Source organism: Ovis canadensis, chromosome 15, assembly GCF_042477335.2.
Source record: "Ovis canadensis isolate MfBH-ARS-UI-01 breed Bighorn chromosome 15, ARS-UI_OviCan_v2, whole genome shotgun sequence".
Taxonomy (NCBI): domain Eukaryota; kingdom Metazoa; phylum Chordata; class Mammalia; order Artiodactyla; family Bovidae; genus Ovis; species Ovis canadensis.
In genome coordinates, this window is record NC_091259.1 from 51,458,360 (window position 1) to 51,566,863 (window position 108,504).

The 108,504-nt window shown below is 42.8% G+C and overlaps 5 protein-coding genes and 1 pseudogene across 22 annotated transcripts; 5 read left to right on the forward strand and 1 right to left on the reverse strand.

Annotated features, from left to right (window-relative positions):
* Window positions 1-356: 356 nt before the first annotated feature.
* On the forward strand, window positions 357-30,408 carry NRIP3 (nuclear receptor interacting protein 3). 2 transcript variants are annotated; one of them, XM_069554438.1, is made up of 8 exons: window positions 357-583; window positions 1,040-1,200; window positions 22,191-22,352; window positions 22,858-22,940; window positions 24,931-25,070; window positions 26,864-26,916; window positions 27,021-27,115; window positions 27,412-30,408. In XM_069554438.1, the coding sequence occupies exons 1-8, from the start codon at window positions 538-540 to the stop codon at window positions 27,425-27,427; spliced, it is 756 nt and encodes a 251-aa protein (XP_069410539.1). In that variant the 5' UTR covers window positions 357-537; the 3' UTR covers window positions 27,428-30,408. The 2 variants fall into 2 exon arrangements, with proteins under 2 accessions (XP_069410539.1, XP_069410541.1); XM_069554440.1 differs by lacking the exon at window positions 357-583 and having other exon boundaries at window positions 711-1,200.
* On the forward strand, window positions 26,179-26,409 carry LOC138421401 (small nucleolar RNA U3; annotated as a pseudogene).
* Window positions 30,409-43,215: 12,807 nt separating the features above from the next.
* Window positions 43,216-62,073, forward strand: TMEM9B (TMEM9 domain family member B). 17 transcript variants are annotated; one of them, XM_069554453.1, is made up of 7 exons: window positions 43,289-43,373; window positions 43,865-44,094; window positions 46,422-46,557; window positions 48,092-48,183; window positions 54,018-54,126; window positions 56,236-56,370; window positions 60,788-62,073. In XM_069554453.1, the coding sequence occupies exons 5-7, from the start codon at window positions 54,043-54,045 to the stop codon at window positions 60,941-60,943; spliced, it is 375 nt and encodes a 124-aa protein (XP_069410554.1). In that variant the 5' UTR covers window positions 43,289-43,373; window positions 43,865-44,094; window positions 46,422-46,557; window positions 48,092-48,183; window positions 54,018-54,042; the 3' UTR covers window positions 60,944-62,073. The 17 variants fall into 17 exon arrangements, with proteins under 17 accessions (XP_069410548.1, XP_069410542.1, XP_069410558.1 ...); XM_069554456.1 differs by lacking the exon at window positions 43,289-43,373 and adding an exon at window positions 44,605-44,672 and having other exon boundaries at window positions 43,867-44,094; window positions 45,987-46,557; XM_069554449.1 differs by lacking the exon at window positions 43,289-43,373 and adding an exon at window positions 51,579-51,663 and having other exon boundaries at window positions 43,890-44,094; window positions 46,425-46,557.
* An 8,983-nt stretch (window positions 62,074-71,056) lies between these two features.
* Window positions 71,057-71,602, forward strand: ASCL3 (achaete-scute family bHLH transcription factor 3). Its single transcript, XM_069554619.1, has one exon. The coding sequence runs from the start codon at window positions 71,057-71,059 to the stop codon at window positions 71,600-71,602; it is 546 nt and encodes a 181-aa protein (XP_069410720.1).
* A 2,848-nt stretch (window positions 71,603-74,450) lies between these two features.
* C15H11orf16 (chromosome 15 C11orf16 homolog) lies at window positions 74,451-83,990 on the forward strand. The gene is made up of 8 exons (XM_069554459.1): window positions 74,451-74,564; window positions 74,940-75,088; window positions 75,230-75,414; window positions 76,717-76,873; window positions 78,725-78,959; window positions 79,590-80,249; window positions 82,939-83,153; window positions 83,649-83,990. The coding sequence occupies exons 3-8, from the start codon at window positions 75,248-75,250 to the stop codon at window positions 83,661-83,663; spliced, it is 1,449 nt and encodes a 482-aa protein (XP_069410560.1). The 5' UTR covers window positions 74,451-74,564; window positions 74,940-75,088; window positions 75,230-75,247; the 3' UTR covers window positions 83,664-83,990.
* On the reverse strand, window positions 83,974-92,031 carry AKIP1 (A-kinase interacting protein 1). The gene is made up of 6 exons (XM_069554460.1): window positions 91,845-92,031; window positions 91,404-91,631; window positions 90,464-90,544; window positions 88,052-88,156; window positions 86,122-86,193; window positions 83,974-84,411 (listed from the first exon to the last, which is right to left on the reverse strand). Exons 2-6 carry the CDS (start codon window positions 91,623-91,625, stop codon window positions 84,268-84,270), a joined length of 624 nt encoding a protein of 207 aa, XP_069410561.1. The 5' UTR covers window positions 91,626-91,631; window positions 91,845-92,031; the 3' UTR covers window positions 83,974-84,267.
* Between the last annotated feature and the right edge of the window lie 16,473 nt (window positions 92,032-108,504).

The window sequence follows — 108,504 nt, forward strand, 5'->3', positions numbered from 1 at the left end:
CCAGGGCCCAGGACGCCTGAAGGCTCGATTAGAACGCTTGAAAAGATGAAAGATTCACAAAGAAAGCGGGTTCCAGTTGCTCCCCGGCATGCTGGAGAGACCGGTTAACGACCCTCTGGACCGTAAGCCCGAATGTTGCCTGAGAAAAACGTGCTTTTCTGCCGGGTTTTCCGAAGAGCGAGTGCAGGACTCGTACTCTTGTGCAGTCGCGCGAGGACCCTCGCCACTCCTCAGCCCCAGGCTGACTGGCTGGCATCCACCAGGCCCTGCTTCCCCGGCTCGGATGCGCTGAGGGAGGAGGAGGGTCCCCAGAAGGCTGACTCTGGCCGGCCCGCAGGGGCTGCCCCCTCCCCGGTCACGTGGCTTGGTGGGTGGGGACCGATCTGAAGTTGGAGAAATCCAGGGCTATCCCAACTTCAGAGTGCGCCGCCTGTTCCTCCGGATCCCGGGCTCAATTTGAGCGCTGGGGCTCCAGGAGGAGCGCGAAGGTGGGAATTGGTGAAGCCGAGCAGCGGCGCAGACGGCGGGACTCCGGGCATGGCCCAGCTATCGGTGATCCCAGGATCGGCCACTGCGTGGACAGGTGAGCTGTAACCAGGTGGTGGCGGCGGCCGGCGTGGGCGAGGCCGCTCGGAAACTGCCCGCCCCCGCGCCCCCCACACACCTCCTCTGGGTCCAGGGGATACTGGGCACCTACAACGGGAAGGACCGGTTGGGTAAAGTGGCCCCAGTAGACTCTTGGCTCTCCGAGTCAGTCCCGCTAGCGCCACTCCTCCTCGCCCCCACTGTCCCCGCAGCCCGGCTGACGCGGTGGTGGGCAGCTGCGGGGAACGCCGGGGAGCCGCGCGCAGGCCGGGGGAGCTGTGCCGGCCCCGCCCCCCGCGCGTACACAGACTGCTCCGCGTGACGTCACGCTCGGCTATAAAAGCTGAGGCGCGCGGCTCTCGCTGCGCTGGAGGAGCTCGAGGCTGAGGGCTGCTGTGGAGCGGGGAGCGACGGGGCCGCTGGGCCGCGGGCGCCTCAGCGATGTTTTACTCAGGGCTCCTCACCGAGGGCGGCCGCAAGGATTCAGACATGCGGGAGGCGGCGTCGCTGAGGCAGCAGCGCCGAATGAAGCAGGCCGTACAGTTCATCCACAAGGACTCGGCCGACCTGCTGCCCTTGGACGGCCTCAAGAAGCTGGGTTCGTCCAAGGACACGGTGAGCCCCCGCGGCCGCACCCGCCTCGGGGACCCCGCGTGCGGCGGTCTGTCACCTTTGCGCTGTAAGGTCTCCTAGGGCCCGCCCTTCGCCGCTTTCACTGAGTCACCGGCCCGGCCCCCTCGGTCTCCAGCCGCTGTCCGCTGTCTCTGGTGCTCTGTTGGGGATTGCGCTCCATCCAGCATCCCCCTGCTTCAGTTTCTCTCGGGATTCCAGAGTAGCTCTTCCAGCTCGCCCTCGCTTCAGCGCACCCTCCTCCCTTCTTTCTCCTCTGGAGTAGAAGAAACCCTGCCTTCTTGCCCTCAGCTCCCCTTTCCTTTATTTGTAGTGCGGAGTTTGATTGCCGGGGCCTTGAGCCTCTCGGCCAGGGTAGCTCCCGCTGCCTCCTAGGCTGCTTGGCCCGTCTTGTGACTCCTAGTGGGTGTGAGGAGGAGAGAACGAAGTGGGAAGGGGGCTTTCTGGGCAGTCCCCATATCCAGATCGCTTTTGTTGAATCCATTTACCCTCTGTGCAAAATTTACTTTTCCGTTTGATTTTGGTCTCATCTACCCTTGACCTTCCAACGGGAGGGGGCGGGGAGAGAAAAAGGGTGACCGTGAAGGTTTCCTGAGCCCTAGACCTCTCTTCATCATTTTCCTCTCCTGCTGCTCCATCCCCAAAGAGTGGATAGAGGGAGAAAGCCAGGCTGCTCCCTCTCATCAATGGCTAATGTGTGGAGCTGGGTCTGTACTGGGGCTCCCGCAGTTCGTTCTTTCTTTTACTAGCAAGGTTGTTCTTGGCATTAAGAAGGAGAAACTCCAGAACTGGAGGTCTGAGTTCAAAGACCATACTGTCCTCTATCTATAGGGGGGATCCTATAGGGAGATAAAGGTTACTAGTTTAAAGAACTGTATCTAACTCCCCTCCTTAATTCACTGTAGTGGTGCTGCACCAAATTGACGTTGTTTTGTGCTTTCATCTGGAATTTTCTTGTAGTTTAACTTGTTTTCTTGAAGTTCATAATCACTTTATTCATTTAGGCAATAATTTATAAAGCATTACTTAAATGTCTTTTAAATAAAGTGGATGCTTTCTATAATTTTGCCAGTATTTTTGAGGTTTTGGAATGTTTAATTTGTCAGGGAAGAGAGTATCAGCCTGGACCACTGAAATTGCCATTTCCAGCACATGTTGGGTATGGAGGGCAGAGCTGCGGAATCCACTTTTCTTTTTTTAAAATTTATCAACTCTAATGAGACATAGATATCAAGATCAGATTTGCCTTCCCCTATTGTGATAGAGAGTTATTTTTAGCTATTTATGTGCAGGAGATGTCTACTCAGTTATCCTGCTATGTTTTTTAAAGGATGTTTTACTTGAACAAGCCGCAGGATAGGTAATCTGATTCATGCTAACTTAGAGTGGTGGATAAGTGAAATGTATTCCTAGAAAAGAGATCACTGTCTTTCTTCCTTCCATTTTACAGCAGTCAAAATTCATGTAGCAAATCTGGTACAAATCTTCTTACTTTCAGGCCAAAATAATCCTAGTTCTTGGAAGCCTCAGGAGCCAATAAACAGTAATAGGAAAATAAGTCAAGTGTGGAATTTCCCCCCCTTTATGCTGAATTTAAGATGTTTCACATTTGGTTGTCCTTGGGATGTCGAGGAGTTTCCTAGCCCTGAGGAACTGCCTCTCCATTCTCCTGCCAAGCATTCTTTATACTGCTTCATCCTGTGTAGGAAGAATTCCATCTGCTTTTCTGACTCCAATCTGTCTCAGTTGAGCCACATAGGAGCTGCTAATATGGAACGGGCAGTAGGCCAGAAGGAAGAAACATCCTCAAAGCAGGTTATTGCCATGGATGTGACACACTGCAATTTACTGTGAGACCCTAACCCATGGTTCACAATTTCTCTCCCCACTGCCCTCCACTGCCAGGGAGCTGATACTCTCTTACTGTTCGCACACCTGGAGTATGCAAGTGATTGCACAGAAGAGTTAGAACCAGTCACAGATGCTAAGGCAGACTGAGATAGGGCTAGGAGAGCTCTGGGTACTGGGGTGAAGTGGCAAGCTTAAGCTTTCTTGGACCTTCTGCTGCTGCCTTTGAATAATCTTAGAAATAACCTTAGAAGTACTGTGTCACTTGTCTTTATGGATATAGCTGGTAGTATAGACCAGTGTTGACTCAATGTTCTGTCACCGAAGTGAAATTTGGAGGATACCAAAATTGATTAGACAAGTCTATAGTACAAAATAGGCAGATTCTTTACCACCTGAGCCACTACTGAAGCCCAAAATTGATTATATAAGTCTGTAGTACAAACTCAATAGAAGTGGGACAAGAAAAGGAAGGGGTGGCACCAGAGGAAGATAGGAGGGAAAGGATGAATTAGTTCTCATTGACTTTGGGGTTTGTGCTAGTGAGAAGACTGTATGTTGTTTTCTTCATACTGGTGACCTATATTAGAATTATATTGTTGAGTATTCTGAATTATCTACCTTTTACCATGCTGTTTCTATAATATTCACTATTTGAATCCAGCCTGCCAACTTTTTTTTTCTATTGGCAAAGAGCATCCATAGACAGTCAAATGTGATCTTGTTCTCTTGGCCCCAGGGAACTGCCCTTGCCCTATTCCTGTTTGTGTGTAGTTGGCTGCTACAAAGTCAACTGTGGAAATTAATCTTATTTCTTATGTCTGGCTCTCTTATTTTGTTTGTCCTTTCATCTTGTGCAGTTTGTGTGTGTGTGTATTAGATTAAGAACTAAAATCAGAGATATAAGTGAGTAATATTTAATTTCACTTATCATTATTATTATTCAAGTTGATGAAGCTAGAAAAAATCACTCTTGGAACTTTGTGTATTCTAATTTCTTTTTTTTTAGCTACCAGATTAATAAATATTCTTCTCATTGAGGTGAAGACTTTTCAACTTTTAAAAATAGTCATATCATGGTATAATATGCTGTCTTTCCGTTATGATAATAGTACTGACCATCAGGGTATATCCTTATTCAGGAATAAAAAGAGGGTTTTGCTTTTCTCCCTATGATTGCTTCTGCTTATAGCCAAATGCTTTAAGAAAACTCACTAAAATTAAAAGGCTGGGAAAGGAAATAAAGCAAAGCCAACCAACCGTGAAATGACCAGCCCTGTACTCTTGAGTATGGGTTTACCTGATGGCTCAGTGGTGAAAAACCTGTCTGCTAATGCAGGAGATACAGGTTTGATCCTTGGTTGGGAAGATCCCCTGGAAAAGGAAATTGCAGCCCAATCCAGTATTCTTGCCTGGGAAATCACATGGACAGAGGAGCCTGGTGGGGTGCAGTCCATGGGGTCAAAAAAGAGTCAGACACAACAGCCGCAAGGAATACTCTGAGTATCTGATCTTCCTGGTCAGAATCTCTATCAATGAGGGCAGCCTTGGGTGTTACTCTATAGATTAATTTTTCATAATGCCACAAGACATCCAGAATGCTGTAGATTTTGATCCAGAGGACTTTGGCGTTTTAGAAGAGGAGCATGAAATAGCAGTATAAATCAGTATCTGGTGCAAACTGAAGATTTCCAGAGCCATGATCAAATCCTAGTTATAGTAAACATTATTTGAACACAAGCTGTGTTCAGGACAGAGTGCTAGGAACACAAAGAAGAAAACAGCAAAGTTTACCTATACAAGGAATTTATAGATTGGGGGAAGGATAGGACCAATTGATTTATTTATTCCCCAAATACTTATTGAACACTTTTTACATGTCAGGCATAATCTAGGTATTGAAGATATGATAGTGAACCAAAACGGGTTTCCTGCCCTCACAGAACTTGCATTCTTGTGGGCGAGAAGGTAGAAAATAAATCAAGTAAATATATACTATATCAGGTTGTAATCAGTGCTATGGAGAAAATAAACTAGGATTAGGGAATAGAGAGTGTAATGGCCAGGTAGGATGAAGTAGAGCCTTGCTCTTTTATCTAGGGTGATCGAGGAAGGCATCTCTGGTAAGATGACACTATAGGAGATATTGAAGGGAATGAGAGAGCAAAATATCTTGGGGAAAAATGTTATAGGCAGAAGGAACAGCCAGTGCAAAGGCTCGAACATCATTGTGCTCGATGTGATTGAAGAATTATAAGAAGGCCATTGTGGCCAGAGCAAAATGGGCAAGAGGAAGTGATAGGAGACAGCATCAGAGAGATAGTGGGAGTCCAAAGTACTTAGAGCCTTATAGATCACTGTACAGATATTTAATCTGATAAGGGAAACTGGTGGAAAACTTTTTGCAAAAGGATGAGATGATGTGACATTTCACAAAGCAGACTATTGTGTGGATTATGCTGTAGGGGGCAAGCGTGTAAGCAGGCAGACTGGTTAGGAAGTTGGTTAGTTAGCGTTTAGATAGTAATCTAGGGAAAGATGATGGTGCCTCAGAGCAGTGTGCTAGCAATGAAGAGGACAAGAAAAGACCAGATTCTGGGTTCTTTTGAAGACAGAGCTGACAAGTTTAGTTGAGAGTTGGATTTAAGATCTGAAAGAAGGAGTCGTCAAGAATGACACTTATGTTTTTGATCTAGTCATTGGAAGAATAAAGTTTGTCATACACTGAAATGGCTAAGAGATGCAGGTTAAGGATAGGAAATAAGAATTAGGAATTTGATTCTTGAACAAGTTAAGTTTGGGATGTCTATTAGTTATTCAAGTGTAGATGTTGAATAGATAGTTCCATGAGAAGATGAATAATACCACCAGGAAGCTTATGCCATGTCTAGAGATTACAGTCAATCAGCACTAGAGAAGTTCAGTGGAAGCAGTGACTGCTCTGGCCTGGTGTGACAATCATGATGGAGAACAACATCTGATTAGAGTTTTATCATCCCCTGGAGAGTCAACTGACTGTGATATTATATAGAGAGGAGGCTGCTTCCAGAGCATGCCCTATAGAACCTCAGAATAAGAACTTTATAGGTTATCTGGTTTAACTCCCTGCCCCTGTATAAATCCTTTCCTACAATAATGCAGCCCACCAGGGGTGACTGAGAAACCACCATCTCAGGAATAAGACTGTTCTCTTGAAAAAGCATGACTATTGGGTCATAAGGCAAAAGTAAAGAGACAGAACACGGAAGGCCTGGGGCAGTGTGACAGACTGCCTTAGGTAGAGTCCCATGTGATTTTGAGCAGCTGTAATACCAAGGATAATCTGTGTTTCTATGGTGTAGAAAGGGTCACGTGTTGTATATTCAGCTTATAAATAAAGAGAAAGCACAGAAATTAGTGCCCCTTTAGATTTCCAAGACAAGATAGAGACACGTATATTGGGCTTGAAGTGAGATTCAGTCAGGAGTCCGTGTCTGTCTACAAACTATACATGAGGATGAAAACGGAGTAAGCTGTTTCATACCCTTTTAATAATAATAAAAAAAGTGATCAGCTTCAATTTTAAGTTGAACATGAGGGTTTAAAATACATATATACACATACATATAATTTGCGTGCTTACTCTATACCTGACACAACGTTAAATGCTTCATATGGACCATCTCATTTCATCCTCACAAAAGCTCTTCAGGGTACTTACTAACTTGAACCCAGCTTTGCCTGACTCCAAAGCATATATATTTTAAACAATACTCTAAGTCAAGAGTTGGCAAACTTTTCTGTAAAGGACCAGATGTAATTGTTTTTGGCTTTGCAGGCCAGTCTCTGTCTCAGCTACTCAACTGTGCTGTTATAATGCAGAAGCAGCCATAGACAGTAAACAAATGGGGTTGTTTGTGTTCTAATAAAACTTTATTTACAAAAGTGCACAACAGGCTGATTTGACTTGTGGGCCATATTTGCTGACCTCCTGGTAGGCTGCAGTCCATGGGATCGCTAAGAGTCAGACACGACTGAGCAACTTCACTTTCACTTTTCACTTTCATGCATTGGAGAAGAAAATGGCAACCCATTCCAGTGTTCTTGCCTGGAGAATCCCAGGGACGGGGGAGCCTGGTGGGCTGCCGTCTAAGGGGTTGCACAGAGTCGAACACGACTTAAGCAACTTAGCAGCAGCAGCAGCATTTCTAAGTGTTCTATTGCTAAGCTAGAAATCTTGGGTTTCTCCTTTGAGAGTAAATACTACAAAAAAGGCAGATTCTGTAATTTCTTCTATTTTCCAGTCTGGTCCATCCTATAAAGTGAAGTCACTCAGTCGTGTCTGACTCTTTGCGACCCCATGGACTGTAGCCTACCAGGCTCATCCGTCCATGGAATTTTCCAGGGAAGAGTATTAGAGTGGGTTGCCATTTCCTTCTCCAGGGGATCTTCCCGACCCAGGGATCGAACCCAGGTCTCCCGCATTGCAGGCAGACACTCTACCTTCTGAGCCACCAGGGAAGCCCCATCCTATGGACCACAGAAATCTATTAGACTGATTCTGTGTGGATTCAGTGCAGCATAGGTAAGTGATTGAGAAGGTGACCTTAGAAGTTCTTGTTTAAATCATGATCCCATGGCATCCTGCAGTAGAGCCTGCTTCCTCTCACCTCACTTTTCTTCCCACTCTACAGGCTGGTTAGAAGAAGTATTTAATATTTAACCTCAGCTGTGCTACCTAGAATACAACACTGCCCACAAGGCTTATTTCCTTCAGAAGCTCCTGGTGGTGATAAAGACCTCACATTTGAGCTTGCCTGCTTAGGATTTAGATGCCTAAATGCTGGTTAAGGTTTAGCAGCCACATTAGTGGGAACAGTAGAGAACCTGGGACTACTTGGGTTAGTAGTTGCCTTGTTGAACTAAAACATAAAGCAGGATCCACATCAGGAAGGTGACTTGAGCTATGCCCAAAAGGCCACCATAGTATCTGCAGCATCTATCTGACTAGTGCTGTACGTCTTGAAGGATATCTGGAAAGTAGAAGATAGCCCTTGGAAAGCCAATATTTCAATAAACATAAAATAAACCACTTAAGCAAATTTGCAAAGCAGCAAGTAGTACAAAGTATGTAATGTATGAGTATTGAAGGGATTCTGAAAGAAAGAACTAGATGATGTTGATCAAGAAAGCTTTCTGAAAAAGTGAAGTGTAGAGATTTGTTCATTCAGTATGAATTCTGAAAGTAAGAACTAGATGATGTTGATCAATAAAAGTTTTTTGAAAAAGTGAAGTATAGAGATTTGTTCATCCAGTATTATATCAAGACCTGGAGATATAGCTGTGATCAACACAATGAAGGCCCTTGCCCTTGTGAAATTAATACTCTAGTTGGGGGAGTGAAATAAGAAACAACTAAATAAGCAAAATAATTCTGAACTTACAATTACTATAAAAGAAATAGTGGGATATGTTAGTAAGAGGTGGAGTATCTCCTTTAAATAGTGTGGTCATGGAAGATGTTTTTGAGAAAGTAATGTTTGAGCTGAGACTTGAATGATGAGAGCAAGCTAACTATTTGAAGTATTAGGGGGAGGACATTTCAAACAGAGGGAATGGCAGGTACAAAGGCATTAGAAGGGTAAAGAGTTTTTGAGTGTGTATATAGAATGTATGAAAAGTTGGCAAGACTACAGAAAAGAACTGTACAAAAAAGCTCCTAATTACCCAGATAACCACAATGGTGTGGTCACTCACCTGGAACCAGACATCCTGGAGTGTGAAGTCAAGTGTGCCTTACGAAGCAGTACTATGAACAAAGCTAGTGGAGGTGATGGAATTCCAGCTGAGTTATTTCAAATCCTAAAAGATAATGCTGTTGAAGTGCTGCACTCATTATGCCAGCAAATTTGAAAAACTCAACAGTGCCCACAGAACTGGAAAAGGTCAGTTTTCATTCCAATCCCAAAGAAAGGCAATGCCAAAGAATGTTCAAATTACCACACAATTGCACTCATTTCACATGCTAGCAAGATTATGCTCAAAATTCTTCAAGATAGGCTTCAGCAGTATGTGAATTGAGGATGTCCAGAAGTACAAGCTGGATTTAGAAAAGGCAGAGGAACCAGAGATCAAATTGCCAACATATACTGGATCATAGAAAAAGCAAGAGAATTTTAAAAAATCTACTTCTGCTTCATCGACTATGTTAAAGCCTTTGACTGTGTGGATCACAACAAACTGTGGAATATTTTTAATGAAATGGGAATACCAGACCACCTTACCTGTCTTTTGAGAAACCTGTATGCAGAACAAGAAACAACAGTTAGAACTGGACATGGAACTACAACCTGGTTCCAAATTGGGAAAGGAGTAAATCAAGGCTGTATATTGTCACCCTGCTTGTTTAATTTATATGCAGAGTACATCATGCGAAATGCCCAGCTAGATGAATCACAAGCTGAAATCAAGATTGCCAGGAGAAGTATCAGCAACCTCAGATATGCAGATGATACCACTCTAATGGCAGAAAGTTAAGAGGAACTAAAGAGCCTCTTGATAAAGGGGAAAGAAGAGTGTGAAGAAGTTGGCTTAAAACTCAGCATTCAGGAAACGAAGATCATGGCATCCGGTCCTGTCACTTCATGGAAAATAGATGGGGGAAGTGTGGAAACTGCCAGATTTCAGGGAAAATATAGAAACTGTCAGATTTCATTTTTGTGGGCTCCAAAATCAATGCTGATGGTGACTGCAGCCGTGAAATTAAAAGTCGCTTGCTCCTTGGAAGAATAGCTATGACAAACCTAGACAGTGTATTAAAAAGCAGAGACATCACTTTGCCAACAAAGGTCTGTCCAGTCAAGCTATGGTTTTTCCAGTAGTCGTGTATGGATATGAAAGTTGGACCATAAGAAGGCTGAGCACCGAAGAATTGATGATTTTGAACTGTAGTAATGGAGAAGACTTTTGAGAGTCCCATGGACAGCCAGGAAATCAAGCCAGTCAATCCTAAAGGAAATCAGTCCTGCATATTCACTGGAAGGACTGATGCTGAAGCTGAAGTGTCAATACTTTGGCCACCTGATGTGAAGAGCCGACTCATTGGAAAAGACCCTGATGCTGGGAAAGATTGAGGGCAAGAGGAGAAGGGAGCAACAGAGGACGAGATGTTGGATGGCATCACTGACTCAGTGGACATGAGTTTGAGCAAACTATGGGAGACAGTGAAGGACAGGGAAGCCTGGCATGCTGCAGTTCATGGGGTTGCAAAGAGTTGGACACGACTTAGTGACTGAACAACAATAATGGTATGTATGTGGAGGTTGGAGAGATAGACAAGGGCCAGATGGTGCTGAGCCCTATAGACTATGGTAAGAAGTTTGAATTTTGTCTGAAGAACAATGGAAAGTCATTGAAGGGCTTTAAGTAAGGGAATGTATTATCTCACATATTTTTAAAAGCTTGCTCTGGTTGCTGTGTAGAGAATGATTTGCAAAAGAGTGAGGGAAGAGGTGGAAGACAAGCCAGGGGGCTGTTGTAGCACAGATAAGAGATGACAGTGGCTTGGATTAGACTGGAGGTAGTAAAGATGGGGAGAAGTAGATTGATACCAAATAAATTTCAGAGGAAGCAGCAACAGTACAGATCATCCTCAACCTACAGTGAGGTTACATCCTTATAAACACATCGTAAGATGAAAATATTGTTAAGTCAAAAATTCATCTAATATACCCAGCCTATCGGACATCATATTTTAGCCTAGCCTACCTTAAACGTGCTCAGAACACATTACCCTGCAGTTGGGCAAAATCATCTAACACAAAGCCTGTTTTATAATAAAGTGTCAGATATCTCATGTAATTTATTGACTATCACAGAAAGTGAAAACAGAGAATGGTTGTATGGGTCCAAAAGAGTTTTAAGTGTATCAGTTGTTTGCCCTTATGATCATGAGGCTAACTGGGAACTTCAGCTTGCTGCCTCTGTCCAGTGTCATGAGAGAGTGTTGTGCTGTGTAGCACTAGCCCAGGAAAAGATCAGGATTCAAAGTATGGTTTTTACTGAAAGTGTATTACTTTGGCACCATCACAAAGTTGAAAAATAAGAAGTTGAACCATTGTAAGTTGGGGAACTCGGGATATACTTGGGATGGAAAGTTAGGAAGTTTGATTCTCTTCTGAGAATCAAAAGAATCAAAATGGGTGGGTGGGTAATGGTGTCATTTTACCAGTTTAGTGGAAAGAAAGTAATCCAGAAGATTAAGATGGAACAGGACTTTGAGGCTCACGCCTCTTTTATTACTGATGAAGAATGTGAGACTGATAAAAAATAAGTAATACTTAGATTAGTGATTTACTCAAGGTTGTGTGTGACAAGTGGTCATTTTGCTGAAATAGAAAGCCTTCATGGAGGAAATAAAGGTAAGATTGGGAAGCAGGATGAGTTAGTGGAAGGTCTTAAATGCTAAATTGTATATTTTGTGTTTAATACAGCTGGTAAAAGAACCACTGCAGGAGAAGGAGACCATGATATAATGTTTTAGGAGATTATTTGAACTTAGCTATAACAGCAGAAATGGGGAGGAATCTGTGAGGTGTTAAAACAGCAGAATTTCACTCACCAAGATGAAGATGATGGGAGAAAGCATTAGTTTTGTGGGAAAGATTAGTGTGACAAGTTAAGTTTGAAAGTGCCTGTGAGGTGTCTAAGTGGAGAAGTTCAAAGAGACAGTTGGTTCTATGGATCTGAAACTCAGAAGCGAGGGCTGGGCATGAGACAGAGTCATCATCATAAAGGCAGTTATTTACACAATGAAAGTAGGTAAGATTGCCCTTAAAGGTTTTGTCAAGTGAGAAGGGGACCCAGGAGAGCAATGAGGAACACTAACATTTAGGAAATGAGCAGAGGCAAAGGAACCAATAAATGATATAGATGTAGAATAGACAGAAAAGTGGTTTTAGAAGCCAGTGGAGGAGAGTTTCAAGAAAAACAGAATGTTCTTTATTAAAGCATTGTTTCTAATGGCAAATATATAGAAACAATCTACATGTCCATTAGTAGTTATGTAAATTGAGGTGTGTTTGTACCACAGACTCATATGTTTACAGATGATGTCCTGTTTTAAAATGCAGAGGGTAGGGCATATGTGAAAAAAAAAATAGGTGCTAAGGTTTTTGGATAATCTGACATTACATCTGCATTGGACTGCAAGGAGATCAAACCAGTCGATCCTAAAGGAAATCAGTCCTGAATGTTCATTGGAAGGAGTGATGCTGAAGCTAAAGCTCCAATACTTTGGCCACCTGATGTGAAGAACTGACTCATTAGAGAAAACCCTGATGCTGTGAAAGATTGAAGGCAGGAGGAGAAGGGGACGACAGAAGATAAGATGGTTGGATGGTGTCACCGACTCGATGGACATGAGTGTGAATAAGCTCTGGGAGTTGGTGATGGACAGGGAAGTCTGGCATGCTGCAGCCCATGGGGTCGCAAAGAGTTGCACACGACTGAGCAACTGCACTGAACTGAACGGAACTGAAGTTACATTATTGGGGTGTGTGTAGAGGGGTATCAGCATGCGTACCTGTGTGTGCATATGCACACATGTACATGCACTTTAGTTTTTGCACAGTTTGGTAGACAGAGTTAGTTGGCTAAATTATCACCCATTTTCAGCCCTTTTCTATCTATCTGATTCCTCTATGGAGAAGCTAAATTCATCTACATTCCATTGCCATTAGAAGTGGCCATGTGAATTCTGACCAAGAACATATAGGTAGAAAACTGCTGAGGGAACTTTTGGGAAAGCTTTTGCTTTCCTGATAAAAAGGATAGTTGACAGAGAGTCCTCTCTTCTTTCCTCATTCCTTGGACGTGGTTGTAATGCCTGGAGCTGGGGCACCCATCATAAGACCATGAGGGAATATCCATGAAAATTATAGAAACAATAGCCCTGAAATTGTTAATCAGCTGAATTAATGCCAGCAGCTACCTACCTCCATCTTCTTGTTATATGAGAAAAAATATATACCTCCATTCAAGCCCCACAAAGTTGGTTTTTCTTGTGGCTGTATGCTTTCTTAATGTATAGGGTATATTTTTTAAATTTACATTTATCAAAAAAACATGTATATAATTTAAAACTTAAAAAAATTGTTTTGAACTGTTCCTTAATTCTCTTATTTCTCTCCATCATGTCCCCTCTCCTACTATGCTAATATTGTAATATGTTCAGTTCAGTTCAAGTCAGTTCCTCAGTTGTGTCCGACTCTTTGCGACTGCATGCACCGCAGCACGCCAGGCCTCCCTGTCCATCACCAACTCCCAGAGTTCACCCAAACTCATGTCCATTGAGTCGGTGATGCCATCCAACCATCTCATCCTCTGTCGTCTCCTTCTCCTCCTGCGTTCAATCTTTCCCAACATCAGGGTCTTTTCAAATGAGTCAGCTCTTCTCATCAGGTGGCCAGAATATTGGAGTTTCAGCTTCAACATCAGTCCTTCCAATGAATACCCAGGATTGATCTCCTTTAGGATGGACTAGTTGGATCTCCTTGCAGTCCAAGGGACTCTCAAGAGTCTTTTCTAACACCACCGTTTCAAAGAATCAATTCTTCAGCATTCAGCTTTCTTTATAGTCCAACTCTCACATCCATACATGACTACTGGAAAAACCATAGCCTTGATTACCGGCCTTTGTTGACAAAGTAATGTCTCTGCTTTTTAATATGCTGTCTAGGTCGGTCATACCTTTCCTTCCAAGAAATAAGCATCTTTTAATTTCATGGCTACAATCATCATCTGCAGTGATTTTAGAGCCCCAAAAAACAAAGTCTGTCACTGTTTCCACTGTTTCCCCATCTATTTGCCATGAAGTGATGGGACTAGATGCCATGATCTTCGTTTTCTGAATGTTGATCTTTAAGCCAACTTTTTCACTCTCTTCTTTCACTTTCATCAAGAGGCTTTTTAATTCTTCTTCACTTTCTGCCATAAAGGTGGTGTCGTCTGCATATATGAGGTTATTGGTATTTCTCCTGGCAGTCTTGTTTCCAGCTTGTGCTTCATCCAGCCCAGCGTTTCTCATGATGTACTCTGCATAGAAGTTAAATAAGCAGGGTGACAATATACAGCCTCAGCGTAATCCTTTTCCTATTTGGAACCAGTCTGTTGTTCCATGTCCAGTTCTCACTGTTGCTTCCTGACCTGCATACAGGTTTCTCAAGAGGCAGGTCAGGTGGTCTGGTATTCCCATCTCCTTCAGAATTTTCCACAGTTTATTGTGATCCACACTGTCAAAGGCTTTGGCATAGTCAATAAAGCAGAAGTAGATGTTTTTCTGGAGCTCTCTTGCTTTTTTGATGATCCAACAGATGTTGGCAATTTGATCTCTGGTTCCTCTGCCTTTTCTAAAACCAGCTTGAACATCTGGAAGTTCACAGTTCACGTATTGCTGAAGCCTGGCTTGGAGAATTTTGAGCATTACTTTACTGGTGTGTGAGATGAATGCAATTGTGTGGTAGTTTGAGCATTCTTTGGCATCTCCTTTGTTAGGGATTGGAATGAAAACTGACCTTTTCCAGTCCTGTGGCCACTGCTGAGTTTTCCAAATTTGCTGGCATATTGAGTGCAGCACTTTCACAGTATCATCTTTCAGGATTTGAAATAGCTCCACTGGAATTCCATCACCTCCACTAGCTTTATTCGTACTGATGCTTTCTAAGGCCCACTTGACTTCACATTCCAGGATGTCTGGTTCTAGGTGAGTGATCACACCATCGTGATTATCTGGGTCATGCAGATCTTTTTTGTATAGTTTTTCTGTGTATTCTTGCCACCTCTTCTTAATATCTTCTGCTTCTATTAGGTCCATACCATTTCTGTCCTTTATTGAGCCCATCTTTGCATGAAATGTTCCGTTGGTATCTCTAATTTTCTTGACGAGATCTCTAATCTTTCCCATTCTATTGTTTTCTTCTATTTCTTTGCACTCACTGATTGTTGAGGAAAGCTTTTTATCTCTCCTTGCTATTCTTTGGACCTCTGCATTCAAATGGGTGTATCTTTCCTTTTCTCCTTTGCTTTTTGCTTCTCTTCTTTTCACAGCTATTTGTAAGACCTCCTCAGACAGCCATTTTGCTTTTTTGCATTTCTTTTTCTTGGGGATGGTCTTGATCCCTGTCTCCTGTACAATGTCACGAACCTCCGTCCATAGTTCATCAGGCACTCTGTCTATCAGATCTAGTCCCTTAAATCTATTTCTCACCTCCACTGTATAGTTGTTAGGAATTTGATTTAGGTCATACCCAAATGGCCTAGTGGTTTTCCCTACTTTCTTAAATTTAAGTCTGAATTTGGCAATCAGGAGTTCATGATCTGAGCCCCAGTCAGCTCACGGTCTTGTTTTTGCTGACTGTATAGAGCTTCTCCACCTTTGGCTGCAAAGAATATAATCAGTCTGATTTTGGTGTTGACCATCTGGTGATGTCCGTGTGTAGAGTCTTCTCTTGTGTTGTTGGAAGAGGGTGTTTGCTATGACCAGTGCTTTCTGTTGGCAGAACTCTATTAGCCTTTGCCCTGCTTCATTCTGTACTCCAAGGCCAAATTTGCCTGTTACTCCAGGTGTTTCTTGACTTCCTACTTTTGCATTCCAGTCCCCTATAATGAAAAGGACATCTTTTTGGGGTATCAATTCTAGAAGGTCTTGTAGGTCTTCATAGAACTGTTCAACTTCAGCTTCTTCAGCAGTACTGGTTGGGGCATAGACTTGGATTACCGAGATATTGAATGGTTTGCTTTGGAAACGAAGAGAGATCATTCTGTCGTTTTTGAGACTGCATCCAAGTACTGCATTTTAGACTCTTTTGTTGACTATGATGGCTACTCCATTTCTTCTAAGGGATTCTTGCCCACAGTAGTAGATATAATGATCATCTGAGTTAAATTCACCCATTCCAGTCCATTTTAGTTCACTGATTCCTAAAATGTCAACGTTCACTCTTGATCACTTCCAATTTGCCTTGATTCATGGACCTAACATTCCAGGTTCCTATGCAATATTTCTCTTTACAGCAGTAGACCTTGCTTCCATCACTGTCTTTAAGCTTCCATTATTACCATTGAGTAATTCTGATTCCTAATCCTTTGTATTTGAATCCTTTGTATTTGAATCTTCTTTTTCTCTCTAAAACTTTTGGAATCTTTGTCATCCATGATATTCCAGAAATTCTTAATTGTGTGAAATCTTGGTGTGGATCTTTTATCTTTCATTATGCAAGGCTCCATGTGAACCCTTTCAATCTGTAAGGTCATATCCTTCAGTTCTGGTGTAGTAGGGTGCTCCACCCTCGTCCTCAGCTGTTGTAGGAAGCTGTTCTAAGCCTAGCCAAACTATCAACCAACCAAAATCTTTTGATTTACTCTTACAAAAAAGAATAAAGTATTGGCATTCTTCCCAGCTGTCTGGGTCAAGTAAGAGTCCCATGCAGGCTTTATATTAATCTCTTTCCAGCTCTAATTGTACCCTCCAACTGTAGTTTCTAATACCTCTATTCATCAGCTTTCCCAGGGTTTTTAAGTAGGAAAACTGCTTTTACAGCTAGACCCCCAAGTATCAGTTCAGTTCAGTCGCTCAGTCATATCTGACTCTTTGCGACCCCATGGACTACAGCATGCCAGGCTTCCCTACCCATCACCAACTCCTGGAGCTTACTCAAACTCATGTCCGTCGAGTCAGTGATGCCATCCAATCATCTTATTCTCTGTCATCCCATTCTCCCGCTGCCTTCAATCTTTCCCAGCATCAGGGTCTTTTCCAATGAGTCAGTTCTTCGCAGGTGGCCAAAGTATTGGAATTTCAGCTTCAGCATTAGTCCTTCCAATGAATATTCAGGACTGATTTCCTTTAGGATTTACTGATTTGATCTCCTTGCAGTCCAAGGGACTCTCAAGAGTCTTCTCCAACACCACAGTTAGAAAGCATCAATTCTTAGGTTCTTGGCTTTCTTTATAGTCCAACTCTCATATTCATACATGACTACTGGAAAAATCCAGCTTTGACTAGGCAGACCTTTGTTGACAAAGTAATGTCTCTGCTTTTTAATATGCATATATATGCTTTATACCCCCAAGTATAAAATAGTCCAAATGTAATAATTTATTGTTTTAAAATTAACAGTTCTACTGGAAAGGTCAACAAGATAGCCCTCTTCCATGTAGTCATTTGGGGACTCAGGCTAATGGTGGCTTTTTATCTTAAACATGTTACCTCCAGGAAGGTTACCCTAGGGGTCATCTCCATTTCAGCCAGTCAGAATAGGAGAAGAGTATGGAGGAGTGTGCACAGGAGAGTTTTATGAGCCAAGCCTAGAAGAGGTGTGTGTCACTTTCCCTCACATTCTGCTTGCCAAACTCAGTCATATGGCCTTATCTAACAACAGGAAAGACTTATCTGTCCAGAAAGAAGAGGAAATCATGGATTTTAGTTAGCGGCTGGCGACCTCTGCTACTCTAGTGTTCCATGAAGTAGAATGGTATGAAGAATATAGCTTTCTCTAGGTGATGGCACCCCACTCCAGTACTCTTGCCTGGGAAATTCCATGGACCGAGGAGGCTGGTAGGCTGCAGTCCATGGGGTTGCTAAGAGTCAGACACGACTGAGTGACTTCACTTTCACTTTTCACTTTCATGCATTGGAGGAGGAAATGGCAACCCACTCTAGTGTTCTTGCCTGGAGAATCCCAGGGGCAGGGGAGCCTGGTGGGCTGCTGTCTATGGGGTCGCACAGAGTCGGACATGACTGAAGTGACTTAGCAGCAGCAGCAGTCTAGGTCATTTACCAGTTTTTGGTCTGTTTTTTAGATTCCAAGATTTTGTCACTATCTCTTTTGTTGTTGTTGTTGTTGTTGTTTACTCTTCACTTTGTGAAAGGATTAGGCCTTTCTAACTCCAAGATTTGGAGAAGGCAATGGCACCCCACTCCAGTACTCTTGCCTGGAGAGTCCCATGGACGGAGAAGCCTGGTAGGCTGCAGTCCATGGGGTTGCTAAGAGTCAACACAACTGAGCGACTTCACTTTCACTTTTCACTTTCATGCATTGGAGAAGGAAATGGCAACCCACTCCAGTGTTCTTGCCTGGAGAATCCCAGGGATGGGGGATCCTGGTGGGCTACCGTCTCTGGGGTCGCACAGAGTCGGACCTGACTGAAGCGACTTAGCAGCAGCAGCAACTCCAAGATTGCCAGGAGAAATATCAATAACCTCAGATATGCAGATGACACCACCCTTATGGCAGAAAGTGAAGAGGAACTAAAAAGCCTCTTGATGAAAGTGAAAGAGGAGAGTGAAAAAGTTGGCTTAAAGTTCAACATTCAGAAAACGAAGATCATGGCATCCGGTCCCATCACTTCATGGGAAATAGATGGGGAAACAGTGGAAACAATGTCAGACTTTATTTTTTGGGGCTCCAAAATCTTTGCAGATGGTGATTGCAGCCATGAAATTAAAAGACGCTTACTCCTTGGAAGAAAAGTTATGACCAACCTAGATAGCATATTGAAAAGCAGAGACACTACTTTGCCGACTAAGGTCCATCTAGTCAAGGCTATGGTTTTTCCTGTGGTCATGTATGGATGTGAGAGTTGGACTGTGAAGAAGGCTGAGCGCCGAAGAATTGATGCTTTTGACTGTGGTGTTGGAGAAGACTCTTGAGAGTCCCTTGGTCTGCAAGGAGATCCAACCAGTCCATCCTAAAGGAGATCAGCCCTGGGATTTCTTTGGAAGGAATGATGCTGAAGCTGAAACTCCAGTACTTTGGCCACCTCATGCGAAGAGTTGACTCATTGGAAAAGACTCTGATGCTGGGAGGGATTGGGGGCAGGAGGAGAAGGGGTCGACCGAGGATGAGATGGCTGAATGGCATCACTGACTCGATGGACGTGAGTCTGAGTGAACTCCGGGAGTTGGTGATGGACAGGGAGGCCTGGCGTGCTGCGATTCATGGGGTCGCAGAGTCGGACACAACTGAGCGACTGAACTGAACTGAACTGAACTCCTTCACCATCATTTTAGTGAAATTTTGGTTGGGAGCAGAGGTAAATGTGCAGTTCCATTGTCATTTAAAACATGAGGGCATAATTAAATGACTACAGAAAAGCATCTCTGAGATTCATATGAGTTTATTGGCTGTGAATTTTCAGCTCCTGAACTATACTGTGAGTACTTTTAGTTATAAAAATAAATGAAAATAATTATATTACTGACATGGAAAAATGTCTTTCATATATTAAACAAAATTTTTAAAATTTAGAAGAGTATTATGATGTGATCCTATTTTTATTTATGTTTGTAAATGCATTAAAATTTAGGGAGGACTCCCTGGTGGTGGTTGAAATTGTGCATTCTCAATTCAAGGGGCACAGGTTCAATCTCTGGTTTGGGAACTAAGATCTCACATGGATCTAAGACAGGAAAAAAAAGGAAGGATATTCTTCTAAATTTGATGGTTGTCATTTGTAGGGAGTGGAACTAAGAAGGGTGAGGTGCTGAGGAAGCTTTCCCTTTTAATTGTATATGCTTTAGTGATATTTGAATATTTTACATTGAACATGTGTTATGTTTAAACCTTTTTTGGTTACTAAACAAAGGAATAGTCCCCAGGGCCAAATACCCTAGAGAATGAAGGCTGAAAAATGTTTATCAGATTTGGAAATTAGGAGATCATTATTGGTATTGTGGGATCAGAAGTGATTTCAGTGAAAAAATATAGAATGTCAGGAAATAGAATAGTGATTTCAACCTTTATTAAAGGCCAATTAAGACAAGGGTGTGATTAGATTGGGCTTCCCAGGTAGTAATAGTGGTAAAAACCTGTTTGCCAATGCAGGTTCAATCCCTGGGTTGGGAAGACCCCTGGAGAAGGGCATGACAGCTCACTCCAGTATTCTTGACTAGAGAATCCCATGGACAGAGGAGACTGGCAGGATACAGTCTATAGGGTCACAAAGAGTTGGACAGGACTGAATCACTTAGCACATGATTAGGTTAGGATGTGGCATTGAAGAGACAGGATCTGGAGTTCTGTGGAGGAGTTTTCTCCCCAGTATATGAGAACTTGGAGTGTATATTAATATATAGGCTATGGAGAAGGGGTCTAGGAGGAAAATTCAGAAGAGAGATGACTCAAGGGAAATGATTTCAGAACCTTCCTCATTTGCCTCATATGTCCAATGATTAGACTCCTCTCAAGATTTAGAGTATCCAGGTAAAGTGGTATTCAGCAGGACCACTGTAGAAGGAAAGCCACAAACTTTAGGTTGGGAGGGCCTAGGTTAGACAGCCTTTGAAGTCCCTTCCAGTCTTCAGTTCTACAAATCCAACTTATCTGAGTTGGTTCTGCTAAGCATGGATCTGACAGAAACAAACACCTGCTTTCATATAAATCTAGGCTTATTAGTGAAAGAGATAAGAATGAAGAATTTCTGTTTCTTTTGCAGAGCAAAGCATTCTCCCAGGGTCAAATCGGGAAATCTGACAAAGTTAGCACTTCCTGTAGCTCCTTATCAAGTTAAGAATCTCTCATTTTCATTTAAATGCCCCCCCCCCCCTTTATCCCAAGGATGTTAATTTAGAATCTGCCTTGCCAAGAATCAGTGTATTTTGGGAATCTATTTCTTCGCCTCACCAGGGTTACAGTGAGTCATGGCTCTGATTCCTTTCTTCCTCAGAAATCTGTGAGATAGTGGATAATGAAAACTCCAGTTCTACTCCTTGCTGGGGAAGGTTCTAGGAGTGACTATCTTCCCTTTAGAATTGAAATGACGTCTAGAATGCGTCACGAAGATACTTGGGATAAGGCTCTATCCTCTGAGGGATTTTAAGTATTATTGTAAACTGGGAATAATGTGCTCCTGTAGAGATTTCTTAGGTCAAATGACTTCAAGAAGTGGCTTACACTTTCTGGAGGCCACTTGGAGTAGAAAGAGTAACTCTCCTGCTGCTACTGCTACTGCTGCTAAGTCGCTTCAGTCGTGTCTGACTCTGTGCGACCCCATAGACAGCAGCCCACCAGGCTCCCCCGTCCCTGGGATTCTCCAGGCAAGAACACTGGAGTGGGTTGCCATTTCCTTCTCCAGTGCATGAAAGTGAAAAGTGAAAGTCAAGTTACCAAGTCGTGTCCAACTCTTCATGACCCCATGGACTGTAGCCTACCAGGCTCCTCTGCCCATGGGATTTTCCAGGCAAGAGTACTGGAGTGGGGTGCCATTGCCTTCTCTTAGTAACTCTCCTAAGCACTATCAAAGAGCACACTTGAATTCACATTCCTTATTCTGCATCCTAACATTATGTATCCTGGCATGGATATAAGGTCTAATTAAGCCCCCTGCTTCTTGGTCAGTTTCTGCCCCCTTTATACTCCACTTTTGGCCCATTAAGAGAGAGAATGGATATCAAGCATATGGCAGGAGGAGCCTTATGCTTCTTGAAGTCCAGAGGATAATGGTAAGGATGATTCTCACGGGTTCTGTCAGGTTCTAAAGTGTATCTCCTAAGAGTGTTATTCAGCAGGTATGACCTGTCTTCCCACCTCATCCACCCCATGGATGACTCAGCCCATAGGAGAGAGCCAGGTCACCAAGGCATATGCATTTGAGTCCAAAAGATAAGACTGTGAGTAAGTGAGACTTGAAATAGAAGTACACAGAACTCCTGAAAACCAGTGCTAAGAAGGTTTCTTTGGCCTGTGAGAATTAGCTGCCCTTACTTAAGTCGTCTGGAAAGATATATTTATTCCACATAGAGTAAAGCCACTTTTCTCCAGAAATGCCCTTGTAAGGGAAGGGAAGGCAGGAAGCCCAGGTAGTACAAATCACAAGAGTCCCTTACTTTTCTTTAGCCATGGAATACTGGCCCTGTTCACATTTCCCAGAGTCCCATATTGCTTTTTCATTCACTGAGGTTGGTCTACTGTTCTGATAGTTCCTGCTCTGATAATACTCATGAAATCTGTACTTGAGGGAAGAATAAATAAGAGGCAAAGGTGGAGCTCAGTTATGTGAGGCTCCTTCATTATTTCCATGGCACCTGGGAGACAATGGGGGAAGGGGAACATGGCCTGTCACTAAGAAGCCTCTGCTTTCTGTTCCCCAAGCAACCTCATAACATTCTGCAGAGGCGCCTCATGGAAACCAACCTATCTAAGCTCCGAAGCAGTCGTGTCCCTTGGGCTTCTAAGACCAACAAATTCAATCAGGCCAAGTCTGAGGGGCTGAAGAAGTCTGAGGATGATGACATGATTTTGGTTTCTTGCCAGGTAAAGTTCTGATAATAACTTTTCCAGGTTTTCTGCAGAGTAGGATTCAGGTCTAACATGATCCCATTAATGGGGCCCTTTCCTCCAAATTGTATAGAATGTGGATGTTATCACGGAATTCATAAATGAGTTTTAAGGGCGCACTCTGTGCATCACTGGAAGTGTATGCAGTCTTTTGTATGCATGTGCATCCTTTATGGGGAAAAGGACTAAATGTTACATCAGATTTGCAAAGGGATATGTGATACACACACACAAAGGCCACTTTGTGTATAAAAGGAAACATCCCAAAGGCCTTTGGGATCCTCTGTCAGCTCTACAATCAGCAGGAAAAAGAACCCCTCAAAGGAGACACCACAATGGATACAGATGGGACACTATCCTCCATAAATGTGAGGATGCTCTCCAACCCTGCCTTTCATGTGACATCTGCTGCTTGCTCTTTGGATTTCTCTTCCCTTTTGTGTCTCTGGCTTCTGTTGAACAGTATATTTTTTCTCCACAGTGTGCTGGAAAGGATGTGAAAGCCTTGGTTGACACAGGCTGTCAATATAATCTCATCTCTTCAGCCTGTGTGGACAGACTGGGGTAAGTAGCCACTTGTACTAAAAGTCAGATGCTATATGCTCTTTGCTTGAATTTATTTTGAAGTTCAGGCTTTCCATTGAAACTGAAACTGTTAGTCACTCAGTCATGTCTGACTCTTAGCAAACCCATGAACTAGCCAACCAGGCTTCTCTGTCCATGGGATTCTCCAGGCAAGAATACTGGAGTGGTTTGCCATGCACCCCTCCAGGGGGCCTTCCCTACCCAGGGATCGAACCCGGGTCTTCCACATTGCAGGCAGATTCTTTACCGTCTGAGCCACCAGGGAAGCATTATCTCCCATCAGTTAAGTTTTGAACAAAGACCTTTGGGCTCTGGAATGAGAGAGTATGAGATCCTTGACTCATTGCATGCCATGCCCTGATTCTGATTTGTGCCCCTCCCAGACAGCAAATTAAAAAGAGCTGCCCTGCAGGTATAGCCCAGAGAAGTAAAATCAGGGATGTGGTTGACCTTGGCTTACTTGGAGTTCTGGAGGTCGCCCTGCCTGTCCCAAGAAGCATCAGTCAGACTGTGGAATAGAGCTGTTGGGCCTGAACCATCACAGGGGTGGTTAGTCTCTTTCCTTTCTGCAAATAACATGTAAAATCAGATCTTACTGCTGCCCCTGCTGGGAACTGGATGTGAGGCAGACACCTTATATATTGAATATATTAAGTTCTCTAAAAGCTGGAATTGGGTTCTCCCTCTTTTTTAGTCAGGGAAAGACACTTTGTATCTTTCCTCCTTTTCACTCAATCCATCCTTTTATTCTCTTTCTTCTTCCTTTTCTTTTCTCCAAAGTACCAGGTAGGCCCTGAGGTCTAGCCCAGAATTGGGAGGATCAATCCAATATCTTTTTCCACTTCTCTAGCCCTAAGTACAACAAAGCATCCCCCAGCCCAGATCTCTGTATTGAAACAATGACTAGAGTAGAGGTAATGGCCCATTTTGAGCCACTTTAAAAAATATTCTTGTTCTTAGGCAGGACTTACACAAATCTTGATTTGTGTATCAGTGACTTCTGCCCATAGGACCTTTTCCTTCTTGTTTCTACCTTCTCACCCGTCACCGCTGACTCTTTGCAGCTGGCTCTGTGGGTTTTGTGCATTGCTATTTAGGGTGGTGGGGGAGCCCAAAGACAGTGCTCCTGTGGGAAGAATCCTGAGCCTTTTTATGTAGTGAAGAGATGAGCTATAGTGCAACATGATGTTTCCAGAAAGACTAATAATGTCCTAGTGCATAATTAGGCAGTAGACTGCCATGATTCCAGAGGAGTTAATAACCATCTATAAAACTGCAATTATTTTCCTTTTGCATGGGCTGTAACACCATAAGAGAGAAAATGGAGTAAAGCAGAAGTATCACCACAGAGTGTCCATAATTAAGTATTTATCCACCAACTCATAATAGCTCGGATGCTGGCTGTTCCAACCAGCTTACACAACTGTGAAACCTTGGTGCTGTTCTTTCCTTTCTCTTCTAGACAGACACGTTAAATTAACTAGGAATTAACCAATATCAATGCACTCAGCAAGTAAGTACCTACCTCTACCAACCTTATAGCATAAGACTAAGTGAAGAAGAGAGACTAAAACAAAGAGAAAATTAGACATTGAACAAAGCATCTTCTAAAATTAGGATTAATTTGCCCACTCTGAGATCTTTACTTACAGATGTATAAAAGGCTATGTTAACTAAACTGCCTTGCACATAAGTGGGGATGTTGGAGTGCAGAAAAGGATTCTCTGAGTGTGTCCCACGAGTGCAGATAGTGACATAGCCTTCTAGAACAGGAGCTATATATTTTTATATACCCCCTGGCATGTTTAGGATAAAGTGCTCAAACAAGAAATGTAGGCTAACATTTTCTTTTGGTAAATTAACCCAGGAAATCCCTGGAATATTCCAGCTGTGAGTCAGAAGGTAGGCATTGCCAGATTCCATCAGAAATCTCTGCCAAGGGGATTCTGGTATTTGCTCTCTGGTGCAGACTCAAGGAGCATGTCAGATCTCACAAGCATGAAGGAGAGAGGCTTTCCCTACCCCGGCATCTGAAAGTTGTGGGCCAGATTGAACACCTGGTGATCACACTGGGCTCCCTCCGCCTGGACTGCCCAGCAGCTGTGGTTGGTGAGTTGAATTGCGGACAGGACCTGTGGACCCTAAGGTAAACCCTCTCCCTCCTTCCACCAAATCCTCATGGGATCTCAGGCCTGTAAGTACTGACTTCTTCAAAACCCCAGGTTTCCACTTTTTTGTACTATAAACCTTGTCCCAGTTTTTGCCTTCCAAAGTACCAGATGGGAGTTGAGCTACATTCAAGACATGTTGAAAATCACTCAGAGAATAAAAAATTTCAAGGGGGTAAGAAAACAAAAATTTCTGTGTGCCAGTAAAAGTGGCTACTGAGAACTTTCCATGGGCTAGTTAGAGGTGGAGGGCAAGATCCTCTTACTCCTTTGCCATAAATCCCATCATAACTTCCCACCAACTGCTGTACTCTATTCCCCACAACTCTTAAGTTCTTGGTTTTTGTCCAAAGGGCTTTCTTTGTCCTTTAAAGTTAAAAAGACCTGGGTTTGAATCTTGACTCTACCACCTTTTGTCATTCAGTCGTGTCCGACTCTTTGAGACCCTATGGACTGTAGCCCACCAGGCTCTTCTGTGGGATTTTCCAGGCAAGAATACTGGAGTAGGTTGACATTTCCTTCTCCAGGGTATCTTCTCAGCCCAAGGATTGAACCTGGGTCTGCTGCATTGCAGGTGGATTCTTTAGCACCTGAGCCACCAGGGAAGCTCAAACTATAATGATCTGGGGGAAATTACTTAGTATAAGAAACTCAAGTTTGTGGGCTTCTCCAGCAGGCAAGAAGCAGTCCACGCGGACCCGTGGCAGGAAGCAGGTTGCTTGGCCTGCAGAGGGGCACTGCGACGGTACTTGGACCCTGGTAGCTCCAGGTGCAGTGGGCGGGGTAATAGCAGCTTCTCATAGGATTCAGAAGCAAGCCATGTATGGTTGGCTGCCAGGGAACCGTATTTTGATGTGGCTTGTTGCTGCTTTGAAGTGTTTCTGAACAATTTATGAGCAAAAATGGTGTTTTAAAGTTTGCCATTTTACTGAATTATGGGATGTAAGATGGAAATACTTGTGAGGAGGCAAGGGAAGTGACAAGAATGTGGCCGTCAGTAGAAAGTGAGCAGCTTTCACGGATGCAGCAGCGGCCTATGGCAGGAGATTAAGACTGTGCTTTCAGGAATCATCTGTACAGTTCATTGCTAGAGAATTTTTCTTGAGTGGGTATTGTACTCTTATTGTACCCATAAGCCATGAGGGAGAGGTACAGTGTTCCTTACTGAGTGTGAAGCTGATTCTTGGCAGTGTGTTTTTACTTTGTACCTGCCATTGGTTGTTGAGGATCTATTTTCTAATTATCTGGGAGAGTGAAAAAGAAAAGGTTATGTGAGTGGCTTTGTATGAAAATAAAAAAGAGAGAAATGCTTGCTGCTGCTGCTGCTGCTGCTAAGTCGCTTCAGTCGTGTCCAACTCTGTACGACCCCATAGACGGCAGCCCACCAGGCTCCCCCGTCCCTGGGATTCTCCAAGCAAGAACACTGGAGTGGGTTGCCATTTCCTTCTCCAGTGCATGAAAGTGAAAGGTAAAAGTGAAGTTGCTCAGTCGTGTCCGATTCTTAGCGACCCCATGGACTGCAGCCTACCTGGCTCCTCTGTCCATGGGATTTTCCAGGCAAGAGTACTGGAGTGGGGTGCGATTGCCTTCTCCTGAGAAATGCTTGGTAGATGTTTATTAGATGGATGGGAGAGGGGGAAGTTGTATAGAACCTGAAGGTGATAAGGCTGATTTCTAAACAACATGGGAATGGTTAAATCCTAGGTGTTTTTTGTTTTTTTGTTTTCTTATTAGAGGATAATGAGAAGAACTTGTCTCTTGGTCTGCAGACTCTCCGATCCTTGAAGGTACGATTGGTTCTACTAACCCACTGGTACCTTTTGCCTGAGGTAAGGGTTCTCTTACACAGTGAAATCATTGACAGTAACCAGTGATCCTGTTTTGTTTTCAGTGCATCATAAACTTGGATAAGCACCGGCTGATCATGGGAAAGACAGACAAGGAAGAAATCCCTTTTGTGGAGACAATTTCCTTGAATGAAGATAAGTGAGTGCCAGAATGGGTCAGGTCAAGTCAAATCGATTTGTCATTAACTGGAGGGGTTCTCATACAGGGTATTGGATTGTATCCTGCTTTTGACTTTCAATCACATAACAGTGACACCCCTCCTCACCCACCGAGTTCACAGTCCCACACAATTCTGTAGCCCGTGTTTCAGAATGAGTACTGATTGATACTGCATAGTGTGGTGGAGGGAGTAGCTTTGAAACTAGTATTGTACGTGCCTTCAGCCGAATTTCTTTGAATGTGGTGTCATTTCTTCCATTTCTTTCTCATTTCAGCACTTCAGAAGCCTAACTGCAGCCTACAGCATGTCTGCATGTGTGCACACACACCAGGTTGACAGATTGAAAAGACTGGGTTTGAACCAAATGCAGCAGCAACTTGCTGTGGACCAAGTCCTACCCTCTAGTAGAAGCTCCAGGGGCTCAATCCCTCCCAGACCTCTCTCGACTTTAGTCTGTGCTTAGAGATCTTGTCTGGTTATAGCCATTGTTTTTTACTCCTTTGACCACTTAATTTATAGATCTTTTTGACACTGCCAGGTCTCACTTATGGCCTATTTCTCTGCTTCTTCAAGGAATTTGCTTTTATTAGTCAAATATAGGGGCTGCCAGGTTCTATTTCTCCATAGATAACTTGCTTCTTCTCTTAAAACTAACATATGTAATAAACAGGAACCTGACCTTTACTTCTTATGCAGAATACCTATGGCTCTGAATTAGAATCTCTTCTAATTCATTTGTTGATTTCTCAAGTATGAATTGAACTGAAAGAACTCAGAGAGATGGGCTAGTCCAGCCCTTTCATTTAAAGGACCAGAGAGGCAAGTGAATTGTCTAAGCTCATATACTGTCAGTGGCAGAGGGCACCTAGAACTCAGACCAGACAAGCCAAAGCCAAGGCCATGTTCATTTTCATTTGTGGCTTCAAGCCTTGAGAGGAGGATGAAGAGGTAAGGGTTTGTAAACAGGCAGGGTAGGGGAAGAATATGCTTTGGGGATGGATGCCAGAGGACCTGGGTAGCCCTCCCTCCTGTGTGCCACGCCCACTAAAAGTTCCCTGACCCAAGCTGTCACATTTAGGTGCTTATCTTTGTGCCTGAAAGCAGCAGGTATAAAGATGAATGAGGTGGCTTCTCACCTTGAACTTCTTGGAGGGGAGGAGGAAGGAATCACAGACAGAAGCACATTAACCACTCTCTGAGATGGAATCGAAGGCTTCAGTAAATAACCTGGGCATTGTTGTCGGATGATGATACCCCCAAGATCCAGTCAGTATTTCTGTCTAGCCTGTTATTTGTCTGCCTTGGACTCAAGTAGCTGGGAGTAGGAGAAGATGAGAAGACCTAGAGCAGGTCCAGAAGAGAAGGATGGAGTCAGTTGGTGGGAATGCCTACCTACCTAAGGAAGCGTTTCTGGGATGGAGGTCTGGGAATGAAACCTGCTGGTAGGGAACTGAGGGTTGGGGAGTTCTTCACTTCTGTCCTGGTGTAAGGAAAGAGGCATGGTAGGAGCTGGTAGTGTCAAGGACAACTTTTTCTGACTCAGTACTTCCTGACCCCTCTCAAAGGGGTCACAGGGTTTCTTGAAGCCTTCCGTTGGTGTGTCAGTTGGAGGTATAGATACCTGTAATGGAATCTCCCGTTTCAGTTTGGTCAAAGATGTGCTCAGAGAAGTCAGAAAAATAGCCAGCTGTGGGTGTCCCTATAGGAGATTCCCAAGTCTACCCTTGGTTCATAGCAGTAGTTCCTCAAGTATTCACTGATCCTACTTCAGACTTTGCCACATCCCCACCAACTATTTTGTCCATGTTCAGCTACTGTTTCTACCAGACAGCTCTTTGGAACTCGGAATGTTGTTAGCTTTTCAGAAGCTCCCTAAAGACTGTGAGCTTGGTGACATGACCCCCATTTGAACAGCTAGGCAGCCATACTGTAGCCAGTTGTCACTGGGTCACCCCCGGCCCCATTCTTATCAGCCTCTACAGAGAAAGCAAGATGGAAAACTAAGCACAGCCACAGCAGGGGAGGCCACATCTGATGCTCCGCAGGGGTGACCCCATATTACCAGTCTTCAGTGCCCGCTCAAGTTACCCTTGTTTTCTTAACACAGGGAGCATCTGTACTTTTCCACTGAGGCCTCTCCACTCTCCTCCCTCACCTTTCATGGTACCACTTTGACCTACTTCTTACCCTAGGACTGAGTTGAAATACTTCACCTCTTCCTTCCCTAGTTGGAAGTCCCAGTCTGAGCCTCGACTCTTGGCCACAAGAGAGGCATATTAGAAGTTCCTTGGCCTGGTTTATCCTGAATTCCCTGTGGACCAAGTAAGGCCAGGAATTCTCAGATACTAGAAAGATGCCGCTGAATCTAACCCTTTGAGTTCAGGATTATATGGCATCAGGGGGATAGGGGGATGATCAAATGGCCCTTAGTGATCTTTCTGGCCTCTGAGAATCGGTCTGTGATTTTCCAATTTTGGAATTGAAACAGTTGGGGTGATCTGAGCTTAGGGTATCATAATCCCATTCCATGTAGTCAGATCATTTGAATTCACTAACCAAGTAATTGTGCTTTAAACCTTAGGCTTGATAGTGGTACCTAAAGATGTCTAAAGATAACTGTAGAAAGTCTTGAGCTTCATTAATCTTCTTTAAATGCTGCCAGGTTGATTACTCTGATAGTGCCTGTCTTACCTTGATTTTCCTGAGGAAACATTGAATCCACATTTCTTGGGCTGGCTAGGTAAGCAGGTAAGGTCGGTTCTTCCCAGAATTCTAGAAAATTCTCACTGGTACCTCTGATAGAAGGTATGGGAAGAGTGACTACCTAGGTCACAGCTCAGAAGACAGGCAGTACAAGAAGAAACCATGTACAACTGTAACCCTCTCATTCCTTATTAGATGTCCAAATAAAATACAGGGAGTTTGAAAACAATATTGTTTTTGTCATTTGGTATTTCTATGCATGGCTTATTTGAGGAACAAATGTTTTCTGACTTTTCTATTTTCTTGCCCTGCACAGACCCCACCTGGTAAGAGTTTCTGTTCCTTAGCTCTAAGTGTCTATTGATGGATTGCTTAGTATGTCAGCTTCCCTTACTCTCGTATAGTAGAAATATCTTTCCAGGCTGGGCATGTGGAGGAGATGAACTGGATTCCTCCCTCCTCCTGTTGGCAGGCCTCTCTGCATTGGCATTTTATCTGCTCAGTGTTTCTGGCTGTGTTGGGTTTATTTGTGAGATTAATGTAACAATAAAGTGAAATCTTCCCCTCAGTGTGTTTGTCTGACAAAGTCTCTTGTGTCAGGGCCCCTGGAAGGTGGGGAAGTGTAGGTAAAGCCCAGTTGCATCAGTGTTTCACTTATAGGATCCTCTGAACACAAGGCTTTGTGTCCTCATTTCCTCCATTGCTACTAGTCCTTCAGTTTTCTCTTATCAGCTGTATGTTCTTGGGCAAATTAGTAAACCTCTGTGAGCTTGGTTTTGTAATCTATAAAACAGAAGTGATAATAGTACTTACTTCACAGTACCAAATGAGATAATCTGTGTAAAGTAGTTGACATGAGTCCGTCAAAGATTTCACTGTATGTAAGAACAGTCTTTCATGGTGGATCCTCAGTGTGTGAGAGAACATTTACTTCTAGAAATCTTATTTAGAAATTTACTTTTTATAAATTATTTATTTAGAAAGGAAATATTTATTTAGTTCAAGCAAATAAGAGGTTTGCGAAGGGGAAGTGTTGAATGAACCTTAATATATAGTAAAATGTCTAAGTGATATTTCAAATAACTGCATTTTACAGATGATAGATACTTACCTTGTGTTAATATTTTAGTACTTAAACAGTGTAGTTATGCAGAGAAGGCAATGGCAACCCACTCCAGTACTCTTGCCTGGAAAATCCCATGGACGGAAAAGCCTGGTAGGCTGCAGTCCACGGGGTCGCAAAGAGTCAGACACGACTGAGCGACTTCACTTTCACTTTTCACCTTCATGCACTGGCGAAGGAAATGGCAACCCACTCCAGTGTTCTTGCTTGGAGAATCCCAGGGACAAGGGAGCCTGGTGGGCTGCCGTCTATGGGGTCGCACAGAGTCAGACACGACTGAAGTGACTTAGCAGCAGCAGAAGCAGCAATGTAGTTATGAAATAGTCAACAAGAAACATTCTATACCTATGACAGTGGTTATCACAATCTAGAATTATGTTTCTACCACTCCTCAGAAAATACTACCATTCCATCTCAAAAGGTTTTCTGCTTTACTTTTGTCCATTTATTCTAAATATAAATGAAAAAGACTTACCCAATCTGACTCTTAAACAATGAGCCACAGAATCAAGATTCATAATCACCTTAATAGAATGAAACCAACAAAATTAAGTACAGAGTTTAAAAAATACATCCTGACTTTCACTTTTTAAAAAATCTTATTGCATTTACACAGTGGGGGGAGAACTTTGATAACAGAAATTCATGTGAAGATGATGTTATTTAGTTGACTGCAGATTCTATACATAGAAGGATCAAGGACTCGGTGTGTAGGAGATGTCACGTGTATTAATAAAACAGGGATGTATATATAATTTGTGGAACATTTAGAAAAGGGCATGGGTGCACAAGCTAGAATCAAGACTGCCGGGAGAAATATCAATCACCTCAGATATGCAGATGACACCACCCTTATGGCAGAAAGTGAAGAGGAACTAAAAAGCCTCTTGATGAAAGTGAAAGTGGAGAGTGAAAAAGTTGGCTTAAAGCTCAACATTCAGAAAACGAAGATCATGTCATCAGGTCCCATCACTTCATGGGAAATAGAGGGGGAAACAGTGGAAACAGTGTCAGACTTTATTTTTTGGGGCTCCAAAATCACTGCAGATGGTGATTGCAGCCATGAAATTAAAAGACGCTTACTCCTTGGAAGGAAAGTTATGACCAATCTAGATAGCAATATTCAAAAGCAGAGACATTACTTTGCCAACAAAGGTCCATCCAGTCAAGGATATGATTTTTCCAGTGGTCATGTATGGACGTGAGAATTGGACTATAAAGAAAGCTGAGCACCAAAGAATTGATGCTTTTGAACTGTGGTGTTGGAGAAGACTCTTGAGAGTCCCTTTGACTGCAAAGGAATCCAACAAGTCCATCCTAAAGGAAATCAGTCTTGAATATTTATTGGAAGGACTAATGCTGAAGCTGAAACTCCCAATACTTTGGCCACCTCATGCCAAGAGTTGACTCATTGGAAAAGACTCTGATGCTGGGAGGGATTGGGGGCAAGAGAAGGGGATGACAGAGGATGAGATGGCTGGATGGCATCACCAACTTGATGGACGTGAGTTTGAGTAAACTCCGGGAGTTGGTGATGGACAGGGAAGCCTGGCTTGCTGAGATTCATGCGGTCGCAGAGTCGGACATGACTGAGCGACTGAACTGAACTGAACCTTCAGAGCTGTCATGTGGAAAGTGTTCTTCCTGGCGCCAGAGGACAAACATTTCCAGTAGGTGGAGGCTGTAGAGAGGCATTTCCTGATTCAGTTGGAGGGAAGCAACTACTTTAAACCAGAGACTACCAACTCCTGCAAAGAAACTAGTATTGTTCACAGTTTTGCAGAAGGAAAAGCTTAGTTGCACAGAGACATAACTCTTTAGCACAATTAAATAGACTGCCTGTAAATTCTTTTTCACTGGAAGTGAAAGGTGGGGTGATCATTTCCTAGCAATATTAGAGACTTATGTTAAATTAGGAGACTTCCAAAGTAATTTCTAATGACTAATGGCAGAATTTTCTTTGATTCTAGGACATCTTTGTTAAATGGCATTGTGAATTAAATGTAGCTTCTTTTTGACTCATTGCCATCACTACAAACAGACTCATTAATTTGGACTGAAATTATGAGCTTTTTATCCACTTTTGAAGAGTTGCAGGCTACTACTGTTCTCAAGAAATCAGAAAAGAGAAACATATTACTCTGTGTATTATACTGGTCTATGTGCTATTAGCTTGGACTCCTCTGTTAGCTTCTACTTCTTTCCATTATCACTGTATCCTGAGCTAAGCTACTGTCTTATTTTATCCTTACTTGTCTGGTCAGTGACCTACTGGCAGCTATTTTTCAAATGCTGTCAAGCACGTGGGCATTGTGACAAATGTTTTCTTAGAGACCTTTTTACTCAAGTGTTGTGGTATGTTTCAGAAGACTGGGGCTTCCAGATGCCTGACCAGAATGGAGAAAAATCTGGGTCTTTACCTGCTTTTAGGTAGACTTGTCTAAAAGTTCTAGTAGCCTGATAACTGTTCTTTCCAGCAAATACTAGCCACCAAAATCAGAGAGGGGAATTCAATTCTAGCATTGTTTTTGCTAGAGGCAAAGTAGCCTCCCAATTTGTGGTTAATATGAAAACATAACTTTTTGGGAAACCCACATACTCCAGTGCTGATATACTCAACCCCTCCAGTTGCTCTGAACAGGAGAAATAGGATGGGAAGAGGGAGTATGGCTGATATAGTTGATCTGTTTTCTGGAGGAGAGACTTTGAGGACAAAGGGAATGGAGATGCAAAATCTTCTGCACTGTGAGCCTGGATAACAGGAATTTAACTTTGCTTTCATCATTTGGCAAACTAATATGGGATATCTTGGGATTCTGTTATGAAATGCTGAACTCCTTGGATACATTGGGTGACCTTGTACTTGGTGGGAGGGGATGCTACAGTGGTTTTTGTCTTATTTTGAAAATGGGTAGACATGAGAATGTCATGGTTTCTGGGGCTGACTATATGAGGAATCAATTATTCTGTTATGAAAGTTCTACAGAAACTATCCTGCATGTGTCTGAGTTCATAATAGTTTCTCTGTAATATACAGAAACCAGTTGGGGAATAGAAAGTACAGTAAAGTGAACAGGTTTCACAAAGATCAATTCAGTCACAGGGGTGTATGAAGAGGGCCTGTTCTGAGGAAGGGCAGCCAGGAGGAAGATCCAGCTTGGTATGTCCCACAGAGGGTAGAATTTCATACAGGCTCAGTATCAGCAGGTAAGGCCTAAGAGGAAGGCCAGGAATTGAAAAGAGTAATAATTAAAGGAAAGGGAAAATGGGTGGGAATCCCAGCATCAGTCAATACGGGACACCAATACTGAAGTATACCTATATACACCATATACCTAAATTAACAAGGCATACTATATAATTAATATCTGATGTATACATCTCATAAAATTTTTAATTTGCTCTGTTTTATAGTGGTAAAATATCTATCACCAAAGACTGCATGAGCCACTAAAAACAAGATGATTACTTAAAAGACTATAAAGTTAGACCTGAGATCCTTACCCCTTAGTCATTCATTTGTTTATTCTCTGGAGAAACTGAACTAGTTGGAGCCACCAAGAACTGGTATTCTACACCAAAAAAGAAAAAAGAACAACTGGTAGCCTAGAGGAGAGGCATCCTACTGAAAATGGAGGTTTAAGGTTCAGCGTTGTGGAGCATCAGATTCCCCTTTCCCTTACTTGGGTTCCTAAACCCCAAAATGTGGTTGTTCTCTTAGGCCAGTGCTTTTGCTGCAGCCCTCTCAAGGTAGTTTTTTCTCCCACAATTCTATTCGTGGTCATAGAGATGGGGTAGATGGTCTACCTGTATCCTATTCTTGCAGACACTTCTTCCTATGCTTTCCCTTAAAACTCCCCAGCTTTGAGTCTCATGCCATCAAATTATTTCACTTAGGTCCCTTCATTGTTGTTAATCATCCACAAAGTCTACAAGCCCCTGGGTTATTGCCCCTCCTTTTTCAGTAAGTTTAGCTCTTGGCTCATTTCACTCCCCCCAACACTACTACAGATTTAATTATTGTGATTTAATTACATACATGGATGATTTTTTCAACACTCTGATATACTGGTTCCTTGAATAAACAGTCTTCCACTGATTTTATCCTTCACCATTCCTTGCCATTCATTTTCATGGTCATACCTTCAGTTCAGTTCAGTTGCTCTGTCATGTCCGACTCATTGCGACCCCACGAATCACAGCACGCCAGGCCTCCCTGCCCATCACCAACTCCCGGAGTTCACTCAGACTCAACGTCCATCGAGTCAGTGATACCATCCAGCCATCTCATTCTCTGTCGTCCCCTTCTCCACCTGCCTTCAATCCCTACCAGTATCAGAGTCTTTTCCAATGACTCAATTCTTCGCATGAGGTGGCCAAAGTACTGGAATTTCAGCTTCAGCATCATTCCTTCCAATGAACACCCAGGACTGATCTCCTCCAGAATGGACTGGTTGGATCTCCTTGCAGACCAAGGGACTCTCAAGAGTCTTCTCCAACACCACAGTTCAAAAGCATCAATTCTTTGGCACTTAGCTTTCTTCACAGTCCAACTCACATCCATACATGACTACTGGAAAAACCATAGCCTTGACTAGACGGACCTTTGTTGGCAAAGTAATGTCTCTGCTTTTCAATATGCTATCTAGGTTGGTCATAACTTTTCTTCCAAGGAGTAAGTGTCTTTTAATTTCATGGCTGCAGTCACCATCTGCAGTGATTTTGGAGCCCAAAAAAATAAAGTCTGTCACTATTTCCACTGTTTCCCCATCTATTTGCCATGAAGTGATGGGACCAGATGCCATGATCTTCATTTTCTGAATGTTGAGCTTTAAGCCAACTTTTTCACTCTCCACTTTCACTTTCATCGAGGCTTTTTAGTTCCTCTTCACTTTCTGCCATAAGGGTGGTGTCATCTGCATAGCTGAGGTTATTGATATTTCTCCTGGCAATCTTGATTCCAGCTTGTGCTTCATCCAGCCCAGTGTTTCTCACAATGTACTCTGCATATAAGTTACATAAGCAGGGTGACAATATACAACCTTGACATACTCCTTTTCCTATTTGGAACCAGTCTGTTGTTCCATGTCCAGTTCTCACTGTTGCTTCCTGACCGGCATACAGGTTTCTCAAGAGGCAGGTCAGGTGGTCTGGTATTCCCATCTCTCAGAATTTTCCACAGTTTATTGTGATCCACACAGTCAAAGGCTTTGGCATAGTCAATAAAGCAGAAATAGAACTCTCTTGCTTTTTTGATGATCCAGCGGATGTTGGCAATTTGATCTCTGGTTCCTCTGCCTTTTCTAAAACCAGCTTGAACATCTGGAAGTTCACAGTTCACGTATTGCTGAAGCCTGGCTTGGAGAATTTTGAGCATTACTTTACTAGCGTGTGAGATGAGTGCAATTGTGTGATAGTTTGAGCATTCTTTGGCATTTCCTTTGTTAGGGATTGGAATGAAAACTGACCTTTTCCAGTCCTGTGGCCACTGCTGAGTTTTCCAAATTTGCTGGCATATCGAGTGCAGCACTTTCACACCTTTCAGTTCAGTTCAGTTCAGTTCAGTTGCTCAGTCGTGTCTGACTCTTTGCAACCCCATGAATCGCAGCACGCCAGGCCTCCCTGTCCATCACCAACTCCCAGAGTTCACTCAGACTCACACCTTAGATCTTGTTTATTATCCCAGACTGTAACCGCTCTGTGATCTCAGGCTCATGTATCTGACTCTCTGACCACCAACTCTATCTTCCAGACTTCCTCTAGCAACTTGATTGCAATACTCCTTTGATTATCACCTTTCATTGTCCCTAACCTCCCTGAGTTTCTCTCCTCTCTTCATAAGCAACTTAAATCCCTGGGTCACTGGTTATGATTCACTTAAATATGCCTTTTTTTTTTTTTAAGAGGAACTGACTATTCTTGATTAAATGAGAAGGATTCTCTATTTTTAAATTAATTTGCTTGGTTTGGAGGTGAACCAGGATCCACTTGCTTAGAAGTCATGTTCCAAAATTCATACCACTCATTTCTTTGTGATAATAATGAGAAAAATATTACAGACTTTGTAAATTGGGCTAAAAATGTGACCTGATCAGAAAACAAAGACCAATGAGAATTTTGCAAAACCACTGTTTAAATATTTGCTATAGAATAAGAAAATTCTTATCTGACATTAACTCAAAACTGTTTGTTGTGTTTTAACCATACAGAATGTTTAATATTGTACAATGTTTGGGGATTAAACATACATTTTTTTAGAACAAGTATTAAAAGCATGATCACTTATATTGTTTTTAAGTATATCCATTTTGCATGGCATAGATGAAAAGATACATTTTAATGATTTCTCTACTAGTTAACAGTAAGAGGAAGAATGGCGTTCAATTTGAAAGCCAGTGTTTTGAGTAGAATTTGAACATAAAGACATTTGTGGTTGTGTCGGATGCACTACTGGACCTGTAACTAGCCTCTTTATGAAATTCCTTTTTTATTCCCACTTGCAAATACTTTAAACTCGGTTTACCCTCTTTTAGTTACACTCACTTCGCAAAACTACAATTTTAGTCAGAGCCAGCTCTTTGCCTACTTTCATGCAGCAGCCATGCTGACTGGCCCCATTTTAAATTCATGTCCATAACTCTCAGGCCCTGAACACTGCCCAACAATCATATTTCGCTAGTCATTCACTTTCTTATGCTAGATGCAACCTTTTTCTGCAAGAGGCCAGATAAGTATTTTAGGCTTTTCGAGTCATACAGTCTCTTTCACAACTACTCTACTCTGCCGTTGTAACAAGAAAGTAGCCAAAAGCAATATGTAAGTAAATGAAATCTGAACTTTATGTAATTTTTACATGTCACAATTTAATATTCATCTTTAGTGTTTTTTCTCCCAGCCATTTAAAGTATAAAAATTATTCTTAGCTAGGAGACTGTACAAAAACAGGATTTAGCCATGGGCTCTAGTTTGATGGGCTATGTTCCCAAGTTATTCACACCTTCCCCTTTCTTCTTGTCTCTAACATTGCCTTCTCAGATGATGGCCTTGCTTTCATACTTCATTCATGACATAATCAGAACATCCACCACTCCTACCACATCTACCCTCTTTCCAGCATTTCTATGCATGTATTCAGTTTCCCCTTGTTATTGTGTTTTCATAGCACGATACCTAAATACTGTATAACTTAATTGTGTTTATTGTTTGTTCCCCTGACTAGAATGTTAGTTTCCAGGAGGGCAGAAAGTTTTATCTGTTTTACACATGGTTATATACCAAGCACCTAGAAGAGTGTTTAGCACATAGAAAGTGCTCAACAAATACTTGATTGAACATTAGATACCGGATCAGCAGGCAGGCAATTTAGAGAATTTTTCTCCAGAGAAACTTATCTCTTTCCAAGTAAAAGAACGCATCTTGGCAGCTGGAGATCTCCTCGAGCAGCCTAAGTGGTGTTTTTTTCCAAACTCCTTTGAAAAAACACCCACAATAAGAAATTCCCATTCTATGGAATTGACTCAGACATATGTGTATATGATGTATATATGTGTATGTGTATGAAACCAAAGTTTCACAAAACAATTTTCTTTTTATGTGTGATGTATTCTGATATAGTATTTTCTACTCTAATCTGTCATTTGGGGGAAAAAATTTGGTTGCAAGTGATTAAATGGATTTTAAACCATTAATGGGTTTGCAACCAGAAGTCAAAAATACTGTAGTGTGTTCTACTAATTACAAGCCTTGTCTATGTACACGGAGCTTCCAACCAGTTTTCTAATGTCTCACTCTTCCATAGGAATGGAGAGTCAAAGTTCTCCAAACATTTAAGAAAAGCTTCTGGAAATTCCCTGGCAGTCCAGTGGTTAGGATTCTGCTTTCACTGCCACGGACCTGGGTTCAATCCTTGGGTCAGGGAACTAAAAGCCTGCAAGCTGCACACCATGGCCAAAGAAAAACCTTCTAATAGGAAAAAACAAACCAGAAACAAAGACCGACAAACTCAAAACATTAGAAATAGCCTCAGAGAAGTAAGGTGTATTTCCAGATGGAACAGATTGCTATTTAAAAGGGGAAGGGGTGGTCAAGAAAGTAGTAAATTTAAAACACAGAAACAGAAATGTGAAAATTCCAAGGAAGAGTTGGAAGATAGAAATCTTTCAAAAAATAAAAAGGGGTAGAAATTGAGAAGAAATGATTAAATTATTCTAGGGGAAAACATGGGTGGTAGGTTTAAAGAATAACTAGTCCAATATGAAAAAGGATGATGGACCCCTGGACAGTTGTCTTCAATTAAAAAAAATATAAACTGATAGGCAATATGATGTGTTTGAAAGTGTTGAGAGTTTGGGATAAATTGGGAAAAGAGGCAATGGCTAACTTCAATCAAAAACAGTAAACGAAATTATGTTATGCTAATTGGATCAACTATGAATAAATATGGAGAAGGCAATGGCACCCCACTCCAGTACTCTTGCCTGGAAAATCCCATGGATGGAGGAGCCTGGTGGGCTGCAGTCCATGGGGTTGCTGAGGGTCGGACACGACTGAGCGACTTGACTTTCACTTTTCACTTCCATGCATCGGAGAAGGAAATGGCAACCCACTCCAGTGTTCTTGCCTGGAGAATCCCAGGGACGGGGGAGCCTGGTGGGCTGCCATCTCTGGAGTCATACAGAGTCGGACACGACTGAAGTGACTTAGCAGCATGAATAAATATGTACAGTCATAATAATATAAGGAATTATTTTACCTAAGTAAGATAACATAGATATTGATATATTGAGGCATGATGAAGGATGAAGAAATAATACATTTATGAGAGGGCATTGGAGTGTAAATACATAGCTTATTTCCTACATCAAGAAACAAAATAATAGTCCAAAACTAGTAGTATAAGGATGCTATTAAGAAACAGAGATAAATCCCAAAAGAGCATTATAAAAGATAAGGTTACCTCTGGGGAGTAGAAATTCAGCATGCAGAGGGCTGGGGTAGGGTCAGCTGTGCAGTACCATGTGATTTTTTAAAATGTACTATATTGGGAACTTCCCTGGTTGACCAGTGGTTAGGACTTTGTGCTTCCACTGCAGGGGGCATAGGATGGATCCCTGGTCAAAGTTCTGCATGGCCAAAAAATTAATGTACTATATTGGTAAAAATAAAAATGAATACAAGTAATACAGTGTTTCATTTATTTGAAAATACTAGTAGTCAGAAAGGAGGAACTATTTCCCTCAGGTATTGTTAAGATGTAAGATACTGGGGAAACCAGGAATACTGATTTAGCACCCTTCTCAAAGAACCTTTAAAACTTTTCCTTGCTTTGGTACTAAATCTTGTGTTGCTGTGTTATTATTTCAGACCCCAGTAACTTGTCAACTGTTGCTGATAACAGCATCTCTAGGAACAGATATAATTCTGGCCTCATATATTGTTACAGTGGTGGGAGCCAGCAGATGACAGCATGGTATACCTATGTGGCTTTACACATGGCAGCCAGCAGACAACCTCACTAAAGGGGGCTTAAGTAGGAGGCAGCACCCTGGTGATGCACATGGTAAAGGAGAGGGCTCATGTAAGACATTCCCAGGGTATGCTCAGAACCTCTGGGGGTGTGTGTGTGTCCTGCTGTAACCACTGGAGACAGTCCATGGAAACCATCATTATTGACTCTGCATGACTCTTTGTTCTCCTGTGCTGCCACGGCCTGGGAGAGTGCTGAATAGATCAGAAAGGGTGAGGTGCAGAAATAAGACTGAGGCGGCCAGAGAGCTATGTGAGCCCTGGAGGGGAAAGGGGGTGAGGGGACTGCAGACAGAGCTAGCCAAACCTTGGTCCCAGATCCATAAATCATCATGTCTGCTTCCTAACCTTCTGACTTCCACACTTAAATAGAGAAGACTTTTCTTACTCTTCTGACCATCCCCCACCAGGGCATTTTTTAGGTTTTACAAAGTGAGAGGGCCCATGCCTGGTAGGAAGGTGAACCTGGACTTTTCACTCCTTAAATGGATTACAGTAAGGAAACCTAGTCACACGGAAGCAGGAAAGACAGGAAAGAGTGCGTACTCACTGAGGCCAGTCTTGTCTGTAAACAGAACAACCCTGATGTGACTTGAAGGTCTAGGAAGATCCTAGGTCAGAAATCTCCCCTCTCCTACGTCCCATGGGTTGCAAAGAGTCAGACACAAATGAGTGACTGAACTGACTGACCTACTATGGTGCCCAGATCCCACATGCACTTCTTAGGGTATCTCAGCATCGTCCTCTCATGGTCACAAAGGAAGCAGGGATTCAAGTACTGTCGGTACCTGGTTCTTAGAGACTAACCAGAGGAGCCTCTTCTATTTTTCCCTTTTCCAGGTCCCCACAAACATTTATTGGTTTTTACTCTATCCCAATCTCCAGGTACGCTGCAGTCCATGGGGTCGATAAGAGTCAGGCACGACTGAGCGACTTCACTTTCACTTTCATGCATTGGAGAAGGAAATGGCAACCCACTCCAGTGTTCTTGCCTGGAGAATCCCAGGGACAGGGGAGCCTGGTGGGCTGCCATCTATGGGGTCACATAGAGTCGGACACGACTGAAGCGACTTAGCAGCAGCAGCAGCAGTCTCTAGGTACAAAGATAATGAAAACCCTTGCCCTCAAAGACTGCCAAGTTTGGGTGGAGGTTGGGAGTTCAGAGGCAGATATGAAAACATAATTTTTTTGTAACGGATTAGATTAGGAAACAAATCTGCACAAATACAGATGGAAATGCAGGTAAGTTAGGGAAGCTCTTCTAGTTGAGAAGACCTCTGACCTAAGGGGAAAGCAGGAGTTATCTAGGTATGAGTAGGGCAGAATGAGAACCAACTCCTCCACTTCCATTGGATCACTGGAATTTTATGTTTCATGCCATATACGCCCCCACCCCCCAACCCCCGCCAGTCCTGGGCTCTAGCTGTGCCAGTTCAGCTGTTGCCCTTCTCCTTACCCAGGTCTGAGTCTTCATTCAGACTCTAGCCAGGCAACCAATCATCATACAGTCACACTCTACTCTGGGCAGCCACATCTTACATTCTAGAACAGGTATGTCTAACATAAACATTAAATTTCCTAGTAGCTACATTTAAGAGGTAAAAATAAAAAGTGAAATTGTTTTAATGTTTTATTTAACCTAACGCATCCAAAATATTTCAACCTGAATATAAAAACACTGAGTTTACGGTTAACATGAGATATTTTAATATGATTTTTATGTTAAATCTTTGAAATTCAGTACATTTTTACATTTATAGTGCATCCCAGTTCCAGTCAGTCACACTTCAAGTGCTCAGTCGCCACCTGGGGCTAGTGGCTACCAATGTCAGACAGTGTAACTCAAATTCTGCCCAGACTGAGTGTACTTGCTGAGGCACTACTATATATTCCTCTAGATCTCTGTGCCCCCAATCAGGGCCCTGAGAACAAATTTGAAGGGAAGGCCTCTGAGGTTTTAGCCAAAGAGTAAAAGCACTCCTTCAGATCCAGACCTAGACAGCTATCCCTAAACTGATCCCAAACTTGCTGATGAGACAGCTTTTAGCAATCACGAATCCACAAGTGCATTAAGGTCAGACACATTTGACACTGGCCAGTAGGATACCCACTAAGAAAATCTGACAAGGAAACTGACAGGGCAGCCTGGAGGGGCCTGTGAAAGGTCATCTAGTCCTGCCGTTTGGGACTGAAAGGGTCTAAAAATACCTGGCATAATATCAGACACCTTCTTGTGTTAGTCTAGCAGCAACAATAATCACACGTGAGAAAAATACTGAGAAAATTCTATCTATTAAGGCATTTCCACAAACTAGGAAAAGACCACTTTAAAGTTTTGCTTAGAGGAAGAAACACGGGTATTCCATGAAAGCAAAATTTGAAACCCACATATGAGAGTTCAATCCCCTCATATTAAGCCCAGAAAAAGGAAGTGTTTGGACCAAAATCTTTACTATGCCCTTTCCACTACTAACTGAAAAATATTTTAATTGGAGAGACTGTACCATCTCCAGGGTTCTTCCAAATTATCCTTCAGGATGACCCGCTCTGGGATAGATCATCAGCGGTCCCCAGTTTTGAGTTAGGAGCCAGCAGCCCTGAACAGGATTGTAGCACCGTGATCCCCCATCTTCTGAAATCTTGAGCGGAGGCGGCTTCTAGGGAGATTCTTTCGCCAACTCTACAACTTCCGGAGCCTGGCCTGGCCCGGCCCGGCCCAGCCCCTCTGCTGTGGCCCAGTTCCTGGCGGCAGGCCGGGCCTAACCGGTCAGCCCCCAGCGGAAGGGCAACGAGGAGCCCCAGAGGGAGGCCACACACACGAAGGCAGCCCACAGATTGTTAGCAGCCTCCCCGGGAACAGTTTCCGGAAGGCGAGTGGGCCGCAGGTCAGTACCAAAGTGCCAGAGAGGACCCCTCGACCCTCTAACTGCGAGTGGGCTTCCGGGGAAGGGATGGCTCTGTCGGTATCATACCTGTTCCCAAGCTTAGCACCCACCCCGCCTGCGCCGGCCGGGACGGGCCGCCTCTCAGCAATTCCTGAGGCTGGGGCTCACTCCGTCCTCCTAAGGCTGCCAACGAACGGCTCCGGCCTCGCAGGGGTCGCTCTGGTGAACCCCCGACTTGCTAGAGGATCTGACAGCCCGGGCTTTCTGCGGGGGCTGGGCGGGAGAGGCTTGTCTCCCTGGATGGAAGGACCTCCCAGCTCACTGGCGGTCCGCGGCCCGGCTGCTTCTGTGCCGGGGAAAGACATCCTAGAGCCTCGAAGCTCCGCCGAGCGCAGGTTGTCCCCGCGACAGGCCGCCTAAGCTTCTAGGGCACGGCGGAGCCTCGCGGCCTCCGCACCGGGAACCGTTTCCGGGTCGAATGCTTTTTGTAGCTGACCCGGCGCGGCCCGTGACGCAAGGGCCCAGACGGAAGTGCGGGCGGAGGAGCCCGAGCCGGAGCCCGGCCCGGAGCTGGTCCCGGGGGCTCCGGCTGTGGCGACTGCTGGGCCTGGCTGCGATGGCGACCCTGTGGGCCGGCCTCCTTCGTCTCGCCTCCATGCTCAGCCTGTCCTGCCTGGCGCTCTCGGTGCTGCTGCTGGTGCAGCTGTCAGACGCCGCCAAGGTGAGTCCCGCCCAGCCTTCGCTTCCGACCGGCGCTCCTCCTCTACCTCCGGCCTTGTCCACCTGAGCCCCACCCCAGTCCTCTGCCAGCCCTGCCAGCCCGATCCCTAGAGTCACAGCCCTGGCAGACCCCCGCCCGGAACCCTCCGGACCGCCGGATGGCACTCCCGCCCCCCATCCCTGACAGCCGGACAGCCGCCGCCCCCACCCCCTCCCACCCCGGGCGCTGACACCCTACCCCGCCCCACCTGGTCCAGACGGGCCCGGACAGCATGTCTGGCTCCTTAAATTTCCCTTCCCAGCCCTGACAGGACCCACTTCCAACTTTACAGCCTTTCCAACTCTGAGAGCTTTTAACTTGAGCTTTACACTTAAGCTCTGACAGTCTACCGTCACCCTTCACCAGCCTCACGGACCACCCTGCGAAATTCCCCAAGCCCATATAGGAAGGCCCAGCTCACAGGTGCCTTACCTCTTAGGAACTAACTCCTCTCAACTCATCTCTTAACAGATTCCCTTCCCACTGTAGGAACTTGCCTCTCCTGGCAGCCTTCCTTCTCAATAGGAAGGACCTACAGAGTCTCTCCAATACTTTGGCCACCTCATGCGAAGAGTTGACTCATTGGAAAAGACTCTGATGCTGGGAGGGATTGGGGGCAGGAGGAGAAGGGGACGACAGAAGATGAGATGGCTGGATGGCATCACCTACTCGATGGACAAGAGTTTGGGTGAACTCCGGGAGTTGGTGATGGACAGGGAGGCCTGGCTGCGATTCATGGGGTCGCAAAGAGTCGGACACGACTGAGCTGAGCGACTGAACTGAATTGAACAGAGTCTATCACCGGCCTCATATCCTCACCTCACTCCCTCCAGGATCTCCTAGCCCCTTTGTTGCCTTCTCTTTTCTTGTTGATTTAGTGGGTAAGGGAGGATCCAAACTATAGGAGAGGTGAAGTTGTGGCCTTCTGCCCTGCTCCATTTCTTGGCTCTTCTCATCCCCTTGATTTCTGACGCTCATAGCAGTAAGCGGCAGCTTGCAGCAAGCAGCAGCCGCGGTGGCTGGAAGCCAGATCTTAGTTTCCCAGATGGGGAGTCCTAAGCACTGGACCACAGGAGCCAACACTTAGGGCTAGAGTCCCTAGTCTTACCTGCCTAGTCAAGAATGAAAGCAGGCAAGGAGGCAGAAGGTAAAGAGTATAAAAAGTTTTGAAAAGAAAAGTACATGCGGAAAGGCTCATGGGCAACCTCAGAGAGAGTCGTGCTTTGGGGAAGTTTAAATCCTTTGTAAAGGGGCAGTTTTCCCGGTCTTCCTCTTCCCTCAGGCCAGTCACCTTGCTTTCTCAGTCCACCCCCGCCCCCAGTTAATTTGTCTCAGGACCCTCCCCTGGGATGTGCACATACCCTAACCAAGATGGATCTAAAGTGAAGGCTTCTGGGAGGAGCAAGACTGATTATGGGCTGGAATTATCCTCTGACTTTGGATTCCAAGTAGCCTTTCTGTGCAGGTGTAGTATCTCCCTTATCAGACAGGATTTTTTCCTTACTTTGTCCTTGCCATGATTGTTCCCTTCAGGTAAGAGACAAAGACTGGCTATTTACCCTGTTTTTGTTGGCTGTAAATTCCTCAACTGGAGCCCACCTGTATCTTATCTGAAAAAATGCAAAGAGTTGTTGTTGAGTCACTTAGTCATGTCTGACTCTGCCACCTCATGGACTACAGCAAGCACACCAGGCTTCCCTATCTTTCACCATCTCCCGGAGCTTACTCAAACTCCTATCCATTGAGTCAGTGATGCCATCCAACCATCTCATCCTCTGTCCTCCCCTTTACTTCCTGCCTTCAGTCTTTCCCAGCATTAGGGTCTTTTCTAATGAGTCAGTTCTTTGCATCAGGTGGCCAAAGTATTAGAGCTTCAGCTTCAGCATCAGTCTTTCCAATGAATATTCAGGATTTATTTCCTTTAGGATTGACTAGTTGGATCTCCTTACAGTCCAAGGGACTCTCAGGAGTCTTCTCCAACACCACAGTTCAGAAGCATCAGTTCTTCAGCATTCAGCCTTCTCTGTGGTCCAACTCTCACATCCATACATGACTACTGGAAAAACCATAGATTTGACTAGACAGACCTTTGTCGGCAAAGTTATGCCTCTGCTTTTTAATGCGCTATCTAGGTTTGTCATAGAGAAGGCAATGGCACCCCACTCCAGTACTCTTGCCTGGAAAATCCCATGGACGGAGGAGCCTGGTAGGCTGCAGTCCATGGGGTCACTAAGAGTCGGACACGACTGAGCGACTTCCCTTTCGCTTTTCCCATTCATGCATTGGAGAAGGCAATGGTGACCCACTCCAGTGTTCTTGCCTGGAGAATCCCAGGGACGGGGGAGCCTGGCAGGCTGCCATTTCTGGGATCGCACAGAGTTGGACACAACTGAAGCGACTTAGCAGCAGCAGCAGCAGCAACAGGTTTGTCATAGCTTTTCTTCCATGGAGGAAGTCTCTTTGAATTTCATGGCTGCAGTCACCATCTGAGGAGGTGACTAATAATAGGGTTCCAACCTGGAACCCATCTATCTCCCACTTCACCCTCATGCTGCTCTCTAGTCCCCTTCATGCCCATACCCTCCAAACCTGCCCTGTGCTTCCTCCTTGATGAACTGGCTCATTACTGGAGGAAACAGAAGGCATTCACATTAATTTGATGGGAAAACAGAATGATATTTGCATGTTTTTAATTGGAGCTTTACTCTATAATACCTTTAAATACAGAGGCCAGGAAAGATGAGTGACAGGCATACAGATGGGAGGTTTGGTCAGGGATTTTTTTTTAATTGAAATATTGATAATGCTGTGTTAGTTTCAAGTGTACAGAAAGTAACTGAGGTTCGTTTTCATTATAGTTTATTATAGCAGGTCCTTGTTGTTTAAGTCAAGGTTTCTTTTAAATCTTCCCCAGTTCCCTTCAGAAAAAGGGACGGCATCAAGTGTCCTGATTTTCAAAACACTGATTGCACCGTCTGCGTATCTACTGTCATCACTTTAAGTGGCACATTCCTGTAACCCTGTATTTGTCAGTCTTCTTTACTTGGGTGTGTCCTAATTGTGGGAAGGAGCCGTGTCTTAGACTTCCTTGAATCCACCTCCTTTCGCTCAAGTTCTGGCACAGGATAAATGCTCACTAAGTAGCTGCTGAATGAGTAAATGACTTATCAACAACTCTGCCAGACATGCCACTATATATAGGAGTTCTGGGCTCGGTCCTCTGGAGGCTACTGAGCCACTGCCTTCCTTCTGAGATTAGATTCCCCTTTGCTGAGAAAGCATCTCCTACTCCTGTTCATAGATTTAGTCACCTCTTCTTCACTTCTTCAAACTTGCTTTTACAGTAGTTGTCCTCTCTGTCTCCCAGGGATTAGAAGCAAAGTTTCCTGGGAAGAGTATACCAAACTGATCTCAGCTACATGCAAGCTACTTCCTTTATGTACTTCCTTTTTTGTTGTAGCTGAGTGCCTCTAAAACTTCATCCCTTTAGGAGTCTGTCCCAACTCACTTTATCCATATCAGTGCCTTTATACCAAAGGGCATAAGGGTTATGGGCAGAATTGTGACTTGTTTTGCAATTTTTAGTTTGATATTTGCTAATCCTTCGGTAATCAACATTCTTAACTTGAAGGCACAGCTGTCAGTCTACTATGTCTTCCTACTGGCAGGTAGATGATGATAATGTTAGCACAATTTTGTCACGTGACTGAAAAATGTGATTCATAAACCACAGATACTAGGTATTATTTCAAAATAATCTTATGTATTATATAATTATTCGTGAGCATTACCAATGGTTTTTTAAAAACTTGTGTCTCTTAAAGTTATTTAAAAATTTAAATGAATAGTTTTGGAATACTTGGCAGGGGATGCTTAACAAAATGTGTAAGTTGCAGTTTCTAAAAATATTGATGATAAACCGTCAACAAGCTATACTAAGTTTCTATTTTGGTTACAGAATTCTGAGGATGTCCGATGTAAATGTATCTGTCCTCCCTATAAAGATAATTCTGGGCATATTTATAATAAGAACATATCCCAAAAAGACTGGTAAGTATTCTGTGTTACTGACTCACCTGTCACATTTCTTTCTTTGGTTGTCACTGTTAGCACTGGATATTCATCCAATGTATTGTTTTCTTTTTAAGTATTTATTTTTAAGCAAAAGTGTTGAAAAGTGTTGAAAAAATGAGAGTAGGACCCTGAATGCATCAAGTAAGTCTAAAGGAATGTAGCCAAAAGCCCCAGGCAAGGAGGGTTTTACATTGGGGTGGGGCTGAGTTCGTGGCAGCTGAACTCCCCATAGCCACCCTTCTGTGAGCCCTTAAATTTAGGCCCTTCTTGCTTCGCAGTTGAAGGTAAGCAAGGCTCACTTATCTGGGTTACAGTTTTTACAACTTGTAGGTTTTGATGCTATATTGTCAGATATAGGAGACTATGTTTTAAAGTGTCAGAAGGCTCAGGAAGGAGTGGGAATGAGCCATAGATACCAGAGTTTACCAGTTGGTGGGCCAGTAGGTTATAGATATGCCAAGTCATCAGTCCCTTCAGCCCTTGGTATATAATCCAGCAGTGACTGGGATCCTGACTGGTTTGTCACCAGCAGTCTTCTCTGTTTATCCCAGTGAACCTTTCAAATGATAGCTTTTTCTACACATGCTATAAAATGATTGGGAAGCAGTCATTTAAGGATAGGTGGGCTCCTTACCCCTGGACTGGGACATTTTATAGTTTGCAGTGGGAGATTGCCAGGATAGGCATAGAAGAAAAATAGCTCCAGATGTTACCATACTATAACATATACCTGATTTCACAGTGAAATAGACCGAAAAGTTTGAAAGCAGAATTAAATTCATTTGGTTACAATATTCCAAGCTGACTTTGAATAAGAAAATGCAGACTTTGAGCATGTTTAGCTTTTTTGATTCCATTGTCTATTTTTCCCATGAAGTTCAGTCTGTAAGTTCCCATTTAAGTTTAATCTGACATTTGGTAAGGATGTTCTTGAGAACTTCAGTGTTCCACTTTAAACTGTCTTGTATTACAAAGTGATATGGCTATTCTTTTAGGTTTTATATCCGCAAGTTATTTTATATGAAAAGAAAACTCAAATAAGTTATTCCTATAAATTTCCCAAATGTATTGAGCACTTATAATCAGTTTACTCTGTTATCAGTAATAGAGTATGACGCTTGTTACTTGAGTGGCAAATGAACTCACTGTTCAAGTGTTTAGCTCTAATCTTTTCACAGACTTTTTGTTACTCCAGGGTTACAGAGAGTAAAGCGTCTGCCTGAAATGCGGGAGAACCAGGTTCGATCCCTGGATCGGGAACATTCCCGTGAAGAAGGAAATGGCAACCCACTCCAGTACTCTTGCCTAGAAAATTCCAATGGATGGAGGAGCCTGGTGGGCTATAGTCCATGGGGTCGCAAAGAGTTGGACACAACTGAATGACTTTACTCACTTACTCTCATATGTCATTTATCCCTGGTTACTGGTAAGAATAGGGAGCTTTGAAAATAAACAGCTGAAAACAAGACTTGCTTTGGAATTTTTCCTCCTTCTCACTCTTGCTTTCTGTCTGCAGCTGAGCCTTTGCCTCTGGGTAGGTTCACAGATGTCACTGAAAGGTTTTAAGATGTTACAGTCTTCCGAGGCTTCCAGTATTTTATGTGACTTTATATGTATGTATGTATATATATATATATTATGTATATATGGGTATCTTATCTGACACTCTATCTATATATATATATACACACACACACACACACACATATATATATAAGTGAAAGTGTTAATAGCTCAGTCATGGCTGACTCTTTGTGACCCCATGGACTGTAGCCAGCCAGGCTCCTCTGTCCATGGAATTCTCCAGGCAAGAATAATGGAGTGCCTTGCCATTCCCTTCTTCAGGATGTCTTCCCGACCCAGGGATCAAATCCAGGTCTCCTGCATTGCAAGCAGTTAGGTTTACCAATGAGCCACCAGGAAATACCAGTATTTCCCTCCTGGTACATGTAATGTATTTACTTCCTGGTAAATATACCTATATATATTATATATATATATTTATCTTCTGGCCTCCATTTTGTCCAGTTGTCAGCTTTAATTGTTCATTGACCTGTGCTGCTGCTGCTGCTAAGTCGCTTCAGTCGTGTCCGACTCTGTGTGACCCCACAGACAGCAGCCCACCAGGCTCCTCCGTCCCTGGGGTTCTCCAGGCAAGAACACTGGAGTGGGTTGCCATTGCCTTCTCCAATGCATGAAAGTGAAAAGTGAAAGGGAAGTCGCTCAGTCCTGTCCGACTGTTAGCAACCCCGTGGACTGCAGCCTACCAGGCTCCTCCGCCCATGGGATTTTCCAGGCAAGAGTGCTGGAGTGGATTGCCATTGCCTTCTCCGTCATTGACCTACACTGTCTAGCTTAAGAAAAGTTTGAGTTCTCTGGTTTATGTTGGGGTGTGATTCGAAGCTGATAATGTCCTCATTTAGGCACTAGGGGGAGGTGTTGCCTAGTTCCTAAAGTGGCTGTATTTAAGAGTAATAAAAGAGTTCTCTATTGGGTTCTGTGTTTACAGTGACTGGCCAGACAGAACCAAACTTCCTGTTTCCTTTCCCATCCTGCACAGTGCTCAGAATCTCTTTGTTATTAACTGTATTTATACTTCCAAAGAAATACTCAATACTTAGATTCCCAAGTAATTCTTAAGTATTGTGACTAAGGCTTCTGAAGCTGATCTAGGAAACTAAGTAGGAGATAAATCTCATTTTCCTGAGGGTCAAAGAAATATGGGTGGGATGAGGTGGGGGGAACTGTTCGGTGTAATTAGCTATTCATATACCACACTGTGGCAGTTTAGATGTTGGTTAATTCGTAAAAGAATTAATCTTGTATGCAAGAATACTGGAGTGGGCTGCCATTTCCTTCTCCAGGGGATCTTCCCAACCCAAGGATCGAAGCTGGGTCTCCTGCATTGCAGACAGACGCTTTACCGTCTGAGCCACCAGGGAAGCCTGAATAATAGTCCAGGTCATCTTAAATCATTTAAAGCAAGACAGAAATATAGCTGTCCTAGGAGCAGGAGCCTTTTATTCCGGTCCTTTTAGCTGTTCATGTAGTCTGACCTCATGCAGGTGAGCTCTCAGAGTTCTGGGCTACATGCCCTCCATGGTTCTGAGCTAGATACCCCTGCAGTGGGATTTAGCTTCCTCTATTTTATGCCTGCATCCAGCTGGATACATTCCTTGTCTTCAATACGTTTGGAACAGATATGACACACTTGTATGGTGTAAGTTTGGGACCTTACCCTTGTTTGAAATTCTGCCGGTTGAGACTTACTTTTTCATTACTACCTTTGTTAAAATTAAATTACCTGTTAAGAAAAACTGATGGAACTTTTATCACTTACGCCGTTTTGGGTTTTCTTTGTTCTACTCCAGCTCACAGAGAACAAAACACAAAAAAGTATGTTCTGATAGGGCAAAAGGAAAGAATCAGCCTGGAGCATTGGGTGCTGCTGAGAAGGTGGGTAGAGTGAGACAGACAGGATGCCTGAATGAGGCAGGATGCTGTGGTATTTCTTAAGGCAAGCAGAAGTGCCTAAGGGACAGATGACGAGAGGGGCTGGCAGGAGGACAGGAGAGCTTTGCCTACCTTTGCCTAAGGGGATCAGAGTAGTGGGCTCTTAATAGCTGTGGAGAGTAAGAATTTAATTATTTCCTAGAATTGACAGACTTCTAGAAAATAAGATTTTTTGAGTAGAATTGCTTTTTCATAAGCCATAAATAAATGGCAAATGGGGAGAAAATAAACAACATCCAACAACAAAAACATTAAGCCTTTTATTATTATTTATGTACTGTTGCCAGGTAATGTTTTCATTTTTAAATATTTTTGTTGTCCTAAACCTACTTCTCCATGCTTTTTAAATAGACTCCTCGAGAAAAGTAATTGTTTCTTACTCTGGTGTTCGGTTTTCAGAGTTTCATAATTTACCATCTGTTAGGTGTGATTAGCCGTTCATATACCACATGTGGCAGTTCAGATAATGTTAGTTAATTCGTAAAGGAGGTAATTGTGTTTGAATAATGCTCCAGATCACCTTAAATCAGTTTAGCAGTTTTACTTGCTAAATAAACAAGTCTAAATATGACTTGATCTGCTAAGTAGCTTTCAGTCCCATTTGGGATTTTTAGATGCATTTTTTTAACTATGAATAGCACTTTTGAAAAATAGCTGCTACATATGTGTCTTTGTGGTTGGATCATTGAAAAAGCAAAAGAGTTTCAGAAAAACATCTATTTCTGCTTTATTGACTATGCCAAAGCCTTTGACTGTGTGGATCACAACAAACTGTGGAAAATTCTTCAAGAGATGGGAATACCAGACCACCTGACCTGCCTCCTGAGAAATCTGTGTGCAGATCAGGAAGCAACAGTTAGAACTGGACATGGGACAACAGTTCCAAATCGGTAAAGGAGTATGTCAAGGCTGTATATTGTCACCCTGCTTATTTAACTTCTATGCAGAGTACATCATGCAAAATGGATGAAGCACAACCTGGAATCAAGATTGCCGGGAGAAATATCAGTAACCTCAGATATGCAGATGACACCACCCTTATGGCAGAAAGCGAAGAAGACCCTCTCTGTTTTGCTAAAGAGCCTCTTGATGAAAATGAAAGACGAGAGTAAAAAAGTTGGCTTAAAACTCAACATTCAGAAAACTTAAATTCATGGCATCTAGTCCCATCACTTCATGGCAAATAGATGGGGAGACAATGGAAACAGTGACAGACTATTTTTTGGGGCTCCAAAATCACTACAGATGGTGACTGCAGCCATGAAATTAAAAGACGCTTTCTCCTTGGAAGAAAAGCTATGATCAACCTAAATAGCATATTAAAAAGCAGAGACATTACTTTGCCAACAAAGGTCCATCTAGTCAAAGCTTTGATTTTTCCAGTAGACAGTATGGATGTGAGAGTTGGACTGTGAAGAAAGCTGAGCACCAAAGAATTGATGCTTTTGAACTGTGGTGTTGGAGAAGACTCTTGAGAGTCCCTTGGACTGCAAGGAGATCCAACCAGTTCATCCTAAAGGAAATCAGTCCTGAATATTCATTGGAAGGACTGATGTTGAAGCTGAAACTCCAATACTTTGGTCACCTGTTGTGAAGAACTGACTCATTTGAAAAGACCCTGATGCTGGGAAAGATAGAAGGCGGGAGGAGAAGGGGACGACAGAGGATGAGACAGTTGGATGGCACCACCGACTCATGAGTTTGAGTAAAGCTGGTGATGGAAAGGGAGGCCTGGTGTGCTGCAGTCCATGGGATCACAAAGAGTCAGACACGACTGAGCGACTGAGCTGAATGGTTTATTTGACTGTTGTGTGCTCAGTCGCGTCCGACTCTTTGTGACCCCATGAATTGCAGCACGCCAGGCCTCCCTGTCCATCACCAACTCCCAGAGTTTACTCAAACTCATGTCCATCGAGTCAGTGATGCCATCCAGCCATCTCATCCTGTCGTCCGCTTCTCCTCCTGCCCCCAATCCCTCCCAGCATCAGAGTTTTTTCCAGTGAGTCAACTCTTCGCATGAGGTGGCCAAAGTACTGGAGTTTCAGCTTTAGCATCATTCCTTCCAAAGAAATCCCAGGGCTGATCTCCTTCAGAATGGACTGGTTGGATCTCCTTGCAGTCTTACCAAATTGCTAATATTGAGAGGAAATGATTTCACTTCCCTTACTGATTACGTGTTCCTTATTTATTTCATTGGGTAAGCTCCGTGATTATTCTGGATTTCAGAAAAGGTTTGATCAGTGTGAGTAGAAAATCCAGCTAGGTTTAGACAGTATTTTATCTCTGTTTTTTTTCAGTGATTGCCTTCATGTTGTGGATCCCATGCCTGTGCGGGGTCCTGACGTAGAAGCATACTGTCTTCGCTGTGAATGCAAATATGAAGAAAGAAGTTCAGTTACGATCAAGGTAAGAAAGGAAAAAAATCCATCTTTTCTGCTTCTGAAACAGTTTTTGATGGTATCTAAACAGGAAAGAAAATGCTGGACATTGGAATTCTATCTAGTTACCTAAACTATTGCTCTTCCATCCTCTTCTCCAATACCCTCTTACCTATTTCTTCCTTATCCCCAGCCCCCACTCTGAAAGGAGTAATAAGCCTACTCTCCACCTGCCTCATTGAGATGCTTTGTAGATTAATTAGGACACCTTAGATGGTTGTGATATGTAAAATGGCACAAAGAAGCCCTGTGTGTAATTAGCATTTCCCAGAAAGACATTCCAGCTTCTCCTTGGTCCACGAATGCCAAAGATTAGTGAGAAAGCAGCATAATTAGGCCTTCTTCCTGCCCTCTCAGCTTTTAGAAGAAGTTACATATTTAGTGACTACACTATCCTAGAAACATCACAGCTGGATTTTAAGATTTTCTTTCTTTATCTTTTATAGGAAATGGAATGTAGATCACTTTTATCTCAATTTGGACCTCTAATGAGTTCAATTACTTTATTATGATAGATGGTAGTTCTTTTTCCCAATTTTAATATGGGGTTTCCCATTTCTGTTCCACAAAAAAAGGCTTCAGGGGAGTATGGAGTGGCCAGCTGTACCAGTTACAGAATTCCTGTTGTGCTTGACCATGCCAGAGAGCCTCTACTCCAGCAGGATGCCTCCCTGTAAAGATCATCATAAACTATTTTTAAACAAAATTTTAATGTATGATTTGCATCCCCAAATGTCAATCATATTGTATACAGTTTTATAAAAATTTTAGCAAATTTAAAACCATTTTTTAAAATCCAGTTTTAGAACATTCCCATTACCCCCAAAAGATCCCTGATGCCCATTTATCATTGATCCCATGCCTACCTCCAGCCCTGAAATTGAAGTGAAAGTGTTAGTCCCTCAGTTGTGTCTGACTCTGTGTCTTTGTGGACTGTAGCCTGCCAGGCTCCTCTGTCCACGTGATTCTCTAGGCAGGAATACTGGAGTGGGTTCCCTTCTCCAGGGGATCTTCCTGACCTAAGAATTCAACCTGGGTTTCCTGCATTGCCGGTTGATTCTTTACCGTCTAAGCCACCCGAGAAGCCCACCCCCAGCCCTGGATAATTACTGTTCTGCTTTGTATGTCTAGATCTGGACATTTCATATAAATAGAATCAGAAAATGCGTGCTTTTCTACAAGTGGTTTCTTTCACACAGCATAATGTTCTTGAGGTTTATTCATGCTATAGCATGTATCAGCACTTAATTACTTCTTATTACTGAATAGCATTCTTGAATATACCACATTTTCTTTTTCTATTCATCAGTTGATGGACATTTGGATTATTTCCAGGTTTTTATTCTTAGGAATAATGCTGTTATAAATATCAGTGTATGTGCTTTGGATATATGTTTTCCTTTCCCTCAGGTAGATTCCTAAAAGAGGTAAGTTTGTATTTAACTTTTTAAGAGTCTGCCAGATTGTATTCTAAAATAGCTGTACCGTTTTACATTCTTAACCAGCGATGTATGCAGGTTCAGTTTCTGTACATCCTCACTAACATTTGGTATTGTCTGTCTTTAACTGTAACCCTAGTGGGAGGTGTCACACTCTGCTGCTTGACACTGCACAAATTAAGATCTCAAGAAAATCTTGTGCCTAAAATGTATTTTTGTATGTCTGAATTGATCTAAAACAGTATGCTGTTGAAATTCATCTAAACTACATTTTCTATTAGGATTGCTAATGGAAAGTGGTCTTGACTGCAGTGCTGTTGAACCTAGGACCCTGTATTCAGGTGAAAAAAGAAAACCGCTTTGCTAGCAGTGGTAGCAATGATTAGTAGTAGGTGAAGATGGAGTTTTGAAGACTTGTGAAAAGGCCCCAAAGACAAAAAAATGCTTTCTTTCCTCTTTTTCTATAAATAATACTTTGGTGAAGAGTTGAGTTTGTTTCTTATGTTGGAATCTGGTTTGTATAGAAATCCTGTGTGGTTAATAGATGGGTCAGTCTTGACTATGGCTTTAGTATTATTATACAAAATTCTGATTTCTTGGCTTGAATAGAGATGTAACTTATTTTCAATTTCCTTTAGGTTACCATTATAATTTATCTCTCCATTTTGGGCCTTCTACTTCTCTACATGGTATATCTTACTCTGGTTGAGCCCATACTGAAGAGACGCCTGTTTGGACACTCACAGTTGATACAGAGCGATGATGATGTTGGGGTGAGTTCTTAACATGCCCTCACTGTTAAGTCTCTGTCATCTGTTAAGTCTCATGCCAGTCTCTGTCATCATCTGATGTAAAGTGCAGGTGAAGAGTAGTTCCATATAAATGTCCATGTGCTGGAGCACATCCTCAACCAGAGAAACTAAAGACGGGTCTAATATGAATGTGTCTAATATGAGGTCTAATGTGAGGAAATTGTTCTGTAAAGCCGTAAATGTGGTGGCTTAGACAGACGATCCTTGGTGAGTGTGCTGCACAAGGCTTTGCTTTGTGTTTCAGGGGCACAGTTTTCATCACCTTTTCCTGTTTATGTTGAGGAAAGCATCTGAGATAGTTTTCTCCCCAGGCTCCAACCTAAACTACCAGCTTTCCTGTCAACATCACCAAATATTTTGAAAGGCAAAGAAGCTTTAGTGGAGGGAAGCATGAAAACCATGATGTTCTTCACTTAATGAAGAGCAGCTTGATAACTTGCTGACATTTTGTATTTCCTATTTTCCTCCTTCTTTAAATCATCTGTGGTCTTGAACTCTAGTGAAAAATAAAACCATCACTCCTGATTCTCTTCCTATCTTTAAAACACATTCATATTTGTATATATAATTAATGTTATATCACTCAAAACTACTGAGAAATTGACATAGTCTATAATTTGTTATTTAGTATGTCTTTATCATTATTTGGGTTTGTTTCCAAATTTTCCACTATTTTATCATTTCATATATATATATATATATAAAATATTTTTTAGAAATTATGTTGTATTTTGGATTACTTTATGGAACTATGTTTCTTAAAGTGGATAAAATTTAATAGAGTTTCAGGAATCAATTTCAAAAGCCAAAGCCAGAGTGAACCCTTGCCAACCACAGTCAAAAGTGCTTTTACTCTGGAACAGCTTGTGGGCCCATTGGTAAAAGATGAGAAAGGAGATCCCAACTGAATGGCTCAAGTTATAACTACAGACAGAGCCTGCTTGTTTCATGAATATCAATTGTGAATACTCAGCTTACTTGAGCAAGATTTCATTTTTGTTTTGTGAAGAACTTTCATAGAAACACCTTTGTTCGCCTCTTTTTCCCCTTGCATCCTTTATTAATTCAACCAATACATGATGAGTAACTTTGCCGTATCAGGAAGCATTAGAGTCTCAAATACTGTTCTCATATAATTTTCATTCACATATGATGTTTCCCATTGACATTTTGGGTCAGATGATTGTTGAATTCACTGTATGATATCTAATGGCATCCCTGACCTCTACCCAGTAGAAATGAGTATCACCCCTTATCCCAATCCTGACAATCAAAAACATTCACAGACAGTGCCAGATGTTCCTGGGGGTCAAAATCACCCTCAGTTGAGAACTGCTAACATATAAAAATGTTATATGTCCAAGACCACACAAACCATTTCATTATAGGCACATAGATAAAAGCTCTGACTTATGTACATTGCGTATGGCATTAAATATCAGGTTCCTGATTTTAGGAATAGACAATATTAGGGCTTCCCTGGTGGCTTAGATGGTAAAGAGTCTGTCTGCAATGCAGGAGACCTAGGTTTGATCCCTGGGTCGGGAAGATCCCCCGGAGAAGGGAATGGCAACCCACTCCACTATTCTTGCCTGGAGAATTCCATGGACAGAGGAGCCTGGCAGGTTATATAGTTCATGGAGTCACAGAGTTGGATATGACTGAGTGACTAACAGTGTCACTGTCAATATTAATTTAATACACAGAACATAAAATAAATGGATTCACAAATGTGTAGATGAAAACATGTAGGAAAGGCATTTGATTGATGGGGCCTTGTGCTTAGTAACCATTTTGTTCATCAGGGATTGATCCTATGTACATGTCTACCATATAAGAACATTGTTTTTAGAGGCCTGGCTGACTTTTGGATATCTGTTAAATTGATTCTGGGTAGAGAGGGGTTTTCTAAACAGAGCAATGAGTGTATGATAACAACTCTGTACAATAAGAAGTTGAATTTAAATTCCTACAATTGTTGCTAATCCAAGATGAGAGTTCTTCACTCTTTATGTGCCTTTAAACATGCTTTTGTTAAATCCTCAGTTAAATTCTATTTTATTTTTTTCCATGTTTGTTGGATGTAGAGCACTTTGAATCAGAGAGCACAAATAGTTAAGACATTCACTGCAAGTCGTCACAATATTTACTGTATCATATATCCATGACACATCATTACTGTTATCAAAGCATTACATTAAAACATGTTTTATATTTATTGTAATCTTATCCAGTGTTAAAAGAGCAAATATATATAAAGGGTAAACCTCTATGTGCGTTTTCCCGGCATACATGAGCACAAGCAGCTAGTTCAATCTTGTTCTGATGGAGAATAGACTGAAAGGATTAACTGGTTTGTTTAGTCCTTTAATTTGTTTCTTAAGAAGATGTTTCTCCCGCTACCTTGAAGAGTAGATAAAAAACTATGAAATTGAGAAGTACTCTGCTGGTAAAGCACATCCCTCTTCCCAGTCCTGTTTATGCCAAAACAAACCAACGGTAATAGTGTTTTATATACAAGTTCATTAAAGCGCTATGTTCGTATAGTGCCATTTTAATCTCCCTGAACAAACTCTGTATGTTGACAAGATGTGACACCAGGTCAAGGTTAAGGGAGCTAAGACTTGTGTTTGTACTTATTTGTTAGATGACCTTGGATTGGTTTACTTTTTCATGGGAAATACAATAATCCAACAACAGGATAAAGGAGTCCGTCTTCCTTTCTCCTAACCTCTTTTCTTACATCTTTGAAACAGTTGAACTTTATGGAATTGTTTTTATTATTTCCATTTGTAAGGTTAAAAAAAAGAATGGGGTTTGTACAAGATATTACCTAAATTAAGCGAAAAGTTGAAGCAATTTTGGTAAAGAAGGCAGGGGTAGATTCTTTATAGAAAGCTCTTTGCTGTCTTTGAAATGTTGACATTATATAAATATCTTGCTATAAAAAGAAGACCAGGTGTTAAAACACTGTTTATATATAGTTATATATATAGTTATATATATATAGTTATATATATATAGTTATGCAGTTATCTACAGCTTTCCATAGACATGCTGTCTCCTGCCCTGGGTATATAATAGAGCTTTGGCAAACATGCACAGCAAAACAATATTCTTTTCAAGAGGCCAAGTTTAACAGCACTGAGTTGTGACTTATCTCCTATGTTGGAACATTTAGAAGCATTGCTTATTCAAGTTCAGGAAAAAGAGATCAAGGAAAAGACAAACAAAAGCAATAAATTAGTACTGAATGCCTTTTGTCATTTGGGCAGCTGTGTTTATATCTTATTCATAGATAGATTAGCATGGTGGTTTCCTGTGTAATGACGACAAACATCAGTGGTATTGGTTTATTTTGACCAGGATAGGTTGGTTTTCTACCCAGATGCCTGGGTGATGCTGCAGTAGTCTCTCTTCTCAGGCAGCAGCTAACATGGAAGCTGCCATGTGCTCAGCAATGGAAGATTCAAGACTTTATGAAACAGAAATGCTGAAGTAATAATCCTTTACCATCCTTAGCAGTCGAGGGTAATTGTAGCACTTGAGCTGTATCTCTGTCCATTACAGATTGGGGAAGGGGATGGGGAGAATGAAAAAGTTCTAAGTGTATGTGTTGAGAGCATAAGAAGAAATTAAAACCACACAAGATGGGACTTGCTGGTGGTCCAGTGGCTAACACTGCACTCCCAGTGCAGGGTATCTGAGTTCAATCCCTGGTCAGGGAATTAGATCCCACATACTGCAACTAAAGATTCCACATGCTGCAAATAAGACCTGGGACAGCCAAATAAATAATAAAACAAAAGTAAGTAAATGTAAAAAAAAATTACCAAGATACGATCCAGTCAACTCATCTCCCAGGATGAATGTGGTCCCAAGCTGGCAAGTAACAATTCTAATATATATGAGAGTCAGGATAGGATATTAAAAAGACAGGTCTTTCCTCAGTCACAGATTAGCTGGATGGTATTAGCTGGATGAATAAAGCAAGGCAAAGCCCTACCCTCTATCTATAACTTGTAGATATTAACATGCAAATAGATTTTCTTTCCACAGCTCATCAAGAAAGACTTCTCTAACATAAATGACCACTGTCTTTATCTCGGTTCCTCTTTCTTAAGGGAAATTTCTTTGGAAATGGTGACTCATGGGAACATCGCACAGATACTCCTCATTGCTTGTTTTATTTGAATCACCTATTTCTGTAGCTGGGTTCATCCTGCTTCTGGTATTAAGGGCCTAAGAAGGCTTGGCTAAATTAGATGGTCTGTTTAACAGTCCAGCTGCTCCAGTCTCTGTGGCTGGGTAGCTGCTATTGTGCGCGTGTGTTTACATGGATCATGCTGTCTGATGTTCTCCATTCCTGCACTTTCAGGATCACCAGCCTTTTGCAAATGCCCATGATGTGCTGGCCCGCTCCCGCAGTCGAGCCAATGTACTAAATAAGGTCGAGTATGCCCAGCAGCGTTGGAAGCTTCAAGTTCAAGAGCAGCGAAAATCTGTCTTTGACCGTCATGTTGTCCTCAGCTAACTGGGAACTGAATTCATGGTGACTAGAAAGAAATGAGGCAGACAATGGGAAAAAGATTGACTGAGTTTTCCTGGGTTTTGTTTTAATACCCTGTTGATTTCTCCAACTCTTGCTGGAAAATTCAAAACTCGAAACAAACACACGCTTGTTGTTTTCTTTTCTTATTAATGTATTAATCAAGGCATTTTTTTTTAAGCACACACCTCAGACAGTGTCAGCCAATAAATCTTTTCCTATTTGTGACTTTTACTAATAAAAATATGTCTGCCTGTAAATTATCTTGAAGTCCTTTACCTGGAAAAAGCACTCTTTTTACCACACAGTTTTGACTTGGTTTTCAAGATAATTTTCAGGTAGGGTTTTTGTGTGGTATTTTTTGTTTTTGGCAGAGGAGGGGAGGGATGTGTGGGAAGTGCTTAACATACCTTTTCTCAAGTCACCTTACTAAACAAACTTTTGGAGATAAACTTTGCCTTTTATTTTCAAGATTCATTTATATTTTGCAGTATGCCAGCCTCACCCAGGAGTTGGTGATGAACAGGGAGGCCTGGTGTGCTGCAGTCCATGGGGTTGCAAAGAGTTGGACATAACTGAGTGACTGAACTGAATTTAGCCTCATCAAAGCCCCAACTTACCTATTTGAATTTTTGCACTGACTGTATTCTCTAGACATCTGGTTGCCCTGTGGCTTCACTTTATGGTAAATTAGATCTGAAAATGCACTGTGGCCCTTCACAAAAAGCAGATTTTCTTTATGTACTGTGATGTCTGATGCAACGCATCCTAGAACAAACTGGCTGCTCGCTAGTCTAATGACTAAACATAGTCTTGGTGTGTGGTCTTTCTCATCTTGTAGTATCTTTAAGGATAAATCCTAAGGACTTGGACACTTACAATAAAGAAAGTTTCTTTTAAACCCAAGCCTCCCTGGATTGATGACATACACATATTTGTCAGGACCTCCAATCAGGTTGAGAGGCAGCTGTTTGAACTCTGGTGTGTGCAGCTTTGAACTAGGATTGGAGTTCAGGTTGCCTCCCTCTGAAAGGTGTAGCAGTTATTGGATAACTGGCTTTTTTCTTCCTATGTCCTCTTTGAAATGTAACAATAAAAATAATTTTTGAAACATCTACCAGTGTATCTATCCCAGCTTTTCTCTCCTCCCTCTTTTGCTGTATGATGAACTTGAAAATATAAAGACAAATTATATCCTGTTGAAAGACTTGTTTTATACAGTCTAATCATAAAACAGTGGTACTAAATTATCTCTATGTGCGTGTGTGGTGGGGAGAGAGAGAGAACATATGGGTGCTTAGATGGGTCTCTGAAAGTACACATATATTTGGATAAATTGAGGGATTTAAGATGCGTGTAGGAGTGCCTGTTTTAAAAAATTCTTGGCAAAAATTAGTATTTAGTATTAGAACTAAATCACATTAATTTCATAAGGGTGAGATTTTAGGAGCTATAAAATTGTTGATTTTATTATTAATATTAAAAGATGTAAATTTAACTACAACCAAGTGAAATTTATTCCAGTTTTGCAAGACTTTGAACATTTGAAAATTAATGAAATGCACATCAACAGACTAAAAAATGACATGATCTTATCAATAGATTCAGAAACAGCATTTGACAAAAGCCAACACCCATTCATGACAAAAACTCTCAGTAAACTAGAAATAGAGAAGAAGTTAAGGATGTTCTTTCTAACTACTCATTTTCAACATCATACTGTAAATCCCAGCTAATGCAGTAAGACAAAAGATATACAAGGAAAGAAAAAATGAAAGACTAACATTGTTTAGAGATGACATGATTGTAAACATGTAGGAGATCCAAAAGAATTTTTTAAAAAGCAAAAAAACATTTCTGATACTAATAACTGAGTTGATTATAGCAAGGTTTCAGGTTAGAAGGTTAATTTACAAGTCAATTGCTATCCTTCCGTTCAGTTCACTTCAGTTGCTCAGTCGTGTCTGGCTCTTTGCGACCCCGTGGACTGCAGCACGCCAGGCCTCCCTGTCCATCGCCAACTCGCAGAATTTATTCAAAATCATGTCCATCGAGTTGGTGATGCCATCCAAACCATCTCATCCTCTGTCGTCCCCTTCTCCTCCCGCCTTCAATCTTTCCCAGCATCAGGGTCTTTTCAAATGAGTCAGTTCTTCACATCAGGTGGCCAAAGTATTGGAGTTTCAGCTTCAGCATCAGTCCTTCCAATGAATATTCAGGACTGATTTACTTTAGGATGGACTGGTTGGATCTCCTTGCTGTCCAAGGGACTCTTAAGGGTCTTCAATACCACAATTCAAAAGCATCAAGTCTTCGGCACTCAGCTTTCTTTGTAGTCCAACTCTCACATCCATACATGACTACTGGAGAAACCATAGCTTTGACTAGATGGACCTTTGTTGGCTTTGTTGGCAAAGTAATATCTCTGCTTTTTTTTTTTTAATAAGCTGTCTAGGTTGGTCATAACTTTTCTTCCAAGGAGTAAGCCTCTTTTAATTTCATGGCTGCAGTCACCATCTGCAGTGATTTTGGAGGGCCAAAAAGTAAAGTCTGCCACTGTTTCCCCATCTATTTGCCATGAAGTGATGGGATCAGATTCCATGATCTTAGTTTTCTGAATGTTGAGTTTTAAGCCAACTTTTTCACTCGCCTCTTTATCTTTCATCAAGATGCTCTTTAGTTCTTCATTGCTTTCTGCCATAAAGGTGGTGTCATCTGCATATCTGAGGTTATCGATATTTCTCCCGGCAATCTTGATTCCAGCTTATGCTTCATCCAGTCCAGAATTTCTTACAATGTACTCTGCATAGAAGTTAAATAAGCAGGGTGACAATATACAGCCTTGACATACTCCTTTCCCAATTTGGAACCAGTCTATTGTTCCATGTCCAGTTCTAACTGTTGCTTCTGCTAACAACAAATGAAATTAAAAGCACAATTACCATTTACATTGGTATCCCTCCAAATGAAATATGTATAAATCTAACAAAATACGGATAAAATGTATATGAGGAAAACTACAAAACTGATTAAAGAAATCAAAGAACTAGAACTAAATAAGAGATTCCATGTTCATGGATTAGAAGACAATATTATCAAGATGTCAGTCTTGATTAAATACAATCCTAGTCAAAATCCCAGCAAGTTATAAGCAAAAGACCCAGAAAGTAAGCACAATGTTAATCAAGAAGAACAAAGTGGAAAGACTGACACAACCTATTTTCAAGATTTACTGTACAGCTACAGTAATAAAGGCAGTGTCAGTATGGATTGGCGAAAGAATAAACAAATAGATCAATAGAACAGAATAGAGAGCCCAGAAACAGACTCAATAAATATAGTTAACTGACCTTTGACAAAGCAACAATAGGAACACCGTGGAGCAGTCTTTTCAATGAATGGTGCTAGAACAACTGGACGGTTACATGCAAAAAAAGTTAAGCTAGACACAAGCCTTACAACCTTCAAAAAATTAATTAAAAAAGGATCATAGACTTAAATGCAAAACAAAACCCTACAATACTAGAAGACAACATAGGAGAAAATCTAGTTTCTTTTGGTTGGTAATGACTTAACTAGATACAATATCAAAAGCACAAACCAAGAAGGAAATCACTGATAAGCTGGACTTCATTAAAATTAAAAACTTCTGGTGAAAGACTCTGTTGAGAACAAGAACACAAGCCACCAGCTGGGAGAAAATATTTGTAAAAGACATAGCTGACAAAGTACTATCTTCCAAAGCATATAAAGAATTCTTAAAACTCAACAATAAGACAAAAAACTCAATTTTAAAATGGGCCAAAGACCTGAACAGACACTTCATCAAAGAAGATATACAGATGGCAGGTAAGTATTCAAAAAAATGCTCCATAACACATGTCCACCAGTGAAGTTGCTCCAGTCGTGTCCAATTCTTTGCGATCCCATGGACTGTAGCCTACGAGGCTCCTCCATCCATGGAATTTTCCAGGCAAGAGTACTGGAGTAGGTTGCCATTTCCTTCTCCAGGGGATCCTTCCCAACCCAGGGATCAAAGCCAGGTCTGCCGCATTGCAGGCAGATGCTTTACCATCTGAGCCATAGGGAAGCCCGCCCCTAGCATGTCCACAGGGAAATGCAAATTAAAACAACAATGAGATACCACTACACGCCTATTAGAATGGCTAAAATTCAGAGCACTGACACCAAATCTTGGTGTGGATGTGTAGCAACAGGAACTCTCATTCATTGCTGGTGAGAACGCAAAAACGGTATGGCCACTTTAGAAAACAGTTTGATAGTTTCCTATAAAACTAAACATACACTTACTATGTGATCCAGCAGTTATACTTCAGTATTTAATATCTGCTACCCCATGGACTGTAGCCTGCCAGGCTCCTCTGTCTATGGAATTCTCCAGGCAAGAATACTGGAGTGGGTAGCCTTTCCCTTTTCCAGGGGATCTTCCCAACCCAGGGATTGAACCAAGGTCTTCTGCATTGAGGGTGGATTCTTTACAGTCTGAGCCACCAGGGAAGTCCATTTAATATATGTTAGTTAAAATATTATATCCATATGAAAATTTTGCATATAGGTGTTTATAGCAGCTTTATTCATAATTGCCAAAATTTGGAAGCAATCAAGAAGTCCTCTAGTAGGTGAATAGACAGTAAGCTGTGATACATTCAATGGCATATTTTTAAAATTTATTTTATTGAAATATAGTTGATTTACAATGTTGTGTTAATTTCTACTGTATAGCAAAGTGATTCAGATATATGTGTGTCTATATTAATATATACTTTTTCATATTCTCATCTATTATGGTTTATCACAGGGTATCGAATATAGTTCCTGCTGCTATACAGTAGGACCTTGTTGTTTATCTGTTCTATGTGTATTAGTTTGCATCTGCTAATACCCAAATCCCAATCCATTCTTCCCCCACCCTCCTCTCCCTTGGGAACAATAAGTCTGTTCTCTATGTCTGTGTGTCTGTTTCTGTTTCATGGGTAAGTTCCTTTGTGTCATAGTTTAGATTCTACATGTAAATGTTATCATATGGTATTCAGACAATGGAATATTGTTCAGTGCTAAAAAGAAATGAGCTATCAAGTCAAAAATATGTGGAGGAGACTTAAATGAATATTACTAATTGAAAGAAGCCAATTTGAAAAAGCTGTATACTATATGAGTTCAAGTATACAACATTCTGGAAAAGGAAAAGTGAAGTGAAGTCACTCAGTCGTGTCCAACTCTTTGCAACCCCATGGACTGTAGCCTACCAGGCTCCTCAGTCCATGGAATTTTCCAGGCAAGAGTACTGGAGTGGGTTGACATTTCCTTCTCCAGGGGATCTTCCCAAGCCAGGGATTGAACGCGGGTCTCCAGCATTGCAGGCAGACGCTTTACTGTCTGAGCCACCAGGGAAGCAAAAATCAGGTGTTGTCAGGTACTGGGGGGAGGGAGGAATGAATAGGTGTAACAGACACTTTAGAGCAGTGAAACTATTCCATATGATGCTAGCATGGTAGATATGTATCATTATACATTTGTAAAGTTGCACAGAATGTACAACACAAGAGTGAGCCGGGGGAATTCCCTGGTGGTCCAGTGGCTAAGACTCTGCCCATGCTCCCAATGCAGGGGGCCCGGGTTCGAGCCCTGGACAGGGAACTAGATCCTACATACAGCAACTAAGACAAGTACCGTATGCCACAACTAAGACCTGGCATGGCCAAATAAACAAATAATTTTTTAAAAAAGGTTGAGCCTTAATGGAAACTATGGGCTTTGAGTGATAATGATGTGTCAGTATTATCAATTGTAACAAATGTATCACTCTGGGGCTGGCATTCTGGTAATGTAGGAGGATGTACATATGTAAGAGCAGTGGGTATATGGGAACTGTACTTGATGCTCAGTTTTGCTGTACATCTAAAATTGCTCTGAAAAAGGCTATTTAGAAGGAAAAAATTATAATAGATATATAGTAAAATGTAGGTTCATATTGACCTTCCTGGTTAGCATCTTAATCTCTATTTTAAAAATATTGACAATATTTTCACATTATGAGATTATTACTTAAGGATCTTTTCCATTAGCAATTTTGATATAAAGTTATATAACCCAGGTGAGTGGAGGAAACATTCTTCTTGAAAAGAATTTGTTACAAGAGTCCAATTTTGTAAGCAAACTTTCTATTTAGTATTGTTGCATGTTGTCGTATCTACATATTAGGTAGAGAAAATCGCTAAACCAGCCTGAGCAGTTCTGTTTAACTGTAAGCTGTTTTGCATGTTGTTACTAAATGATCACATATAAATCAGGTTAAGTCTAACTCAGCCCCAAATACAGAATCTTGGCAGCAAAATTCAGGTAAGAGACTCTTCTCCAGAGTGGCCCATGGGAGAGAATAAGAACATGGTTTTTAAGAAAATCCCTAGGCACAGTTGAAAAATGATGATTATTTTCAGCTGATTATCTTGAACTAGCAAATATGCTTCTGTGTTGAAAGATTCAGTTTTGCTGTTGATTAAATCATCTGGAGGAGTGGAAAGGATTTAGGGGTTTGGAAGTTAGGAGACCTAGGTTCTGACCTCTGGCCTCATAACTGCAACAATTTATGAGGGATTGGATGAGAGGCTTTCCTAAGATTTCTCCATCCCTAACATTCCATAATTCATAATTCCATAATTCATAATGTACAGTAGTAGCTTTTTTTTCTACATGCTAGATATTTATAATGTATCAGAAAGTTGAAACTTTAATGCTAAGCAGAGCAATCCAGAATTTCTTAGGATTTTATCATGAAGACCTTACCCTTTATTTCCCAGAATAGCTCTGAGTCAGAAACCTGAGACTTTCACTAAAAGATAGGTGCATTTGCTTTTAGCTACGTGTATATTTGGCTTCAGAGTCCCAGCACTTAACGGTTCGTGTTGTTCTCTCTCTTTCCTAAAACTTTTTTTTTTTTAATGTGGACTATTTGCAAAGTCTTTATTGAATTTGTTGCAATATTGATTCTGTTTTATGCTTTGGTTTTTTTGGCCGTGAGGCATGTGGGATCTTACCTCCCCGACCAGGGATCAAACCCCCACCCCCTACATCTGATGGCAAAGTATTAACCACTGGACCACCAGGGAAGTCCCTGTGTTCCTCTCTTTTAAAAGCTTTACTCAGTTTCTACAAATGTGTCCAGTGTCCACGAGCCTTCCTATCTTGATCCTCACTGCTGCATTTTTCATTCTATTGCTGTTGTGGTTAAATTTTTTTCTTTCAATAAAAGATAAATGCTACTACATTAATTGGCAACCTTTTGGCAATGCTTGATAGAAAAAGCTCCCCCTTCAGTGTGTCTCCAAAGATACCAGGCTCATTTCCCAAGAATTATGCAAGGTCTTGTTAAAATCTAGAAAGTTTATTTCCCTGTATATGTTCCAGTGTCTCCTGGTTATAGTCTATGGGAACTTAAATAGAATTTGTGTCCTGCTGTGGTGTGAAATCTTAATTATGTTGAACTGGTTCATAGTGCTTTTAAGGTCTATGATATCCTTCTACTTTTCTGTCCATTCATTCTACTAATATTTGAGATTTTGCTATTAAAACTCCAACTAAAAATCTTAATTCATCTACTTAAAAAATAACTGTGCTATATAATGGAACTATACGTAAGTTTGCTCTGTATTTTCTGTCTCCTATAAATGCATTATCATACTTTCATAACTTAAAAAATAAAAAAGAAAGAAAAACGTAGAGACTTTTAACTACTTGTGGCATATACAAACTACTCAGATCAAGGCTTAAGATATTATGAAAATTATCAGTCAAGATGACTATACCCAAAGAATTCTTGTGAGTTAGCTTTGATGACAGCTGTCTACTTTTCAGTACCCTATTGTAGCAATTCTGGCTTGTTAGCTACAGGCAGAAAGAGGTTCTGATGTTCTCAGGAATGCAGAAACGGGGGCTTCACACTCACTGTGCCATAATTTCACAGTTTCTACCCTGCACATTTTTTATCTCTTACCCTCTAGAATTCCTAGCTCAGGGATTTCCTAACTCTTTTTCTTTCAGCAAATTTTTCCTGGCTAGTTTCTATTCCAGAAATTTTTATTGTGTGTTAGTTATTTTAGGCCATTGGATCAGTAATTTGGCATCTTTCATTTTCTGTTCCTCTGTTTTGCTTTTTAATTGGACCTATGGCACTTATCCGGAGAAGGCAATGGCAACCCACTCCAGTACTCTTGGCCTGGCCTGGAAAATCCCACGGACGGAGGAGCCTGGTAGGCTGCAGTCCATGGGCTCGCAAAGAGTCGGACACGACTTCACTTTCGCTTTTCACTTTCATACATTGGAGAAGGAAATGGCAACCCACTCTAGTGTTCTTGCCTGGAGAATCCCAGGGATGGGGGAGCCTGGTGGGCTGCCGTCTATGGGGTCGCACAGAGTCGGACATGACTGAAGCAACTGAGCAGCAGCAGCAGCAGCATGGCACTTATCTCATTCCGTCACCCCCATCCCTCTATTAGGAAGAGCTCTTTCTGACATTCCTTTTCCAGCCTGTTTCACCATGACTTATTAAACTCTCCCCACCACTCATACTCCCCACCCCTCATCCCCCTACCCCCATCCCTTCTTGCCCTTTCTGGTTCCGAGAGTCATTTGTCTTTTCAGTAGCCATACATGGTAGGATAGGTTTTTTTTCCACAAGAATTGTAATATACTGTATTGCATTCGATTTCTGGTGCTTAGAGACTGCTCCTGTCATTACACAGTGCAGCCTGCAGAGTTTCATTATACTCAGGTAGAGAAACAAGTGCCAGTGTTACCTACTCTTGCCCAAAAACATTAGGGCTGATTTTTTTTAGGAGAAAGAAAGCCAGATTTCCTTCTTTTCTGAAAGCCACAGTTAAATTTCATGTGGCTTTTCATTTTCCACTTTGGATACATTCTTCATCTCTCAACAAATGTGCTTCAGACAAACTTGCCAAAGGACACACAGCTAAGAAGATGCAAAACCAAGACTGAACTTGAGAAAGTTAATGACTGAAAGAAAAATGCTCTTTTTCAGCACTTCCCTGATTTCCCATCAACTAAAGTGTAATGTCTATGTGAAATCTGTTATGACCACATTACTACAGTTAAGGGTAAAAAGTAATGGTAGTGTAATAAATAAGCTGGATACAGATCTATTCAGAAAGGGGGAATATGTTTGATAGGGGACCTTTTGGAATATAATACTTCAAGTTCCATGAAAAAAAAAGCCTAAACAGAGTTGCACTTTACTTAATATGTTTGAAGTTCTAAGTTAATATGTAAAACTGACTATGTTATAAATGTGTTAGGGGAGTTTCTCATTGAGGCAATCTTACAGTGAATTTTTAAAAGCAAATCATTCCTTCTTATTTTGATTTCAGTTTTACCTCTGGCATACCAGTTATCATTTAAGAAGGCTATGCCTGTGAGGCTGCATGATCATTAACTAGTTTGTAATTTCTCCAACATATATTTGAATATTGTGGTGTTTCATTGTTTCCCAAATATTAGCATTTGCATACACTTTCACAATCTTCATTACATTACTGCTCTACAGCACCTGTATTGCTGTTTACTTACTCTTTGTCTGTGAATTGGTTCATATTTTTAACTTAAGTAGATTTATTTTTAAAAGAGACTTTGTATCACTACTGTAAATGTGAAATCAGCATAATTCACAATAGATAAAAATTAATAGTAAAATATTATTAGATTCTAGCTAGATACTATTCCTGTTGAAGCCTTCTATCTGAGGAGGATTGGAAAGCATTTTAATAGTGTGGAAGACATGTTCTCACCAGACTAAAGATATAACCTTGCAATTATAAGGATTGATAGAGAATTGAAAGGAAATAACTTTCTCACAAGGCAAGTCAATGTTATTTCAGGCTGTTTCTGTGTACCATCAAAAATCCTCTTACTGCCCACAAAATATTGTAACCCCATCAAGTTTTCAGAATGAGCTCAAAAACTATTCATGAAAGCAGTAAAGTCTCTGATCTCTGAGAAAGTCGATATCTGCTCTCTTTTGATCTGGCCAAATTCATAAACTTGGTTCTGTTTCCAGGCTAAAGAGAAATGATGGACAATAGAAGCTACTCTAACATGCCAGACAAACTGCCTGTCTTCACTGATTCCTCCCAATTGCCACTGACCAGGTCCTTTTATCTGGACCCCATGGTCACGTTCCACCTCTACCCAGAGGGCCCAGTGCCATCCCCTTACTCGGAAAACTTGCCATTGCTGCCTTTTTCCAGTGACTCCCTGATTATGGAAAATTATGGTGAACCCTGCGCCTTCTCCTTCCCAGTGCCTTATCCAAATTACAGAAGGTGCGAATATTCCTACGGGCCAGCCTTTATCCGGAAAAGGAATGAGCGGGAAAGGCAGCGGGTGAAATGTGTCAATGAAGGCTATGCCCAGCTCCGACATCATCTGCCAGAGGAGTACTTGGAGAAACGCCTCAGCAAAGTGGAAACCCTCAGAGCTGCCATCAAGTACATTAATTATCTCCAGTCCCTGCTGTACCCTGATGAGGCTGAGACCAAGAATAGCCCCAGGAAATGTTCCTCCATAATGGCAACCACCACCCGCCACTCTGACTCCATTTTTAGAATCATTTGATTTCATGTTTCCAAACAGAAACAATTTCACAAAATGTGGTCCTCTACATCATTCAGTAGTTTTCCTAACGTCATCTTTGTGTGGGCAGATAATAGTTCAAATGCTAACGGATGCGGGATACATCTTGCTTGGATTTCAGATGTACTAAACATTATATTTTGTAGATTGAGAAAAGGCTTCTTAAGCTCTGGTGATTTCTTTCAAGAACATTAGGGAATCAGAAGTCCTAAAAATTCTCTGTGCCTCTCAACTTGCCCTTCTCCCACACTTGGCCAGAGTCTCAGGTGTGAGAAACTCACAAAAGTAATGTAAAGCACGATTAATGCCTAGTCAATGCCTCTACTGCACTTTGCAGATGCTTCATGCTAAGCAGCCCAATGAACCTTCCTTGATTTGTCAAAATTTGGTGGGTTTTATTATTTGGGGTTAGCAAGAAATTTACACCTTACCCATAACATGATGAGGAAGTATTTTGGGGCTAAAGCAAAAGTAATTAACAAAACCTTGTTGTCATTTGAAATTATTTCAGAGTCATCTTTGTCCTGCATGAGGCAGACATCCTCTGGTAGCTTAGTGTAGGGCCTAAGCAGGCAGGCTCTGCAGTCATATTGCTCTGTGTACATTCTGACTTTGCTGCCTCTCTCTGTGTCTCAGTTCTTCATCCACAGAATAAGAGTAATAGCAACTACCCTATATGTTTATTATGGGGATCACCAGCACCTGACACATAATGTTTTCATAATCATCATTTTTTTTTCATAATCATCATTTTTTAAAATTATTATTATCCTTTTTTTGTCCATGGCATCATCATGCTTCAGGTTCTCTAGCCAGATAATGTGGGAAGGACAGAGATCTCACCTGTCTTGGAGTCTTCCTTCAAAATGTCTATTTCTATTCCCATGATGAGCTTCAACTCTTCTGTCTTCCTCAACGCCCAGGTCCCATCTGTCACCAAGCCCAGGCAGGGCTTCCAGCATACTGCCACATTCACTTCCACTGTCACCTCTTTTATGAAGTCTTTCCATCGCAGCCATTACTTGTTCCTTTACTTTGCACACATATTTCCTTGCCATTCGCATCCTGCTATTTTGACTCCCGCTGCACACTTGTCTCTGTCTTCAGTAGACTGTGAGCTCCTTGAAGATAAGGACAAGTCTTAGTCAATCCTGTATTTTCAGCACCCAGAAAAGAGCTCACATCAGGTAGGTGTCAAGAAATATTTGGTGGTATTATTTTCCTATTTCCATTCTGTCACATTGTGTCTGGATCACTGTTAACTCCCTGGCCTCTCAGGCTCTGTCCTCAACTGGTTCTATTTTCACTTTAATACTCTTTCTTAAAGTATTGTGTTGGCCAAAAAGTTTGTCTGACTTTTTCCATATGATGCTACAGAAAAAAACCAAACAATTTTTTTTTGCCAACCTAATATTTCATGTCACTTCATTGCTCAAACCTCATGACAACTTCGTTTTGACTGTGACATTGTTGGACATTCATCTGCTTGATTTTCAAAGCTCCCACCAGTTTGGCCCCATTTTCCCATGACACTCCATTCCCCCACTCCAAAAAGAAAATCATGTGTTGCAAATGCATACTTCTCTCTTAGCTCTTGCTTCCTACCAAGATGGGATGGAATAATCTCCTGTTTCCTTTCACCATTGAAATCCCACCTACCTATCTTATTCAGGAATCCTTTTCTCATAGCCAGAGATCTAATTAGTCTTTCTTAGACTCAAACTTTGTGGACCAAATCACTCAGCCTTTTGGGCAACAGTCATTCTCCTGGGTGCAAAGTTAAGCTCTGTGAGGGTAGACATCAGTTAGGATGCTTTTGGCCGTGAGCAATACAAAAATCTAACAAAAATTGGTATAATCAAAAAAGGGAGGATTTCCCTGGTGGTCCAGAAGTTAAGACTTTGCCCTCCTACGGCAAGGGGTACAGGTTCAGGCAGGGCACAACACTGTCACCAAAAATCTGTGTTCATTAGATCTATCCTCTCTGGGAATAGCTTCAGTGTCCCAGAAAGACTGTCAGGAGCTCCCAGAACTATAAGCTTTCTTATTTATGTATAGGAGGAAACATAAATTCTATAACCAAGATTTCTAACAAAAGTCTTGAGATTCACGCTGACTGGAGAGGCACAGTACATGCCGATGCCTTAGAGGACAGGGGATGGAACGTGCTGATGGACACACAGCAACGAGGGGTACAGCCAGCCTCTCCCTACCACTCAGATTCACAACAGAAAGAGGAACTGGTGGAAGAGGGGATTAGATGTGGTAGAGACACTCACAGATCCGCAAAATGGCTGTCAGATGCCTCGAATACCATCCTCTGGATGTGCAAATGAGAGCGGACTCTGGACTTCTATTCATTTGGTCCCACTGTCCACTCCCACCACCCTAAGATATCACCACACACCTGCTTCTCAGCAGTCCTGTCCCCTTCAGACAAACGTGCTTACACTTTTGGTTCTTTCATTTTAAACTACAAATTCTCTTAGAGTCCTTAAGCCAACCAGCAGGTTCCCTCCACTCCAGCCTCCTGCCCACAGAGGAGGAAGGCAGATCAACAGCCTTGAGACTCTGTGGGGTCAGCCCCCTCCCTCCCAAGACTCTCCTAGATCCAGGAGGGCTTCCCACCACCACTGACTTTTTCAGCAGTGGAGAAGCATAGCTTTTGGGAAGTGATGCTACATTGGCCCTTCTCCTCAACACCACCTGTCAACACCACTCTCCAGAAAGGCAGTGAATAACCAACCCCCTACCCTCTCTTCCCGCCCATGCTGCCCAAGGCCCCAGTCACCCCTCCGCACATGCTCAGTACACTCCCTCTGGCCCAGCTGGCTGTATCCATGGCAACCTGCTTGGCAACCAGGAGTCGGTTGGGCTGAGGCTGTGAACTCCTAACTGTCGGAAGGGACCGAGGCTGAGGTGGAGGAGTCTGGCTGGGGCTGTGGTAAGTACGCTTGGGGTCAGAACCGTGGGCTTGGGCAGGAGCACACCCAACAGGGCCGATTTGGGCTGGGCCAGCCGCGTGTGATCTCAGGCCCTGGGTGGCAGCTGTCGCCTCTGAGCACATCTTCGGAGGCCACCGCCATGGGCTCTCAGCTCGGTCGAGTTAGTCCCCCAGGTGACCAGGTTAGGAGGGAAGTCTGTGGCTTGGGTTAGGGGTCAGTTTGTCATCAAGGGCTGGGATTTGTAAAAGAAAATATGATCTTAAACCCCCGAAGTCCCAACAACTGGGGTGGAAGCGGGGGGGTGGGGGGGGGGCGCGTAAAAAAACTAACGTATATTGATTGAGCTACTTAAAGATGCCAGGTGCTTTCCACAGATCATCTCCAGGGCGTTAACTGACGCTCCCAGGTGAAGTGAGCACGCAGCCAGCCGGCTGTGAAGGACGTCCAGCTGGGTTTCTCTGAAGTCACAGCTCTTGCTGTTTCAACCCCTCCCCTATTTCCTGAGCGGAGTCTTCCCGGGCAGGTGATGATTCTGGGGACACCCTGCGCGTGGTGGGAGCGGGTGGGGCCGCGGAGAGGCAGCAAACCGCAAAGCTGAGCGCAGCGCGTTGGCCTCTGCTGGGCTGCGGGCTGCGACTCAGGTAATAGAGCCGCTGGTTCTCAGGTGTTTTCGCCGAGGTCTATGGACTCCTCCGCGGGGCCTGGGACGCCTTTGCCCAAATACTGCAGCGTGGCCACGACCCTGAAGGCCCCTGCCTGGGCCGGCGCTGCTCCTCCCTGGGACCTCTCCTTCACCTGCCCCCTCGCCTGCCGAGCACCCTGGCTGACCCGGCACAGCCTCCTCACCAGGTACCCATCTGTGCTTCCTTTTTCCTCTCTGCTCTTGGCTCAAAATGGTGGGAGACAAAAGGGTTCCTTACCCGTGTGGGTTGAGTTCCTTGAGTTATTATAATCCCCCCAGTTGTACTCACAATAAATACATAGTAAATACATGGAGACCTGCCTGGAGGTCCAGTGTTTAGGACTCCAGGATTCCACCGCAGGGAACACAGGTTCGATCCGTGGTTGGGGAACTAGGATCCTGCATGCCTCCATGTGCAGCCAAAATATAAATAAACTCTAACCCCACCAACAAGGGCTGACCTGGCTTTTGTCCCACCTTGTAGCAGAGAGGCTGATGTCAGAGTTAACATGTGTGGGAGAAGGCAGGCATCGCCAGTTATAAAACTTCTGGCTCTGATCTTCTCTGCGACTTGCCCTGGCACTATATGAGGGAATTAGGTGAGGTCGCCAGATCTCTCCTCAGGTTCCCTCAGTTGCCCTAGCTTTTTGTGAATGGTACCCAGAGTTAGCTGTCTACAGTGTGAATACAAGAGGGGAAGGGAGCTTCAGCCAATAAGCACATACAAATCATGCAAGCCCCCGTGCTATTCAAGTCAGTCTGCCCAGGCCTGGACCCTACTGCCCCCTTTCTTGTTTCACCCATGTGGACCATTTCCCTTCAAAGCCAGAGTGTAAACAATCCTGTATCCTGGCTTGACCGCAAAATAAACACTTTTTTTTTTTTTTGGAAAACCAAAACCTGACTCAACAATTCCCTATGGCTTGGTTTTGTCTACCAGAGTTCCCAGAACCAGCTTCTCCTTTTTTCTGTCCCTCAGCCTCTTACTCAGCCCCTGTGCTTCCCCTGCTCAGACACTTCCTCCTCTCTCCCGACTCCATAGTGCTCAGCCTCCTTGCAGTTTTGCTCCTTTGTCACCACCATCCAAGCCTCCACACCTCATCCCAGAATCCCACACACCGCCTCAGGATCTCCCGTCCTGGAAGAACACTTTCCTGGTCTGCTATCTAGTCTCTGAACCAGTTAATCAGGCCATCCCATTATATATCAAGGCTAATCCCATTCTGATTACCTTGAAACAATTCCCAGGCCTTAAACAGCGATTCCCTTCACTCTCCTCTCCTTCCTCTTCCAACAATTTACCTTATCGGAAGTCACAGATTGCATTTCTACACGGGCTTCTGTTCCATATCGCCTTAACTGTCATATTCACCCCATGGTTCTGCTCAGACCTAACTTTGAAATGTGTTTCTTGATGGTTTTAGGGCTCGCTTTTCTCTACTTCCCTAATTCCATTTGCTTTCCCCCAGATACGCATCTTACTACCCGTGTCTCCACATTGCTGACCCAGCATGGCAGGGGCCTGGTTGGCTGGGAAGAGTTGGAGAGGCTGCTGACACATGGGTCCTGGCAAGAAAGGAACCAGATGGCTTTTATTACAGGGCTCAGATAAAGGCTGCTCCAGAGGCAAGTCCCTCAGTCCCCATGTCTCCCCATATGCTCCTCTGGGTGGCCCTGTCATACCTGATATGCCTCAGCTGTTCAGTGTCTTAAATAAGCACAGATCTTCCATGGCCAGGATGTGGAAGTGAAAATGTAATGTCAGTGAGCACATCAGTTTGCTAGGGCTACATAACAAAGTGGCACAAACTGAGTGGCTTTAACAATAGAAATTAATTCTTTCAGTTCTGGGGAGAGTCAGGTGTGGGTAGGGGTGGTGATTCTGGGGGTGCTGGGGGAGGATCTGTTCCGTGCACCTCTCCCAGCTTCTGGTGGTTTGCTGGCAATCTTTGATGTCCCTTGGCTTGTAGAAGCATCCCCCTGCACTTGGTCTTCATCTTCACTTGCTGTTCTCCCTGGGCTCATGTCTGTGTTCAAATTTCCCCTTTTTATAAGGACACCAGCCATGGATTAGGGGCCCACTCTACTCAGTCATCCTCAGTGTGACTTTGTCTTAAGTCATTAAGACTTTAAGTGTGACACATTTTGAGGTCCTAGGGGCTAGGTCATCAGCATGAATTTTGGGGGGACATAATTCAACCCGTAACAGTGAAGAAAATGTACAGTAAAAGCACTTTGTTCAGGAAGATTCGGTGTGTGGAGTTAGGAGCACCAGCCTAAGGGAAAAAGGAGCCAGCCCGTGTATACCCCATGTGCGCCTGTGTCCTTCCGCGTGGGGGCACAGTGCCTATGTGCTGGGGCCGGGCCTGGGCTTTACTTTGGTGACTGCTTGCTTCATTGGAATTTTTCTCTTTCTTTTCAGAGTCAGACTTTGTGAATGTGGGTCCATAGAGGGAAAACTAGTGTGATTTATTAAAAAATATATGTTACAGAATTTCCAATCAAAAGTCATTTTGTCATTTTCCAGTAACTAATATGTGATTTCAAATGAAATATCAGCAGGAGTTTGCTCAAATATAGATTCTGTCTGCTACTGCTGCTGCTAAGTCGCTTCAGTCGTGTCTGACTCTGTGCGACCCCACAGACGGCAGCCCACCAGGCTCCCCCATGTCTGGGATTCTCCAGGCAAGAACACTGGAGTGGGTTGCCATTTCCTTCTCCAGTGCATGAAAGTGAAAAGGGAAAGTGAAGCCTCTCAGTCGTGTCCGACTCTTAGTGACCCCATGGTCTGCAGCCTACCAAGCTCCTCCCACGGGATTTTCCAGGCAAGAGTACTGGAGTGGGGTGCCATTGCCTTCTCCAGATTTTGTCTAGTGACTAGATAAAAGTTAATTTGTAACCAGACTTTATCACTCTTCAAAAATCATACTGAGTTCTCCAAACAGCTTGTTCTTTTGATTAGCTCAGTATTCCTCCTGCCCTCCCTGTCAGGCGGCTCATTCCTTCCTGGGCCCCGCTTCCCGTCATGGACATGCAGGCAGTGCCCAGGGCTGCCCTGGGAGCAGCCACAGATGTCCTTGCCTGACACTGCCTGTGATTGATAACCCACCCCTGGCTGGTCCAGGACACGGGGACAACACTTCCTGGGAGAGCTGGGAGAAGAGGGGTGCTTTGGGAAAGATGGAGAGGACCCAGTTTACTCCTGTGAATTGCAGACCAAAAATAAAGATAGGAGAAAAGAAAAACAGGAAAAGAAAGCGCACGGGAAGGGAAAGGCAGGAAGTGATAAACAAGAGTTGCCACAGCAGGAAGCAGAGGGAGAGCCTCTGCCTCTCAGCTGGCCTGGCCCCTTTTAGCTGGCCCCTGCTGTGTGGAAGGGAGACCCTCAGCCTGGCTCTGGGCGTTGTAGGGGACCGTGAGGCTCCCTGTAGTACTTCCTAAGGCCAGGTATTATTCTGAATATTTTCCTTCCCACAGCTGGAGAGGCAGGGGGTCCTGCTGGTGGAATTTGAGGCTCCCCTTGCCACAGGCCCAGAGCTGCCAGCCCAGCGGCAGAGCGTGGTCTTAGAGGAAGATGTCATTCAGTTCTCACCAACCATGGAATACTCACTGCGACCTGGGGACAAGGTGCTGGCACCCTGGGGCCCTGACCAACAGCGCTATGGTCCTGGCACTGTTCTCTTGGGCTTGGAGGCGAGAGACCCCCAGAGAGGTAAGGGAGCTGCTCTGGGGCTCCCAGGAGCGAGGCTGGTGATCAGGCTGAGGAAAGAGTAAAGCGGGTATCTCTACAGCTTAGGGGTCTTAGGGGCTTGAGGAAATCCTTACCCTTTCACTTGCAGCTTCATCCCGAGGGTGACCGCAGATAGACAAATCATATTTTTCTGATTATAGAATATTTTTTATTAGGGCAAAATCACCCAAGGCTACCATGTCTGTGTTGGTTACCTGACCTATGGTGTGGTGAGGTTATCCAGAGGTCACACCTGTGCTTGGTCCCCCACCAGTCATCCGGGCATGGATACAGTATCCCCTTGTGTGGGGCCAGCCAGGCAGCATCCTTGTAATTCAGAAAACCACAGTGGAGACTTCTCCTCCCCTCCCCCCACCTGAGGAGGGATTTTGGTTTTGACGCGAAAACTGAGATATGGAGGCACAGGACGGGGAGGTAAACATGGGGCAGGTGAGGAGCGTCCCTGGCAGGCTTTACAGGGACAGGTGTGCGTGAGACAGCAGGCAAAACTGAGGGGCCATGCTGAGGCTTTGCTTCTGGGGAGAGGAGAACCTTTACCCTTGATGTAGAAGAGGCGGTTGTAACAAAATGTTGCCCTTCTCTGTTACATAGCATCCCTGAAAGAAGAAGAAATTACTGTTCACTTCTGGAATGGCAGGACAGCTCCAGTGCCTCTCAGAGGGGTCCAGTGGGTGCCCGCAGCTGTCTGGAAGAAGGCTGTGGACGGGCTGCATAAGCCTTACGCCAGGGAGCACCCCAGGCCCCTCCTCTGGGCCCCTTGCTGCTCTGTGGTGGGGCCGGTCGCTGGCTTTGCCACCAGCGGTCTTCCTTTGAGCCCTCCATTCCTCTGTGCTCCCTGCTACCCACACGCCGGCTGCCAGCTGCTGGTCCAGGGCTGCCTCTGCTGCTGCCCCCTGGCTGGACCCACTTGGTGGCCTCTAATCAGGACCTCAGGGGTCGCAGCCAGAGAAGCTCCAGAAGCGGAGCTGAAGCCCACAGCCCAGCTTTTGCCCCTGGAGAGTCCTGAGGAGGAAGAAGCGGCAGTGCAGGCTCCCGTGGCTGTTTCCTCCTCCGCCTCCTCCTCCTCTTCTGAAGACGAGGATTTGGAGAATGAGCTGGAGATTGGCCCCCCTCAGAGGCTGCTGGTGAACAGCACAGTCAACACGGACCCCATCCTTCTCGAGAAGTCTCCGAGGAAGCAGGGTGGCCTCTGCCAGCCCGAGTGGAGGTACTGGAGGAGAAACGGGCCCGAGCCGCACCCAGGGAAGCCAGGTAGGCCTTTTCCTAGGGTGGGGCCGAGGCCCCTGCTCCCTTCCCCTCTGCAACGCCCTCCTTGGGTGGGGGTGGTCTCTCAGGAATCTGATACACGTGTGTGCTGTGATGGAACTGGAAGTAACACTGAGGAGTGTGGTCATGTTGAAGGGGGGCTGTGATAAGAGGGAAGTAATGGGCTTTATTGATTAAATGGAAACCTAACAAGAAAGGATGGGCTGATCTTGGTGCTAAGCTTTGCATCCCTATTTGACAACTGTCCTTTCTTTCTTCACTAGTCTACTGGCAGGACACTGCCATTGTCCGTTTCTACCCTCCCCTCCTTCACTTTCCTTTGAGGCTGTGATTTTTCTCTACATGTGCAGTCAGAATGCCTCCACGTGTTGATTAGTCTTCAAGGCCCTGAGAACTCAGAAACGTCTTTAAACATTGGTCATCAGACCCTGCTCTTCATATGAGCCCCTGAGGAAGTCAGAGTGGGAAGAACCAGGCACAGCCTTAATCATCTCGGTCTGCCATGGAGAGGGGAGGCAGTGTCCCTGTCAGCAATCTGCAGCCACCCCTGAACTTCTCTACCCCAGCAAACACCCATGTAACATACCCTTGTAGGCTTAGGGTACTGTATCACTGATAATGCCTCATGCCATGCAATCTAAATTCCCAATGTGGCCGAAAGAGCAGATGCCTAAGGCAGCTGGCAGAGCTTTATGAAGGAGATGGCTTGCCCTAGCCAGCCCTAGACTAGATTCTTGGGGCCCTGGGATGACTAATTCAACCTTCAGTGAACTAAATGAACATTCAACCTGGGGCAGAGATACTGAGGGTTAAAGAATACCACTGCTAAGGGTGTAAGGATCTGTGGACACTGCCCACTCTGGGACTCACTGTGAGTCCCCATTTGAAGCCATTGCCCTATTTCCAGGATATCTGCTTAGTCAGGACCTCTCACCCCACAGGGATTTCAGTCTTGCTCCAGGCATAAGGACTTTATTAGTCCTCCGTTCCAGGAAGCTGAGAAATTGTTTCTGCAGTGAGAAACTTTCTTGGTGACTCCTCTGGGTCCCTGGCCTTTGGAGTGGGCAGGGATAGACATATTAGTTGCTGATTTTTCTTTGGCTGCGTTGGGTCTTTGTTGTGGCACCCAGGGTCGGGTCATGTAGGCTCTTTCCTGGTGCAGCACATGGACTCTCTAGCTGTGGTACATGGGCGCCCTGCAGCATGTGGGATCTTAGTTCCCCAACCAGGGATTGAACCCGGATCCCCTGCATTGCAAGGTGGATTCTTACCCACTGGACCACCAGAGACGTCCCAGCTGCTGTTGTATTTTATATGATGGTTCCTTCCTTAGCTTTCAAGGTGTGGGATTTTTTCCCCCATGTCTGAGAGGGAATAACTAGAGGGACAGGAATCTAGCTATGACCACTGGAGCTCTTCCTGCACTCTCTAAGAGGACACTTTGTATAGAAAATGTCAAGATGGGGCAGGGAGAGCTTCCTGGATGTCTTTCCTCGCAGTGAAAGGCCTTGGTGGAAGTGCTTGGAAACAGGTTTCTACAGGTGTGCCCTCCAAGTGATAACATAAATACTGCCCAAATCTAGAGTTTTCAAGTTAAATTCTCCATAGCTTCCACTGCCTCCTGCTTCAGCACAGACTAGGGAAAGAAAAGCTGTATCTATCCAACAGTGAGTAGCCTCTGGGGAGCAACTGAGATAGGATGAGGCCCTGCCTCATGGAGAGGCAGGCCAGTGGGGTAACCAGAGGGCCATGGTACGCAGACCTGCCCTGGCTCCAGGCCTGCATTCCCATGGCCTGCTCCATGGCATTCTATCCAGACTGTTCCAAACCCAACTGAGTCCAGACCAATCTTTCCTGGCCCCAGTGTACACTGCTTTTACCTCTGCCACCCAACCAGCTACACCTATGCTCAGCCTCTCTCCCCATTACCATATTTAAACAGATCCTCTCTAAAGTACCCTGCATCCCCAAATAAATTCTAATAATTGGCATAAAGAGAAATAAGAGTATCTTTAGGTACTTGGCCTCGCTTTCCTCTAGGTTATTGGACCATTTGTTATGCTCCAGGCAAAGTTGGAGTGGAACCATGATAATCAGTGAGCCTGCCCTCTGCCAAGTTCCACACCTGCACTCAAAGCTATGGAGAACAAGCCTGGATGGGGTGTGGAGAAAGGGCCCGTCACCAGCCCTTGTCCCAGACAGACGTTGTGCCTCACTAACCAGTGAGATGAAGCATGTAAAAGGACATGTGTGCCGGGCTGGAAACCATGGCAAACACCAGAGGTTTTCTTCTCTCCCCTCCAGATCTTGTTCCCTTTTAAGAAAATGTGCTGCTTTGCTTCTCCTAATTGTGCTTGAGTGCCACCAATAACTGATGCTTGCCAGTCTGGTCTGAGGCCCTGCCCCCTAAGGATCCTCTTGTATGGGTCCCCCGCCTGCCACACTTTTGGCTCCTTTTAGTTTCAGGCTGAGAGGTTACTGTCTGATCCAAACCTAACAAACCTGGAGGCAGGATTCCTGCCAGCAGACAGGCTGCTCTCCTCCCTTGCTTATGACTGGAACCGGGTTCAGGGAGTTAAGGGATTCTGTGATCCCTGATTTAGTCCTACCCAAGTCATCAACACTAACCCCATCAAAATGGTAGCATATTCAACTAACTGAACTTTGGGTTCAGCAATAAGACTGTGCAGCACCCAGAAAGAGGAGAAGAGCAACAAACAACAGAGAGAGAAACCTGCTGCAGCGGGGAGTCCCAGGGAGCTGGCCCTGGACGTCACTGGCACGAAGCTGCTGCAGATCCTGCCCAAAGAAGCCGAACAGGAACCTGAGCCAGGGCACTGCTGCACGTCAGGAGGCCAGAACCCCGAGACTAGAAGCCCCAGGATCAAGGTAGAGCAGAATGGCTACAGGGGCGCTTCTGAAGGGCTCCCTCCAGGGTTCTCTGATCTCTTGGAGTCACACCCGCAGTCTTGCATATGACTTCAGAAGGCTTGCAGAACCCACAGATTTCATCACTGGCTTCTTGGGGGTGCGAGGATCCCTGTTTAAGTGACCCCTCTACCTGGTGATGGAGTGTATGGGTCTGCTTTACTAGGCCTTCTGTCCATGAGTCTGCTCCTCACTAGGAATGCTAAGATAGCTCTACTTAAAACTTTGTTTTCATCATATAAAATACTGGCCTTTTTTCTGAGGCAAAACTTACACGTTCAAAACGAGGTGAAGTCCTAGGCAGTTAAACTGAGATGCAACAATACTGTTGGTGTGCTAGCTTAAAGACACTTAGGACACAGCAGTGACTTCATAATTTTAAGGATTAAAAGTTGCTGATTTTTAAAGTCAGCATAAGACTCTCAGTGTTTTTTCTTTTTTTCTTTTCTCTTATAGGAAGCTAAAGACTAGAGGTGGTAACCTGAGGAGGAGCTACAGAGTGGCTGACAAGGCACTCTTCAACGGAAATGGCGCAGTGAGGGCCGCAGATGACAGTCCAGTAATATTCACCTGTCCTGAGAAGCACAGGAGTCAGGAGCCCAGGGCTCCCTGCCAGGGGCCGGGTGAGACCTGCTTGAGGATGCCTCTTCCACAGAAGCTACAGAACATGGTTGGCCTGCTTTGGGCAAATGTGTCCACAGCCTCTCTGTTATCCTTTCATAAAGCCTCAATTGTACAGGAGTGATGTTTTGTTTCCCTTCTTAATGCCAATAAAAAGGAATTTTCTTCATTTCCAAATCTCTCCCTTTATTATCATAATTAACCTTTGCTTGGAAAGCAAGCTGTAAAAACTAATCAGACAGCATCATGACATTATTACTTTCAGGCAGAAGAGGGTGAAGGGACTTTCAAGTTAAAATAGGCACTGAAAGAGACACTCTCCAGTTCCTAGCAAGGCTGACCCTCTACAGTCAGCACTAAAGGCAGGATTTATGTGTACATATTAAGAATATACAGTGGCTTTATTCTTCTTGATACTTAGAAAAAGGTGATGTGATGCCTGTGATGGTCAACATCATATGGGGAAGACCAAGTCCACACTTTGTCCGGAATCAACTGCTACCACGTGAGTCTTTTTGGTCAAGTCATCTGCACCCACAGTGACAGAATAGGTCCCTGGATATACTTCTATGTAGAGGTCCTTAGAGATGTTCTCAGCCTGGAAGGAAAAGCAGATATTACCAGTTTAGAGGTTTCATGTCCTGTTGCTGTCAGAGCACCTTGTGTGTGGTGCAGTGAGAGGCTCTAACGTGGGAGACGGAAGTTCTGCTTCCTACACCTGGCTTGGCCACGTAACAGAACTGCCATTCAGGCCAGTCTCACCCTCTTTATGCTTGTCTCCTTATTTCTAAAATTAGCTCACAAGAATGTATGTGAAAATGCTGAGTTGTTGCAGGAACATGAAGAATCATGAAAGGACACACTGGCTGGAGCACAAAGGTAAGAATCAGGTGGAGGGAAAGCCTAATGACCATTGCTTTGGGGCTCAAAAGTGGGCAGTGGCACCTGTTAGCACAGACCAGCAGTAATGGCAAGGCACTGCAGGATGATGCAAAGCATTCCTTTTAGGTGTGCTTTGCTAAATTCATTATTAGGATGAAACATTTCTCCTCAAGCTGAGACTATGAACAGATTCCATTTTGTCATGCAGCAAGTCAGCTGGCTGGCTAATGTCCTCCCTTGGAGGGCTGGTTCTCCCATACAGATGGTCCTTGACTTACAACAGTCTGATTCATGATGTGTTTTTTTTTTTTTTTTTACCATAATGTGAATGTGATATGCATTCAGCAGAAACTGTACTTCCAGTTTTGATCTTTTTGCAGACTAGTGTGATGCTGCAGCAGCAGTGAGGGATCTCCCAGTCAGCTGTGCAATCAGGAGAGTAAACAACTGATACACTTATAACCATTCTGTACCCATACAACCAGTCTCCTTTTCACTTTCAGTGCAGCATTTGATAAATTACATGAATTATTCAAAACTTAATTATACAGTAAGTTTTGTGTTAGATGATAAGTTTTGTGTTAGATGACTTTACCCAACTGCAGGGTATATAAGTGTTCTGTGCTTGTTTAAGGCAGGCGAGGCGAAACTATGACTTGCAGCAGCTTAGGGATATTAAGTACACTTTCGATTTGTAGTATTTTCAACTTATGATGGATTTTTCAAAATCCAGCCAGTGGTATAGGCATCTAAGCCTAACAACTTGTACTAGAAACAGAATAGTCTTAGTTGCTACTAAGTCTAGTATATTCTGAATCCAGGCTAGGAGTATACTGTAGACCAACAAAAATTAAACTATTACTGCAACATACAGGGGTTCCACTCCTCAGAATTCAGCCCTTCCAAGTTCCAGAAGATCCCCTAGGTTCATGAACAAATGAGTATTTTATCCTGAAAAACTCATCACTATATGTTTTCACACAGAAACATTTGTGGAAAATAGGAACAAACTCCTTTAAATGTTTTGGAACCCGATCTAGCTGAATGTGTATCTTTCAGAATTTCAGCCATGATTTTCACTTCATGAGCAGGAGGCCAGGCCCCTCCCGCTGCTTAAACAGATGGTGACATTCTAGCAGGGCCCAGCTGAGCTGTAGGAATGGAGTTACAAATGCTCTGCATTCTTTCTGACCGCAACTATGAGTTGAGGCACAAACGCTATCTCTGAAATTTCAAGGGAAGGGAGGATACCAAGAAAATATAATTTTACAGTGAACTAAAATGCTGCACACTTTCCCCTAAGGTAAAAATATCCCAACTTAAAAATAATATAGATCCAACACAAAGAACCCTGTTATAACCCGGTCAGCTGATTCATGGACGGCAGTGGTGGGGAAGCCCGGTGCCCTAGAAGTTCTGTACTTACAGACTGGGGTGCCTTCAGCACACACTCTGATGGCTGATGCATGCCTCCAACACTAAGGCCTGCGTCTTTTCTCTGAAGAGAGAGGTAGAAACACTGATGAGGGCCCAAACTTTGACTTCTAGATGGTAGAAATTCTTTCCTATTTAATGAGGAACTAACAATTGTGCTGTCACTGTTTTCCAAGTTGCCACTAAGATCTTAAGGCTTTTAGTGATTTCTGTGAAGTACTTTTAGTCACATGTTTACCATCATTACCTTTTATCCTTACATGGGCTTTGGAAGAGGCAGATCTGAGTTTGAATCCTACACCTGCCATTTATTGAGAGGGACAGATTAATATCTCTTAAGTCTTGATTTCCAGTTTATAACCTGGGGATACTCGACTGTAGGAAAGATTTAAAGTGCCAAAGTGATTGACGTTTAACAGGCTTTCAGAAAATAGAATTCTCTTCTGTGCTTCTCCCAGCAGTGGCAGTATTAGACAGGAAGAGGCTGAACTGAGAAAGTCAATTTCTCTTAGAGTTATCAACTTACATTTTATAGGAAGGGAGGCTGCTGCTGCTAAGTCGCTTCAGTCGTATCCATCTCTGTGCGACCCCACAGACAGCAGCCCACCAGGCTCCTCCGTCCCTGGGGTTCTCCAGGCAAGAACACTGGAGTGGGGTGCCATTGCCTTCTCCAATGCATGAAAGTGAAAAGGGAAAGGGAAGTCGCTCAGTCGTGTCCGACTCTTTGCGACCCCATGGATTGTAGCCTACCAGGCTCCACCATCCATGGGATTTTCCAGGCAAGAGTACTGGAGTGGGTTGCAATTTCCTGCTCCAGGTAGGAAGGGAGGGGAGGGATACAAATGACTCTTGCCCACCTGTAAGCCCCCTTAGGGTCAGGTGCTTTTAAGGGGGCCTGAGTCGGGCCAGAAATGGGAGCCCTGGATCCAGGCCTTGGTGCTGCCACTCGCACCCCAGGCCAGGGAAACGGGAGGGACTTCTGGCACGCAGCCAGTCCTTGCTCACATCCCTGTGGCCACCCTATTGTCCCTTCTCAAAACAAGGAAGTCAGGAATCCAATCGTGGATTAGACTCTAGACTTAGTTTGCTACCTTTGAGTACAACTAGGGGAGCTGAGGAAAAGGCAATGGCACCCCACTCCAGTACTCTGGAAAATCCTATGAACGAAGGAGCCTGGTAGGCTGCAGTCCACGGGGTCGCTAAGAGTCGGATATGAGTGAGCGACTTCCCTTTCACTTTTCACTTTCATTCATTGGAGAAGGAAATGGCAACCCACTCCAGTGTTCTTGCCAGAGAATCCCAGAGATGGGGGAGCCTGGTGGGCTGCCGTCTATGGGGTCGCACAGAGTTGGACACAACTGAAGTGACTTAGCAGTAGCAGTAGGGGAGCTGAAAAACAAGAAAAACCTGCTCTTCCCAGAAACAATAACAAAGGACTCCTGTTGAATTAATTCAAAAAGTAGTCTTTTAGACTTCCCAGAGTGACATGTGGTAAGACAGGGAATTCATAGTGAGAAGCCTGTAACTGTTATGTTTAGGAAAAGGATGTTTCCTAAAAAGACCCCCTCCTTGAACTTCCTTTTTTAAAATTACCAAAGACATGATACTTATCACTACTTTAGAGTAAAATACATGATGATTAAAAGTCTCTTTCATATCCCTAGATGTAGAAGGGGATATTTGAAGCGCTTTTTGTTAAGCCTGCTCAAGAATCCCTTGGCCCAGGATTGTCACTGAAGATCCTACAGTGGCATCCATCTTGGTATTTTGGACAAAAACTCCTATTTCATGTTCATTGCTGTAACTTCTCCGAGGAGAAACATTTCCATAAAGTGCCCAATAACACAATCCAGCAGAAGCCCCAGGATGTAGGGCCTCCCAGTTTGGGAGGCTGAGGGCACAGCACAGCTGAGGATACATACCCGACCACTCCCCGCATCACAGCACAGGTGCAGCTCCGATGCCCCTCTGTGATAGCGGTAGACGTGGGTTGCCCCTCCTTCTTCTGGTGCAGATGAGTAATATTTCTAGAGAAGTAACGTGGAAGACATTGGGTAACCCAAGAGTCTGTTCAGATTTTCAAAAAACACCCTGTTACTTGGGCAAATTATGGTTAAGAAGAGAGGCAAGAGAGCACAGGTAAATTACCTGCCCTCCCAAGAAACCTCCAAAGTCATGTAACAAATCATAGCCATCGTAAAGTGGTTGCAGAGAAGGAAACTGCAGTTGGCATTACTTTGCTGCCATCTGCTGCCTCTGCAGGGCAAGAACTCTGGCAACTCAAGCTAGGTAGGACCATGCTCTCTGCCAGGTTAAATAGTTTTCACAACATCCTCACTCTGATATCAAGGCACAAGCCCTTTTATCTCTATTCATGACAAGTTCTGACAAACAGGTCCATGTTTACTAAGCCTCAGACAAGGACAAGAAAAGAGAGAGGTGCATCTCCTGGCAATTTAGAAATACAACAGGAAATACAAGCGCTAAGCAGCCATTCTCCCCATGTGGAGGAGGGGAGGAAGAAGTCTCTGATTTAGGCAAAATCATCCAAAGGATCAGAAAACAGTTTTTTTCTTGTCTACTTCCTTCCTCCCTCTCCAGGTTAACCTTAGACTTGCCCTTGATAGTTACTAATGTCGAGGACATCATAAGCTTGCCTGTTTGGAACAAAGGGTAGGGACAATGTTTAAGTCAAGAGACCAAAAGAATGAGAAGCTGGGAAAAGCACGTCAGGACATGAAGCTAATGATGTAACTTAGGGGCTGCTTCAAAATTCTGAAAACGAACTCAGAACACTGTTCTTAATTCTATCTCTAGAGAGCCAAGGAGTTCTGAGGCTCCATTCTTTAATGGAGACTTGAACTCAAGCATGAACTGAAAACCAAAGTGAAGAATACCAATTTGCTAAACCTCAAACCAAAGACAAATATTCCTTTTACTGAACCATGAACCAAAGTGTTTAACTTCATCACTTTATAGTAGAGCCAAAGTTATGGATCTTTCTAAAACCATTTCACAGAATAAGAACATAAAAATACTCTCTGAACTGTATCTCGTTGGTTGGAATCCTATTCTTGGAGTCATAAGGATTTTGTAAAAGATGTAGAAACATTAGAGGGTTTTTTTTAAATTTTAATATTCATTATGAAATTGAAAAGCAGGACAGAAATGAGGCATTTTCTTCCTTTTGCCAATAGAGACCAGCACCCTTACACCCACATAAGAATCATAAAGGCTGGACAAGACCACAGTATCTGTTTTAAGTCCTAAAAGACACAGAGTATCTTCCACGCAGGTGATTTTCTTCAATGTTGGCTGGTCCACCTTCAACATTCCCTTAAAGTACTTAAAGATGACCTTAGTGTATGCTTTTGAGAAGAGTATCTTTAAAACCTTTGTTCACCCATTTTAATGAATGGGACCAAAAATCTCATGTAGGTCCTCTGTGCTACAGTTTATAGCAATTTCCTGGTGTTCATCTCTCAGTGGAAACTGAAGAAACAGACTAAAAGGGCTGGCAAGGACTTGAACATTGTTAATTTACCATGGGGAAGGTAAGGCTGAGAGAAACTAACTGGCCTAAGGCATTAGAGCCAGGAAGTGCAGAATACAGGTCTGATTCCTGGGAGGCTGCCCCTGTCATTAAGCCACACTACCTCTGATGAGGGCACTGCGTCTGTGCCACAAAATCAGCTTTGTGATATGAACAAACAGGTGATATGGACCCAAAGGGATGTATTTAAAAAATACATTATCAGGGACTTGGAAAAGAGATTAAAATCCAGTGGAGGGATTTTGTTTCAATTTTTGCTTTGAAAACAGACTCAGTTCCAGTTTAGAGTGATTCTACAGGTTTAAAAATTTTTTAGTTTAGTTCAAAGTTTTAAAAACTCCTTATGTTTGGTCTTACTTTGGAATTCAGTAAATAAGCACCCACCTCCCATCTAAAAACAATAGTGAGGGCAGAACTTTTCTGCCTTGTTCACTGCTGTAATCTCCTAACAGCTAAAGCTGCTGCTACTGCTAAGTCACTTCAGTCGTGTCCAACTCTGTGTGACCCCATAGACGGCAGCCCACCAGGCTCTGCCATCCCTGGGATTCTCCAGGCAAGAGTACTGGAGTGGGTTGCCATTAGGCGGTCTATATTTGTTGAATGAACTGTAACCTGGATTTATCACCTGTTGTAAATCCTTGGCTAATTACAACCTGCCCACGAAGGCAGGACCGGGTGAACAGATGGTGTGCAGATTCTTCCTAAATTCCACAAAAATCCACTTTGTGGATTTGCCATCAGCAGGCAGATCAGGGGCATGCTTTGGCTTACACCAACTTACCCCACACTGACTTGAAGTGTAGTTCATGTATTCAGCCATTGTTCTGAAGGAAGCACTGAGGGTCGGGTGTCTGTCTTCTCTCTATTTGAATAAATGGCAAATCACAAGTGAGATCTGTATTCCCTACTGGAGAAGGAGGTCATTTTGGAAATACCTTCCTTTTTCCTTTTTTTTTTTTTAAATATATGAATTTATTTTTCCATGCTGTAAAACAATTTGTCAGTACTATCTTATCTTTAAAAGTCTAACAGAAAATTCCCTATGAAAACAGTTCAGCGGGTGTTTTTCTTCTGAGGTAGTTCTTTTTTTTTTAATTATTATTATTTTTTTTTGTTTTTTATTTTTTAAATTTTAAAATCTTTAATTCTTACATGCGTTCCCAAACATGATCCCCCCTCCCACCTCCCTCCCCACAACATCTCTCTGGGTTATCCCCATGCACCAGCCCCAAGCATGCTGCACCCTGCGTCAGACATAGACTAGCGATTCAATTCTTACATGATAGTATACATGTTAGAATGCCATTCTCCCAAATCATCCCACCCTCTCCCTCTCCCTCTCCCTCTGAGCAAGTTTAAATTAGTAAAATGATCTTATTGAGAAAGAATTCCAACTCTAAAAGGAATACACATCCATGCAGTTTTTCCAGGACAAAGGTTTGTCGGCTTTCCTCGAGTATCAGATGATAGCCTCTAAGAATTGCGTTAAAAAGTAACCAATCAGGGCCGAGCACTAGCGGTACCTAGCGGTATCCTAAAGCTACCCAGTAAGAATCTGTCAAATGTCAAGTTTTCAAGACTTTCCGGTTCGCTGTCCTGACACACAGCAGCTTCCGCCAAGCACAGGATCCCTCGGGTCCCAGTGTGTGGTGTGCCCTGGTTCTCAGCAAGCCGCTGATAAGTGAATGAATGGGCTGGTCCACAGCAGAGGCCCTCCTCACCTTTCCTGGGAGAAGGCGCTGGGGGCTGGCTGCCGGCCCTCTTTCTCCATAGTGCCGCACCCGGGAAACGATCCCCATGCTGCCTTTGGGAAACTCCACCGAAGGCCAGTCCACCGCCCTCCTCTTGGCCCGCTCCAGCACTTCCTGACCCAGCCTAGCCGAACGCTGCAGGGAACGTCGGTCCACCCCGTTCAGCGCCGCGGCCACCAGACAGTTCTCCATGTCGCCCTGCGAGGGAACATACACACAAACACGGGCGAGTCAGCGGAGCGCCGGACCCCACTCCATTTCGGGGTCGGACTCAGAGCCTCGACCTCCCTGGCGACCACTGCCCCCGGCTCGCCCAATGCGCTCTCTAGCCGGCGCCCTGTCAGGGCCTAAGGCGTGCGCTCTCAGTCCCTCCATTTCCGTGGCCCCCTCCCCTCGTTAGAGAGCCCTCACCCAGTCCCCTTCTCAAGGCGCATGCGCTCAGTCGGCAAGGGCGGACTGGTTCTGGAACACCCTGCGCCGGCGCAGCAGGCCATTGGCCGGGTGGTGGTGAGGGGCGTGGCCAGTACGGTGGAGTATGCAGTCTGCGACCCACATGCCTTCTTGCGACCGACTTGCAGCCTCTGCGAGCCGGTTGTCCAGTTAACTGCCTGAATGCAGGGGGCGGGGTCTGGCGGCGGGCCAGTCGGGGGGACCAGTGGCGGAAGCTGTCCTCCTTGTTGCAGGAGCCTCTGGGTCAGGACCTGGCCCTTAGAAACTGTCTCCACCGCTTAACGCGGGGAAAGTGTTAGTCGCTCTGTCGTGTCCCACTCTTTGCGACCCCATGGGCTGTAGACCGCCATGCTCCTCCGTTCATGGGATTTTCTAGGCAAGAATACTGGATTAGTTGCCATTTCCTTCTCCAGGGGATCTTCCTGACCCAGGGATCAAACCTAAGTCTCCTGCATTGCAGGCAGACTTTACCGTCTGAGCCAAATACGTTCTAGCGGGGAACCTGATGTAAAGCCAAGTGGTCCCTTGTTGGGCTAATAAATTGTGGGGAATAAGATGCGTGCCTCCAGGCACCTAGTAATGCCGTGTCTATATTTTGGGATATCGCTACTCTGAAACCTCATTTAGTTGAGGAGATGACCAGGATAAGCCAAACAGTGCAGGTTCCACAGTGGCATTTGGAGAAGGGAGTCCAGCAGGCTTTGGGCTCTGGGATGGGCGGCCCACAGGGCCAGGGGCACCTGCATTGTGTGGTGTTCAGTCGCCAAGTTGTGTCCAGGTCTTTGTGACCCAGGGACTCCAGCATGCCATGCATTGTGTTTAGGGTCTGGTAATCCCCTCTTGGAAGGAATGATGCTAAAGCTGAAACTCCAGTACTTTGGCCACCTCATGCAAAGAGTTGACTCATTGGAAAAAACTCTGCTGCTGGGAGGGATTGGGGGCAGGAGGAGAAGGGGACGACAGAGGATGAGATGGCTGGATGGCATCACTGACTCGATGGATGTAAATCTGAGTGGACTCCGGGAGTTGGTGATGGACAGGGAGGCCTGGCATGCTGCGATTCATGGGGTCGCAAACTGTCGGACACGACTAAGCGACTGAACTGAACTGAATCCCCTCGTGGTAGCTTCCTCACTCCTCTGGTGAGAAGTACACACACACCATTTTCTCCTCTTTAAAAATTATTTATTTATTTTTGGCTTCGCTGGGTCTTTGTGGCCATGCACGAGCTTTTCTCTAGTTGTGGCCAGCGGGAGCTACTCTTTGTTGCCTATGGGGGCTTCTTATTGCGGTGGCTTCTCTTTGTTGCAGAGCTTGGGCTGTAGGGCACGTGGGCTCCATAGTGGTGGCTGGCTCCCAGGCTTGTGAAGTGAAGTCGCTCAGTCGTGTCTGACTCTTTGCGATCCTATGGACTATAGTCTACCAGGCTTCTCTGTCCATGGGGATTTTCTAGGCAAGAGTACTGGAGTGGGTTGCCATTTCCTTCTCCAGGGGATCTTCCTGACCCAGGGATCGAACCCAGGTCTCCTGCATTGCAGGCTTAGCTGCCTCCAACTCACACCTTTTTGAAGGCCGTTTCTAGGCATGGGAGTTCACCTTTCAAGAATACCTCCCCGCCCAGACTCGTTTAAGTAAGGAGCTATGCATCCTTCCACTCCACACTGCTGGTTATCTGGTAGGAGATACAAGGTCTCATTGCTAATTAATGACTTGGCTACACCACCCTGGTGCGCAGCAAATCGCTGCCTCTGAGGAAGGACAAATTGAAGAGACAGGAGGACATTCTCAGTGCTGAGCTAAGCAGTGCTGAGCATCCTCAGCAGATGGCTAGTTTAGCAGTTCTGAGTTACCTGGTGTGTGTGAGACTTTTACTACAACCCCCATCTGCCCTTTTGTTCATTTCCTGGTTTCCTCTTCCAGAATGAAATTGAATGGAAATCTTCATTATCCTTGGGATAGTTTTCATTGCAGGAATTTTCTGAAATTTTATCTCAGTAAGTGTTTATCAGCAACCTCTTTTAGAACATAGTGGTTATATGCACAGGGTCTTGAATATCCAGTCTGTAGAGCTGAACTTGAATTCAGACTCTGCCACTTTTTTGATGTGTGATTTGGGGCAAACAAATTATTGATAACTTCTTTGAGCTTCACTTTTCCTCATCTCTATACTAGAGAACAGCAACAGTACCAGTTGCCATAGACTGTGATTTTGAGGACAGGGACCGTATCTGTCTTGTTTACTGAGTTTAAAGTGAATCTAGTATTTTCTCCCTCACAGAAGAGGCTGAAAATAAGATTGAATGCATGAATAGGGCTGCTATAAGGTTTTTGTGAGAAAATTCCTATATAATACTAAGCACAATGCCTTGTCAAGAATAAGTACTCCATCGATGTAGTGTTACGTGTGAGATGCTATCCTAGGAGTGGTTGAGAATACAAAATACAAAGAATTAAAAAGAGATGCACATAAAATCTGTAATGCTAGAAACAAAATATTAAGATTTTGTTCATAAGCTGTTTGCCAAAAGACTGATCCAGATAAAGTGAATGAATAAATATTGTTCAGCTGAAGCAAGAAAGGGTTCATAGGAAGGAAGCATTTGAGTTGAGCCTTGAAGGATGGCCTAGGAATTAATGGGAAGGGGTAGTTAAGATACCTGTTATCTGTTCTCATAATGACTGTAGTTAGGGGTGAGATACAATTTCCAGGAACAACCTATATTTTCATGATTAAAAAAAAATATTGTGGTACTTAGTCCAATCTAAGTTATATATCAGTTCAGTTCAGTTCAGTTCAGTCACTAGGTCGTGTTTGGCTCTTTGCGACCCCATGAGCCATAGCACGCCAGGCCTCCCCGTCCATCACCAACTCCTGGAGTCCACACAAACCCATGTCCATCGAGTTGGCGATGCCATCCAACAGTCTCATCTTCTGTCGTCCCCTTCTCCTCCTGCTCTCAGCCTTTCCAAGCATCAGGGTCTTTTCCAGTGAGTTAGCTCCTCGCATCAGGTGGCCAAAGTATTGGAGTTTCAGCTTCAACATCAGTCCTTCCAACGAACACCCAGGACTGATCTTTAGGATGGACTGGTTGGATCTCCTTGTAGTCCAAGGGACTCTCAAGAGTCTTCTCCAACACCACAGTTTAAAAGCATTAATTCTTCTGCGCTCAGCTTTCCTTATAGTCCAACTCTCACATCCATACATGACCACTGGAAAAACCATAGCCTTGATTAGACGGACTTTTGGTGGCAAAGTAATGTCTCTGCTTTTTGTATAGTTCTGGTTCATTCTCTCCTGTCAGCTTATAAACTCTTGAAGGTGGACATTGTTTTTTATTTGTCCCCACATATCCAGGGATTATTGAGCAGTAGGTTTTCAATAGATATTGATTGAATTTTTAATTTAAATAGATTCCTATTAGGTCATATAAGAATTGGCTTCTTTGAAAAATCTACCTACATACACTTTAATGAATGTAATGAATATTCAGTTGTAACTAATTTTCCCAGAATTTAGCATTTAGAAAAAATGAGAAAGACAGTGCTTGGAATGAAACTTAAAACTGAAGATTAACATGAAGTTAGATCTTTGTGTTTATTTTTATGTTTATGAATGTATAAACATATATAGATATATTCTTCTTCCCTGGTGGCTCAGCAATAAAGAATCCTCTTACCAGTGCAGGAGATGCAGGTTCAGTGCTTGGGTCAGGAAGATCCCCTGGAGAAGGGAAGGGCTACCCACTCCAGTATTGTTGCCTGGGAAATCCCATGGACAGAGGAGCCTGGCATGCTACAGTCTGTGAGGTTGCAAAAGAGTTGGACATGACTTAGCAACTAAACAACACAATGATAGATACATATATACTGTAAGCCACAGATTAAGAGAATCCTTTTTCTCTTTTTTGAGATTGGATGGAAAAAATTATGGACCATGGCCTGCCATCAGGACCCTTGTTGATCAAACACAGTCCAAGCCAGGTACTCCCAAAAGCCACTGGTGGAGACGTGGAAATGGAACTAATCGGGGGAGCGTATATATGGTCACTGATGAAGAAACAAACAGTTGGTATAAGTCTTTCATGATATCTCTCTTCATAAAATAAATTCATTGCAGATAACACATAGAAGTTATTTGTCTAGGTTATATTTGGAGGAATAGGTGAGTTGGAGGAAGCCTTTATTCCTGAGATCTGAGGAAAGAGATTGATGTTGTACTTGGGACCGTTTGAGAAAAAATAAGTCTAGTGAAGAACAGTGTAAATTCTTTGTGTAAATTCCTTTTCTCTATGGGGAGGGGACAAAAAAGGGTTAAAAACAGGATGCAAAAGTGGGTAGCATGCCAGTTAGACAATGAGTTATACTGCACATACCAAAGAATGTATAAATCATTTTGTCTGACAGGTGGTATTTTTAATCCTTCAGCCGACTTAGAGAGCTTTAGAATCATTATAGCTTTGTAAAGTAGTATTAGTCATTAGATCATGACTGAGTGAGTCATTAGATCATTCATTTTGCCTGATTACATCAACTCATTGGGTTATTGGGAAACTCATTATCAAAATTGTCATCTTGATTATATAGATTAAAGGAAATGAATGCAACTTCTGAGAATTACCTTTCACAAAATGTTAAAAATTGACTGGAAGTTTAAAAAATTGGTTGCAGAGCAGGAATGACTAATGAAAAGTTTTGTCATTTTAAAAACTATCAGAGATTAAAGGAATAGTAATTTGGAAGATATAAATAGTTGGAATCTAGTTACAGTTTTTTAAAAACTACTTTGAGGCATAATTTAAATGTTATAAAATTCACTTTATTGAACTATACAATGTAATACATTTTAGTTAATTCATGGAATTATGCTTCCCAGGTGGCTCAGTGGTAAATAATCTGCCTGCAATGTGGAAGATGTGGCAAGGAGAACTGGGTTCAATCCGGGGTCGGGAAGATCCTCCTGGAGAAGGAAATGGCATCCCACTGCAGTACTCTTGCCTGGAGAATCCCATGGACAGAGGAGCCTGGTGTGCTATAATGCATGGAGTCACAGAAAATCAGACATGACTGAGCAACTAAACAACAACAACAACATGGAATTATGCAATCATCACCACAATCCAGTTTTGGAACATTTTTATGACCTGAAAAAGATCCCTAGTGCCCACCATAGGCAGTCAGTCTTAGCTCCCATGCCTAGACACAGGCAAACACTATTCTGCTTGCCATTTCTATAAATTTGCCTCTTCAATCCAGTTCATATAAACAAATTACACAATATGTGACCTTTTTGTCTGGCTTTTTTCGTTTAGCATGATGTTTTTGAGGTTGATGCATATTGTAGCATGTATTAGTACTTCATTCCTTTTTATGACTGAATATTTCACCACTATATTAATATACTACATTTTATCCATTCTCCAGTTGTTTCCAGTTTGGGGCTATTATGAATAATAGTGCTATGAAAGATTGGGTATAAGACTTTGTATGGGTACAGGTTTTCATTTCTGTTGGGGAGATACTTAGGAGTTAAACTGCTATCAGTTCAGTTCAGTTCAGTTTAGTCGCTGAGTCGTGTCCAACTCTTTGCGACCCCATGAATCGCAGCACGCCAGGCCTCCCTGTCCATCACCATCTCCCAGAGTTCACTCAAACTCACATCCATTGAGACGGTGATGCCATCCAGCCATCTCATCCTCTGTCATCCCCTTCTTCTCCCTCCCTCAATCCCTCCCAGCATCAGAGTCTTTTCCAATGAGTCAACTCTTCGCATGAGGTGGCCAAAGTACTGGAGTTTCAGCTTCAGCATCATTCCCTCCAAAGAAATCCCAGGGCTGATCTCCTTCAGAATGGACTGGTTGGATCTCCTTGTAGTCCAAGGGACTCTCAAGAGTCTTCTCCAACACCACAGTTCAAAAGCATCAATTCTTCAGCACTCAGCTTTCTTCACAGTCCAACTCTCACATCCACACGTGACCACTAAAGAGACATTACTTTGCCAACAAAGGTCCGTCTAGTCAAAGCTATGGTTTTTCCAGTAGTCATGTATGGATGTGATCAGTTCAGTTCAGTCACTCAGTCGTGTCCAACTCTTTGCGACCCCATAAATCGCAGCACGCCAGGCCTCCCTGTCCATCACCAACTCCCAGAGTTCACTCAGACTCGCATCCATCAAGTCAGTGATGCCATCCAGCCATCTCATCCTCTGTCGTCCCCTTCTTCTCCTGCCCCCAATCCCTCCCAGCATCAGAGTCTTTTCCAATGAGTCAACTCTTCGCATGAGGTGGCCAAAGTACTGGAGTTTCAGCTTCAGCATCATTCCCTCCAAAGAAATCCCAGGGCTGATCTCCTTCAGAATGGACTGGTTGGATCTCCTTGTAGTCCAAGGGACTCTCAAGAGTCTTCTCCAACACCACAGTTCAAAAGCATCAATTCTTCAGCACTCAGCTTTCTTCACAGTCCAACTCCCACATCCATACATGACCACTGGAAAAACCATAGCCTTGACTAGATGGACCTTTTTTGGCACAGTAATGTCTCTGCTTTTCAATATGGATGTGATAGTTGGACTATAAAGAAAGCTGAACACCAAAGAATTGATGCTTTTGCACTGTGGTTTTGGAGAAGACTCTTGAGAGTCCCTTGGACTGCAAGGAGATCAAACCAGTCAATCCTAAAGGAAATCAGTCCTGAATATTCATTGGAAGGACTGATGCTGAAACGCCAATACTTTGGCTACCTGATGCGAAGAACTGACTCATTGGAAAGACCCTGATGCTGGGAAAGATCGAAGGCAAGAGGAGAAGGGGTTGACAGAGGATGAGATGGTTAGATGGTATCACCAACTCGATGGATATGAATTTGAGCAGGCTCTGGAGTTGATAATGGACAGAGAAGCCTGGCATGCTACGGTCCATGGGGTCTCAAAGAGTTAGACACGACTGAGCAACTGAACTGATGGTAAATTTCTGTTTTAACATTTTAAGCGACTGGAGAAGGAAATGGCAACCCACTCCAGTATTCTTGCCTGGAGAATCTCATGGACTGTAGCCTGTCAGGCTCCTCTGTCCATAGCGTCTCAAGAGTTGGACATGACTTAGCGACTAAACCACCGCCAACACCAGCAATTGTTTTTCAGAGTGGCTATACCATTTTACCTTTATACAAGTCATGTTTTAAGGTTCCAGTTTTTTTACATCTTCCTCAGTCTCATTGTCTTTTTGATTAGAGTCATTCTAATGTATGTGAAGTAGTATCTCACTGTGATTGTTACTTTGCGTTTCCTTAATGGCTAATGTTGTTGAACATGTTTTCCCGTGGTTGTTAGCCATTCCTATTTCTTCTTTCATGAAATGTCTATTCAAAGTTCTCCATTAAATTTGTTTTAAAAATTAAGTTATGAGGGTTCTTATTCTTAACAAGAATTCTTTATCAATTGTATGGTTTATAAGTATTTTCTCCCAGTCTAGGTCATGGCTTTCATTTTCATAACAGTGTCTTTTGAAGCACAAACAATTTAAATTTTGATGAAGCCCAGCTTATTAATTTTTTTCTTTTATAGATTGTACTTTTGGTGTCATATCTAAGTATATTTTTGCCTAACACAAGGTCATGAAAATTTTTTCCCTATGTTTTCCTCTAAAAGTTTTATATTTTAGTTTTTACTTTTAGGTTTATGCCTTTTTGCATTCATTTGTGTGTGTTACAAAGTTACAGTCTTGTCTGATTATCTTAGTACCATTTGTTGAAAAGATTATCCTTTTCTCATTAAGTTGCTTTGACACTTTTGTCAAATATCAATTGACTGTAAATAAAAGAACCAGCTTATGGATTTTTAATTGTCTTTTGTCAATTTTTAATTGTTTTTAAGTGTCTTGATTGTTATCGCTTTCTAATAAGTTTAGAAATTGGGAACTATAAATCCATCAAATATGTTCTTAATTTTCAAAATTATTTTGGTGTTCTAGGTCATTTGTATTTCTATAAAATTTATGTTCAGTTTATCACCTTACGGAAAATGATTATTAGGATTTTGATAGAGATTGTACTGAATCTAGAGATCAATTTGAGAAGAATTGTAATCTTAATAACATTGAGTTTTTGAATTCATGAAAATGAAACATCTTTCTATTTAGTTTTATTTTTTTAGTTTTTCTCAGGAGTGTTATATAGTTATTAGTGTACTCTTACACTTTTAACAAATGTATTATATATTCAATTTTTTATATCATTGGTAATAGAATTATTTTCCTGGTTTTATTTGTAGATTATGTGCTAGTATATAGAAATATAGTTGATTTTTGCGTATTGATATTGTGTGCTGTGAGTTTGCTGAACTCACTTGCTGGTATTGGTAGGCTTTTTGTGGATTCTTGTGTTCACTGTACCTGGGATTCATTGAATATGTAGATTGTTTTTCCTCAAATTTGGAAAGTTTGGGGCCTTTTTTTCTACCCCTTTCTCCCTCTCTCCTCCTTCTGGGGCTCCCCTTACAATATGGTAGTCTGTTTATTTTCCTTCATCCTTTTCCCTTTCTTTTTCTTAAAATGGAATAATCTCTATTGATCTAATCTGTAATGTCACTAATTCTTTTTTTGTGCAATCTCAAATCCTCTGTTGAGTCCCTTAGTGAATTTTCTTTTCAGTTACTGTCCTTTTCAACTCTGGTATTTGTTTGTTTGTTTTGTTTTATAATCACTATCTTTTACTGATATTTACTATTGGGTTGTTGTACTTTGATTAAAAACTTGTTTATTTTTTTCCAGTTCTCTGAGCATATTTATAACAGCTGCCCTGAAATCTTTGTTTGCTAAGTCTAATATTTAGGTCCCCTCAGAGCTAGTTTCTATTACGTGTGTTCTCTTTCTGTATTTGGGCTTCCTTTTCCATTGTATTTGTATGTCTCATAATTTTTTGTTGAAAATTGAACATTTCAGATCAGGGGCCAACAAATTTTTTTTTCTGTAAAGGACCATACAGTACTACTGCAGTCTGTCAGCTGTAATATAAAATTTCCGTGATCATTTACCACTTATTTTCCAAGATCGCTTGTTTCCGACAGTACTCTGGACATCAAATCAAGCCACCGTCATAGCTTATCCTGTGCTGATAGAACCACCATGTTGGAGCTGGAGGTAGGGAACTGGGACCAGCCTCGGATGCCTCAGATTTCTACTTTCCTTACAGAGTTTCGGTAGTTGTTGTTGTAATTAATGCTTTTCAGTTTGTTGTGTACCTCTGGTTAATTTCTCCCCCCATATCTTGAGATAATTTTTTTGTGGCTTTTTGGATAGATGGTTTGTCAATCTTCTCACTCATTCTGAGAGTGTTCCCAGTGTGGAGTTTTCATGTCCTAAAAACTGACACAGTGTATATCTTCACAGACCCAGCTGCTTTTAAAATAATTATTGATCTTCCTGTTCCCTTCCAATTTTGTAAACCTCCTAACTTTTAAAAATATAACTCTTAACTCTCTCTTTTCTAAAAATTGAAGTATAGTTGATTTACAATGATATGTTAGTTTCAGGTATACAGCAAAGTGGTTCAGTCATATGTATATACATATATATCTATTTCTTTTCCCTTATAGGTTATTTTAAAAATACAGTATAGTTCCCTGTGCTATTACAGTAGGCCCTTGGTTATCTACTTTATATGTAGTAGTGTGTTTATGTTAATCCTAAACCCTTCACTCTCAAGATTTACTTTTACATATTCTTGAAGATGAAATTTATATTTATTTTTTTCATCAATATCTCTTTATTCAGTAGTCATTTATGAAGACTGTGTTTTGTATTGATGTTTGGATTTATTTCCATTCCTGGAATCTCTAAGAAGTGGAGTAGGAAACCAAATTTCTAGGGTTAGAAGTATACCAGTCCTGGAGAAAACGTGACTTATATTTCCTGGTCTGTACCAAGTGTACCTAATTATAATTATAGGTATACCCTATTTTAAGAGGTAGAAATAAATTAAAATTTTAAAGAAATAATAGGGTGATTATATCATTTAAAATATACTATTTACACTCAAATATTTATATCTTTCAGTTTTGTAACTTTTTCCAGTCATACACCATCTCCTTCTTTTTTGTGGAGAGAACAAAAAATAGTCTACACACAAAGTTTTGCTTTTCTTTTTTTCCCTGTGAGATCCAGTAGTAATTAAAGCAAAGATGTTTTGTTTGGGAAGGAAGGAGCAGACTGGGTGGATATTGGAAGTAATGGCTGGTGGCTGTGGAATACGGAGAAGGACCCAGTGTTGCAGGGGCTCACACTGCTATCTGAAGTGCCATGGACAGAGGCTGAGGCAGGCAGGTACAGAAATATGCCACATTTCATACTGCTTTGTTCCTTGGGCCAGGGAAATTTTGCTTTGCATTGTAAGATTAGGCATAAAATGAGTGGGCAGAGGATGCTTTCAGTATGAGAAAAGGGGCCGAGAAGATGGGCGATGAGATTATAGCAAAATGGAACAGGAAGGCTGGTGGAGAGAGGAGGTACAAAAAAGTTGACTAGTAGATATGATAGTAGGAGTTTTGGATCAATTATCTGATACATAGTGGGGACACAAGGAAATGTACTAGAAAATATTTCAGACAAATAGGTTTTAGGTCTGACAATCTTTGATTTAATTTTTGTACTGACATCTCATGAGACTTTAATTAGATGCTAAATGGTAGCTTAGCATCAATGCTAGCACATATAAAATGAAATGTTAAAACAAAAATTAAGATAATGGATGTAAAATAATATGAAAAATTGCTATATAAATGCAAGAAAATAATATTGTATAATGCTGAAATTAAGAGCCGCTGCTAAATGAAAATTTCTTACAAGATAAAACTTCACCAAAATCATGATGAAAATTAATGGAAAAAAAGAAAATTAATGGAAAGATAAGATTTCATTTACCACAAAATTTCCACAACCACGTGTTGAGCATATGCTTGTTGAGCAATGAGGTTCACGTGTGTTAAAAGCGAAAGACAGGGATGTCCCTCATTGTCCAGTAGTTAAGTCTCTGAGCTCCCAGTGCAGGGGTCCAGGGTTCGATCCCTGGTCTGAGAACTAGGTCCTGTATGCCACAACTAAAGATCCTGCAGCCTGCAATGAGTGCTGCAACTAAGACCCAGCAAGCTAAATAAGTAAATAAAAATAAATATTTTTTAAAAAGTGAATGACAAATCACTTGTTGGAGATCCTGAAGATGTCATCATTTAAAAATCCTCTACGCCCTTTTCTGCTTATTGTATTCGTGATGCTAGACTCAGTTCATTTGCTTTGTAAAAAGTCAAAGGAGAAGATTTTTCCAAAAAAAGATGATAGTCTGTTTATCTAGGCCCTCCAAAAGCATTTCCTGCCAGGCAGTTGACATGTAGCCTTGGCACAATTTCAGGAAACTATTCGCTTCTGTTTACCCTTTCCAGATACAGCATCTCCCAGGAATTGAGATGAGGAATCCCCTTTAACTCTTTAACATTTTAGAAGTATACTTTTTAATGACACTTTAGAATCTACCCTTTATAAAACTAGCACAATGAGAATTCTTGTGCCTTTAAAAGAAAAATGCATCTGTTTTAGTAATTCCTTAGTAGAAAAGTCAAAGTCTTAAACTGAATTAGCCCAATAAAATGTACTTAGAATGTTCCTTTCCTATAAGATTCTTAAGATAAATCTGTCAGAAAACTCAATGAAATTATGTCTGAATTCATAAAACTTATTAAATTATGGAACAATTGTTAACATTTTCAAAATCTTTCTTCACTAAGAAAAACCCACCACTGAGTTTCTTCTGAAGAGTATGCTCTACTTAATTCATTTATAATTTTTTTTTTATATAACAGTTCAGAAATATTTTGTAAAGCTGGGTGTACTGTATTTAAAATAAATTACCCAACATTTTTTTTCCTTTTAGGGAGCCAATTTGTTTCAGAATGTTTTAAATGCTCATTATACAGTTAGGAATGCAGGAGCGTATTATATATAGCTTTATTGTAACCCCAGAATGCATGTTATTTTAATTAAGTATAAATATATCTTTGAGGGACTATGGTGGTAAATGTATAAATTTAAAGATGAGAAACTTGAGCTACAGAAGGGTATAATAACTCGATGTACATACTACAGTTAAATGTGAGCAAATTTAGGTCTACTCTGTATACTGTTGTTAAACAAACTAACCATTACTTACTTCCTTTGTCCTGGCAGAATGAGTTAGAAAGGAATCTAAAATTCTAGCCCCAAACTATAGGCAACAATGAATGAGGAGATGGCACAAAAAGTGTAGTGAGACTGAAATAAATGGCACGAGCAGAAGTGACAAGAAAGTAGTTTGTGATGAGGCGTGGGCCAGGGGTCCATAGCAAGATACGCGTTTGAGACTGGAGCATATCCATGATCCAAGATCAGAACAAGGCCATGGGTCAGAATCAGATGGCCTTAAATGGTGAGGCGCAGGGCAAGCAACAGATCAGAGACTGACATACAAACCCAGGGGCATGGGGGCATGAGCACATGTCCAGGATCTGGAGCCTCAAACTTGAGGTCTGCCGTTAGAAGCTGACCCCTTAATACTCCGCACAACATAGGTTTCTCACTTCCCACTCTCCCTTTCTCTCTGTCGTTTACAAGGTTCAGAGTTAGTTGGAAGTCATGACCCTGCTTTCGCACACTGATACTGAAGGCTTAGGGGCTGAGATGAATGGCTTCCTGCTTTAAGGAAATCAGAAGTCAACACTGCTCGCTGAGGTCCACAGAGTTCTGCCTTAGAGGCTGAAGCTGTAAGGGCACAAAGATTGAGCAAACCTAGAGTCACCACTGGTACCACGAACAGAGTTATCTTGGTCTTGTGAATTAGTGACCTTGGTCCCTTTCATGACTTCTTATCTCTGTCTTGAAACGATGTTGATTCCTGGACTGTGTGGCCCTATCTGATCACCAAGTGACTGACAACCCAGTTCTGAGAACTTATGCCTCCTTAATTTTTAGGACTTCCAGCTATATACTCCACAGGAAATGAAGAGGAAATCCAAAATCAGGATTAAAGAGGCAAAATGACTGAAACATCCTTTCTATTAGTCAAGAAACTAGCACTGCTATCCTCTTGTGGACTGAACTCATCCCCACCCTTATTGCATTGCCTGTCATGGAGTAAGTATTTAATAAATAGTGGTTGAATACTGAATTATGGGGTCTGCAAGTGATGGTAGTAACTGAATGGGAGAAGGGTGAGGGTACAACTCCTGACATAGACACAGAGCCTGAATGCAGCTTTCAGATGTGAGAAAGATGGAAATGTATTGCTATATAGGAATGTCCTAGAAATAGCCTAAATCACAAAGAAACTACTGACCTATTCCAGGCTATAGAAGCACTCAGGGAAGTGCTGGAAAATAACAGTGTCTTCATTCCTAGATTTATGCTGTGCACACTAAACAAATGGGTTGTAAAGATTTAAAACAGTGCTTAGGAGAGCAAAAAAAAAATTTTTTTTTAATTAATATAAAGTTTGAGTAAGTGAAATTTTGAAGATGATGGAATCTAATTGATAACTTCCTTACTCTTTAACCTGTAAATAATCTCCTTTTCAAAGTGTTCATTATACATAGTAGTGATTATGCAGAAAAAAAAACCTGTGATGAAAATGTGGTATAAAATTGTGTTCTTTGTTCAGCAAGTTAAAACAAGCTGGTCTGTAAGCAATTATTATCTTCATCAAAATTCCTAGCGCTAATGTTTTGGCTTCTTTGGCCCAGCACGTATGCCTTCTCAAACAATTGGATGGATTTAAAACACTTATGAGATGTTCGTGCCTATATCTTAATGTAACATCAGTTCAACAGGAAAAAGAAAAAAAATGTAAGATTTGGCTTTATGGCATAGTTTTAAAAAGAAGAATCAAACCAAAACTAAAGTAAACAAAAAGCCCTCAAAGCTTAAATCCCTGCATACCGCGAATGAACATTCTTTATTCAGCTCCTAGTAGCAGTATACAAATGTTAATGTGAGTAACCTTTTAATAACTTAGTATTTTAACAGAAATTCCCTGAACATTTATCATTCCATTTGTCAAGAAAAGTTATTTTATTATGCTGTTTATTTGAGTTCACTAAACATGTAAATATGGTCATCTCAGAGCTAAACACCTCATCCTTGACTCTTAATCTGCAGTCTCTAATCTAGAATTTCCCGTATAATATTTTTCAGTTATAAGTGCTTAGACCCTACCTTTAGGGATTCTGGGTTCAGAATATCTAGAGATATCCTGGACCAAAGAATCGCATTTTGAAAAGCGCCTCAGATGATTTTTTTTCCCCTAGAGGACAAATATTTTATTCTTTACAGAAGTATAAAGAAATTAGGAAATGACTACAGTTCTCCTCAGGTGATTTCTGATGTGTGCCAGAATTTGGGACTGCTTTTGTTTCTGGGTTATTCAGCACATTGCATCCAGAATTATTTTCTTCAAATGCTTCCCTCGTAGCTCATTGGTAAAGAATCCGCCTGCGATACAGGAGACCCCGGTTTAATTCCTGGGTCAGGAAGATCCAGTGGAGAAGGGATAGGCTACACACTACAGTATTCTTGGGCTTCCCTAGTGGCTCAGCTGGTAAAGAATCCTCCTGCAATGTGGGAGACCTGGGTTCGACCTCTGGGTGGGGAAGATCCCCTGGAGAAGGGAATGGCTACCCACTCCAGTATTCTGGCCTGGAGAATCTCATGGACTGTACAGTCAGACATGACTGAGCGATTTTCACCATCCTCAGGTGATTTCTGATGTGTGCCAGAGACCGGGGCTGCTTTTGTTTCTGGATTACTCAGCACATTGCATCCAGAATTATTTTCCTCAAATGCACATCATGTCACTCTTCTCCTTGAAAATATTGTCTCTCTACACCCTTCAGAAGAAGCTTCAGATTTCTTAATATTGTTCTCGTGGCCTTCCTGGATCTGACCCGATGTTAGTCAGAGTAGGATTAGCTTATGCTTCAGTGCTTGTGCTTAGTTGCTCAGTTGTGTCTGACTCTTTGTGACCCCATGGACTGTAGCCCACCAGGCTTCTCTGTACATGGAGATTCTCCAGGCCAGAGTACTGGAGTGGGTTGCCATGCCCAAACTGTCCAGAGAATCTTCCCAACCCAGGGACTGAACCCAGGTCTCCTGCACTGCAGGCCCTAAAATTTCAGTGACTTAAGATAGCAATGGCACCCCACTCCAGTACTCTTGCCTGGAAACTCCCATGGATGGAGGAGGCTGGTAGGCTGCAGTCCATGGGGTTGCTAAGAGTGGGACATGACTGAGTGACTTTACTTTTCACTTTCATGCATTGGAGAAGGAAATGGCAACCCACTCCAGCGTTCTTGCCTGGAGAATCCCAGGAATGGAGAAGCCTGGTAGGTTGCTGTCTATGGGGTCGCACAGAGTCAGACACAACTGAAGCAACTCAGCAGCAGCAGCAAGATAGCAAAACCCTATTTCTTACTCAGACGACATGTCCAGCGTGGGTCAGTAGGGCTGGAATTCTTCAGGCAAGTTGTCTCTGAGTAAATTTAATTTAAAAAAATTAATTATTTATTTTAATTGGAGGCTAATTACTTTACACTATTGTAGTGGTTTTTGCCATACATTGACATGAATCAGCCATGGGTTGTGTTCAACTTTTTGAGGAACTGCCAAACTGTTTTCCACCAAATCTATGTTTTTAGCCTGTTACTCTAGACAGAGGATGAGATGGCTGGATGGCATCACCGATGTGCTGGACATGAGTCTGAGTGAACTCCGGGAGTTGGTGATGGACAGGGAGGCCTGGCGTGCTGCGATTCATGGGGTCACAAAGAGTCAGACACGACTGAGCGACTGAACTGAACTGAACTGACTCAGTCAAATGAGGACCCGTCATTGTTCCTAAAGCTACTATTTCACATCCATAGCTCAGGCAATTTCTTTGGTTTTTAATTATTTCCCCTTCTTTTCTCTTTATTGAAATAGAAATCCTAACAAACACTTAAGTTCCAGCCCTGTCTCCCTCAATTGTCAGTAAGAATCTCAACTACTTCTGCAAATTCCTATATTTCCTCTTGTCTCTTTTATATCACTTATTTTATTCTAACTAGTTGTTTATATATATCTGCCTAAGAGATTATAAACTTGCTTGTACAGTTTGTTTCTCTTTTATTCCCCATGATAAAAATCAGTTTATTATGGATATTTAATAAATGCTTGTTGAGTGAATAAATGAATAAATAGCTATATTTATATAATCATTTTTTCTCATTTACTATAGTTTTTTTTTTGCAAGTAATATGGACTAGAAGATACTTTATTCTTACAGTTCTTATTTCAGGGGTGCTTGTTGGGCAAAATTCAGTGAGCCTAGTGAAAAGGACAAATCATTCCTTAATCCAGAGATATTTGCTTAGATCTGAGGCTGATACCATTGGAAGAAAGACTGATAACTAGTGTTTCAAATCACTAAGTTCTTAGACTTTGGTGGTAGTTTAGTCACTAAGTCGTATCCGACTCTTGTGACCCCTGGACTGTAGCCCACCAGGCTTCTCTGTCCATGGGATTTTCCAGGCAAGAATACTGAAGTGGGTTGCCATTTCCTTCTCCAGGGGATCTTC

Bases quoted from the DNA above. Each gene is read 5' to 3' on its own strand.
- C15H11orf16 (XM_069554459.1), top strand. From the start codon at position 75,248: ATGGACTCCTCCGCGGGGCCTGGGACGCCTTTGCCCAAATACTGCAGC. The intron at 75,415-76,716 runs GTACCCATCTGT...GCTTTCCCCCAG, and splicing joins CGGCACAGCCTCCTCACCAG to ATACGCATCTTACTACCCGT. The intron at 76,874-78,724 runs GCAAGTCCCTCA...TCCTTCCCACAG, and splicing joins AGATAAAGGCTGCTCCAGAG to CTGGAGAGGCAGGGGGTCCT.
- TMEM9B (XM_069554441.1), top strand. From the start codon at position 43,852: ATGCTTTTTGTAGCTGACCCGGCGCGGCCCGTGACGCAAGGGCCCAGA. The intron at 48,184-54,017 runs GTAAGTATTCTG...GTTTTTTTTCAG, and splicing joins AACATATCCCAAAAAGACTG to TGATTGCCTTCATGTTGTGG. The intron at 54,127-56,235 runs GTAAGAAAGGAA...AATTTCCTTTAG, and splicing joins GAAGTTCAGTTACGATCAAG to GTTACCATTATAATTTATCT.
- ASCL3 (XM_069554619.1), top strand. From the start codon at position 71,057: ATGATGGACAATAGAAGCTACTCTAACATGCCAGACAAACTGCCTGTC.
- NRIP3 (XM_069554438.1), top strand. From the start codon at position 538: ATGGCCCAGCTATCGGTGATCCCAGGATCGGCCACTGCGTGGACAG. The intron at 584-1,039 runs GTGAGCTGTAAC...TGTTTTACTCAG, and splicing joins ATCGGCCACTGCGTGGACAG to GGCTCCTCACCGAGGGCGGC. The intron at 22,941-24,930 runs GTAAGTAGCCAC...TCTCTGGTGCAG, and splicing joins GCCTGTGTGGACAGACTGGG to ACTCAAGGAGCATGTCAGAT.
- AKIP1 (XM_069554460.1), bottom strand. From the start codon at position 91,625: ATGGAGAACTGTCTGGTGGCCGCGGCGCTGAACGGGGTGGACCGACGT. The intron at 90,545-91,403 runs GTGAGGAGGGCC...TTATTCAAATAG, and splicing joins AGCGCCTTCTCCCAGGAAAG to AGAGAAGACAGACACCCGAC. The intron at 84,412-86,121 runs GTAAGTACAGAA...TTTTCCTTCCAG, and splicing joins TGCTGAAGGCACCCCAGTCT to GCTGAGAACATCTCTAAGGA.